General features: G+C 43.2%; 3 protein-coding genes across 5 annotated transcripts; all 3 read left to right on the top strand.

Moving 5' to 3' along the window:
* Positions 1-31,537: 31,537 nt before the first annotated feature.
* nrp1a (neuropilin 1a) lies at positions 31,538-91,701 on the top strand. Of its 2 annotated transcripts, none has more exons than XM_035142760.2 (18): positions 31,538-32,186; positions 33,488-33,934; positions 35,160-35,334; positions 51,999-52,180; positions 59,370-59,597; positions 62,855-63,010; positions 65,851-66,017; positions 74,989-75,144; positions 77,123-77,267; positions 80,875-81,206; positions 82,511-82,655; positions 84,830-84,919; positions 85,777-85,827; positions 87,725-87,868; positions 88,012-88,289; positions 88,441-88,537; positions 88,655-88,708; positions 88,820-91,701. In XM_035142760.2, exons 2-18 carry the CDS (start codon positions 33,868-33,870, stop codon positions 89,104-89,106), a joined length of 2,754 nt encoding a protein of 917 aa, XP_034998651.1. In that variant the 5' UTR covers positions 31,538-32,186; positions 33,488-33,867; the 3' UTR covers positions 89,107-91,701. The 2 variants fall into 2 exon arrangements, with proteins under 2 accessions (XP_034998651.1, XP_034998650.1); XM_035142759.2 differs by having other exon boundaries at positions 84,830-84,940.
* Positions 91,702-97,249: 5,548 nt separating this feature from the next.
* On the top strand, positions 97,250-125,614 carry itgb1a (integrin, beta 1a). 2 transcript variants are annotated; one of them, XM_035142988.2, is made up of 17 exons: positions 97,250-97,581; positions 113,453-113,519; positions 113,897-113,982; positions 115,017-115,236; positions 115,342-115,512; positions 116,321-116,559; positions 116,897-117,052; positions 117,141-117,236; positions 117,751-117,840; positions 118,057-118,197; positions 119,352-119,551; positions 119,673-119,911; positions 120,048-120,270; positions 121,219-121,454; positions 121,659-121,825; positions 123,694-123,771; positions 124,309-125,614. In XM_035142988.2, the coding sequence occupies exons 2-16, from the start codon at positions 113,453-113,455 to the stop codon at positions 123,769-123,771; spliced, it is 2,409 nt and encodes an 802-aa protein (XP_034998879.1). In that variant the 5' UTR covers positions 97,250-97,581; the 3' UTR covers positions 124,309-125,614. The 2 variants fall into 2 exon arrangements, with proteins under 2 accessions (XP_034998879.1, XP_034998880.1); XM_035142989.2 differs by lacking the exon at positions 123,694-123,771.
* Positions 125,615-126,484: 870 nt separating this feature from the next.
* Positions 126,485-136,605, top strand: rab18a (RAB18A, member RAS oncogene family). The gene is made up of 7 exons (XM_035142990.2): positions 126,485-126,701; positions 128,803-128,858; positions 131,379-131,440; positions 131,729-131,801; positions 132,592-132,710; positions 133,852-133,918; positions 134,606-136,605. Exons 1-7 carry the CDS (start codon positions 126,634-126,636, stop codon positions 134,773-134,775), a joined length of 615 nt encoding a protein of 204 aa, XP_034998881.1. The 5' UTR covers positions 126,485-126,633; the 3' UTR covers positions 134,776-136,605.
* Positions 136,606-144,179: the final 7,574 nt, after the last annotated feature.

The following is a 144,179-nucleotide window of genomic DNA, read 5'->3' as shown; positions in this document are numbered from 1 at the left end:
CACATCCGTCTGTCTGCCCGCCTGCCTGCAAGACATGGCCCTCTGCTGCGGCCTTCAGACCAGCTTCACAGCCACCTCTCCCTCCTCCTCACCTCCCTTTCGCCAACACTGAGTTATCTGTTGCCCAGGCCTGACCCCATGGGATACAGTGGAGCCAACAGGCTGTGGTTGTTCAGAATCCGTTCACATGCATGTTGGGCCACTTGCCATTTGGCTTGTGAAGAACAAAGAGGGAATGTACAGAATAAGTGACATGCGCTTAGACAGATTGTCACTTTGCCTGATTTCAACATGAGCAAACAGGCAACCAGTCACTTTGTCTTCCATGTTCAGAGCAACGTCTTGAAGAGGAATAGATGTGTCGCCGGGGCAGACTCTCGCAGAGACTCTCATCAATCCTCCCTCTGTCAGTCAATGTTGGGCTGAAAGAAATCTCCCGATCGAAGCAGCTGGGAGCAAAAGATGAAGGCGCTGATTTGACTGATGACATTTCAGTGGACATTAGCAGTTAAGCTGCCTGCTTTAAGAAAAGCCCATCAATATGATCGCCTCCTTCTTATAGACAGGCAGCATGTTGTGCTAGCCTTAATTTTTTGTTTGCTTGCTGACATTTCCTCTGACGTGGACAATGCATCAGAGCAGCCATAATCTCTGCCCATCTAAATTGCCTCTTTTTGATAGCTGCCACTGCTCAAGATTTGACACAAGTTGCTACTGAATCCATTACCCCAGCAGCTTGTCACTGAACATCAGTGACTACAGATGAAGGAATGCATGAAACTCTTCCAAACAAGGATGGATGACATCTGAGTTGAAAGACTGAAATCATTTAGTTTGTGGTTGTTTGGATTTTAAACGAGATAGTTACATTTCAATTCCCAAAGATCCCTTTGAAAGCTGATCACACACTGCACCACTTCTGGTATTCATTGCCATGCTTTGGTAAAAGAAGCCTGCATTGAAATCTCCCAGCCACATAAAAACTTCTAAACAAGCTAATTTGAAGCCAGATTGTAAACCCAGTCTGTTCAAGGCCGTGGTGTGTCTTTAGGTCACGACGAAGAGGGTGACATGAAGACAGATGTTGTTTGGGCCCTGTAAATGCTGAGGTTGTTTAAAAGGGTGAGCAGACAGATGAATTGATAAATGTGTGTCAATGAGACCCAGCACCCGTCACAGAGAAATGTTGCTTGTGAGCAGAAGGCTTCTTGTCTTCAAAGGGCCAAACCGTGCCATGCAGCATGTTTTGCAAACCAATGCAGCTCTTATCTTGGGAGTCATAAGCACTTCCAGAGGTCCTATCTGTTTTGCTGCCATGGGTTTAATTATAAACTAGTGTATGTCGCTGTGGCGACGTGTGATCTAAGCTCTAGATGAGTCACCGTTCTAGTTTTTTTCTGCTCAGGAACTTTACTCTTGTGTCACTTCATTGTTACACAACACGTTTCAGGCTCAAACTGGACTTTTCAGGCTCAAACTGGAGCATTATATAGCCTTTGAATGGCCTGACCCTGCAAACATGCACATACAAATGCAGAAGCCTCCCCCAACACACGTGGCAGGAAAGCCGGCGTGATAGCAGCATTCCAGCGCACATTACTATCTTCATCTTTCTGCTGCTCTAACACCCTAACCCGTTGTTCAGAGATAAAGAGAAAAGGACCATATGCACACAGACACTCGCTCACATACCAGCACGACGATAAATGTCACTACACTCTCTGTCCTCCCCCTCTTAGATAAAGGCAAGCACAGATGAAAGCCCCTAAGAAAATATAACAGGGAGATTCATTTGTTGTGTTTGATAGCATCGGCATAGGGAAGACAATAGAAATGCATGAGTAGGGCTCAAGAGGAGCATTCACGGCAAATGTGTTACTTCAGAAGGAGCACAAACATCCCACATGATGCATCGCGCCAGCAGCGCCTGTGCTTCCGTGTGCTCCAGTCTGAGGTAAAATGTAATCTCTGTGAAGTTTGAAGCACGTTTTCAGTATTGAGAAAATGCTCAACCACATGGGCAATGCAGAACAGTTAGGGAGATAACTGATTTCGCAGATCAAGGAGTCGTTCAAAGTCGGATCAGGTTGAGCTGGGGTTGAGGGGTTTGAGAAGTTGATAACAGTTTGCTATTTTACTTATTCATCTCTGGAGTATGATAAAATGGTTGTTTCACTGTCTCAGTTCTAAACTAGCAAACTGCAGACAAGGTTAAAAGTACTCCCTATCTCCTTCTCTGAACTATTACCAGTTTCCTTCATTTTTAAAATGTCAGACAAAGAAAAAAATAATGACAAAATGGAGAAACTTAAGCAATCATACACTTTCCAGTGCCAGTACTCCTGAAATGATGTGTTACTCTCCTAATAAAGGCCCTAACCCAAATCTGAAGAAAACAAACAAAAAGTTGAGTTTTGTGTGGTACCTAAGACTTCATGAATCATACTGACATAAAGCCCACCCCCACCCCATGGGTAGTTTATCGAGCGCAAGGCTATTACATTGTGTACACAGTGAAGGGCAACATTTTTGCAAGTCAGCCAAGTTGTTATCTTATCAGATGTGATTTGTGTGTTTGTGTCTGGCAGAATTTATTAAACGCTGTGAAGTCTTAATTAAAAGTGTGGAGCAAAACCTGAATACAGATTGCAGGTGCTCACTGTACTAGAAGTAAATGTTGCCTTTTTCATATCGACTCATAAATCTCCCATCATTATGAGAATTGATAATTTTTTTGGTCACACCTTATCTGCCAGTTAATGGATAAAATATAGCCCCCAGCACTTATGTACATTACATTATCATTATCCAAAGAAAAGCAACTTACCTGTTAGTTTATTATCAGGCTTGCTTTTCATGGATGAATCACAATATATGTTGGCTGCATGTCAGTGGGAAAGCATCAATTATTTTAATTTCCTAATCTTATCCTGTAGATTGTAGTGGATTATTCCATTATCAGAAATTAAATTATTTTATGAGTTGTTGATATATTATGTTGATATTGAAAATGATCATAATACTATAGAGACAATACACACACCAACAATTCATACCACTACACAACATTTACAAATACAACCACATACTTACAATAATAACTATCCATGTTTAGTTATATTAGTTATACAATTTTATATATATATGATAGTTATTTTGTACAGACTGACTGTAAAATTGTTGCTGCTCTGTACGAGTCTGTATTATCTGCTCCTCTCTGTGGGAGCAAGTCATTGACTGGATGTGTCATCTCTTTCACCAGCTGAATGGTTGCCTGTTCCCTCCTCTGGAGGCCTGGGAGTTCTGGTGCTGATCCTAAGGGCCCCTCTTTTTGCAGAGTCACCAGCAATGCAGCCTTTTTTTTACTGCACCCCACTGAAAGGAGACTAGCACACTCTTAACATGGACATACCAGTAGAGACGATATGTTGTGGCTGATCGGTTAAACCTCTTCTTTTGTGTTTTTTGGTTTCATACTGTCTCCGCAAATGTCTTTAAATACTGAGGCACTGACCACTAACAAAATAACCATATTCACACACCTCATTCCTGTTCTCATTCCATACTCCCTGCATAGTCAGACATTTCTTACATTTTTCAGAGGTCAGCATTATTTAACTGTACAGCTGGAAATTCCACAGAAAGGCTACATTGATAGTGCAAGAGTGAAAAACAAAGGTGGGTAAAGTAGAACAATAAAGAAAAAAGGGTTATGTACATACAGTATCATATTTAATATGTTCCACATACTGTGAATAGTATTCACATGCTTCTCCTCTTGGTTGTCTTGTTTTAGGGTCCTGTTTAACAATATCTACTTGTATCTGGGAACAATGGGCCTCATTCACCAACTGGTCTTAAGAAGAAATGTCTTCTTAAAACCCACTTTCGCAGTTTTTACAAAGATTCTGAAATTCACCAATGTTTTCTCGTCTGGAATTTTTTCTTATGTAAGAACAGAATCTATGCACACCGAAAGCAATCTTACACACCTGACAACTGAAACGCTTGTTTGGATTAATCAGTTATTGTGTTTTTTACTTTTAATTCTACTGTTGTATAAGATTTAGATTACCATAATATCTTATCATATTTATCTCAAATAAACTTTCTGTGCACATTATAATTATTTAAACGCATGGAAATGTTGAGGAGAAGAACTCACACACATAATATTTGGTCTATATTGCGAAATATACTTTTTAAAACACATGAACACGTTGAAGAGAAGAATAATTAGTCACAAAAACAGTCACTCATCTTTAGGTTTCACACACTATTGTTGACATATAAAATATGTTACATGTTTCTTAATTTTACTGCCACAGCTTTTAGTTAAATGTTTCATCCAATTGTAGCCTATTAATTCTAAAAAGCAAGTTTATTTCTTAGGAATGCACAATATGGATTTTTCCGGCAGATACTGATAAAACCAATAATTACATGCTTCACATGGCCGATAGCAATAATAATTTCATGTTTCTTAAAAAGAAGTTCATACCCTTAAGTTTATGCACATCTGAGGGTAAAATTGCAAAATATAGTAAGCAAATATGGATGAATTAATTCTGAAGAAGATATTGGTGAATGAGGCCCATTTACTGGGTCTTTCTAGAACTTTTAAAAGGAGACACTGTAAGCATTCTGTAAACACAAGAAAAAAAACACAGAATTGACTTGGAAGGGACTAGTGTCACTGAAAAGTTGTCAGAGAATGTAGAAAGATCAAGGAGGCCCTTCACATCTGACGCCAGACACCATCTTTGAATAAGGTTTACAACTGCTCCCCATATGTGACCCTGCCCCATGATCAAAGTTTTGTAGTTAGTTCAAATGATAATAACTGTGTTATCTCCATGACGACTAAGAAAACTAATGAAGACCATGTATTTGTGTTTAAAGCTCCTACCACTTGTAAAAATGTGCTGAAATGTGCAGACTATCCCTCCATTTTCTCACAGTGTCTGAACCATAAGGAGTCCTTGTCCCAAAACATAGACTGTACTCAGCTTTTAGATGATGAAGTTGTATTCTGGAGGGGACTGTGTCATCTCGTTGTAATCACATTTTGAAAGAGAATCTGTGAAAAAGTTATCATAAATGAAATTATGTTTGTGTGTAGGCCCCTGCCACTGGGTGATTGTGGGTGTAACAGCAATCAGCCAAGAGTCTTTGGAGTGTTGTGTTCTCCAAAAATCAGCTCGTCTATCACTTAGATTCCCTTTCATCCCTTTGTATGACAAACAACATCTGCAGAAAACACACTCGGCAATCAGCCTTTCATGGCTTGATCTCTTAAATAGCCAATTTCGTCTTTATTTTGCCGCCGCTGTGTATCAACTGAGACAGCAGTCAGTTTGGTTTTCCATCTCCATCGTCAGCGTCAGTCAAGAACACTTGAATGAGTCACTTTGAATCGTGAGATCAAGCTTGTATATTATATGAATCAACATCGGTGGTAAATACAAAGAGTGTGGTCTCTCCCCTTGCTGGGTTTTACTTCATATTATTTTAATTCTCACCTATTAAAATGCATAATCTCCTTTACTCCTCACAATTGCAGAGAACAATTGCAGCCTGAGAGCCGTCTATTGTATCAACAGTATGATAGCGAGCAACAAAGGCCTAATTACTACCTGCTGGATATGATGAGGAATAATTAGCTTGATTGTGGGGAGCCACTGACGACGAGCTTGCAAGGAGCTCACTGGTGCCCATTAATGGAGTGAAATAAATATATTATCTCGGATGGGTTCACATGCGTAGTCGGTCGGATGTAATAAGAGCAAATCTTATCAGTTTAGTTTGTTTATTTCTCAGGTGTTGCACTGTTCTGGGGAAAGTTTTTACAGACAGGGATTGTATGGTGAAGCAGAAGGACTAACTTAATGAACACCTCAGATAACTGCCTTCCCCTCTTAGACTCGTGTTTAACAGCGTGCAACCTTTAATGCATCGTGGTGATCTGATGAGTCCAGCTGAGAGTTGACACTTGCTCCACCCCCCACCTCCACACCACAGCCTTTCCATGGAGCCATTTAACAACTACGCACACCTCCTCATTCTGCAACTGAGAGTTTTTTAGCTGGGTTAAAGTTTAATCCAGTGTGAGGTTGTGTAGAAAGCTCTGGTTCCTCAGCACTGCCCTCCACATGTGGCCCCTCCAGGCCTTCCTCTCTGCTTAACGCCCCATGCACCCTGTTGGTCCGTGCAACATTCCTGCTCCTCAGGATGACCGTAGACTGCTGCGGACCATTAGCACCGAACAAAAGGAGTGGATGAAAGAGGGCGACGGCGAGAGAGGGCAGAGTGGAGGCAGGTGCATTTTAATGACTATGTTTCTGTGTACCCATGCATGTACAGTCCCTGAAATACACTGCTTACAACTCTGACGCGCTGGGGAAGATGTGCTGCCACTTAGGAAAAGCCTCTCCACACTCTCCCTTCACAGATTCTCTTCCCAGATCCTATCACATTTTCACAGGCGCATCTGACAAATGCCATGCGGTTAGATGTCAGTGTGTGGCCAACCATTTGTTTTCCCTCTTTGCATGTGTGTGGCCACCTCTGTCTCATTTTTCCTAACCCAAAACATTACAGATAGCTCCATAATTCAGAGGCAGTTTTTTGTGTCTTTTTCTTTTTCCCCCACAGTGTTATTATATGCTAAAAAGCTCGCCTCTGTTCCTAATGGGAAACTGTGATTATTTCGCTCAAATTACCAAAATAAGTTATTGTAACTTATAGCTTGCAGATTACAGCAAGAAAAATAAGAAGCACAATTTAATTGTGAAGGCAGAATAGTGCATGCAGATGAAATATGTTAATAAGCTGACACGGCATGAGCGCAACTTCTGGTTAATGGCACAACACTGCAATCTGGCCCTCCAGGGGAGAGAGAAATGAGCATCTTCATCACCACAAGTCCCCCGTCTGAGAGAGAGAGAGGAAAGAGTCAAGCAGACAAACGGCATTAAAAACCCAACAAGAAAGACAGAGAGAGGCGGCTTCCCGTCCACATTATCACTTCAACCAGAAAGGGAATCAGCAAAGAGAGGCTAATTTCCTTGAAATATCAGGGAAGAAGAGAGCACATGAAAGAAACAGAAAGGATTAAACAAAAGGGGGAATTGTAGGGAACCTGAACCAGAAATGAAGGAGAGAGGATGTGAGGCATGAAGCAGTGAAGGGAACGATGCCTGCAGAGAGCTGTCGGGAGCGCAGGGGGTCTGTGTGAAAGTGGCATCAGCACATCTCGGGGAACCAGCCCATCAGATCCCATCCCTCTCAGCGGTGCGTGTTGCCGTACACACACAAATGTTATGCAGTTTGAAAGCCATTACCGAGCACCTCAAAGATTCATGGTCGCCTCACTTCCCCTCGTGCTTCTGCAGGGGTCCAAACCAAGAAGATATTTGTGCTTGTTCTCCTCTTCCTATCAAAAGCATTACTGATACTGGGGCTATGGGCGTGAGCGTGACAGGCATATGACATCAACATCCCAACGCTCTCCTGGAATGATCTCACACAAGTGGGTGGGCTGACTGAGCCGCTGAAGGGTGAATCCTGGAGACGGGGCACAGCAAGGTCACGATGACAGCGCCCGAGCATGACGCAAATAGAGGAGGCGACATTTCAGGTTGAAATTGAAATCAAGCAGCCAGTGTTGATTAAAACGATACGTTTGTTTTTGCACAGGGGCTCGGGAAAATGGAATGGCCTTATTAAACTGTGGTCTGTGTCACGCTGTCAGGGAAGAGGGAGTGATAGGAGAAAACATGGAGAGAGACAATTTGACTTCCACGTTCATTAATGAAACATTGCACAGAAGAGGTTTGAGTGGCAGGCTGTGAGTCCATTCAAATATTCATACAATCCCAGCCAGCAAAATAAATGAGCTACAATAGCAAATACTGATTATATTATATTATTTTATATATTTATTTATTTTTCATTGAACTCAAATAACAGCAATGAATTGATACTTTAATATTGTGTGAGGGGCCAAAGCCTGACACACAGTATCGTATTCTTCTGTACGATAGAGCTTTATTGTCGTACAAAATCTACTAGTGAGTCTCACTGTGTTTCCTTCTTTATCATGAACACACACACTCTTTTTATTTTGACTCAATCCCATATAAACTAATGCACATAATGGGAGTTAATAATCCAATGTAATTACTTACTACAGCACCAAAGTTTGCTGTTTGCTATTATTTTAAATCGACCTCGGACCGACCAATGACTAGAATCAGCACCTCACGGCCTCTTTTAGGCTACTGTGTCATGTGTTTCACCTGCATGACCTAGTAACGACCAACTGGTAATATCAGGAAGTCGTAAAACAGCAAGCTACGATTAGTCCAACATGTTGTCTGTTGAGTCCATCGGCCAAGTCACAGTAAGACCATCTCCAAGATCAAACTAATCAGTTGGTTATTGGCCCTGAGGACAAAACGCTTAGAAGAGTGCAGGCACAAACATTAAAGTCTGTGTAAAGCAAAGTTACTCATTTGTCTCTAAACATGCTATACATGTCAGTCAGTGATTTCTGAAAACACATAAAAAGAATGGGAACTGTGTAGAACTGAATTGTGAAGTTTGACCGTTTGACAGCATTCCTTTGTTCCTGAGTTTTTTGGAGAGTCTGAGAAGGAAACCGCACAACATCATGATACATTTTATCGGTCGACATGCATGACGAAGTGCGGCCCTCTTTAGCATAGCCTGGCCCCAAACTATGTAAGAACTAGGGCACCCTGGCATCAATGGTTCTCTCTCTTAAGCTTGGTTGTACTCTGTGTAGTGTTTTGGTTTTTCGACAGCACCTGAAGGCAGCACCCGGCCCGGCAGCCGCGAAAGCACCACAGTTACGGAGAGCTTTGTGAGAGCAGCAGAATACTGCACATTTTTTCATGATTTTGAACCCTATTTTCATATTGTTGGCGACTTCTTTTTAAGCAATCAAATTTGCTTGGGTGGTTGAACACATTTCTCTGTAGTGTGACAAACTCTTTACCCGGCCTTTAAGGAAAAATCCTGTGAATCCCAAAATACAACAAATATGAACATTTCTATAACAGAAGTTTTCCAGGACACCAGAGGGTGTGATGGGTTAAATTATTAAAAAACAAATTTGTAGATTTTCAGGCAGAAAAAGTGAGTGAGTTTATTAAAAAAATACCCCTGTTAATATTCCCACTGCCTCTGTTTGGTTTTATTTTCAATGATAAGTGTATTATTATGAACTCAGCCGTACCTTCAGACAAATTGGCAGAATCAAATAATTTATTGCAACTCTGAGGGTAAATTCTCTCAAATCGTCTGAGAGGAATTACAACATATTTCTAAACACCAGGGACAACAGAGCCAGGGGGGGGACTGGCCAGAGTGGCTGTCGAGATAAGACTTATCCCCTGGACAACAGCGCACATTCTCCTGCGGCCTGGTCTCAGCCCTTAATGTTTGTGCATTCTCTTATGTGTGTACTTTGTCCTCAGGGACCACTATAGTATTTTGAACCTGGCAGACAATTTTGTTAGTTTGAGCCCTTTTACGGGATTTGTTTTGACTCTTAGAAAAATATCAAATAACACCCTCCTTATCCTTGAAGGTCTCCCATTCCAGACATTCCTCAACTTTCTGCTCTTAGTTCCCAGAAGTCAAAGACTTGTTGCTTTTTTTTTTAAAGAGCAGGGGCTCTGTTTTTCCATCTAAAATAAAGGTTAAACAAAAAAAGGAGCACCAGTATCAATTTAAAACTCACCAATTGCCACATAAATTAAAAACAACACTGAGACATGTTTACACGATCTGACCCTTTCATTTTCTCCTTCCTCCTCCTGTTTACAACCAGTTTACACGCTTTCTCATTTGTGCGCTTTGTTTACTTCACCCTACAGCAGCCCTTGGGTTGTGTGCCTGCATACGTGCCTACTTTGCTTATGTGCATATGGGATTGGATGTGTGACATGACAAAATGGGTTACCGTCTTTTTTTACTATTTGAGGCCAGTGATCATTGTGTCTTCCTCATCCGCAAGATAGAGGAGGCGCACAGAATGATGATACACATCGAAGATTACCATCGCCCCTCGGACGCCTCATTGTTCCTCCACGCTTGATTTATAAAGGTTGTCACCTGTTTGTGTTTGAGAGACTGAGGAAGGGAGAAAGAGCCGAGACGATGCAATTCTAGGGCAGAAATGACATGGCTATTTAACGGCTAGTTGTGCATAATTATGCTGCAAATGAGTTTTGCATACTTAAGAGCTGACATCATAGAAAATCACTTACCACTTGAATGCACACAGAGGACAACACACACACACACGCACACGCACACACACGCACACACACATGCACAAAGCTTAATCACGATAATAGCATTTGTTAGCAGGTGGGGTTGAAAAATCCAGTGTTGACAAGAAAATGTTTGCAAGAGGTTTTAGTGACCAGCCTGTATTTCACTTATGGGTTATGAGAACTTTACAAGGAAATATTAAATCTGTGCACTGCCTATGTCTTTTCCCCTAATAACATGTCATGTACATGTTCTACTACAAGGCACATGGTTGGGTTGAAAGATGGGGTGCGTGCTCCAGCAGAAACCCTGGCCGGCTAATGAGAAAATTTAGCAGAGCCCTTGAGTTGGAGACTAACCATCAAGTTGCGCTAGTTGGAATAAAGAAGTATAATTATGTCCTGAGGGTTGAGATGGGCTTCCCTCTCTCTACCTATCTCCCACTCTCACATACATTTCTCTTCTGTGCTCACAGACACACACACATAAACACTCAAGGCTCTATTTTAATGATCTAAGCACATGGTCTAAAGTGCATGGCACAAGCGCAATTAGGGCGTGTCCAAATCCACTTTTGCGAGTTCAACAGCAGAAAAAAAAGGGTTGCTGCAGCAGGCTCACGGTTTAAAATGGTTGCACTAAGTCATTTAATTTATCAAGGGCATGTTTTGGACACAGCATGCAATATACCAATCAGTGTATCATCTCCAATTCCCTTTGAAAGCCAGGTAAGCCTGCACCATGGTCGATTATTATTACGATGGCTATTCGCCAGCTTCGAGTCCTGCACCAGGTCGGGCAAGTGAAAAAATATATTAACATAAATTCATGGGTACAGGCACACGTAAAGATTTAAATGAACAGAGTCGGTTAGAATCAAGGAAATATATTTGCATTGCACTTGGTGCCGCTATGCACTGGGTGAAGAATAGGGCCCTTTCTGTAAATACCACACTCACAGAGGATTGTTTCAGCTCCAGCCCCAGCTTGTTTACCATCTCATGATCCTCTGACAGCTCCACTCTTTCCTCTTAACATAGGAGGCTGTTTGGCCATCAAGGCCAGGTGACAGATAAGCTGGTGGACACTCCACGTCCAGGGCTGTAACGACGCTGACCTTTGTAAACATAGATAATCAGTGACTCATTCGGGTCGGAGTCCCAGGCCCTCTGTTGTTTAGGAAGGTTATCTCTCCAACTAAAAGTGGAGTCTGCACCCCGCAGGCATGTGAACAGGATGGCAAGCTTGTGTGACCTTGTTAGCCTTTGTGTATGCAGAAACCTCAAAGCTGCCCCTGGTTAAAGGTTAACATTCAACATAATAAAAGGCTTTCTTGTGGCTGGTGATGTCTGCAAGCATGGATCTCATCAACCGTGTAAGTGTGCAAGTATGTTAAGCATTCTACTTACAAGTAACTCACAAGCGAGAAAGAAGATGATTATTCCGTGTAGTAAATTACAAAGTGTGTCTGCTCATCAAATTCCCTCCCTAACCCTGACCTAATGCTAGGGCAATGGCTTACTTATTTCAAAAGACGCTGCAGGCTCTTATAATACAAGACTCACATACCATCATATGATGGTAAATGGACAAAATAATTTAGTTATTGACCTTATTCTGAAAAAGACAATGCTTCTACTAACCTCTTCATGCGCCGAATGAAGGTATATATGTTTACATGTAGCCGTGCATAGATGTACGTAAAAGGCCTCCATGGCATACATCCTACTGCTTTGCTCTGTCTTACTTGCATCACCTATATCATATCAGAAATTTGTCAGATTCATAATAATAGTGATATATAAGTTATTCTTCATAAAAAATAAAATAAAACGAATGACGACGCGGATACACTGTACAATCTGGCAGATAATAGAGTGAAGAATGGGGGCTTTCATCCCGGAGTCTGCAGTTGTAGTTGAGGAACCTGTGAGTCGCAAATAACTTACTAAATCAACACACACACACACACACACACACACACACACACACACACACACACATAAAGACAATGGCAGACAGGGAAACACAAAGGAGGGGTAAAGACTGTAAAATGAGAGAGAGAGAGAGTAATGACAACTTGATTCTAATGATGCTCGATGATTAAGGTCACAGGGTAACCTGGTTATTTGAGTGCATGTAAAGAATTGACCAAACTCAGTCATGGACCCAAATATGTTGCCTTTAACATGGAGTAGCCCGATTTTGCATGTGTGTCTCTGACCTGCTGACATGTCAAAATGTTGCTCAACTCCCCTGACACTGGGTGCAACGCTTCAATATTTGCCAGCCCCACAAAGCAGCCAGCCTCTCTTTACGGAGCTCTGAGTGAAACCGAGCAATCCAGATTCTATCTATTTGATTTCTCACAGTCCTAATATAACCACTTCCATATGAGGCTTTTTATTACCGCTCAGGGAGACAAGCTTTATTTGCAAGCTCTTTGCTGTGGCAAATAGTTATTGCTCCATGGCATTTCAATTGAATAAGATATCAAGTTATTGTGTCATTCACTGGGCCCCATACGCGACTCCAATAGGAAAATAAGATATTTAAATAAGGATTTTAATAAAGGGAGCTGGAGATATGATTCTACCTGACTATCCAACAATAGTCTGAAAAGAATAGTATTTCCAAACTGATAGCTGCTTATCTTTAGCACTCAAACTGTCCATATACAGTTTTGTTTTAAGCACTTTCACAACATCATGTTTGAGAATGTTGCTGGATCTTTCTGTCACGCTGTGCTGTTTTAATATTGGCAGTATTTCCATGTACTGCTGTAAAACTTTAAGATATTTATGTATTATTTCAATGTTCAGTTCACACAATTCACAAGGACACAAAACTGATTTTCTTTCAAACCTGTCATGTTACAATGGAATCAGCACATATTAATCAAGATGTCTGATATAGGCTGTGACTGACTTATACAAGGTTTTTGCACTGACACACGGATCGAACATGCATCTGCTCATTAACAGACTCAAATACTCCTTCATTTTGTGAAGTTAAAACTTTTTTTTAAATCCATCTTGCAACTTGGAACACCTCATTGAAAACAGTAAATGGAATTAAGTTAAGAATAAAATCTTCTTGCATGAGGCCTATTATAATTATCTCATTTACTCTTTGTGATCCACAGACCACACATTGACACCCACTACCTGCCAACAGTTCTCATGGTGACTTTCTTCAGTAGAAAGTAGTTTCAGGGAGAACTAAGGATAGAAAGGTCTATTTTTCCACCACCAATTCACTGTGCTTGTGTTAGTGATGCAGGTGATAGAATTTTATTTGTGAACTGTTGAAATGATTTGGAAAATAAGTTGTCACTGAATCTTCAGCACAATGGATTCACAGTGTGACTTTGCTTGTGCTGACATCTGAAGGTGCTGCGGCTTATCTTTGTAAACCCTCCTCTGCTGCTGCCATAGAAATACATATTTCACCAGAAATTACAAAAATGTGTCCACACTGGTCCGTGTGCCGCTGAAATGTTCGGAAACACACAGACACTGTTCTTTATCTGCTCGCTGACACAATTTGTTGTGGGACAACACATTCAAGCTCACATCAGGCAAACGCAGACGGGGAGATTCCTCTGCTACCCTACTGACGAACGTGTGGGCAAACACACACACACACACACACACACACACACACACACACACACACACACACACACACACACAACCTTATCACAGCAGTAGTAGGTGGTTTTGAAGCTGTGACAAACTGTCCAGCTAACTGAGGCTATCCATGGAGAGCTTTTCTGTTCGCTTGTTTGATGCTGTTTTAGTCATTAACTCAGACAAATGCTCCAGCAGCTCCCTTCTGGTGTGCACTCAACACACACACACACACACACACACACACACACACACTGCACATCTATTATCCCTGATAAACAGGAGAGTCTGGGGATGGGCAGAATGTGTCAACAGCATGAATAGTGTCATTCAGAAATAGTTTCTAAACGTGCATATGGGAATATGTGAGAATCTGTCGATGTGTTGAACTACACGTGAGGTTTCAATTGTACTTATGTCAACAAATACTAAACATTTGCTTTATATCCTTCCACGGATCCTGAAACATGAGACTCACACAGTCATAGGTGGATTTCCATGCAATGTCAATATGTCAACACACAATGATTATAGTATAAACTGTTAAAAGCCGAATCGGTTAAGTGAGAAACTGCAAAAAAAGAAGAGATGCTGTATGGAAGAAAATCTAAACTCTGTTTGTTTGGCTGATGGTTGCCTGTTGACAGGAGTCTCCCAGCATATCAGCATACAGTAAAGGATTGGGGAACAATTGATTCAAACTCTATATTTGTTTTAAAGGCTAACGCATGTCAAGCAGATTAGAATTGCACTTGTATGAATTTGGGGGACTCACAAGAGACTAAATATTATAGCAGCAGTGGCCAAGATATTCAGACTTTTAGCCTTTCACAACGGCACATTTTGCTAATATTTTCATTAATTCTTTATTTATGTTCCATGGCAGCCTTTAATGAATTTCCCATCAGGCCTTGACCTTAATGTGCTATGAGGTCACAGTAAGTTCAGAGGACTCAGCAAGATAGATTTCTTTCCCTGTGCTCACAAAGTAGTCATTGTTAAGCTTTTGTCAAATCACAGACATGTTTATCTCAAGAAGAGCTATAGGCTAGTGGACACAAACTGGTTGAATATGGAAAATAAACCACAGAAATGTAATAAGATAATAACATTATCAGTCAACTAGGACAAGTAGCTGTTTGTCTGGGGCTTTTGATCATATCACATGTTCCTCGGCAGATACTTGGAGAATTATTGATGTTCCGAACATCAATCTTTTTGCATAGTTTGTTCAAAACTTTGAACTTTAAACCTCATCCTCTAGCATTTATGGTAAAGAGCGACAGAACAGCCACTAGACTGTGTTGACTCGATGTTCGTCTTTGATGTCATGAGCTGCTGCATTCCTGCTAATTTATAGACAAGAATACACATACACTAACATAAAGCTAGTTACTGGTCTCTTCTTTGTGAAAACAAACAGCACCAATGACAGACTTTTTTTTAATCTTTTAATGGCCCATAACATTATTTACAGTTGCTGCCATGGAGCTTAGCAGCGCAGAGTTGTATTTTCCAAACTTCAAACCAGAACACTGCGATGTATTTATTGAAGTCTTCTTCTCCCCTCTTGTCTCGAGTGTTTGGTGAAAGAGGAGAGCTCTGTTTGCATGTTTGGAGAGAGGGTTTCCTTGGCAAATAAATACATTTCCCTCATCTAGTGATACTGCTTTTGAGGAACGTTAACCCATGCCAAGCTGTTTAGTGTATCTTTTGGAGCATATTTGACTTCTTACCCTGCACATTTATAGGATTAAAATGTTTATATTCAAAGTTTTTGTAAAAGTAACATTTTCTTGTTCACAATAAATATTACTTTGTCTTGGTACCTCAACCGTGAACTCCTGTCGCTGGTTGGAATGTGGGCAGCAGGAATGAAGACTTTGGAATCCTGGATTAAACAAGCCATAAAAGATCCAAGTGTGTGCAAGTTTCCACAAACGTTTTTATTGAATCATCCAGTTTCCGAGCTTAGACCTCAAAACCCACCTGGTGCTTTCAGCTGAGCTTCAAACTGCCCACTCCAAAGAAAAAACCTCACCCACATTGAAAACCCAAATAAATTCCAAGCATTGCATTGTGTAGCTGCACCAAGTTAAACATTCCCCATGTATTGGTAGAGTTGGAGTTCAGTGTTCCGTACAGTCAAAGCCACTTCAAAATCAGCATCATGTCTGAGTTAGGTAATTTTTATTAATCACCCCCCCAAAGCAAATTGCTGATGAGGCCCCTGATAACTATATTTCCACATATATCAAGACCAAGCTCTTGAATTTCTGGGGTATTTGGAAGCCAAGCCACCACTGAGCTGCCCTGCTGTTCTTCCCCTCTCTCCCCATTCTTTTGACCTACAGTCTTCGCCAGCTCCTGTTTCCTGTTTTTCTCCCGTCTTTGTTTTCCCTGCCTGTCTTCATTAAACTTGTCAAGTCCCTGCTGCAGCTATGCCAGCCCTGTATTATGCACCGCTGTTCTCATCATCATGCCCTTCAGCTGCTTGGAAACAGAGTATGACGAAGACACGTGAAGAGGCAGCGAACACCTAAAACTAAGTAAACATCAAAGCTTGTTAATTAAAGTAAATGGAAGATTTTAGAATGAAAGTGAGGAGCAATTATAATATAATTTTGGGTAAATCAACATTTATCTCTCATTGGTGTGTATGTGTTCTCTGTTTAGTCTATAACCACAATTACTTTGTGATAGGAAGTCCAAACCAACAGATTCTCACTCCTAGCTTGTGACGTACAGACCATGTGACTTAACACATTGAGTTGACTTTTAAGCCGTGAATTCCCCAGAAGGTGAATCAGATGTAGGGTGGCATGTCAGGTCTTGTCATTTAGGTAACAAAAGCACTTTGGTAAGGTTCATAAGAAATGTGGTTTTGATTATGGTTCATCGTGACTTAACAAACATAATGTGATTATGTCTGCAAATCAGCAGACAATGGGCTGTGGTCTGCTTGACTCGTGAGTCATCTTTGAACACAGCAGAGAACATTGGAGTTCTATCAGACCACCCTGCACTATAAAATATGAAGAAAGGTCCTGACCAAACCAGTATGTGACGACTTGGCAGTCAAGATTCAAACACACATATCTCATTATTGCTTTCGACAATAATCTACACTACATGAGAAAAAAGTAACTTAACAACAAAATACATTACCAGATCATATCGGGCATCTTCCAACGATGCCCCACTCGGTAAGATCACAACAAGACGAGATCTCTTGTCTCTAAAATATGTAAAAAATATATAGATTTATGTAATAAACAAACGTTGGTAGGTTTAGAGACGGATCATTTTTTGGGGTTTAAGGGTAAGGGTTTAGTGAACAGTCTCAGCCGAAGGAGATCTTAACCCTAATGAGATTTGTTTCTAACATTGATATGATGACCCAGCCAGTTAAGCACCCTATGGAGGTAAATAGAATTCTTGTGGTGCGTTTGTGGTTGGAACGTGAAAATGCCCAAGAATAACATTGGAGGCTGTAGCTTTAAGATTACTATTGACTTGGACTAAAGGGCTTAGACTAAACCATGAAAAATTACCCAGACTAAAAATATGTATTGTCGGGCTGTGTATATCTACTTTTGGCTGTGAGTGTATATCCTCATTGACAGCATGACACTAAGCCCATCTCATGCTTTTTCAAGCCTTACATTCTTGACGAGATTTCTGCAGACGACCACCAGAGGAGGTGTAGTCAAACCTGAGCTTTCAAATTTGGTATTTTTTTGTATTTAAGTTATTTCATGAGCTTGACAAGTGCATGTTAGAGTCACCAAAATGTTAATGTAGGAAAATAATTGTTTCTCTTGCAGCGAGGTAGGAGCATAAGAATAGTAACAAATAGATAAGTAAACATAGAAACAACATAATAATTATGCAAAATGTGCAATGTGGTGTGATTTGTATTATTCTTGTATAAGGCACGTTATGGTGATATTTATGGTAAGTGACCAAATCTTGAATCCAACATCCAAAACTGACTTCACACACGTGTGTGCTTCAGTGGACTGAGAAGGGATATGTGTATTTATGCCTCACTCTCAGACTGTATAATGAGACCTCCATCAGTACACTCAGTTAAACACAACACTGTGCAGCAATGCACACAGCCATAAACAGCAAATAATTCAGTCAGTCAGAATTTAGAATCGTAAAACATTTACAAATATGCCATCAAAAACAAAGCAGCATTACACTCGCAACATTAACACAATTTGTCTTTCAGATAAATGGCCCAACATTAATAAGCGTATTCATCCATCCTGTCTGCTGTAAAATATTTGCTCTAATGCTGACAGAACTAAACAGTGGACTGCTGAAGTAGCTGAAATGGCACAAACTGCTCTGACTAACTGCCTAATTGAGTTATTATTACTCATCACAAAGCAAGTAGTTTGGGAAACAGTGTGATAAATGTGATAATTCATCCATCCATCCCTTTTCTACCACTTATCCAGATTCAGGTTGTGGTGGCAGAAGCTTAAGCAAAGTACTTCAAATGTCCCCATCTCCACCAATGCTTTCAAGTTCCTCCGGAAGGACCCTGAAGCCTTCCCAGGCCAGATAAGATAAGTAATCTCTTTCGCATGTTCATCTCCAATGGAATGTACTCAGGAGGCCATCGGCTGATTGAACCACCTCAACTGGCTCTTTTCCATGCAGAGGAGCAACTTTTCTCCTCCCAGCATCCTCTGGAGGTCTGACTTCCCTACTGATCTATCTGGGTGAGCCCAGCCCCCTTCCGGCCGCTTGCATCAGCTTTCTCATTCTTTCAGTCACTACCCACAGCTCATGACCGTAGGTGAGGGTTGTAATGTAGATGGTAAATCCAAAGCATTACTTCCGGCTCAGCAGCCTTTTCACCACAACGATCTGGTATAATGCCCACAACACTGCTGATGTGGCTCCAATCCATCCATCAATCTCACACCACTTAACCTTGACTCCTGAACAAGACACCAAGTTACTGTAACCCCTCCTCCGCTCAAGGCAACACCTCCCTCTCAACCCTCTTCCGGCAGAGAACCAGACCGTGGCCTTGAGGTCATCATCTGATTAAGACAACAGAGTCACATCCTGTGCAATAAACAGTGAGGCGATTCCAAGGTTGCTAAACATGGCACATTCCTCCAACTACCTGCACCTTGAGATCTTGTAAATGAAAATCACAAACAGGATCTGTGACAAGGAACATCCCTGGTGGAGGCCAACACCAACTAAAACATGTTTGACTTTCTGACAAGAATACAAACACAACTCTGGCTATATAAAGACTGGATGGCTTGTTGTTACTTCATACTCCAGAGTATACCACCACAAGATTTCCGTAGGGACACTGTCATAAGCCTTCTCCACCTTCACAAAGCCCATGAGACCTGGATGAGTGAATTCTCACAACCCCTCAAGTCGCCATGCTTTGAATAATAAATGTACCGACCAAACATACTTGAAATTTTTTTTTAAATGAGCTCTCACCCCGTCACTGTTTTTGTTCTTCACTTACTGTGTCTGTGTCCAGCCCAGTGGAATGACCAATCGATCCATTTTGACACAACTATTATTTGTGTTTATTCTACAAATTAATCATGATATACTACTTTTCATTCACTAAAGTTATTTCTCTTTGAAATCACTTTTCTTAAACTCAAATTCCCAGTGCCCTCTTCCCAATGTGCTTTTCACAAAGTAATTATTTCAGGACTACAAATGTATTTAGAGTATGTCCTCACTCTAAAATGTGTCAGATGAGAAGCAGCAGACAGACGGGATCTCCCTCCCTGTGAGTATTCAGACAGCCATCAGTTCATTGTCAGCGGCTGCCAGTCTGCTATATGTGTTGACTTTTCCAAGCAGTGAAGAAGCACTATATCAAATGCCATCAGTCCTACTTGTCACTTTGCTGCCCATTGTATCTCATCAATGTGTGACACGCATTACGATGTGATCCCCTGTCACTTTTTCTGAAACCAAAACAAATGTGGCCCATACTTGCATTAAAGCCAGGCAGCAGCTGACATTAAATCGATATGGAGGCATGTGTTTGTAGGCTGCTCCGTGGCAGCAGAGCTAATGACAAAGCAAGACAAATTAAGTGTCTGCTTAGGTTTACTTCCTTGGCTTGACAGAATGATGGGGGCAGCGTAATGGGGACAGAAAGGAAGAGTGGACAAGAGACAAGTGCAACTGCAAAGATCACTTCATTTTAAAAGCTTCATTTGGAGAGTTGTTGGATATGCTGTGCACAATGCAATGTGACACTGATTACCACCGGCATGTCAAGGCAAGATAACCTCAGCACGTATGTGTCATGCTGGGTGTATATATGTGTTTGCGTGTGTGGTTTGCCTCAAGGGCCCATTGTGAGGCTGGGAGGGTGGCAGAGTTGGAGAGGCACAGACCAGGACTGATAAAACAGACAGAGGCATATCGCTACATCAGACGCTGGCAGTGAAACAAATGGGGTCGGAGAAGGTCAACAACATCACAATGTCAGTCTCAGCCTGCTGCTGGTATGACTGTTGGTCTAGCAGAAACAGGGGAGCTGATAAACCAACATCGGAGCAGACGTACTATTGCAAAACAGCCACAGAATAATAGCTCATAGCCTGGCATCTGATTCATATCAGTGAAGCAGAAAGGGAGGCAGGAGGGAGGGGGATTTGAGAAATCAACAGAGCCTATAATGGTTGTGTCCAATTGCAAATTAAAGTAACAGTTAACAAGGATGCAATGTGTTGGGAACAAGTGTGTTGTGTTGTTTGTGTTGTTGTGCTCTCATGCCAGGCCCATTGTATCTAAAGCACTCGCTGAAACCTTGTGGTGATTACACCCAGCCATATGTCAAGTCTGTGAACACTGAAGCTTGGCTGCCAGTCAATCTATCGGCCTTTTAAAAACAGCCACTCTCATCAAACACTTAATAATTAATTGTAAAATATGCTGTGGTGAGTCGTTGCTTTTTTTCCACTATCCAATTCATCGGTCTGAGTCTTTATCGCAAATTAAAGCAGCATAGTGTGGCTATGTGCAGCATGTTATTTTGTTTGTCTTTATTACTCAGTGTAGACCTGGCATTGAAATGGGTGAATGGAATTGCAATCGAATACTGCTAAAGTGAATGCACCCAAGGCACATCAAGGACAATTGTGATCTAATTGCCCAAACCACCTCCTTGGGTGGTCAGGGACACACTGTGACCACATTGTATTTAATTTTTACATGTATGTAAATGCATGTATGTAATTAATAATCGCACTCAATGGTTCCAAACTAGCGAGGGAGCAGCAGATAGTTAGCAGTCATTAGCCAGTGAACACCTGTGGATGGAGAGAAGATCTGAAGGAAGCAATCACACTAACGCAGCTTTGTGAATGGCCACCATCTTCTATTCTTCTTCTTCTTCTGTAATTTGTGTTGTTGTTTTCTTTTTGGAACCTGTGCAAACAAGAGGAGGATGTGACGTGAGCCGCTCAGAGCGACTGGATCCCAATGCAGTCTCAGTGTGGTCACTGGAGACACACAATACCAAGTGTTAAATGATGGTAAAATGAGGTTAAAATCGTTTTTCAAATCGTCATATAAGATGCATTTTAATTCCAGGTGTAAATAGAGTCTAAATCTCTGTATCGATATGTATCTAAAAAAATAAATACTCGTAGACATGGTTGTATAGTGGTGGATTTGAACGACACTAGACAGCCATCTTACTATCTTCAAAAATTGTCAGAAAAAGTGAGAAGACTGAGGAACATGTTGGTTTTCTTTTTGATAACACACTTCTATTTTTAAAACGCCACCAAATCTCTGAAAGCAGTGGAAGTGGAAGTTTGTGTATTCCCAAGTTTCTCACAGTCTGACTGTCTACTACTCTTTCTATTCTCTCCGTCTCCATTTCTCTCGCCCTCTTTGTCTCTGTAGTTTATGTATATAAGTCTATATTTATATTGTCTGTTTCTCCGTCAACATCGAATTACATTTCTGTCTTTCCCTGTCAACCTGCATTTCTTTCTCCCTTTTTTTCTTTATGCATTCAATCCATCTCTCTCTCTCTTTCCCCTCACCTGATTTTGTATTTCTCTATCTTGATTGTATTTTCTCTCTATATCCAATTCCATTTCTCACTCTACATTTCTCACTGTCACTGTATCTGAATCCAAATACTTCTGTGCCTCTCTCGCTCTCCTCCTGCCTCCGTGTGTCTGTGCCTGTCTCTTCTTCCTCTCAGTCTTTGTCCTGCTACATCTCTCTTTTTTCTCACTGTCTTTCTCCATTTGTCTCAGAGGACAGGTCGGTTTCTCTGAGGGCTGCACTCTGACATGGTGAAATGGAGTTAGTTTGCTCCTGCAGTGACGGCGGCACTTGGCAGTCAGGATAACAACTCCAGATATTGACGGAGAGGACTTCAGGGTTCACCGTGAGCTGGCAGAAAAGGAGAGGTGATACTTGAAAGCACTGCAGACATTAGGTGTCGGTACAGTTACAAGAAATCATCGAGCTCGATCACAACCATCTGAGGTTCCTTTAAATAGGTTGTTTCCTTTGAGGCCGATCTTGTGTTGTGTTATTTATATAGTGTTGGTCATCTTTTATATTTGTGAAGATATGATTGTACACATCAAGGTCAGTGCTGAGATCTGGGAACATGTTCAAAAGAGGTAGATTCAAAAATACCAGTTTAGCCAGAGTATCAAAATCACTTTATTTTGAAAGTAAAAGAAAATGTCTGTTATAATCAGAAAATGTGTGTACAGAGTTACGAATCTGTGTGTCAGACTGTGCTACAAATTGTGTTGTGTTTATTTTCCCCTCAGAATAAGTTTGTGCTTGTCTGGTCCCCTGACTGATTGCTTCCTTATGCCAGTTGGACTTTGTTTTTCAATGTTGCCATGTCCACATGACACATCTATTACATAACATGGTGAGGTGTTAACCCTGCACAGCTCCGGCATAGCTCGCTATAGACTTACAATGTAGGACTGTGACTGGTCAGCTGGTGCTGCTTCTGTTTTCTCCTTTCTGATACCAAGAGAGATGACTGAGGTTAAGTTATTTTATCTGTGCTCAGACATGAACTCCAGAGAATGTTCCCACAATTGTGACCTGACTTTCTAGAATGCAGCTGGAGATTCTCCAGTCAGACCAGAAAAAATTTGAGAGTGTTCAGGCGAGGCTGTGGTTATCAAGCCTTTCTGTTTGCAACACCAAGGTCTGCCTTTAACACCAAAAGCTATTGAATCTTGTCTTTCCAAGTTATCTTCTACATGTTCGGTATAATGCATCTTGAGATATTTGTTTTTTTTTGTTTTTTGTTTTTCAGTTCACCTGTCGCGTGTTAGAAAAGGTCATAGATGGGCCCACTCGCTCATGGTGAGTCCTTCGGATAATCTCCTATACTGCATTCTCACATTGGCTCATTCGGACTGCAGAGAATGTCATATGCATCCTCACATACAGCCCCTCCGAATCATTTTAAGAGATTAACTGGAGTTGAGTGCATGTCTGAAATCAGTATTTGTCTACGTGGGGGGCCACAACTGGACATCATCATAATTTTAAAGAGAAAACTTTGCCCACATCTCACAACTTGGTCAAATTTGACTCCCATTCTATAAAAAGGAGAGAATGCTCCCCATACCGTGATATATTCCTCACTGTTGCTACACCTTCAAATCCAGTTAAGCTGTGCTGAGGACTCAGAGGAGTCTATTAGCTTTTTTGGGGGAAGCCAGATTCGTTCTGCCCATGAATAGCCTGAGGATGATGATACATCCATGTGATGTGAAAGGTGCATCAGTTTGATGTTGAAGAAATTTCCGACTTATTGACAAGTAAATCCTTTACTAACTTTTTTGCAGCAGCAGCAGCAGCAGCAGCATTTTAATTGTGTATTCACAGGTTACGTTCAAAAACTTGTATGACTTTGATACGACATTTATGTAGCTGTTCATGTGAACTGACATGGCCTCGCGCTTTGATGAGAGAAGGCCCCTCATTTGTTCAGTTCTCGAGGGCAAAAGGCTCGAGGAGTGATTCAGAAGAAGTAGGGTAATTCTACGCATATCAAAAACTTTTCATTGCTTGTGACCATCTTTGGACTTCTTAGGAGAACTCAGTCTTGTGATGTGCGTGTGTGTGACTATGATATCATGGTGAAACTGCTACTTCCTGGTGAAGTTAGATCAGAGTCAAACATCAGTTTTTTTTCTCTCTGTTCTCTGAACCTCTTTAGTCACATCCTGTCACTCTTTGGTAAATAATCCAAGACTAAATCAGGCCTGTCACATGATACACATTCTTCTTTTTTGGTGTCTGCTGCAGCAGCTGCATGACAACAGCCAGATCTTGTGATAAAGACAGAAAACCAACAGGCGTTTAACACAAATATGTAAAAAATAGCAATATGACAAATAGAAAATATCAGCATGATAGCACACACACACACACACACACACACACACACACACACACACACACACACACACACTGAACGAGTGCTCCATCTTCACTCACACAAGCTCATACAGTGGGAGCAATGAGGCACCTCCCACCCCTTCAGCAACACACACACACTCATTTACAAAGGCCAGCGTTTCATCCTCCTCAGTTACCCGTCTCACTATTTCAGCTAATCTTTACCATCAGAGGCCGGGCCGCCATTGTCGGGATTTCCTCTTCTTAATTACTAGGACACTGGGCTTTGTGCTGACTGTGCTTCTGTTTCAGGCTCCATTTCTAACCCTGTTTTGTGCGTCCTTAGCCCCCTTCTAAGGTTGAAGGGCCAGAGGGGCAGCTAGGTTTACCACCTGTTGTGGCAATTACTAACAAACTAACAAAGCATGGAGGGCAGGGAGGGGCTTTATTTCGTTTTTCATCTTATCAAGGAAAAAGTCTCATGCCACCTCTACAATGTTATCAATTCTTACCGAGGCATCAAAGCTGCATTAAATGTCTACATAAAAACTCACTTGAGAAGCACAGCAAAGATCTGATATTGCTAGATGAGAAAACTTGTCTATCCACAGACGAATCAACACTTTAGAAGAAAAATATTAAATACATAAACAACACAGAGCAAGTGCTTTGAAAAGGGGGATTAAATTAATCTGAGAGGTTTGAGATAAAGAATGTGCCGTTGAATGTTTTTTGATTTATGAGCAGGAACCATCTGAAAGTTACTTATGGTAGGACATCAATGCAGGATGAAATATAAATAATGATGATTGATGATTGATCTTCAATTATATATTTCTTATAGTTCTTGGGGAAGTTGGCAAAGAAGTTTTTGAATGACAGAATTTTTTATTTTTCAAGCATGTGTGGTTTCTCTTTTCTTTAAGCCTTGATGAACATCACAGATTAAGAAATTGCTATGTATCGATTATGAAATCGGTCTGTCTTCATGTTGTCCTGTAAACAAACTATGCAACTAGTAAAGGCTCAATATTGTAACAATTGCTCAATTATGTGCAAGGCATGTAAATGTTTGTTTTTTCTTTTCCATAATTTTAAAGATGAAAATTCCTCTTCAAGAGCACCATAGTTTGTTCCTTAAGTGCATCCCAAAGGGTTTTGATATCTGTCACACTGTGTGACTGTGTGTGTCACTATGCATCACATGGTTTTCTTCAGGCACACTAAGTGACGCCTAATCTCAGACAGCAGTTTAAATCATACAGATGTCACTTTGTTTACATGTGGTGAACAGTACCAATACACGTACGTTTGTGCTTTTTTTTCATATCTATAACAACAGTCTTTAGCTCCCTGCTCAGATTGGAGAAGGAATCATTTTAAGATGCTGGCAGTGAAAGTTAAAAACCGTGTCATTGAACGTTCCCTCAGGATTTTGACAGTCATCCAATGTTCCTGTCTCCCAATAGGTTTGCTCTTCCTATGAATTGCTGTTAAATACACACAAAGAAGGAACCTATGTCATGTGAGCCCTAAATGTCAGGATAAATGGAGAGAATGTTCTACCCATTACACGTCATCTTCTATAGGCTGCACCTGCACAATATAGACACTGTGTGATGAAGGTTTCTTTCAAAACCTTGGAAAGACTTTAAATATATAAATATTAGCCAATATTCTGTATAGATCTCTTTTCGTAGATTCCCCTGAGAATAGAGGGTTTCCACAGCAGTCACCAAGGTGATTTTAGGGAGGGTAATCTCTCATAATTCAAGTCGGATGGATTCACCCGAAATCAAATCAGCTTCCCAGACTGTGAGCTGAGGAGGCAATATCCCAGCGCAATTCTTCATTGACCTACATAGCATTTCTCCCTGACAGTTCCTTCCCCCTCCACACCTCCCTCTCTCCACTGCTTTGCCCTGATCTTGGGGGCTTCTCCTTGTGCATTTGATGATGAGCAGCACAGGACTCATCATCCCAACCTCCAAAGTGGCGTAAAAAAAGACCAAGTGGAGAATGGAACATTAACCCACCTGCAAAAAAATATATATTTTAAAAAAAACGTATATAACTGCACCCAAATTGGAATTTGCGAGGCGGTGGCTTTCCAGAAATGTAATTAAGCATCAAAGACAATCGCAAATCTGTGTGTCTCCAAAAAATGATCGCTTGATTAGGTATCGAAGATTGGGTAATTTACATCAGTGATGATGTGAAATTGGGGTGCTGCAAGAGGTGTGTGGGCAACACACACACACACACACCCAAAAACACACTCACTCACAAACACGCACCCATCCATTTGCAGCTAAACCCTGTCACATGTGCAGACACTCATACAGAACCACATGCACACCCAGAGACAGACAGTAGGCTCCCTCATCATTAATTCAGGAGCCATCACTCTCACCCTCCTTCTGCCCCTGAGAAACTCTCGATGCTTCCCAGCAACATTATGCATATTTATTCATACAGCTTCCCCGCTTCACTAAATGTCACTGTAAATGTTTCTACGTCTAATGAAGCCATTTCTTTATGTTTTTGTTCTTTCCCTTTTACTCCACGCCTTCCTCCTCCTCTTCCTCTGTGTTTCCCCCTGCCTCCGTTTGAATTGAGGGATATCCCTGAAAACGTTTCAGGTCGGTTGTTCTTTCTTTTATTACCATAATGTCTCCAAACTTCAGAAGCTCTTTATTCAGCCCTCTGCTAATTCCATTCACACTTAGTTTCACCTCGCCCAAACGCCTCAGAGGAGAAACGCTGCCTTTGTAGCAATTACTCCAGACCTTGATCTGACTGAGCCTCCCCTCCTACCACCTCTGCCACCACCCCGCCTTTCAAGAGTCAGTGTTGCGGGGATTGCAGTCTCCTCTGTTTCCCATGTCTTCACCCAGAGCCTCAGAAAGTGACTGTAAGGGAGCCAGCTCACTTCATCCCCTGTTTATCTTTTTTCCTCTTTGTTTTCTGATCCATTCACCTCTCTCTCTCTCTCTCTCTCTCTCTCTCTCTCTCTCTCTCTCTCTTGTCTCTCGCCTTCCCTGCTTCTCCACCTCCTGTCTCACACAAACACGCACATGTGCATTCCACATTCCTCCAAACAAAAAAGGATTACAACACAACGACAGAGTTTGGAAGAGTGTCCTTTGTGCCAGCAAGCCTGCTCAAGAGTGAGTGAAAAATAATTCTGGGGCTAGTAATTATACACAGCCGCCGAAAATTGTCAAAGAGGTACAGTACGGCAGCTTCTACACAGTGAGAGCTCTGTCGCCCTGTTCACGTGCAAAATAACCTCTTTTGTGGTTGTCATGGAGGAGACAGTGGAACATAGCGTGACAAAAGGGGACACAGTCTTTTAAAATGTTCATGGTCTGCACCTCTAATCCACTTTGTAATGCAGTGGAATGGGACGGTAAGGGTTAAAGTTATTTGCCACCTCATACTGAACTTAAATATCCGCGGTGACGTCCCTGATGCACTCTCTGACAGTCTGAAACTTGCTGTTTTTACAGAAGAATTACTGCCAAGATGGATTTGGATAGTGCATATCAAAGGTTGGGGTTTTGTAGCGCACAAATCCAAAAGCTTAAATGGTCTATATGACAGCAGCAGGCAAAACCCAGAGTCTGACCAAAATCAGACATATGTTGGTTGATTTGACATCAGGACTGGCATCCTGCACCCCGTCATTTGAGGCAGCGGGCCCGAAAATATCAGGCCTTTGCTGTGCAGCTGCAAACGGAAAATGGACCAAATCTCTGAATGGGTGGCTCGGCTTATTCCTCAGAAGTTGCTCGTCGGTTTGATTCTCCACAGTAGCGAACTGTTTGGGGTAATGTATGATCCGAATAGTTTTGATGGGACGTAATATAGCTTTGGGGCGTTTTGTTAGCTCTGGTGAAACTCAGTGGAGGGGTTTAGGAACGTGTTGTGTGTTCCCTTCTTATTCAGGGCTGAAGTGAGAAAGTTTACACAAGAAGAAGGTCCTGAAGAAGATATCTGCCCAAATACAAAGACCATACTGTATGTCATTGTAGTCCAGATTTGATTTTATTCTTCCGTTACCTGTTAATAACTGTTCTGCTGATTTGTTTTGCATCAGAATTATTCTGTGAGCGGCCATCTAAGGGTTTCTGTGCACTTGTTTTAGTCCACACCAGAGTATGACGTGCTCACATCTACCCAAACCAATTTCACCGAGAGGAACAAGGATGCAGTGTTCAATTCAACTGAACTAAACAAGGGATTTTTCAGAAACTTCTAAATGTCACATTAAATCTTACTGATAGAACAAAGGGAGTTTTAAGGACAGGCAACGCTTTCATGTAGACCAGAGCTTGCCTCCTGTTATAGACCCGCAATTAACATTTACACAACTATCAACCATATCATTGACACCTTTCCGCCTTAGCTGAGAATATTTAGAAACTTGTTTGTTTTTAAGATATTGACTCTGGATAAGAGAAATATTGGTGTAATCAGGGGTCGTTGAATTACCGTAGAATTGCCCACTTTTCTTTTGAGTGGTAGGTTTGCTTTTGTAAGGTGTTGGGCTATCAAGAGCCTCCAAAAACGTTTCCAGTGCTCCTTGGCATCTAGATTCGACAATCTCTTGAATTGCACTGGAGAGATGGAAACCACTTTTCGGAATATATTCCCCCATTCAGTGCTTTATCGTCAGTGGTGGAGATTTTCTTTTTCCTGTGGACATTCTTTGGATTCTGGAGCCCATAATGTACAATTCACTCATGAACTGTTCAGGAAGGGCCTTCATGCTCTGAATGGAAACATCATTTATCCTGTGTCTTTCTTCAATTTGTCACCTGTCAGTAACGTCCAATCCAAATTAGCACAAACAAGTGTTAAATCATGTCTGAATTCTCGACCACTAACTCCAGAAACTGACCTTCAAGCAGAGACGCAGGCACAATGCTCACTCTGACTTTTTGCCAAACGGTTTGAACCTGAACATTTCACTCTGACTCACTCACTTTGGTGAATAAAGGGCAGGCTAATGAAATCAAGTCCGCTGCTCACAGGAGCCATAAAATGTCTGCTTTTGTACCAGAGCTAATTATTCATCGGGGCTTTACTAAAGATTAGTGCGGATAAATATGAAGAAGCAAATCCTTTAAATGGCTCTTTTATTGTTCCCCTACAATCCCCCCCTCATTTTAGATATGGCACAGGCAGGCACCCTTGTGAAATGACTCTAAGCCATTGTTCCTGTGTTATCCTGAAGACACGAAAGGCTAGTTAGTGCTGCCTTTGATAGAGATGCCCGCCACCATTTTAACATTTGCGTTATCAGCGAGGCAGAGAATTGTCAGGGCTGGGATGGGAATAAAGCCACTCGATCCTCGGTCTCCCTCTCTCTAGGAATGAAAAATAATAATGTGCCGGGATTGTAGGCTTATCTTGCTCTATTGTACCACAAAAACTTTTCAAAGAGACATCTCAATACATGATGTGCATAAAACATGTCATCCCCCTGAATTGAAGAGCTGCTTGCAAGAGGGCAACTCAGTGATTTGCTACGTTTTAGAACAGGGAGATGATAACATGTAACACACCGTTAGAATTATTATTACACCGAAAAGAAGACGAGAAGTGTTAAGGCTGATGCATGGGAAGACTGGCTAAAAAAAAGATTTATATAATGATTATATCCACAGAAACCTTTCATCAGTGCACTTGTTTGTAAAACCAGCTGTGGAATCTCAAAGGCAAAGAGTGAGGTGAGCCTGAGGAGAAACGGGTGGTTCTCTCAGTGTTGGGAGAAGTTTGTTCTTCAGGGCTTTCTGCCAGAAAAAAGTTGAGGAAAAACAGCTTTCAACAGTTTGGTTTAGTTAAAGCAACAAAACTACCATGTTATGTTTGTGAAAAGTTCATGGTTTGGGGGGTTAAACAGACCCTGTCAAAACTTTACCCACATGCAAAGGCTTTTTTCTTGAAGTCTTGAAGGGAGCCTTCTCCTATGTGCTGCTCACCAGCTCTGATGCCCCCTACAGGGCAGAAGGCTCCTAACCACAGAGACCTGCAGCTGGAAGCCTCCAGTTATTACAGTCGATTGTGCTACAGCAGCAGAGAAGTCTGTGTTCTAGGCTGAATCCTCAAGGCCTGGTGACAGAGGTTGGAGAAAAAAGGATTGGGGAACTTTCAGCTAAATGACGAATCCTGTTTCAGTTCCTCTCACAGGGGAGTTGCACAATGGCAAAAAAAAATATGAATGGGTGTTTTCAATAGAAGTTTCACTGTCTCTACTGTGAACTCTAAAAAACATCCACTTTCATAATGAGTTATATCAGAGATCTCTCAAGGCCTTCTCTGAAATAAGGGGTGTCAAATGAATGCACTAATTGAGAGGGTCATTCATCTTTGAAACTGTGGAGACTCCTGCACTAACATAGTTCCTCCTCTTTTTTAGACCTCTGGAATCCTTCTGTGTCACCCTTTTATATCCATATAGTCCACGGTGTCACCCCAAGAGTCAATTTGTCCTCCAAAAGTTTGTATTTGATTCTTATCACTGCTTTAATCAGGGACTTTATTTTATTCATCGTTTCCATGGTTTACTTACTTGTGTGGATCCACTCACTGACATCTATAATGTCAATGAATCCCTGATCGTGTACAGAAAGACATATGCTGTCATTCATGCGTCTGTGTGTATTTTTGGTGCAGGCTGAGATGGGTGACAGACACACAGAGAGAGAGAGAGAGAGCAGCTTCTTTGTTCATGGAGACAGCACTGTGCACTCAGTGAGTCCCGTGGGCCCCTAAAGGCTCCCAGAAACCAGTGCATCAGCCCATATAGGCCCTCTACAGTATCCTTATGACATTGCTGGGACTTGAAGTGATGCTCAGCAGAACTTCAAGCACTTATTGTGTTTTATTGAGATCACTTTAATTATCCTATCATGGCCACTCGTGTATGTAGTTACAGGTTTGCTGGATGTCTGTGTTCTATCGGATTTCTACACTTCCACATAAGGGCAGATAAGAAAGAGTGTGCGAGTGACTCAGGGTACAAAGATGGATTCACGCACAGTGCAGATGCAGACACGTCATCGGGTTATAGCGCATTTCATGTCTGTGTGACTTTCTGACTCGTCCAGCAGACAGACCGGTGGAGGCAGCTGGGGGGGGGAATCTGCATCTTGATTGCGGAGACACCCCCTCCACTTACCAGCACACACGCACGCACGCACGCACACAACCACGCGCGCCCTCGTACTCATCCCTCGTAAAGGGGCGTGTGGCGCTGGCAGGGACTCAAACCCTCTGCTTGTGCATCAGCGGAGGAGCCGAGAGCCGTGGCGCGCGGAGACACGGACGCGGGGGGGAAACTTACAATAGATCTGAGACGACTTTTCCCTTTTTTTTGTATCTGTTCTTGTTTCCCTCCCCTTGGCATTTTGTTTGGGACTGTCTACTTTGCTCAACACTGACCGGGGTGTCACTTATTGTGGCTGCGCTGAATGGGAGCGAGCGAAACAAGGAGAGCCGGAGAGATCAGCGGGGAGGAGAGTGGTCTGCACGCCGAGAGGAGAGCGCGAGTCTCCGGGCTGCGGCTGTGCGTCTGTGCGCTGTAGGGACCCGCAGGACCGGGTTGGAACCGGCCGCTGTGGTGGTTCCACTGCTATTTCAAGAAAAGGGGTGTTTGAGGAATAACTTGGACTTGGTTTTGAGGGGACGATTGTGGTGACATTTGCTCAGCAGAATCGGAGGAAGCCCATCGGGTCGCACACTCTGCTCCACGCATGTTGGAAGTGGAGAGAGGAGGGCTGGATGCCTGCGGGTTTGCGAGTCCTCAAGGCGCAGGTGAATGCAGCTCTTTTTATTTGACTCATGCGTAAGATTGAAAAAAAATCCATCTTAGAATAAATTGATTTTCATCATTTTATCATGTAGCCTACAGTGTTACACATCTACCTGATATGATCCCACTATTGTTTCAAGCCTCATTATGTTTTAGTTTTAAAATGTGAAAATTACAGCATGTATATGCTCTTAAAAGTAATTTTCTTCAGAACATACCATCATGTGCACTGTGTCTGTGCAGCAGTGTTACTGTACAGGGCTGCATGTGCTGATGGAGGTTTCTGAACACAAGCCGGCTCCTCTCTGGGTTCTTTTTCTTTTTGTGCACCATGACCGTAAGGGCAGCCTGAAGTCAAAGACCCCCACGCTCCTTTAATTTACGCTTTAATTGATTTTCCCTAAATTACAAAGTGCCACTTTTAATGGTGTCACTGCTGTGGAGCAGGGATTTAACCGTCGGCGCATCTGGGGAAGCTACTGGCGCATACATGGAAATGACCCGGAGAAATAAGGAACTGTTTAAATTATTGTTCTTTTTCTATTGTTTAGATCCTGAGTAAAATCAATTGTGCTAAAAAATACACAGCCTATGGATATGTTTCTATCTAAGCTGGGGAATCATTCGTATGGGGGACAGATGGATTGGGAGGCGCAGGAACTTCTTTTTATAGGCACTACTTCAGTTTGTCACATATAATGATGAGTCCCAGATAGAAGCGGAGGAGGACATCCAGAGGAAATACCCCTACAGTATTAGTCATAATCCACACTTGCAATTCCTAAAACTTGATATGCTTTATCGCTTCGCATTTTCTCCAAACATCCCAAAAATCTTCAATATTTGGGGGGGAAATATTCCTAGAGGGAGTCACGTTGTGTTACTACATCTGCCATTTATGTGCAGCTCCTTTTTGTAAGGGAAGATAGGGGGAGGAGGGAGGGAGGGAGTGAGTGAGTAAAAGAGAGAGAGAGAGAGAGAGAGAGGGAGACAGAGAGTCATGTCACTTAACGGACTGCTGGCGCTCTGTGACTCAGTGTGCTGCTCCGCGTTCATATAAAGACGCGCGGCTTCCACCCACTATAGGTTAGAGCTGTTTGTTATCAAGTCATATACACCTCCTCCAGCGCCACCACTCTGATTCTACAGAGGTGGAGTGGTCTCAGTTTTTGGGGGAAGCGGTGTCTCTGAGCCACAACACTCGTGTTTATATCGGTTAAACCCAGATTCGGGAATGTCCGTTACGCACGGCAGCGGCAAGCATTCCTAACCTGCTCTGCATCTGTTTCCTCCAACTCCGCAGCCAAGGATTACCCACAGCCCGGCCATCGTTTGATGGACTAAGGACACAAATCAAGAGCGGTGTCATTTCTCTATCGTTTCTTCGTGCGCTTTGGTGTCTTTGGAGAGGATATGGCACGGCCGGCACTGGAGAGGGGAGCGCAGCCGGCACAGGCGAGAGGAAACCGGAGCTGAAGGACAGGATGCCAGCGACCTGAGCCCGCACTCAGATCACTCCCGACCGCGCTAAAAGACACACTTTCTGCTTTTATCTGACGAGTTAAGCGGAGAACGAGAAGAAGAATACTTACCAAAAACAAAAAAAAGACGCTTTTGGAGGAGTTTAATTTTAAAAGTTTTTTTGTATGCGTAATTTTATTTTTGGGGTGATTAAAAACAAGGATGCATTGTGGATTAGTCTTGATCCTGTTCACGGGAATCCTCTTGGTGGTCAAGGCTTTCAAAAACGGTAAGTGTGACATCTGATATGTATTTAAGTAAATCTTTTATGTACACTGCAAGGCTACTAATCCCAATATTTTTTTAAAAGATAAGCTCGGCCTGATCCCCACTGATCTCCTGGCAAACCCGCAAGTCGCTCACCTGCCCAGTCTACCAACACGGGGAAATAAATCTTAGTCTCCGTTAGTTCTGTCGACTTCTTGCTTAACGCGTTTTTAGAGATTGCATTGTCTCTCTCTTTTAACAGTGTGTTTTTATATTTGTCATTGTTTGACTTTTTATTGAATAATTAAAATATTCCATACAATTTTCTTGGAATAGGCTTTGGTGGAGTTTAGAGTAAAGGCTTTGTTTATCTCCTATTATGCCACTTAAATCTTAAATGACTTTACTTTTATTTACTCAATATTAATTTCAGATTATTTGTGAGACCTTTTAGAAAGGTTTTCTTAATAATTCAAATCGGTTTTCGTTCAGCAGTAGTGACCAGCGGTAGTTTCCAAACTCTGGTGTTCACAAAGTCAGGCCAATTTCTGAACTTCCCCAACTTCTATATTCTCGCAGCATCAGTTTCGTTTCAACCTCGCGCTGTCCCTCCTTGTTACTCGCTTGATTCCGTCAGAGCAGGTCAGGCTGGAGCAGCAGATGCTGGAGACCTTTATAATGAAATGATGAATAGAAGCGCAAATGAAGATGTATGCGAGCAGCGGCAGCAGTGGGCCTCTGGAAAACAAAGGATTGTTCCTTTTGCACTGTTTCAAGAGATTTAAAGGAATAGCCCGTAGGACTTTGTGACTTTTGGCTTCAGCAGAACTAAAGTTTCCTTGAAGTGTTTTCCTTTTATTTGGACTGTTGATAATTTACAGCAATTTCTAAACAATGATAAAAACTTCTCATTTTATTACTGTGTGTAAGTGCCTCAATTAAACCAGTGTCTACTTCATGGGCTCAGTGTTATATTCTAATTTTATTAAAATTATTGTTAATGAATTGTAACATATATATTTTAAATATAATAATGACAATAGAGAATAACAAAGTGAATCGACACTGGGATATTTTGAGACATTCTTAGATAGTTAGATGAGGGTGTTTGTGTGTGTCATTGTGTGTTTGTGTGTAGCACTAAGCTGAACAAGATTTCCGTTTGTATTGTTGTGGTGAACGTGTTGTTTTCTCCTCCTCCTGTTTTTAAAGAGTTTCTTTTTTTTTTTCCCCACTCCGCTCTGCAGATAAATGTGGAGGCAACATCAGAATCTCAAACGCCAACTACCTCACGTCGCCCGGATACCCCATGTCTTACCCCCCCTCTCAGAGGTGCGTGTGGGTGATATCGGCGCCTGGCCCTCACCAGCGGATCCTCATCAACTTCAATCCGCATTTCGATCTGGAGGACCGGGAGTGCAAGTAAGAGCACCACCACTTCTTGAATATGCAAAGCAGATGTGGTTTTTGGCCCCTAACACTAATTCATTCATTCAATCCCTGGGTCCTCCGTCTGATTTTGAAGTTGGTTTAATGAGGGATAGAGTGAAGCCTCTTATAAACATTGTTAATCTTACTTTATTTTGTTTCTCAACAATTGGATAAACAATCTAACGGTATTAGCAGTTGAACAACCATCTAAAATACATTGTTTAAAAGTACATATCATTGAACTCTTACTTTATTTTGGGAACCACAACAGGAGAATAATCCAAACACACAATAACATACGATTTCTTTGTGTGTGCTGGGTTGTTTACATGTGTGTTTGTCTCATGTACATGCGAGGTTTATTGCATTTATGTGCGTGTGTGACTCTCGTGCCTCCCTTTCCCCACATGCCTATTGCACATGAAACTGCGCCATCTAGTGTTCACAGCCTCTCTGAAAGTGTGTTAATGTGATCTGGCTCTGGCACCACTTAGGGCGCCAGGAATGTCTCACCCCTACCATTTGGTTTTGGAATGTCCTCGCTTCTCCTCCTGGTAGAGTGAAGTCATTGGGGCATATTGATTTGAAGTGCCGTGCTTATGCAGAAGGCATCGGGGAGAGAGCGTGTGGCGAAAAAACCCACCAGAGGCCATTAACTGTCGCTATTCTTTATGCTGCACGGAAAAGAATGGCCATCTTAATAAGGCATTCGCTTTCATTTTCCCTCTTAAAATCCCATTATTCTCCAAACAAGTGAGACATTCCAAGAATTGGTGACATTAAAGAACAAATCTCTTTTTAAATCAGCTCTCATTCTGTTAATGTCAGAGTTGGAAAGAAGGACAATTATCTGCCCTCTCTTGGATTTGTTTTTACTTCGGTATTAACTCAAATGGAGGACAAGTTAGCCCTTTTAAGTTAGATTTATTAGTTACTACCGATCCGTATTTGACTTGTAGCCACAAACTGTCACCTAGCGAAAGGCTAAGCAGCTAACCTGCTGTCAGATAGATAGTTTAAGCAGATGAAACCGGAGACAGACAGTAATGTGATGAGCCTGTGTCAGTGTGGGTGCCCCGAGGTGAGCCTTGCCTGGGCAGACCGCCTCCCTCTGATTGCCTGTCTGTGTGTCTGTGATTGTGTGTGGTTTTTTGTGCGTGTGTCGGTGCCTCTGCCCCGCTCCGTCTCAGCTGTTTGTTTACGCTGCAGGGCTCGGGAGAGTACAGGGCTTTGCTGGATCTTGTTACTGAATCCCCGTTCCACCCAAAAGCTGGACCTTGCGCTTCTTTTGTGCTCCTTGAATGGCTCCTGGATTGGTTTGCAGGGTTTGGTTATTTTCCCTTTTTAATCCCAGATTTCATTCCCACTTTAACCTTCCTTCACTGCTGTCAGAGATTTATGGCAGATTGAATGCCGCTGTCTTTTCGAGGCAGGCTGCTCCTTCATGCTTCTTTTGGGTCCGATTTCAGCACCAGAGGGACCCTTAAACTGGCCGAGATGCCGAGTTAGAAACGGAGAGCGAGGAAGGGACAGGGGGGGTGGGGGGGTTGCAGTAACAATGCTTGTGCTAATCAAATTAGTCGGGAATGAATTTCCTGTGTCTAAACACACACAGTAAAAAGAATTTAGCCCCGCAGGCTGTAGGAAGGCAGCTTTTTTTCCTGGCTGAAAGGAGGGCGGGCTTTGAGTTTCGCGATCCAATGATGTATCTTTTACAATTAGCTCTGCTCTTTCATTGAGCAGCCGTGTTGTGTGTTGACAGTTCATAAATGTGTTAGCAGATGAAGTTTGTGTAGTCTATGTGTTTGCATATGTGTTTGTATCACTCCTTCTCACTCATCCGTTTTTTTTCTTCTATTTGCATATTTCCTATTTGCATATTAATTACATTTGGAGCAGCCTATGTAATAACAATAGAATGTCCAGAGGACCTTCCTGCCTCGAGGAGCTAACAAAACGGCCCGGGCTGTGAAACTTAAGTAAGTTTCCGATTCATGTGGGCCACTCAAGAGATTGCACCGGAAAACGGGGTCATCCTGACCTCCAGCTTTTTCCTATTTTTAACACGGCGCGCCTTTTCATTTTTATTGTTTTAATAGAGTGGTTTTCACGGAACTTGAGTTTCACTTCACAATACATTCCACCTTGTGCGCCTTCTCTATTTTACTTAGTTTTCTTCCCTAATTTCAAATTATGGGACGTGTAACATGAGGGTATAGGTTATTGTGATAACCGCTGACAAGGCATGTCACTGGTAACTCGATTATACGCAAGAGAATAGTCACTTATACATCTGCAGACAGTAGGGTATGATTTGTTTTGGAGCCATCAGACTCCCTGTCGCAGCTCCACTCACCAAATCTTCCCTTACATAATGGAAACTGATGAGAACCAGAATGGCTTCCTTATCTGATGGACTGGCAGAGTGGGTGGAGGCGCAGGAGGGGTGGGGGTGCGACAATGCATGCTTCAGTGCACTGCCTTGCAATCTAATTAGTGGGCAAATGGAACACACATGTACCACATGTTCCCCAACATGGCTGTTATCAGCAAACCAAACAAGAAGCACTCAAGGTGGTGCTCGTAAAAGAAAAACAACCTTTTCTGAGTGGAGTCTGGCCGCGGCCGTGTTGTTGCACGTGTGCACGGCCCTGGACAGGTTTGTTTGGGGGAGTGCAGAGGCCTGTATCCTGAGAGCTGGAGGAGGAAAACACTTCATCACGGAGATAAGGACACTAAGTGAGCCCTGTGATTCTGAATGCAGAACGTGTTTACCTTCCACGCACCGCTGTAGACTTTCACAGAGCAGAGTTTCAGGGGCCACCCTCTCCACTTTCTCATAGCCAATGAGATAAAAGCGTAGCCGGCATCAAAGCAAATATTTGGAGTCAATTTGCTCTGAAAATCCGTGGAATGAGCATCTGAGCTGAGGTGAAAAACTCAGGTAAATAGATCTGCTTTCGCTCCGCTCACACCCCATGCACCCATTCTCTTCCTCTCCACCATCTGATCAGGTCTGTCAGGCTCATCTGGCTGTGGCAGCTCTTGTCAACTGAAGGAAAAATTGGGGTTTCAGTGGATTTGAGTGTGAACAAGCGACAGACAGATTTCACATGAGGCAGACTGAAGGGCAATATATCCATTTATTTTTACACAAACATTTTCTTATAGTCTGACAAAGTTAGAGCTTCTAGAGTTTTGAACTCACCTAACCTTCGAGAAAGACCTAGAGAGTGTTTGATCCTGAGCTGCAGGCTGTTTTCCCCACCCTCTTCTCTCCTGCTGACATGAAGAGGTGAACCTGCGTTCTATAGATATGATGTACTCCTGACAACATTATGAATCATTGATGGCATCGGATATGCTGACCAGACCAAAAACCAGTTCCCGCACTTCTCTGGCACAGTCTCTTGAAGCCAGCGAGTCAGTCAAGGCGGCATTGTGTTGTTTCAGAGGAGCAGACGAGAGGGGTTAAAAACACAGTGAGATAGTGTCTCCTTCTCTGTCTGGATGGTATTTTTTGGACCTCACAGAAATTCCACTGTGACAGTCCGTGCAGTGGGCGGTGGGGGGTTTCGGAGATGTATGGCAGAGTGATACTAAGCAGTGGAGATATTTGAGGAATGTCTTCTCAAACACCCTTTTGTGGGGGAGATTATGCAGAAAGTCAGCAAAAGTCTCCTGCCTGGCCATGCATCAAAAGTCTGCTCGAAAAGCACATTTCTCTTTTTTTGAATTGTCTCCTTTCTCTGTCCCTTCCACTCCGCTCTCCTGCTGGGCAGCCCCTGTGGAAGGCAAACATTCTCTGCTGTGCACCCTCTACAATAGACATCCTGCCCGCCCTGGCATTCCTGACCAGGCCTGGACTCCAGAGATGACTAACAGGAGCTTGGGAAGGGGGGGGGGGGGTGCAGAGTATTTACCCTGTTCTAGATCTATAGTTGGCTCTTTCTTTCTCATGTGGCATCCCACCAACTCCTCTCATATGTTCATAGTGCAGAACAAAGAGGGCCACCTGTTCCTAAGTGAGAGTGGACAGAGGAGGCTTTAGGGAAAGGATCCTCTTGGTCACTTTCCTTAATTCCCCTGTTCCCCCTTCCACCTGAATAGCAGCAGTGCCCAGATAAAAGCGCAGTGGAGCTTCACAGCTGGGGAGTAAGGAGCTGTGACTCCTCCCTGCATCTGAAAACAGCGGCTTCTCCCCACTCACTGCTCTCTCACGCTCCTCTGCAAGGCAACCATGGGCAAATAAGGAGAAGTGGGCCGTGTGACCATTTATCAGCCGTTGTCATGGAGGAAAATAAATACGGCAGGAACGCAAGGAGAACCTTTTTTTTTAACAAGGCTGAAGGCTTTTAAAGAGGGGAAGTGCTGTGACCTGCAGGGGCCAAGGGGACGAGGCCTCAGAGTGACACGGATTGTTGGAGATACTTATGGCCTGTTAGCGGACGTTTATTTCTGTTGTTGATGTGTGCCTCTCTTCAAAGTGCGTGTCAGAGCACATACACGCTGGGGGAGTTGAAAGCGTCGCCGCGAAATAGGCACAGCAAAACAAAGAGTGCCTACGGCGACACCACTTCTTTTAACTACCAGCTTTGACAAAAGCAGCTGAAATTATGCACCTTGCATTTCCCACAGCAATAGACTCCCACAGCTCACAACAATGGAAATCAAATTACACCTGAAATTACATTGCGCTTGAAAAAAAATAGCTCGTCAAAAGCGTCTCAAAGAGCAGCCCACTTTGAATTTATCTTGTTTGAACTCCACAGCAATTACTCCAAACCCTTGTTTTGTCAGCACGGTAAAACTTACAAAATTACTTCTTCTCTTAAATTGCTGTATGCAATATTTCTATTCTATTTCCTATCTGCAAACATGACCGTTTATGATGCAAGCGAGCCATTCAAAGCGAATGAGAGCTGCAGAGCTGATAAATGTAACGCGTTGACCTTGTTAATTAACCAGAAGGCAGAAAAGACAGGACAGCAGACAGAGATGTTGCATCAGAAAGCCGTCGACCTTCACTGTCAGTACTCTCTCTTCTCCTTCGTCTCTTTGAAACATAAAGGGTTACTCCCTGGCTAATGAGCAGGATTAAAGTAGGTCTGTGCACATGTGTGCCTGCATGCATGCATGCAGTACACGTGTGTGTGTGTGTGTGTGTGTGTGTGTGTGTGTGTGTGTGTGTGTGTGTGTGTGTGTGTGTGTGTGTGTGTGTGTGTGTGTGTGTGTGTGTGTGTGTGTGTGTGTGTGTGTGTGTGTGTGTGTGTGTGTGTGCGCAAGTGACCGTCAGGTTGAGGGTCTTTTTTTTTTCTTCTTCATCTGCCAGTGAAGTGTTTCACCTTGGCTGTGGCTTGGAAGGGCAGCCTGATTGAAAAGCTTTCTGGCTGTGGCATCTGCCATCCTCCCCACTGCTCTGTCACCACTTTGATTCATGCACAACCTGACCACAACCGGGAGGCGAGCCACTCTACCTCACAGCGGGAGGGAGGTCCACTTCACAGTGGAGGAGTAGGGAAAAAAGAAGTGAGTGAGGAAGGGAGGGAGAAGAAGAGAGACAGAGACAAGACAAGGACCGTGCTCATAAATAACCTGCTGGATCCTCAGTCACATATCTGAAGCAGCACAAAAGTATCATACAGTCTCCTGTGTCTGCCTGTTTTGTTTTTCATCTCGATGTAGGAGAGTTAACAACTTGTGTTTGCCAGGAATTGAGTGTCACTAAGCTGCTTCTGGCAAACGGCTGGTGATTTTTTTTTTTCTTCAACGACTTATTTATCTTTCCAAGCCCAAACCGACACAAGTCTCCCTATATGGAAGTTTCTTGTGGAATGGAGTCGCGGCCCACACATCTTAGAGATGTCAGGCGTATGCTCTTTTACTTTTTTATCCAAAACAGATTGCTAGAAAAGGAGCCGTATGGAGAGGCTGGTGATTAGAGGACAACATTTGGTAATCTCAGCTCTCTATCTGGACACGCGTTTATTGACTGTAAGAAAATTCATACTCGTTTCCCTTCCTGCGCCGATGAAAAAGCATTAAACACTGGGGCTGCAATTCAATTACACGTTTCTGTTTCCAAAGGACAGTTGGCAATAAGCACCATCTCCCCCCTCTCTCTGCCTCATATAATATAATTAGCAACAGGTTTTCCTCTCTCGCCTTGTTTTTTCCTTTCCATCAATTGCTGATTTCTCAGTTTATGAGTCTGCATGAGTAAAAACAAGAAGTGATACAGAGGGTGAGTGGATTAATAATAATTTGAATTCATGATATGTAGGTTACAGAGAAATTGCAGGTCGTGGATTACTTTTCAAACACTATCTCCTATGTCTCACCCGTCCACAGGAGAAATGAAAGAGGAGACTCCTTGGTTGAATTGATGAAGGAGTTCTGGATGCTTTTATACATTGTGTCCAGGCTTGTCAGACATGTTTCCTTCAGTGGTCTAACCTTGAATGGGGCTCATGATTTTGATTGATGGGGCTGTGCTCCTATGCAGCCTGTTTTTCCCCCCTAACACCCCGGTGCTTACAGATTCACGAGGGGTGACCGGCAGGAGGGGGCCACAACAACCACACCGTTCTTTACTCAAACAATCAAGCGGGTCCCTGAAGGGCCTCAGGGTGAAGTAAAGTTTGTTTGCAATGGGTAAGAGGGTAGGTAGGTAGGAAGTAAAGCCATGGACTCTCCTGTCTCAGCGCCAGATCCCTGGGGTCATTTTCGGTTACTGTGTTTGCGCTCAGCAGGCTTTGGTGGCCTGCTGGTGTTTCTCCACCACTCAATTCGGCCTGATTCGGTCGGGGTGGCAAGCAGACAGTGATTGATGGGGCGGTACCCCACCGCTCTCTGATTGAGTTAGAACACTCACAATCCCTCGCTTTGTTTGTCCTTCGCTTGATCTCTCCTCACTAAATTGGCTACACTAGTTTTGGTCTTTCTTTTACACCACAGCCACCGTTCCTTTTTTTTTTTCTCACGGCTCTAATTCTTTTGTTCGATGACAGTAATTTTAAAAAAGGAGTGTAAATTTAGCCCCAAGGCAACCGTTTGTGGCATTATCACAGCAGGGTAGTCCTGAAATAGTTATTAGAAGCCTTCATGTCTGGCTCTGTGCCCGGCAAGCCTCTTCCAGAATGACCCCTGCTTGGAACAAGTGACAAGAAGGCTCTGCATACTTACTTACACAATCTCACCAGGAAGCAGAAGGAAATGATACTACTAAGACAGGCATCCTCCCAAGTTGACGGGAAACTTTGATCGTGGGGCCTGTAGTTGGAAGAGTCACCTTGCTCTCCATATGCTGGCCAGGGCTGGCTGGCCATCAGCACTTAGATCAGCCCCGTAATGCCAAGCATTCCGCCCCTCTGCCCGACACCACAGAGGAGATGCACTGCTTGGCATGTGGCCCTCACAGCACGGACTGTTTGGCTTTCAAAGTGCTGCATCATTGGAAAATCTGAGTTCTTTGTTCGAAATGAGAACAATGCAGCCATCAGAGTGAAATGTAGGATGTGGTTTTAAATGGTAGACATTGCACCCAACGGCTGATCCGCATTGAAAGGAAATCTGGCAACAAACGATCAACTGTTCTTGAAAATATGTGTCCATTGTAAAAAAAAGAAAAAAAGTGTATTTTTAACACCATCCCCTTTCCTCTTCCTGTTAAGAACCAGGAAAAGCTTGTCTTGTCTCAAGGTTATTGTGTGGTTTAAGGTCACATGTGTTTGCTGCTGGATGTTTGTGCATGTTGTACACACCGAGGAGGACAATCCCAGTCCTCTACAAGGCTTTTCTCAGGGCCTGCTCTGTCTCCCCTGCTCCCAGCCAAGTGGCTGCATGTCCAGCCAGATGACCGGGTCAGCGAGCACTCAGCCCAGACTGCTCTCTAACCCCTCAACCCCAGCCGCCTCCACAGGCTGCAGGGATGACGAAGAGAAGAAAGAGGAGAGGACACCTGGTGGGGCCAGATGGGTTGTTTAATTGAATAATTCCCAGTGCAGTTATTACCACCATCGCCCTCGAGCCTTCTATCCTTTGCGGAGCCATGTAAAAGAATCTTACAGGAAGCATATGCATCACACCACTGAACCTTGCAGTGTTGACAAATGTTTGCCAACCACCTCTATCAGCTGTTTGCATTTCTTTCTTTTGTTTTATTCCTTCACCGCTTCTATCAACTCACATGCCTTCACACTCTTTCTTGTTTTTTCTATCTCCCTCAGCAGTCAGTCTTACTTACTTCCTGCCCATTGTGGAGAGGAGAGAGTGTTTTGAATGGCACCCAAAGCTTTACCTCCAACTGACCCCTCGCTCAACTCTGCTCCTCCCTTCCCTTCCTCCTCTCCTCCTCTGCTCCTGCTTTCTTTGAACGTGCCCTGCTCCTCTCGCAACACGCACACACATATGGGCTGTGTGTATGTGGTGGGGGGTGCACATTGTCGTTGTTGTTGTTTTTTTCTCGTCAGCCCACATAATGTGAAGTTGTGTAGCGTTCACTCGGCTAATCTAAGTCCCATGCCAAGTTCATTGGGTCACTGGCTCAAGGTTGTTTATGGTCATGCACACGTTTCCTCATGTTCCCTCTTGTCACATGGTTCCAGCGCACTGAACCATAATCATGTGCATCCTACACATGTAGTCATGAACAGGATATCCTGTGATAACCTGAAAGAACCTTCATTTTTATGCTTGACTCAAAATAAATGTGATATTGTTCTTGGACGATCAGCGTCATGATTCAGGTCTTTTCTGAAAGGTAACTCCAGATCATTTTAAAAGATATTATCCGGAGGTGTATGTGAGAACGCAAATGTTGGAGTCAGTTGCTGTGGACATTCTCTGGAGTTTCTTCTGCCAGCCCCTTGTTAAAATGGATAAAGTCCCCATGTGAGAACACAGCAGGAGATTCTCCTGAAGATTCACTGTGCATTGACTGACCAGAGAATCTCCTGCCGTGTTTTTCATATTTGAAAGGCAATCTCCGGAGAATTTATGGACCCCATTGTGCGGACATTCTGGAAACAGCTCATGTGATGACTAACAGAGCTTCAAACAGGGTTTTATTTGTTTCACCAACTTTCATTTAGTTTGTAATGGGAATGAATGAATGTAGCTGTGTTTGATTTGCTACAGGCAGAATGGACTTACATCAAGGCAGCTAATTTGGTCCCAACTGTGTTGATAATAGCACTTAAATGAAGCTTTCTGAATTGTTTTCTCTAGGTCGTGCTCGCTGGTTTACACCGGTTGCGTCATGACGCTTTGTGCCCTCAGAATATGTATATGGTAGTTTGTTTCTCAGAGGTGATTCACATGGGAGCTGTGCCAAATAATATCACGTCTGCCGCTCCTGGGCAAGGGTGTAATGTTATGAGAAGTTCTCAAACGTATATATAGTGAACTGCGATGCAGGCTATGGGTGTGTTGAGTCTTCATTATACAGTCAGTCTAGTATAGGCTGCCTTGTGCTCCCTCTGCGCGGGGTGTGCATGTATCCATGCAACTGAGTCCCATAGGAGCCTCTGAGAGGGAGTAAGTGACGAGAGCGGGGAGGGGACAGTTTGTTTAAAAGACAGTATCAGGCCCGATATACCACATTGTCCCCTTTCTCCCAGTGCCCTGTTATTTTTACCCTTGACTTCTTATTGTTGTGACGACGAAGCATCATCTGAGCCGTGCCGCAGACCCCTGTGGAGGAGTCTCTCGTCTCTCACCTCTGCCTGCCCTCCTCTCCTGTGTAATCTAAGATCCTCTCAAATGTCAAGGTGGGACAAATGGGAGCCATTCCCTCCTGTAATGGCCCCAGAAATGGGCCGGAGTGTTTCTCTTTCCCTCCCTCTCTTTGTCTCTTTCCTCTTTCAGAAAACACGCGGGCCTTTTCATCCCTTTCTATCTTATTGCGCTGCTTTCTTTCTTTGTAGCTTTCAGACTCTCATAGCAATTTCCTGCTTTTCTTTTTTGGCCTTTTGTAAATTGAATCACAGAGTTTCTGGCTCTGTTGTTTTAATATGTTAAAGCTGTTTAGAACTGGGTGTAGCACTGACATATTGCATAACGGCTCTCACTCAGAATCACATATAATAAGGCCATTTCATCACTGTGGCTTAACTTCTAAGAAGTGTTTCTAGAAATTTAGCCCAAGGATTTGTGGTTTCATTTGAAGAATCCTACATTCAGAGCCTGAATATTCATATCTGCACACTAAGATAGATACATATGGAGCGCTGCTGTATGCTAAGCAATTTCATTTCTGAAGCTCACTGAGCAGAGAAAAAATAATAAATGTGTATTTCCATTTTGCCGAAGGCAGTTTTCAAATTTATTGTACTTATTCTCGCTGTATTCATGATAAGAAGATGTGCGATAGGAGAGAAAACTGTGGCTACTTGGGATATTCCCAACCCTGCTTACCATTGTAGCTATTATAAACAGCTTTCATACAGTCTGTTGAACTTTTCACATCAGCAGTGAAGTATTTTTTTACCTATTAAAAAAATCCAAAAGAAGAATATAATAATATAATCAAAATGGCAGCTTGTAATTTTGTACTGCATTCATAGATGGGGTATTAACACATAAATACATGCTGTGGTCTTACAATATTTAATTTATCAGTTAAAAGCAGACATTGAGAGGTATTTTATAAAGAAATGAACATTCCATGTTTAGAACATTTCTTCAAAAGAATGTTATTTAGAAATACCCTTTGCAGCTTAACAACCATTTATTGTTGCTGTCATCTGGGGGTTAATAAGATTTTTCCAGCTTCAGCAAAAGGACCTTTGTGAAAAATGCAGTCAAGGTAGTTCTCTGGGAGCAGGAATCACACATTTTGGAAGCATCACAACAAACAGTTTTGTTTCAAACCAGTCAACAGCTTAAAAGAAAATGCTGAGACCTTTGATTATCTTCAAGTCAGCTGCGTTAGGCCACATAAGACACATGGCTATGTAACAGAGAGCATTTTTATCCCTACTCTTATCTTATAGTCTCACTTCTATAATCCCATTATTGTGACCTATTTGTCACGACTTGCAGAAAATCCCCCCGTAGGGTAGAAACCTCCCTCGGTCTATCTGTCCTTATATTTCTGAATAAATGAGTATTGTGCATGTTGCAGAGGGAGAGGGATGCAATAATTGAGCCTAAATAGCCAAATTCATTAATTTGATTGTTGGCGACAGCAGACCTCTCGACAGTGTAATTAGGAAAGCTAATGGATGGAGGCATGTTAAATCCATCAATGCTAATGATAATTGCTGTTTGGGAAAGCGACACTGCTCCACAAATGTGTGGCCAAGGCCGCCACAAAATCAGAACCAGCCACGATATCTAAAAATATGACAGATCTGACTCTCGCCGTGTGGGGGTGACACCCAAAGAGGCGCGTTGGACGGGTGCAGCTGGGCCGTCTGGGCGGGTAATCTACATCTTTTCATCCATCTTTTTTAACTTCAATCCATCCATGTGGCAGGGAGGCGGTGAGCAAAGCAATCATGTCCCTCTCCCCTCACCGACAAGGAACCACTTCTGAACCCATCAGCTCTGATTGGGCGGTGGTTTATCCTGCTCGGTGGGTTGGCACGTTCTGTGGCCGTCTTTTTTTGCGGATTCAGAAGTAGAGATCAGTGCAGAGATTGATAGCTTAAAAAAAGCTCCCAAAGTTTTCATGCCTCATGGTCAAGCTGGTTTAATGATGAGGTCTCTCCCTTCAATAAAAATTCTTAACAAGGGTTACCACTGGGGTTAATGTTTTTAGCTTGGACCTGGTTTACGGCCCCGTTTATTTAGCTCTTCCTCGTCTGTCCAGGCAAGCTGACGTTTGGGTCATTACAACTGGACTGGCTCTGGGGAGGAAGAGGGAACTTGTTATTCTAGTTCGGGTTAATGAATGTCACATGCAAGAAGGGGAGGGGGCAGTGTGGGAGGGAAAGCGGAGAAAGAGAGACCATTTTATTGCAGTGATATGTCCCCTCCAGGCTTGGAAAAAGTAAGTCGCAGATCAGCTTGTCTCGGGCCCCATTGTACAAGCATTAATGATATTTTCCGGGAGCCCCAGTGACAGTTTGTTAGCGGGGACTCATTAACACCTGAAGTCTCCGGCTGGAGTTTTCTGACAGCTGACAACAAGGTCCTTTTATCCTGCTAAGCCTCCATGGGCCTCCCAGAGCCGTCCCAAGCATGTTGTTCAGGCCTTTCCACCTGTGTTACTTGGAGATGTTTTGACGTGTTGCAGGTGACATGTTTTCATGCAACAGCAATATTATACCGTGACAGCCACAGAAAAAACGGAATGCCAGAGAAATGCATCAGGCATTTGTTCTACACGCAGCTCAGCAAGAGAGTAATGACACAAAAAGAGCTCTTGTTCTGGGGCTTTCCACAGAATGCTTGAGCTTATAAATGGTCTGATTAAGAAATTTAACCAACTGTTTGAGGCTTATACAGTCCGTCATAGCATTATTCCATTGCCTCAGATTGTATTTCTTTTTGTAGAACCATATCAAGCAGACATTTATAGAGGGAGGACAGATTATTTCCATGGGAAAGCTTCAGGCAATATAACTGTTATATTGTTAGACCAGTGGTTTGTCGCCTTCTCTTTGGCTTTGCAATGAGGGCTAATGTTCTCGTTTGACACTGGCGGATTGCTTTCTCTCTGTGCCTGAAGAAAGACGGCGAGCTAATACATTTGAATCGGTGAAGCGAAGGTCGTAGAGAATTACATTCGCCGCCCCCCGCCCTGCATCACCCCCAACCCCTCTCTCTTTTTTTTCCCTCTTAATTTCCCCACTGGATTGGCAAACCATTTTCACTATTAGCACTGTGTTAGGTGGCTCACTGTATGTGTGTGTAATCATCTGTGTATGTGTGTTGTGGTGTGCTGACAGGCCCACCCACACCCAAAGCAGACTAGACAGATAAATAGGTGCATGGCTTAACTGGATTCTATTGTCATGAGGAATAAGAACAACAACGGCAGCATCAAAAAAAATCACCACACAGGCCCCTGAGAATCTAAGTTTAACTTGACAGGACAGGAGGACATAGTTAAGAGGCAAAAACCCGAAAACGTGGGACCATGTGGGGCTTACAAGTAGGCCGTGTTCTTGTTCTTCTTTTGGAGATTGTTAACTGTCCTCCATCTTCCCCCAAAGACTCCCAACCCTAGAAGCAAGTCCCCACAGGTGTTTAGAGAAAAGGATTAGAGCTACATTTAACACAACTGGCAACAGGAGAGCCTTTCATAGGCGTCAAACTGCCCCGCCAAGCGTTTCCCATAATGTCTTCCAGATGATAAGGGCCTGGATAAAGTGTGTGGACCTACTGGTGCAGAACCACTGGAGTTCTGGCACACACACCAGTCATTTAGTCACAAATAGAGATGTTTTAGAGGTGTCGCCTTTCTTAGAGCGCGGCAAGGACCCCCTCTCCAAGGCATATTCTCTCCTCCATCTGCATCCTGTCTCCCACGGCGCCGCCTTTACGAGGACCATGCGTGCTGATAACGCACCAGGGTGAAAATGCAATAAACAGCTTTTCTGGAGGTGCGACGAGTTGACAAAGACGCAACAATGAGACTATTTCTCTCGTTTGGATGATGAACAAAGACTCTGTGAGGACAGGCTAAATGAAAGCATGAGCTGATTGGCTTCTGTCCATATGCACACATATGATTTTGAGCTGTTCACACACTCGTTTGCACATATATCATGCATATGTGCACAGAAACAACAGAATCACACACAAAAACACTTGCTCAGCTCCTTCAGCTGTACTGCAGCTTGCTCTTCTCTCCCTCTTCATCTCAGCGATGCATCTTAGCATCAATTTTTTAGGCGTCTGGCAATGCTCAGCTTTTGGCAGTTGCAGGGGAGGAGTCAGATAGCTGCAGAGACAGAGGCTCTGAGGTGAATTATAAGTCTGCTGATAGAGCAGAGCAGACCCGCAGAAAGATTGATGCTCTCTGTTGTGAGCTGTGAACCGAGGGAAGGAGAGGAGAGGTGGAGGAGAGGAAGAGTGGGAGAGGAGAGGAAGAGTAGGAGATGGAGAGGAGAGGAAGAGTAGGAGAGGGAGAGGAAGAGTAGAAGAGGGAGAGGAGGAGAGGAAGAGTAGAAGATTGAGAGGAGGAGAGTAGAGGGAATTGATTTCACCAACAGAAACAATTTGGGGAAGAAAACTTACTGCTGCATCTTTTTCTAATCTGTTTTGATAAATACTGGCCCATTTATTGCAGACAGTAACATAAGACATTCAAAAATACCTTTAATTCAATTTTGACTCAAAAAACTTAACTGGTGACTTAACTCGACAATGACAACATTAGAGCAGAAACACGATCCCTGCTTCAGGGGAGGCCTTTAAACTAAATAATGAGAAACTCCCTGGCCGTGAAGCCGTGAAGCCGTGGAGGAGGATAACATTGTAAACACCATGTGAAACTAGTATATTTTTTACCGAGCTGCAGCTGATAAAGAAGCTGAAACAAAGTGGTACTTGTGAAGGCCGTGCTTCTGAAATCCCAGCAAAGAGCAACGAGGAAAAAGCCAAATAACTCAAGCAGGGGATTTCACAGAGCAAGCAACAGAAATGAAAGGACTGGGCTCCTGAAGGATTTTAAGCAGTTTGAACTGAAGTGGAGGGAGCAATATATTCTCAGTTTGTGATGAAAGTTGTAATGCAGCTTGAATGTCTGTATGAGCGGACTGGAGCTGGATATATCAGGGCACACAGGCAGTTGTTGGATTGGATTTACAGACTGCAGTTCTCCTGCCACATACAGAACCAATCCTTCAACCTGAGGCGCTGAAATTTAAAGAGACAACGAATAAGAGGAGACTCATGTTGCATGTTGACAGCTCCATATCACCTCAGATCACTGTACAGAAAGACGAGGGAAGTCATCCATCCACCCATTCTTCTTTGCAACATTTGTCTCTTATGTCCAACTCCACATTTAGTTACACTCGGTCTTTCCCCCGGTTTTGCTGACTCCCACCACAGGCCGTAATAATTCCCCACCTCCCCAAATCCCCTCTGGCAATTTAATTTCTGTTCACTGAATTTGAAGCAGGTGAAGGAAACCATTTTCATACGAAAAAAGTCCAAAACGGTGCGTGTGGAGACATGTCGAGGCCCACCTCAGGGACCTCACCCACCCTGAGCCATCATTCAAAGTGTAAATCGCCTTTTTGTGCAAAATCCTGTGAATTAAGTGAGTTCAGAATCGTTAAGGAGGTGCAATGTTTTGACAGTAATTTAGGAATCAAATAAAACTGTGAAAATAGGCCCCTTTGCCCAGAGGGCACATATTTTCTGAGGAAACAGAAGGCGCATTTGTACGACTAAATGTGCCTGCTCACCTGTTGCACATTATACTTAACATACATTAAAATGTATTAATGTAGTACTATGTGTGGATTGCATTTTTTTTTTTTCAACTGGTTGAAGAACGCGGCAGCAGGTCATCAGGGTTTGGGCAGGAAAATGTTTGATAAGTGGCGTGCATAGCTGAAAACTTGGCGTGAACAGACGTTATGGGCAATTAGGATCCATGGAAACCTGAACCAGAATCTGCTTTGAGAGGGGAGCTCGCCTCGTCACTCACAGTCAAAACACAGCACGGAAAAGTCATCTAAATCATCGTGCAAACACACACACACGTGCAGGCGCTGGAGTAGAACCAAGTCCTGCACTTTATGTTCCCTCTTAATAACTGCCTGAAAACATATACAGTGATAACCCGAGGCTGTTTGGACCACCCTCACTGATAGTCACTCTCATTTCTCCTCTGCCATCTTGGTTGGCATGCTAGATTCTGTGTGTGTGTGCTTGAGTGCGTGCGTCAGTTCCCGTTCCCAGTCTCATTTCAGTGCTGTTTTCCTCTTCTGCTCCCAAACTCTGCGACAACTCAATTAGGCGGCTGCTCCCTTCAATAGCCGTAGGTCTGAAATTCCATTTGAATGTGATGTTTCTGTCTGGGTGGGTGTGTGTGTTTAAATAGCTTTACCACCTGCTCTGTCTATACACCACCATTCTAAGCCAAAGGCCAAAATATGATCACTCTCGATTCTCTCATAGTCTCTTAAAGAACAGTCACACACACACACACACACACTGTCAGAGTTCTCCTGAGGTTAAGTAACACATAGACAACTGTTCAGCTGCAGTTCAGTAGTTAAAGCTGTTACGTAAACCTGACCTCAGCACTGTCGGGAGTACAAGACCTGTGTCTGTGTCTCTGTGTCTGTGTGTGTGTGTGTGTGTGTGTGTGTGTGTGTGTGTGTGTGTGTGTGTGTGTGTGTGTGTGTGTGTGTGTGTGTGTGTGTGTGTGTGTGTGTGTGTGTGTGTGTGTCAAGTCGATGTAATGAAATCAAAGCCGCCCACCTGTTCTCACAGTTTTAACCTGAGACCTCATTAGTACACAGTGTTTTATTTCCACTACATTACCTGCACAATATGTTATGTTGCTCTGTGGGTGTGCTCCTGCAAATATGAATGCGTGTGTGTGTGTGAGTGACATACTTGCACAGTATACACAACATACGAGTGATGTTCTAATTCCCAACTCAAGTAACTTTTCAAGAGGACAGGAAAACAAAGAGAACATGCACACTGGGACTGACGTTGCCTCTCTTCCTCTTGTTCAGATATGATTACATCGAGGTGCGAGATGGCGTGGACGAGAGCGGTCAGCTGGTGGGAAAGTACTGCGGGAAGATCGCCCCATCTCCGGTCGTCTCCTCTGGAAACCAGCTCTTCATCAAGTTTGTGTCGGACTACGAGACCCACGGAGCAGGTTTCTCCATCCGATATGAGATCTTCAAGACAGGTGGGTGGATTAATACAGATGAAGCTTCACTTAATCCCAGCTATCTGAAACATATACAGTACAGTACATACAGCATCATAACACCATGGGACATATATAGCTTTCCTTACTTCTACCTGAAGAATCCTATGTTACACGGTACAGAGACCGAAAGAGACCTGTGATGGTCAAAAACAAAATATTACATTCTCTTGAATATTAGAATGATTTGACTTTAGGTGAATCCATCATACCAACAGAGCAGGATAGAATATTAAGTTCCGATAGTGGGTTTTTATGGTTTGTTTGTGATTGAGTCAAGGCACCAGAGCATCAAATTATGCACTCGCAATATGGCAGACAATATGTTCTATTCAAAACCAATGAATCATAGTCACATATGTTCCATAATTGTAGCAGTTTGTATTTCGTGTGAATTATTGCACAATAAGCAAGGACATAATTCACTAAGCTGTGATCCAACTAATGTTGTGTGGAGTGTTGGTTTATCGTCAGATGGCAGGTTAGGACTAACACAGCAAGGACATGAACCTGTCACCATAACTAATCACCAGCTGGTTCTGGAGAAAGTGGACTCAACAATACACTTGTTTTCTGAGTGCTGCTATGGAATTCAGTCACGTTGGAAAACACATCAACTCTGCTACAGACACGCCTGGCATCCAAACTACTCCAAAATGTTTAGCCGCTAAAACGGAGAAGAATCCGTTTTAGTTTGAAAACTTTGTGTTAGTCTGGACGAGCAGAAACTGAGATTGTTCCAAACGATGACGTAGACACTCACCCACTTGCTGATTGGGTCTTTCCGGTCATGACGTAGCCTTCACTGATTCGGCGGCCTCCTATCACATAAACACCTTTTGAAAGAAAACAACCCTGAGGTTACATGTGTAGGAGACAAGCTATTGTCAAGTTATTCCAGCATTTCCTGTTTGCACCCACACACGCCGCCAGTGGTCACGTAATAAGCGTTTTTAGGTGTGTTTGTATGGACGAGGATTAAATCTGAGATGGGGCCAAGACATAAACATAGAAATATGTATGTAGCCTGAGGTTCCTTCCTTCATGTTAATCCTAAAAATAAGACCTCTGGGTAATTCTAGTTGGGAATCGTGTGTGATTAAGTCCACATTTCCTCAGGGGAAGTCTATCTTATCAGAACACAGCATAACACGAGGGAGTACCCTGTTGGTTGGCTGCCTGCTTTGTTTGGACTAAACGAAGCGGGAGGAGGACAACACATATCTGGAGAGTGACTAGCAGGCAGACAGGTGCCACAGACTCCACTTTCATTAATTAACCTCAGCAGCGCTCCATAAGACGGCCCCCGTGACCTCGGAGACAAGATGAATGACTCTGCAAGGTCCCTCCTTCCTTTTAATCTGGGCTCGCATGCGTCTGCCTTGCCGCGTGTTTGTGTGTCTGGGCGCGTGCGTGTCTCCATCGCGGCAGGGCAGCTGGTGGAGTGTGGGTCCATTTACGAGATCAAAGCGACACTCCACCCCTGACGTACACAAACTCATCAACGCTGCCTCGTTCCCCTTGATAGTCCGGTTAAATCTACCACATTCTTCCCTAATTTTCAGCATTGGTATTTCCGTTTCTCATCTATTAGTCAAAGCTGTTTATAAATGAGGCATGTAAGGGCCCAGTAGCAATATAAAAAAACACAGTTGTCGGATGTGTAGATATGAGGAAATACAGATCTGGCATTAAATATGAACGTAAGTGTGGATAGAGGATAGAAAGTCAGGACGAGAGAGTTAAAGCTATAAGAATCAGCTTTGTTTGCTGATTGAATCCAATGGGGAGATTGAACCCAGGAACAAAGTTTTGTCCCACTTCTTTTGCTTCCTGAGTTGATCCAGACATTCATTATGCTTTGAATTCACTCTGTTCTAACTGCTGCCATGAAAAGAGCTGGTTTTAGAGATCAACTAACAGCTCTGTTTGAATAAGGCATAGAGAGCGGGTACCAGGCAAAAAGAGAGATACAAAGCTAGTTTATTAGCACAGCTTATCAACAAGCAGTGTATTAGTCGGGGAAAACATTGTGTTGGCTAACACATGTTACGTTAATGATGGCACACAGATGGCCTGATAACGGATGGAGGAACGGGAGGCGCGCGCTCATGCATTCCAATGAAAGACAAAGCAAAAAAAACAGAAAAGAAAAGATGCAGGCTGTTTATCACTGTGATTATAGGCCTGGAGATCAACCTCAGGCACAGCTAGTACCTTTCATCCTGGGTTTGACACAAGCAAAGTTCACGTGGAAGATGGATACATGCACAAAGCAAACATATGTAAGGACTCAAATCGGGGATCACACGCCAATGTTTGCAAGCTGTAAAGCTGAAAACTATGTAAATACACTTTAAAACACACGTACACTTCAACATGCTGGCATTCGTAGCCCTGGCTTTCATCAGCGGTAGCCTGCAAAGTGTCTAATTGGGAGAGAACAGGTTGTTTTGCGGCTCTCTATGGCCACTTCCACATCAGTCTCTACCCCACTCCACTCCTCAATCCCATCCAACCATCTTAATTAGCATGGGCTATTTATTTTATAGCCTGCAAATTGGCAGCCTCGCTCCACTGGCTGAAGTCTGGCAAGAGATGGGAAGGAGGGAGATCATGGGAGAGGAGGAAGAGATGGGGAAAAGGGATGGGTCGGAGAGTGAGGGATATTTGAAGCCGTGTTTGTGTTTCTTTTTGGCATACCACCTCCAATTAATAATAAAATGTTGAATTAAAAAATTTAAACAAAACGTGAGGAACTAGAATGGCACTCGCATACCCCCACCAAGGGCCGACAGTCCCCATATGAAGCCACATTTAAATTCACTAGATCCAGACTTTTGTTATGGATGTGCACCAAAATATTTTTCATCAAGATCCATGAATTCTTCTTCTTGAAGAAATCAAGGATATATATCAAGGATAAATATTCAAATATTCAATATGTTGAATTCCTGGATCTGCCCTATGATGCATATCTACACCAAAATTGGTTCTTTTCTGACCCATATCCATTCAGTAGTTTTTGTGTAATGTTGCTTACAAACAAACCAACCAACCAATGAAAAAATGGACATTGGTTGAAAACACTACCTTCTTGGTAAAAAATAACAATAACCAGCATTATGGCTGCTTCAAATCAAAATCATGGTAATTTTATGTGTCTTATCATCTGACAGGATTTCACTTGAAATGTTTCTGGACACATCCATCCTCTCCAGTATACTCATGCATACACAGCACATGTTTTCTTTTACAGCCCTGCAGTGAGCTCAGAGCCACATCAAGGCTGGCTGAGGGCCCATTGAAGTGGGCGACGAGGCAGAGATAGTGCCACTGGGAGCCCCCCTCCCTCCCACTTCCACACATTGAGGCTCATCTTCGTCTCCTCACTATTACTCAGCACAATGACTGTTGGTGGCAGAGCTATCGTGTTTCTCCTTGCACTAAAAAACACAATCTTTCACACGGGAGCGCTGTTTATTATGTCATCGTGATGCGGGCACATTTACTGTGAGCACACACCTGTGAAAACACTGTCAAGGTGCGTGTGTGTGTATATTTATGCGTGTGTGTGTTTGGTGGGGCCTAATAGAGGGTACATTCTGCTTTCATGGACGGCACGCCCTGATGGCATAGGTCACATCTGGCATGGAGAAGTACTGTCATCACACACGCAGCCCTCATGGAAACCCAAGACAACAAATCTCTTTAAGGGGAGCCGGAGGGAGACTGCATCCCCCTCCTCTACCCCTTCCCCTGCCCCAGAATCCCAACAGCACCGTGTCATCCCTCATTGGGTGGGTGGGGGGGTGGGTGACGTTCCCTGGCGCAGTCAATGCACTAAATACCATGTCAGAAGCCTCAGGGTGTGTGAGGGGATAAACGTAAACCTACCTTCCCATCTGTTTGAATGGCCGACACCCCAAAGGCTTCAGGTTAATGTTTGATTTAGTGTTGAAAGAGTTAATACTCCACCGGCGATTAATCCCCCCCGTTAGCGTGGCATGAGTACAGGGTGGAGGAGAGGTGGTGTGGTTACAGGGGGTGAATGCCAGGGGGCAGAGGGGGGTGAACTGGGCTAATGATCAGCCAGAGAGCATCATGGAATATAAACAGTGGTGATTTACTTAGGAGTCCAATAACAACACCTTCAGTCCCTATGGCTCCGGCCCCTAATAACCCCCGACTGTGGAGAGAGAGAGGGATGAATAGATGAAAAAATAGAGAGAATATGTGGAAAGGCAGAGCAAGAGGGAGAGTTTTAAAAATGAAAATAGCGAGAGGCCGTCACATTTAACGCCTGCTCCTTGGCGCTGTGTTGTTCTAATGATGAACGCCCGGTCTCTGCTCTCAGCACTTAGAGCAACAGCTTAATAGAGACATAGAGGACAAGTCATCTAGAAGACTAACAGTTGAAAGGCGCCGTTTTCCCTGAATGCTGAAACCATATTTATTTAAAATGCATAATAAATCTCTAACACTTGCAAAGACTGAAATCAGATCTCCATTAAATAGCATTTTACCGGCTACAACTTGTCCTGTTAAACAAACTCTAATCAGTCAGAGAGCGGGGGGGACTGACATTTGTTTATTCCCCCTCCTGAGCAGAAGGGCTCGACATAAATGAGAGTTAAAAGAATCCATTACGGCCGGCAGTAAACGTTAGAGCGCCTGCTTGGAGGTTGACGGTAAATGCTGTGCGTTCAAGGTTACTTCTTTTTCTCTCCCATTGTAAATTCTGCCGTTTGTTTAAAAGCAGTGCATGGACCAGTAGGCACATGCTAGTATTTGTGTGTGTGAAGTCAAACCTGTCATTGTAACAAAACCCTTTTCCATTTGAAACCCTGTCTCGCTGTCGAGGTGATGAATCCGCCAGAGCAGCGACAGAGAGTGAGTGAGGGGCGAGGAGTAGGCATTTGGCTGACAACCGTGATATATTTGTCCCAACAAAGATGCAAGCACACAAGACGCCACCACTGAAACGCGTGACCGCTATCACTGAATGCCTCTCACACAGACATCAGCACAAAGCATCCTGGGTTGTAGCGAGGGGAGCCGGGGACGAAAGCCCTCCCGTGTTGAGACGCCAGATAAAAGAGATCTGTCGGATGATTATCTTGCCGGTGGGAATGACCAGAGCGCTCTGTCTTCTCTTGCCACTCTATTTTGTTGTGATGTCTTCGCTCTGTCGTTTTCTCGGGGTGGCGGTGTATTAATAGAGACACACGAAATTTGACAATAGTGGAGTGTGTCCTTGGCTCGGCCTCAGTCGTAAGCATTCAGAGGCGTAACAGTATTAGTGAGATATGTAAAGTTAACTTTGAATTAAGTTGTGCATACTTTCAGCACTATCCTATACTTGCCAACTACAAAATCGTATAAAATACTGCAGGTAATACTGATGGAATATTAGTATTCGGGCCAGTCTTGGATTTTCACAGGTTTTCACAGTGGAACAGTTTCTCAAGACCAAATCTGTTCTGGTCAGCTGCTGCGCTGAGATAAGGGTCAAGGTGGGGGCTGATGAAATGGACGGAGAGCGGAGTTGTGAGCCAATATCCATAGGAAATTCTACACTCTGAACTAAATTGCATTTTGGATACCGTAGCTGTCTCGAGCACTTAGGAACCATGGGCGCCTTTTTCAAAGAAGTTTCTTGCATCTGTAGTTGTTTTCACCCCCTAAAGCTGGCTGACATTTCTCCAAAATATGGCGAGGATGAAGTGCAGAGCTGCAGCGTCCGTCCAGCCGCTAATCCCAGGGAACGCTCTCTCTCGCTTTCTCCCTCTGAGCAGAGCCTCTTTATTTTCCAGGGGTAAATACGTGGGGAAGCTGCGAAATTAATGGTGCCCACTGTTCTAAAAAAGCCACACTTTAGCCGCTGCACTAAATGTCAACTCTCTTTAGAGTAAAAAATGCTGCTTGCTGTGGCTTTCAACTTGGGAAGAAAGAAAATCAAATGGCTCTCGCTCCTTTCACTCACTCCACTGGTGGACAGGCTGAAGTGGGCCTGATGGTCTTGAATTAGGGGCCCAGCGAGATACTTGAATGACAGTGGAAAAGGCAGTTTGCCACATTCATTTATGCAGCAATGACTGCAGTATAGCAGCTCTATCTAGCGTTAACTCCCTGCAATTTTAGTCTTGATCGGCACCATCTGCAGCCATAATGCCGGCTGTCAGAGTAGCATAAAAATGACATTATGACATTTTGCTGGGCACATTTCTGCCACCAATGGCTCCAAATAATTGCCATCCTGTTTTGTTTTTTTCCCCTTCCTGTCATTGTATGTATGTGTGTTTGTGTAAAGCCTGGCTTGCTAACACTCCGGACCAGTGCTTGAGTCTGCATAGTGAACACGTCTTATGTGTCATTCCCTGCAGCTGCTAGCATCAGTTTTTTTTCCCCTCGTGTGTCACTCATTCTCGAATCATAATCTTGCGCTCATGATGCTCTGACAAGTGGCTAACGTGGGAAATGTGTTAATGCTCCTCATCAGCTGAAAGGCAGCTCTCTGGGGAGCTGTGAATAAATATTTTGACTTTCCCTCGTGTGAAATTGTGTGTTTAAGTGTGCGCATGTGTGTTGATGTATGCAAAGTCATTGCCCTTCCCTTCCATCACTGACGCTGTAATTTTGCCTGAGCACCACTCATATGTTTCACAGACGTGTCCTGATGAGTGTGTGTGTGTGTGTGTCTGGGTGTGAGAGAGAAAGAGAGACGGAGAGAGAGAAAAGTTTTTCCACCGTAAATCAAACTGTTTACTTATTGTTCCCTGCTCCTGGTGATTGAGGCCTTTCACTAATGTTTACACTCATGTTCCAGATGTTCCAGGAGTAACAGATTTAACACACACATACACATACACTTTCACACAGAAACAGTGATGAAACAGTCTGATGTTTGTGAAAAGGGAGGGGAAAAATGCTCAAAACCACAGTGAGAGGAGTTGAGACACAGATGTTGACTCTCGTGAAAAGATGAAGCCATCAAGGTGGTCCTTCTGTGGACCGTAAACTGTCCTCCACTCAAAAGACCAGCTGGGAGGCAGCGCTCCTTAGTAACCACCACACAAAGTCACCCAAAACAGATCACTTAACCAACAGTCGTACAAGAGAATCATCTCCGCCACTCTCTCATCTCTTCCCTTCATCCTTCCTGCAGGTCCCGAATGCTCCAGGAACTTCACCTCCAACAGCGGCGTCATAAAATCCCCCGGTTTCCCGGAGAAGTACCCCAACAACCTGGACTGCACTTTCATGATCTTCGCCCCAAAGATGTCCGAGATCATCTTGGAGTTCGAGAGCTTTGAGCTGGAGCCGGACCCGACGCCCCCTACTGGTGTGTTCTGCCGCTATGACAGACTGGAGATTTGGGACGGCTTCCCCGGAGGTGAGTGAACAGTGCCAGTAAATTGTTTTGCTTGTAATTTAAACCATGAATGTGTATTTATCTTCTATCTACTATCTCGGTCTGTCTGTATGTGGCTTGCATATCTCAAGAACCATTCATATTATCTGCTTCACACTGCCCAGGGAAGTGCAGAGTGTAATTTGGTGCGATTTGGACATGTGATAGGTTGAATATTAATGAAATTTAAATAAAGAGGTGATCAGCGCTCTGTAGATTACAACAGCACTTCCCGCCAATGGTAAGAACATCTGATTCTCCTTTTCGGGGCTCTCCGTACTGAGTTGAGCTTTACCGAGCTTTGAATAAACACATGAACAGCTCTTTGTGCAGCAGCAGCTTCCAGCAGTCACTCTTTACTTGCCGCGGCTATATTACGGCAGATCGCTGTTATAGTTTCAGAAAGAAAGCTGCAACCAGCATTACCACAGACCAAGTAAACAATCCATTCCAAACAGACATGTTTCGAACAGGCACTGCACTAATTTTATTAAAAGAGGAAATTAGATGATTCTCCAAATAAAAAAAATAAAAAATCACACATAACAGAACCCATCCCTTGTTGACTTAATACACTCGGGGCATTTGCTGCCACAATCTCACTCGGTCTGGTATGACTTATTAACAAACTTCACATCACCAATTTAGACACAGAAGAGTGATTGTTTCAATAGTGGAACAGGAAAGATGTAAAAAGCTGCATTGTCCTGCTGCTTAGAAGTCGTCTGTCCTGCACTGGGAAGCAGTTCATCTCTCCAGAAGGAATGAACAGCTTTACACTATATGATGGCATTACCCGGGCCAGTGGGCTCACTGCCTACGCCAGACCTGGCAGAGCTCCAAGAGTCTGTCGTCATGAGCGTAATGCTTCGTCATTGCTCAGTGCCAGACACTTCCTGATTACAAGGGCCTCCCGCCCTTCCTTTTCTCTTTCACAGGCTGCATTGTGTCGGAGGATTTGTTCGTGTCAGTACGTTTGGGAATTCGGGGTCTAATGTAAGCTGCGATATTTAAGTTGTTGCCTCTCTGCGTCCTGATTCACAGGCCGATCTTGCAGGAAATGACTATAAAAGGAATTTCCTCTGGAAATGTCCTTGTGTTTCCCACTATGGAGAGGAGAAAAAAAGTCTTATTGAATTTGAACTGAGCCAGTTTGGTCCTGATAAGAGCCAGCATCTCCCGGTCACAGGGCAAAGCAACGATAGATTCAGACACACAATAAAATATAGTATTTCTCAAATCCATCTAAAAATCAGCAGGTGAGAGAGAGAGAGGAGCGGGGGAGCAATGTTCAAAGAAATGCTTCCATAGCCATAGAGGCTTTGAACTCAGCGAGAAAAATCACCTCTTGAAGTTTTCGGCTTTTCTTCTGGCTATTCCGACGCTGGGTGCAGACGAGATGAAAGCTTCTCTCATCCGTCACTGGCTGAAAATTGAAAGGATTTTATCGAGTGGCGTTCAACCTGGTGCGTATCAATGCTCCAAGTGATGGGGTTGAAGTGTAAATCTAGGTGCCTTTTCAAGCAAGTTTACTCAAAGTTCTGTCTTCTCTGTAGATGTGAACTGTGCAGCAGCTGACCCTTTGTTCCGTGACTCATTTGTGTGATCTTCCCAGGAGGTGGGACATGTTTAATTTTCAAGATTAGTGTTGATTAATGCTTGTAGAGCAGAGAATATCGCACATAATTATCACCTTTAAATACATATTTTTACAAAAAAATAACCTCTGGGGATGGGGAGAGATACATTTCCTGTGCTACTTCGATGATTTCTACGATTTATCAGTTGATTCAGTTGTGAAAATGAGACACAAAAGTACCAGAATCAGTCGACCAGAATCTCTTTTACCCAACACTGAGTCTGTTCAGGGCAGAAACTTGACACCACCGCTTTGGACTGAAGTGGCATCGCACCCTTCATGTGTTGTGACAGACAGCCTTGTGTAAAAATAAGCCACGGGTGGAAAATAAGTGTGTTGGCTTTTGCCAGGCGGTTCCTGTGGTGCCTGCTGGATCGATAGTGCATTATCACAGAAGGCTGGAGTCGTGTTATTTGTCAGGGTGTGCGGAGCCAGGAGATGTCCGGGCAAAGGCAGACCTCCGCCAAGCACCAGGGGGGAGTCACACCTCCCTGTACCACTACCACTCAAAACATACCCTGCTGGTCAGGCTCTGTGGATGAAGAACCTACACTCCCTCATCCCTCTTCCCCGAGGACCAGGAAGACAAACAGGAGTTCATAGCAAGGATCTTAAACATTTCATAGTTCTGGGGAGTCATGCAGATAATCCAAGAGATAGTGTTTTTTCTTGTTCTGCCCAGTTCTTGGCAGGTTTAAAGGCACACATGGATTCTCACAAACACCTGGGTTATTAAGATTAATCTGAGCCCTGTAACTCTCCGAGGCCGTTCCCGGAGGAGCTGGGCTGGAAGGAGCATGTTTTGGATGACAGGAAGCCGCAGGGAGGCAGGACTGTCACTGGCCGCTGATCACAGCATTACTAATCACAGATAAGCCGCAGCTCCCTGCACACCAACAAGGAGCACACGCTTACAAATGTGCACGGATCGCAGCGCACATCAGCGGCATAGCGCAAGGTCATTGTGTTCTCTTGCTCTCCCTTGTTACCACATCACTCTTTCCCGATGCTTCCCCACCCCTCTGCCTCCCCTGTCTCTCACCTTCACCCCCTTTTTTTTCCCATTCCTCCTGTTTTTCCATTCTTCTCAGTCTGCTCAGTGGAACATGTCCCTCTCGTGCTTTTATTGCTCTTTAAATGGCCCTGTAGTCTATCTGTCCGGCCTTTACGTGTTTTGTCTCTTTCACAAAACTCACTCAGCCATGGCTGTGTCTGCCTCAAGTCTGCACGGAAATGAAAAAAAAAAAAGAGTTTGGATAGAGGAAGGACGGGATGTCTGAAGTATTTACAGCCACCAAATAGACAGAGACCGTGACCTGTCCACACCACAGGTCCCTCTTCCGCTTTTCTCTTTTTGTGTTTGACCAGCAAGCAGCCATGGAATGTTGGGAGTCTCTTCTCACGCATCGTTACGGGGTCAACAAAACAAAATGCAGCCGGTGCCATGCCTCATTGACACACTAGTTTTCACACCTCTGCAGGGGGGAGCTGCTAGTAAAAACCCATGTGTGACAAGGCCGTGGCAAACAAACAAATATTAACCTAACTCGAGTCTGACAGAGTAACGACATTTGTTCTTTTCTCTCTTTTCTCCCTCCAGTCGGCCCATACGTCGGCAGGTACTGTGGGCAGAACACTCCTGGCAGGATCATCTCCTACACAGGCATCCTGGCGCTAACAATCAACACTGACAGTGCCATCGCTAAGGAGGGCTTCTCTGCCAACTTCACCGTCATTGAAAGGACCGTTCCAGAGGGTGAGCCGGCATAAAAACCACTGAAAATCAGACTGATGGGATTGTCAGGGAGGCAGAGCGAGCCAAAGAATGCAGACGAAAAAAAAAATCTATATAATTGAGGTAGAAATCAAAATTAAATCAGAATCCAGAGAGATCTGTTCAGTGGAAGAAGATTTGGGTTGTGAGGATAGTGAATTAAAGCTGTGTAGTTGAATAAGAATTAGGGGGCAATAAAGTAACCACCAGAGGAATATTACTAAAAGTAAGAAACAGATGTTGTCTGCTACCGAAGCTACTCATGGTCCTATTGTGACAAATTTCCACTGAGCCGTTTAAACAAGGCTTAGGAGTTATTCAATAAACACCTCTTCCTGCTTCATGTGAGAAATGTGTTACATTTGAGAAGACTTGTAAACTGCCTCCCGGGGTTTACAAGAAGCTACGTTTACACACTGAGGTCCCAGACAGGCTTCAAAAGGCAGCCTCCCCACAAGTAACCACTCTAGACACACACCAACACACAACCCCAGGGTTTCTTTTTACATGCTACGCCGTCGTCACAGAGTTTGACCTCCAACCCCATTTTGCAAAACGCTCCGACTAAACATTTCATTAAGGAAGACGAGGACTGGAAGGAGTCATAAATCTGTCTATAGGACAGACCACCCCGGACACACACACACACACACACACACACACACACACACACACACACACACACACACACACACACACACACACAATGTCAGTCTTTGAATAGCGATAGAGATGGATGACATTCAACAAATCTACTAATCAACTAATCATCATCAAGAGGATTTTGTTTTGCCCAAAGGGAAGATGGGCGCAGAGTATACACGCAAACACACACACACAACCCTGTCTCACACTAATGAGATGACTGCTGATGTCATTTTCTCCTTAGTTTCCCCTGAGCTGAGTTGCGTTAATCACACATCATAAAATCAGATTACGCAAATCAAGTTTTCACATTCAGCATTAGGTGGCATGGTGAAATATCTGACCCATGATCAGTAAATACCTTAATTCACTTGAATTGCTTGCTCTTACATCACCAGCTGAGAGGTATCCAAGATAAGATTAAAAAAAACCTCCAAACTTTGGGTTTCCAGACTTGCACCACTTAAATCATTCATAATCCCCTTATGCATAATACACGGTGGATTTTCTCGCTTCTGCGTGGCAAGTGGAAGGGTACACTCTGGCTGAAAGCTACTGTTGAGAGATGATAAGGTGATGAAAGGAAGCCTGGTCTTTTGCTCTTATCCTGCTTCTCTTGCTTTCCTGCAGTCACCCTCCTCACCCTCACTTTCACCTCATCTTCTCCCCTAACAATCCCCCTTTGGCCAGTAATCCACATGATCAGATATTGTCCTTTGCTGTAAACAAATGCCTGATTTTGTTGATCGTGACCCAGTGACCTAGATGATGTGGGTTTGTTGCGTACAAACGTTAAGACGAGAGCGGGCAGTCTCCTCAAAGAAAGAGCCACGGGTGGAAAGGTGTGAGACAATTTTCTCAGCCTCACACAAAGACTCATGCATGAGCACATACATATGCAACCGCACACTGACACTGTCGAGCATAGACACACACACTGACCCAGTGACTGAGGTGTGTTTGCAGTGTGGCAGATGGGGAGACCATCTGTGTTAGCTCATAGGCAGCAGCCACATAGCAGTTCCACACTGCTCCTCATACTGTGCTATCTGAGTGTGTGTGTGTGTGTGTTGAACAAAAATAATTGGATCAGATTACTTGGCCGAATAATTGCAGATTACTCAAAATTGCCATATTTTAAAGATGCAACAACAGTCGAGATTAATTTATTAAAATATAATCTGAGTTGATTATAGTTTCTCAGGTTTGCAATCTGATTACGTAATCCCTATTATGTATTATTGCATTTTTGGCCAAAGGTAAGTTTATGGCTTCTGAAGGTCGACACCTTAAAACACTGTTAATGTGCTTTACATCCAGCTTCATCACCAGGTGACAAAGAAGTAAATAAACAATAGGAAGAAGGATTGTCCATGTCTGTGCGTAAATGTGCTGTCACATACCACTGTGTTGTTGTGGCGACATTATACGAATCCTGCCCAGATCAAAAGGTCAAGTCGTTCGTTCAGTCCGTTGCTGCCGCTCCGTCCATGTTGGTGTCAGCATGTCTGACCTCCAGGGGATAGAGAGGCTGACCCCAACCTGACCCAGCTCTCGCTTTAGCCACGGAGCCCGGGATGCCTCAAAATGGCTTACCCATGTCAACACAAACAAGGGGAGCCACTGCCTACCATGGCTGGTTGGGCCATTGAGTGTAAAATATGGCCCCAGAATACAGATACACAGCTCACCTAAACTCCCCCAAGAGAGCAAGTTGGAGGAAGATAGTCACCATGTAGGAAAAAAGATAAATTGCCCACAGGGAGGTGAGGCAAATAGGTCCAGTCAGTGGAAGAAATAAGCACAGTGAAAGTCACTTTAACGCCTAATACTGGCGTAAACTTAGCCCACACTGAATGTTTTATGAAGACACTTTTACATCTTAATGCGGAACACTTCCATCCTTCTTCCATTAAAAAGTAGAGGGAGAGAAACAGAAAGGATTTACTGAGGCATCGCTGATACGCTGTTCTTTTCTAGCCAGCAGCGCTGAGTGCCTGTCGTGTGGTGTCATCCTCCCCAGAGACGAGCTCTGAATCAGGAGGACACTGAAAGCACATGCTGGGTACATTCTGGTGCTTTCAGCGCCTTACAACTCGACTAAACATCTTTTGCTCACTCCCTTTTTATCCTTTTCTTCCACCTTCCATCTGCCTCCCCCCTCTCTCACCCTTCAGACTTTGACTGCAGCGACCCTCTGGGAATGGAATCGGGGGAGATAACATCGGACCAAATCATGGCTTCATCCCAGTACAACCCCAGCTGGTCCCCAGAGCGCTCCAGACTCCACTACTATGAAAACGCATGGACACCGGCTGAAGACTCAAACAAAGAGTGGATACAGGTACAACCTTACTTTGCAGGATTGATTTATTATAGATTTTTTTTTCAAGATAAATCAACTACTACTGAGGAAAGGTAGAAAATATTTGAACAGTCCACTGTGGCAGCTGCCTGCAGTATGTTTTTTGGAGGTGAGTCACAAACTGAGGGTGTATGCACAGTAGGAGTGTTCGTGTTTGTCCTTCAGTCTCCGGAGCTGTTGTCTCTCCACAACGCTTTGACGAGAACCCAACAATGTGGATGATGAATGTCACCCGCACTGATGGAGCTCTGGGTGGTCAGAGTCCACGCCTCACAGAAATTGCCAGTGTCCACTCTCTCTGTCATTGTCTGCCTGTCTGTGTGTGTCCCTCCTCTGTCTTCCTGTCATACCTGACAACTTTCCCTTTCCTTGATAACAGAGTCCACCTCCAGGGAGACTGGGATTTAGTCCAGGCGTCCTGCCTAGCCACACACACGCATGCACACACACATTGGCTGTGTTATATTTTTCCGTCTTTCTTTCGGCTTATCTCATCATCACCCTCCAGAGAAACTTTGGGAAGATTAAGGATTTAGTTCTTCCTCAGATGGGGATAAGTCACATATTCCAAGTCCACCAACGGTGCAGCCCCCCCCCCCACCTCCAGTGACACAACCACCATAGCTCTACTCGATAGTTTGCACAATGTTTGATTTATTAGCAGAAAGCCTCCAGGCCTTGTAAATGCCCAGACTGTTTTTCTTTTTCTACTGTTGTTCCACAGTTTGTACTCCATCGTTGAAAAGTTTTGGCCCCTGCATATTCCTCCAGGGATGAATAATAGAGCTGACCCAAAGCCAAATATTTGCTTGGGGAGGGCCATAAGCAAGCTTTTCCTTTTATTATAGCAATGAAAATATTGTCCTTGGGGCCCCCCACTGCTCCTTTGGACTAATTTAATCAGTGTGTGAGCGTGTGTGTGGGTTCACATGCATTCTCCCGTGCTTGTGGGTGAGTAGGAAGTTCTGGCTGGGTCCATATTGTCCTGTAGAGGAACCCAGCATGTGTCTGAGTGGATCAGGATTCATGGCCTCCCTAAACACTTCTCCAGTAGTTGTCTAGTACACTTACATGAAATCATTTGTCTCTCTAAAAGCAAAGTCCATGTTCATACTTGTCTCCACTCGTCCTTTTGTCAGTGGCAATTACAAGCGATCACAATGATTTGTTGCCACTCAAGACTCTCCCTGCTGTAGTATTGATCATATTGAGAATTCGATTTGGTAGTGACATTTGGATTTTAAAGGGGTTGTGCAATAATGGGCGTGCTGATCCCTCAATACTAATCAGTTCAAAATACTGAACTGGACTCTTTTTTTAATTCAAATGCAGAAAAAGAGCCAAGTCTGTGTTCGCCACATAATTTATGTTTTCCAAGGAGTGTGATGCTCTTGCGCAGAGCACTCTGAGAAGCCCAATTATCACAAGTGGTATTAAAAGAGGCGAATTCTTCATTCCTCTTTCATCATGCCCGTCCGTGGTGCAACAAGCTCTGGCCCCCTCACGGCACGTACAAATCATCTCAGTCTGCTGTTACATGCATAGTAATCAATTCATTATTTATTTCATTATCATTCCCCGTCTGCAGTATGAGGCCCACAGTTTTATTATTCATGACAGGTGGCCTTTTGATTCCTGGGCATTTTTCTCCGCTCTGCTTTTTCTTCTTTTTTTTGCTGAACATAATCCAGATTTGCCATCCATTTTAATGCTGCTTTATTCTGATGCCTGCAGAGGAGGAGGGCAAGATACCGGAGTGTGTGCACTCTTCTCTGGGTAATTAGATTGGTGTGGTGTGGCTCAGCAATGAGTGCTGGGTTAGCCAGGTCATTAATCGGCCCTTTGGTGAACACTGAGATAGACAGATGTCCTTTGAGGGGGTTGAGAAGGGAGTAATAAAAAGAGGCTGTAATCCCTCAGAACAGGATTTCATTTTTTCCCTTCTTCCTTTCAGATCAGCTCATTTTCACTCCTCTTTTCTGCCCTTGTTTTCCTCATTCCTCTTGAAAATTCGGGTTTACAGATCGACATCAAGGCGAGGGGAGATTTGTGCATATTATCTGGCTGCATGAGCCATGGCTTTCTTTGAAGCATAAGAGGATGAACAGTGGGGTTATAGCGAAAATAAATGAGGGTAGAGCCCCCTCCCAGACTACCCAGTTTATGGACTGATCCTTGCTTTATGAACTCAGGCTGGTTCCACAAGGATACCTGAGCAACGCAGAATATTGCTGAGGAAAAACCTTAGTCTGCACAATATGTTTGTCTCTAAGAGGAAGGTTTATGATTTCAGACTGGCACGTCACAGCCCGAGAACTTACAGTTCCTCTTGGACCGTGACAGGGCAAATTGCTAAGAAGCTGACACAGTGTAGACCGGCTTTGTCAAATATGTCAGTGGAAGGATCTGATGGCCGCCGTGAGACACAGCAGCACCGATGAAGCAATAAAAGCAAGACTGGATCTCAGTCAGGAAGCTTCCATTGATTGCACATATACAAAACATGAATAATTTACACTGTCTTGGAGAGAACCAGACTGTCAATACCTGAAAGCCTCTTTATTGTGCATCACATCATGGTACGGTTCATATATCTCATACACCAGGACTAGGTTATAGTTTTTTATCCTAATAGGCTTCACTTCATTTGTGCTCTCCATTTCTATGATGTAGTTGCAATGGTTCCTGCCATTATCTTCAATCTTCTTGCCATGATGAATTGTCCCCGACAACTTCATCAGTATTTGTCAGTCCCAATAACATAAAGTGTTTAATCATGAGTAGACACAGTGAGCTCCTTTACTCTTGCAATCTTGCCTGAGGGGTAAAGGTAAAGTCAACCATTTGCGGAGAAACTCAAAACAAGGAGTTTATAACATTAGGGACGGAGGGTTGGGGGGGATGGTATGTCCCACTTTAACCATATTTCCTCTGAATCTGTAAGGTAAACAACGCTGTCAAACCTGGGTCACTTAGCAAAGATAACAGGTTGACTTCCACCGCCCGACCAAACAAACAACCACTAATTGTACACTTCCTCGACAAAATCACCAGTCTGGCAACTGCAGCGTTTCCCTTTTCTGCAGCCGCAAGTGGTGAGGCGAAGATTGGATTATAAAACGGCACAGGCTTCTATATCCTGTTTTCCCTTCTCATCCAAATCTGCTTTGAATTACCCCAGGTCAAAGAGCTACAGAAATTCCCCCTTTACTGCCATTGTCTCTGTCTTCACTTTCTGTCCCAAGTCCAGGGGTTCCCGCCGCGTCGAGTTGATGAGTAATTATGATATGGACCAGTAATTAACAGCAGCTTCTCAGTTGATGAAGTGCAAGAACTGGGGAGCGGAGGCTGGCATGCGGCTGCCGGTGAGATCATCACCGTGCCGCACAAATGGAAACAATGGATGCTGTCTGTGCCTCGCCGCTCACAGGCCTCGCTCTCAATTGGAAAATCAATGTGAGGATAGAGATCCACAGTTGAGTGGAGTAGCCCAAAAGTGGGACTAGAAATCGAAACATGAGGGATGGCATGATGTAATGAAATGAAACAGTGCTGCATAAGTACCCCCAGACACAAACTCAGCTCAGCCGTAATCAGTGTCATTTTCAGTGTCTGCGCTGGAGACAGGGGAAATGCCTGAAAGCCTGGGAGTCGCTCGTCATCAGTAAATGGACCTCTTTAGCTTTATATCCAGGGATGGGGTCATGATGCAGCTTCCAGACGTGACATACCTACAGGTCGCCCTCTTTTCCCTCCTGATCCCTGTGTCATGGTTTCATAATCATTACTCAGAGTGTTAGTCATGTGTGTGGGGTAAGGATGGGACTGATCCCATCTTAACTGAGTTAAGAGTCTTTAAGGTGATTCACACAGAAGGGAACTGTAAAACCACTGTTAGGAACCCTTCCTTTAAAAGCTGGGACTTAAACGATTAGTCATGCAACAGTACGTACCGCACCGGGGGAGCACTTCACTCATGGCAAACTGGACCTTTTATTTTATTATATCTTTCACCCTACCTATATGTCCCTCTTTGTCAGGAAAAGAGATGATCGGCGCATAGGAAGACATGCATAATTTAATGCCACCAAAGAGGTGTCGAGGGGCTAAAAATAAAGTGTAATTGCGTCAGGTGAATATTGTGATAAATGGAGGGTCGGAGTGGAGCTCATAGGTCCTGCAGCATCAGAGTAATAGAATTTTTATGAAAGGAGAATTAATTACACTCTCAGGTAATGGAGCTCTTCCTAAAACGCTCAAACTACCAACAACGAGGTAGTGGAGTGATTTCTGAATCTCTCTCGAACTGCATTGTAAAGTAGCTGTGTTTATAGCTGCCTTCTTACGCGCACTGAACTCTAGATAATCTCCTTGCATTCTTAGAAGGGGATGTATGAGAGAATTCAAATGTCCGAGTGAGCGGACCCTTAGCAGCCCCTTAGTAAAAACTCCAGATAATGTCCAAATGAGCCCCAATTGAAACGTTATGTCCTGCCTCTGCATGCTGCCCCAGAATGCTCCGGAGATCTCTGTGCTGTTGTGAACACATGTGACCGGAGAATCTTCTGCTGCATTCTTCATGTGTAAAAGGTAAACTCCGGAGAAAGTCCGAACCCAATTCTGCGGAGATTCTCTGGAGTTCATGTCTGAACACGGCTAATGTCAGCTCACAAAGAAATTTGCTTTCCCTTATTACCATTCAAAGGACATTTTAATTGGATTTTATATGTAAAACAACAGGTGAATAAAGGTTTTTGCATCTATGTGATGGCCCAGGATGATCCCAGCCTGTCAGTCTCCCACCAGCTGCTCTTTGACTTTAGAACACAGAGGAGCGCTCCATCCTTTCTCACCCTCAGCATTTCTCTCGCTGTTGTTTTTGGTGAGGGAAAACTAATACATTCATTCCCCAGAGGCCTTGGTTATTCACTCAGCAGCCCACACACCTCTCTCTCTCTCTCTCTCTCTCTCTCTCGCCTCAGTTAGAAGCAGAGAAATGGACTGAAAAATAAAATTTCTTTCTCTCTGAGAACGATTCGCTGCATACAACTTCTTGGCAACTCAATTATAAGGCAATCAAGCAGCGAGAGATAGAGCCCTTGAGCCTTTGCTACCCCCCCACCCCCTATATAAGCCACATGTCTCCTCTCTACACCCACATAACAATGACTAGGCTTTAACCTCAAATACATATAATTTGGACTTTGCTGCACATCTGAGTCATACAGCAGAGAGACAATACACTTAGCACCAGAGTGACGTCATGATCACTCCCACAAATGCCACTGGTGCTGAGGAATAAGCATATTTTAAAACGTGTACAAACACATGAAAAGACATCGTCTGTCTGTCTCTCTTCATAATGTTTCCCCATATTTACACACATACTGATGGCTCAGTCGAATGCCTGACGTGGATTTCTGTATGCTGATAATTGCAAGCACACCTGACGTTACAAGCCCGAGCTCGACTAATTCTTTTTCTGCTTTTCTGGTTTCATTAGTCTGTGAAAACAACTGGAGCCATGTACAGTGGCTGGTGTGAGGCAAGAGACTTTGAGTCATCAGTTTGCCTCACAACAGGAAAGCAGAGAACACCCAAAACGCACGCACACACTGACACCGAGTCAAACATATTTTGGACTGAGCTGGAGCAGGAGACAAGAACATGTTGAAGTCGTGCCCACATATCAGCATGCTGCTGCTTCATGGAAAGATTCTTTACCCTGTCTGGCAGGTCTATGGCTCCAAGAGTGTGTTTGTTTGTGTCCCTCCAGATATGAGTTACCATGCACCAGCATGCCCAAAATATATAATTTCATCTGTCTATAGGTGGGATTGAGTCCAAACACGCTTGTAGGAGAATAACAATATAGTGAATGTGGATTCATTCTGTTGGATCAGCAAAGTCTGGAAATGCAACATGTCCCTGCAGATGCTAGATTAGGAGTCATAAATCCAACCTTTCAGTGCAGTGATTACATCACCCATTAAGCATGATTCAGCCTTTCAGGGCTTGATAGTTTATCATCTGAGCGGCATATATTTACCCAAGACCCGCTGCACGCTGTGTGCAATTTCTAATTGTTGGTTATTGGTTTATGTATATAGGTCATGTTGTGCTGTTCATGGCTGCAGGATAAAAAGGAGTCCCGCCAGTAATCATTATCTGGTCCTGTTTGTTTTTCACTGCGGTCTCTGCGGTGTGGGATGGACTGCGCTTTACATCCAAGCATCCTGGCAGCACGTCTTCTCTCCCTGACCCGTCTAACCTCAGTCTGTTAGCGCAGCCTCTGCCTCGTTCCTCTGCCTCTAACAAGCAGCCATTAATAAATCATGCTTTGCCCGTTACACATGCCCTGTTAGCAGCCCTTGTCTGTGAAATGGATCTCGTCTGTACACTCCTTCACTGGAGACCCCACTGTTCTGTCCATCACATATCTTCCAAGGCATCAATGTCAACGGCCAGCTTCCCCTTCCAGCCATCTTCTGTCTTTCCATCCCTCGCACTGAAAACCTTTGTCCTCGTGTCACAGGTGGACCTGATGCCACTTTTGAACTTTTTCAAAAATTCTAATAATTCCGTTTTCCTTCAACATCTCTTTGGTTTGCAGGACCTTAAAACTCTTGACTACATAGTGATGTGTATAAGTACATCTAAAAAAGAAAGTTACTACTCTTCAGATGAAATCCTTTCGGCTCAAAATATTGATTAAAGTCTGACATTACTCATACACTCTTCAAATCAGCCATATTTCAGTACGCTCATGTCCTGAGATTGTTTCGGTCTGAGCACCCATGAGTGTTCCCAATTAGTCCCGCCACTCATTTCATCCCCAGAGGTTCCTCCTCTCCATTACATCTAATGAGATCCTCTCAGAAAAACATCCCAAGGCCAAGTCTTTCTATTAGGTGAGCCTTTTTAGTAAGCCCCATCACCATTGGTCCAGATTGGAAATTGGTACCACTGGCTCTTTGATCGCAGATGTTAAAGACTTGTCTGCGCTAATATAAGCAAGCAGAGGTCTCACTGCCTTCCGCTGTGCTTTCCCCTTCCAGTGCAGGCACATACTGTACAGATATTTACCCAACAGAGAGGAATTCAGCTTGTGTGTTATTAAATGGGAACCATCTGAAGCTGACAGGATTTGATTTTGTCTCTATTTGTGGACCCAAAAGAAATCTGGGACTTACTGTTAAGCCCATTGAGCCTGTAGTCAGGAACAAAAGTATTCTGTCTTTATATGAGACAGTCTTTGTGAGTCTCCATCCATCCACATCCTTTGAGTAGCCAAGAGACAGTGAGAGAAAAGCATGGGGGAACCTCATTTATTGCTACCATCTGTTTATCTCTTTTTACTTCTGGAAGTGGATTTGAGGAGCAGGAATGACCAGCGTTCTGTGGCATGCAGATGTTCCTTCCCTGCTCTTTGCTCCGAGTCATTAAGTGTGGTAAAGTGCTGTATATAAGGTTGGCAGACGAAGCTAGACTGTATGGTTTTAACATGCCAGAGCTGTGTTGGAGGCAGATCAACCTGGCTTTGATTTTCTCAAATATGTGCACGCTACTGGCTCTGTCTGCTCGCACCCGCATGAAGGATTTCACTGTTGTCGCTGTCGTTTACACACCCTTGCAGATGCACATACCGATGGTATCCCCCTGAGTCGATTCAGTAATCTACTCAAGACTCTGGTCGCCATCCATCACGGCCTGAGCCCATCTCACGTCAACATCAAAGGCCTTGTCTCTCATCATGATCTTGGAAACCTGCTCCGCCGACACCCCGGCTTTCGTGTTTCGCCGTTTTAGCGGAGCCTGCATGCAACACCATTACACCTCATTAATGTCAGCTCAGCCTGTCAGAGGCAGTGTTAACGCTTGTTAAAATTAAGCACACTGCTTCATATGCTGAGGAGTTAGCATTCTTTGACGGGCTTTAAGTTTCACATCACACCCTCTTTTTTTCCCCTCAGTTATGGATGAAGGGATGGTACGGTGGGGTTAAGTAGCCTCCGCAGAGGTCAGGAGGAAGACAATTTGTTAATGTTGGTGGCTAGAGTGTCCCAATCAATAACTGACCGCTCCTCCATGCTCCGAGCCACGCCCTTAAAGTCGGGTGGGGTCAGACAAGCCGTAGACAGCAAAGAAAAGTGATATGCAGACGGAGTGTGTGTTTGTGTTTTCTTTGGCAGTGATGGACATGAACAAAGCATGATGGCTGAAAGACACTATGCTGCTCCAACAGGTCTAATGCAAATCAATACATTTCTCTGGTCAGCATAGTCTCTGAATGTTTAACACACACACACACATTAAAATATATACATGCCACGACCGAACTCATTCACGTGCCTGTCTAAACCCACCGCCTCCGGCTGCCTCCTTGTGAAAATACAAAAGCCCTCCATTAATGCTACGCAGTTCATGATTACTTTATAAAGCCCTGCATGTTTTAAAAGCACAATATTTGATATTCAGTGTGTATCTCTCTTTCCTCCTGGCCGATTTTGATAATGTGATTGCAGAACCCGTTTTATTCAACATTCACTTTTATCCAATAAGCTCTTGTCTCCCATCTCAGGAAATTAGATTGTCATCCTGTGTCTCTTTCATTAATGTGACTATCATTTCATAGCTGTTTATTAAATTCCAGGTAGCAGACTATGGCCAGAGGTGATTCTAATAGGGAGGGGGTTATATTTATACCTCTCCAGCTTGTCAGTGCATTATTAATACAAACTGCACTGAAAGCCTCTTCTCCAAAAATTATTCATGTATCTGAGCCGGAAAGGAACATTTTATTTCAGCGGTATATGCTCCAGTGTGTCACGCTGAAGGGGAATCTTGGCTTCCTTACAGCTACTGTGGAATTTTCTCACTATAGATTATATGCAAAGTCATTTTAGCAGCGTTTGCTCAGCTTATGTGTCTTTTCCTTTGCCCTCCACAGGTGGATCTTGGGTTCTTGCGGTTTGTCTCGGCCATCGGTACCGAGGGCGCCATTTCCCAGGAGACCCAGAGGGTTTACTTTGTCAAGTCGTACAAGGTGGACGTCAGCTCTAACGGAGAGGACTGGATCACTTTGAAGGAAGGCTCCAAACAAAAGGTAGGCGACCGAGCATTTGTGAAAAAAGCGAGATCATTTGGACACATACAGTTGTGTACGGTTCGCAGCCTTTAGCTCTATGGAAGACAATCAAAGCAGCCTAGATGATAAAAATACTTAATTTTTGTTTATACCTGAGCAGTAACTATGTCATTAAACAAACCTACATGTGTACTGCACTTAGAATATCCCATCCCAGTGTAGCAGCCAGCTGAATTGAATTGCGGTCTGCTCCAAGTTGCCTTTGAACGCAACAAAAGGGAAAATACTCAGCAATATGTACTTGTCTCTGTCTCCCAACATGCAATTATATGCTTTGCTCGGTATGGTAATATACGCACCATCTGTGTAAGTAAATAGTATTTACAGCAAAGACTGCGGCGCTAATACGGCTCTGCAGTAGGCGCAGGGAGGATTGTGTAAAGAATGTAGCCACCGTTTTATGTCAGGCTCCCGTCAACTTGTAAAAGACTCAAGGTTGACAAAAGACTTGACAAACAAGGGTTAAAGGGGAGAGTGAGAGACAGAAACAGGAGAGGCTGTCATGTTTGAGCAGCTGGTAGAGGTGGGTCCAGGAGGGGAAAGAGGAGAAAGGACGGGAGGGATGGCATGCTTGACTGGAGCGTGACAGGCTATAACCATCGATTGCTGATCAGCCTGTCAAACAGACCGGGTTTTGTCCATCTGGAGGTAAACACACCCTCCACTGTGGGTGTCTGCGGGGTCAGGGAGGCAATGTGTGTGTCTGACAGTCCTCAGGTTGTGTGACATGTAAATACCACAAGGTGTTTTTTGAGTGCCAGGCTGCACGTGGAACAAATAAAAGTTCTCAACGGCAACAGAACCTCCAAACAAGTGTCTTTGTGCTGCAGTGTACACATACCCAAGGCCTGATTCTTTTATGGTCCCTCCAAAGTACACAAGTTGCTTCTGTAAAGTGGTGGCTTAAAGGTGCCATGGTAAGCCCCGCCTGTGTTTTCCGGACTCTAAAGTGCTTTTGTGCGTAGGGGCACCATTTGCTACATGCTGAGCCTGCAGTTTGGTGTCTTAGCGCAGCTCTGAGAAAAAGCCACTTTACAGTTAGTGAGAGGAGAAGAGACCCAGCGTTACATGCTCTACAAGTATTGCTCAAGGTTACAGAGGGATAAACTAGTTGTAAAGACCAAAGGGTCAGCCCTGTTGGTTTTTTCCGTTCATCCTAGATTAGCTGAACCTCTATCTTTTTATCTTTCTCTCCATTGTGCTACTCTCCGCTGGATTCCCCTCTTGCCCATAGCTACTCCGTCAGGGAGGTCAGGAGGTCACATGGTCACCGGTGTTATTCAATTACCCAGAATGAACCGTGATGGACTGCGGGGAGTTGCTTAGCTGGGTGGCCAGCCTCTTCGTATGGTGCTAGTAAACTGTCAACTGACCCCAGGGGAGAACAGCGGCATCTCCGACCTTTAAACAAGACGCTTGCAGTAAAATGTCCGCCAGAACTGGAACCGAGGGGACACAGAGAGGGCATCTTGAGCCAATCTGGTCTCGTCAATGTTACATTTAACTGCCTCGGGTTACGCAGTCACACACCGTGGCATGTTTGTGCTGCTGCATGTGGTGCAAGAGGAAGTGCTGGAAATGTCAGGAGTGACAGGGAAGCTATTTATCAGTCAGCGAAACCAACCTTCAGAAGGCTTTATGTGATATTTGTCTCTTATAGAAAGGGTTTATTACACAGTCTTGCACCAGTATCGTAACAATTATCCCTTTTAAAGTATTATTTAGATTTTCACTTCTCGTTCCTGTCTCAGTACGTTGTCTAAACGAAGATTAAGGCCAATCACTCAGCTCCAGTTATAAATCTCAACACTTGAAAATGAATGTGAATCTTTTTTCGGTTCTTTATTCTGTGCCAAGGTCTCACAAAAATTTCCACCCTGCATCTCAACTCAACATGTTCTGTCAATAACTTTCTTTTTCTCCGCCTCTATCACAGGTTTTCCAAGGCAACACCAACCCAAAAGACGTTGCCAAGACAATGCTGCCTAAACCCACGCTGACACGCTTCGTTCGGATCCGTCCGGTTACCTGGGAAACAGGCATCGCGCTGCGCTTCGAGGTGTACGGATGTAAGATATCAGGTTGGTGTTGCTGCGATTCCTGCTGATCCACATGCATACACACACGTACAAACACGCGCAGATCTCAGCTTTATGTTTGCATAAAGCAACCGTGGAAAACAAACTCTGATTAGATACAGAACTGTTTCAAATGCAATAGTCAGACGATACCACTGACCCTGTTTATGATATATGTCCGTTCAGCTCTGCTCATGTTGCACCTTAGTTGGTATGTCCCATGCTACCCCCAGTTGCACAAACACCTCTCTTCTTATAGGACGAAGCTCTATTTCTGTGCGAGTCCTCCTCCAAGGCTGAGGCAGGCTGCTGCATAATAGAGCAGCGGCACATGAGGGAGGATTACCTATTTATGCTACCCCATGTTTAGATGTAGCTCATTCAATATAAATGGAGCCAACAGCTGGCAGGCAGGGAGTGCTGGAGCTGGGTGGGCTCTATGTGGTCCCATCCCTCCTGCTGATCTGGTCTCAGCCTCATCTTTAGCCACAGTCTGTCTTTTGCTTACAGTGCGTTGATTTTGGCAAAGCTCTTCTCATCTCTGCTTTTTTTTTGTTATTAATTGAGTGTGGTGTGTGTTTGTGCATATATGTATGCATGTGGCTCACTTTCATATGGTTTTAGTGCATCTGTCTGCATCTTTATGGCTCCATGAGCATGTGTATTGAATGCTAATTAGTGCGTGCCTGAATACTTGTGGACGTCAAACGAGGACAGAAAACACCAAAAGTATTCTTTTCAAATGTTGTTAGTTCAGGATGAAGCCGTGGATTAAATTTAGGGTCAGGATTAGACATAGTCAGCCAAATGTCCTCATTCGTCAAGTTTGTTGTGTTATCTCTTTGTGTGTGGAGTTGTGCATTACATACTGTGTATGTATCTTTTCATGCCGGAGCACAGGGCACTGCGGGTACAGCAGGGCTGCAGCTGGGGCGTGTGTTTCAGGCACACGACCAGACCGCTGCGCAGATCATAAACACATCACAGGATCGAAGTCACCACAGGGCCTCCATGCTGACGTCAGCACCCCTGGGTGCTCTGAAGACACTGCCAGCTCCACTGCATGGTAGCAGCACAGTGGGAGGGAGAGCAACTGGGAGGCTCTTGAAGGCTGCATGAACTCATTGACTGTCATTCCTACCTTAGGTTATGAATCTCTAATATCAGAACTTTAATGACAAACTTTTTTCTTGAAATTGCTGCCATAGTTGCAGCCTACTCAGGGAGCTCTCTATATATAACAATTCAAAGTTGCATTATTTTTAGATGTTAAGACCACGATTAAGACCTCAGAGGAGGGGAGGAGTTGAACCCAGACTGTTGCAAGATGTTTTTCCCTAAATCACCATGGTCCCAAACCCCTTGCTGATACAAACAGCCACACATTAATAATAAAGATCCACCGCCCTGATGTTTGTAAATAAGCCTTGGTGTATAAATATCTGTGATGAACCACTGATGCTCCACCCAAACCCTTAATGCGGCCCACATAGCCATGGATCAACATCCGTGCTTGCTGTCCACAAAAACACACGTGTTTGTTCCTCTGGGTGTGTCACTACATGCGTGCCATCTCGGAAGCTGCTGTGATCGCAGCTGAAGTCGATTAACAGCCCCATATGACCCAGGGAGTTCACCGCAGTGCCTCAACTCAGATCAGCACCCATGCACGCACGCACGCACACACACACATATACACCTTTCTCTCATTTATTCCTTGTTCAAAGATAGTCAGCATGCAGTGCCTTAGCTCTACTCTGCCAGAGGCCAGCTCCTGTGATCACTCCCAAACAGACCTTGGCCAAAAACAGAAGAAGAAAAAGAGAGAAAAACTCTGAAAACAGTGGAGGGACTGCACTGACAGGGTTTGTTCCTCGAGTTCTGATTTTCAAGAATGAAGGTCCAGAGAGTCCCACGGGTCTGCATACGAGCGGCTTTAGATAACCAGCGAGCGAGAAACACAAGTCTGAATAAAGCCTTGTTCTCCAAATCTTTTCCCAGTTGCAGCAACAAAATTGAGTCCCATCAGTGTTACAGTGCACACTTTGTCTCATAGAGACACAGAGGATGTAATAATGCCCAGATTTATTCCTCTGTGGGAGCCAGATAGTAAATATGTTATTGCTTACCAGAGGTGCCTGACTCACTGTCTTGGGACTGGGATTGAGTGCACGAGAAAAGTTAGTGAAAGAGGGAAGGGGGTTTTAGCCCTAACACAAGCTGTCAAGTGTCCGACGTCTGGTCGTAGTTACAACATACAAACATTTGTAAACTCCAGTGTTTTCAATTTGGATACAAGCAGAAAAACATTGCAACCAGTCGACGAATGTTGGAATACTTTACTCCTGGAGGTGTTTCAGAATTACATTGTTTTATTGAGATTCATATTCAAGTTTTGCTACTCACTGTTACACCCATGGGACTCAAAAACTATGAAGAATATTCAAAGACCGCTAGTGTTTACATGAATATGAATTTGTTAAATAACTATCAGGCCGATTATCATTTTAGTCTTTCTTGTTAATTTCAAAATGAATGTCTTTTCACATAAATAATCCAGGTACCATACACAACAGTGTAGGCTATATAACTGAAACCTTTATTTTTGTTCCTCCCTACCTTTAAAGCAGTCTGGCAGTCGCTTCAAATCCTTGAAAATGTGATGTCCAAATTCCATTTAAGAATCTTTAATTTGTTTTTGTTTTTGTTTTTTATTTAAACTAGCACTGGTGCAAAGAAATCTTAATTGTAGTGTTGGGTTGTTGTCCTGGATGAAACATATTCTAGTCATAGGGTATCTCCCCCACCTTCTCTGGACTGCAAAACAAATCTCATGTTTAAGCATGCAAATAGCTACAGTCTGTATCAACAGGTTGTTATTCTGTTCACCGCTTTGTATGAAGGGATGTCCATGAACAGTAAAGGGTGAGGGAAAAAATGGCCTTCTCCCTCAGGAAACAAATCAGGATTGATCTTAAGATGCTAAAACCTATAGAGGGTTAATATCTATAAGATCAGAGACATGGAACAAAAGGAGGAGAAGAAAGTTTTAGGGACGTGGACAGAAAACAACAAGGTGTTAAAAGGCAGTCGCACAGATGCTGACAGCTGCGGCGTAGAAGGTAGATGACTGCAGCTGCAGATAAAACACAAAGAGAATGTGTTTTTGTGTGTGTGAGTATATGTGAGTCCATAGAGGGAGGAGGGGGTGGATGAGGGAGATGAAAAGAAAAGGCGCTCCCAGAATGCAGGAGGTGGAAGCACCAACCGAGAGGAGGGTTTTAATTGGCTGCCTGGAGACAAGCGCTTCAGGCGGAGGAATTAGTATGCATGAGATCTGCAGACAGAGGGAGAAAGAGTATGGAGGGAGAGATCACACTAACATCACAATGAGTTTAGGAAATTGTTCTCCTCACTTTCACTGTCCCACTTGCTACTACATAAACCTCAAATTCACCAAACTTGACTTGTAGCTTGGTAATTTATGTTCAACATCAAGCCCTTGGATATAGATGAAGTCTTTGGTCGCATGTACCTGTCATCTCAGCGGGTTTTCATTGGTTTCTATCAAAAAGCTAAGCACCTCTCGCTTTCCCTTTTTGTGTTTCAGAGTACCCCTGCTCGGGCATGCTGGGCATGGTGTCAGGCTTGATCACCGACAACCAGATCACAGCGTCCTCCCACACAGACCGGAGCTGGGTGCCAGAGAACGCCCGCCTGCTGACGAGCCGGACGGGGTGGACTCTGCTGCCCCAGCCCCAGCCCTTCACCAACGAATGGCTGCAGGTGGATCTCGGCGAGGAGAAGCTCATGAAGGGGTTAATCATCCAGGGGGGGAAGCACCGTGAGAACAAAGTCTTCATGAAGAAGTTCCGTCTCGGCTACAGCAATAACGGCTCTGAGTGGAGGATGGTGCTAGACACCAATGGGAATAAGCCAAAGGTAAGGGTTTCTTCTTTGCTTGTCGTTTGTGCTACAACAACCTTGTAAAATACTGAAGGATGTCCAAAATAATCCTGAAAGACTTCTTTATGTGTATGCAATGGTTCTTTAATGGGAATGGGTTGGGATTGATGGTTTGATAGGATATCACTTTACCTTCTGGCTGTAGGAAAATGGTTTGAATACATACTTCTAAAACTGGCTCTCAGAAACATCAGAACATCAATTCTGATTTTGATGCATGTAGTCAATTTTCAGTCGAGCGTTGCGTCTGGCAGTTGTGACTCATTCAGCAGTCGTTCTGAGTCAATTTCAGCAGCGCTTTGAATCACATTAGGATAAGCATCTCATGTCTCGCAGAGTCCTTTCCTAGTTCTCTCCTCCTGCTTTGTATTGTGTGCGACTCACACACCGTTCAACCCTTTCAGTGGATAGTGAAACCTCTCCAGGATGGGGGGGGTGAAGAGAGTGAAGGGAAAAGACGAAAGGAAAGACGAGAGCGAGGGAGGAAAGAGTGTGCAACATGGAGAAGTGATCCAAGATTTATCTGCGGGTGACACTGCATGCTCCGAGGACACATGCCAACCCTTTTCACACAGAAACTGTATATACGAGCACATATACAGAAGCATGCGCACAACCCCAAGAAGAGCTACAACAGCCTGTCCCCAATTACAAGCGTCCCTGACAGGGCATAAATCTGATCCAGATGGGCTGATTGTTGATTTATGAAGGGAGTCAAGGGGATCCATATCCCCCTGTCCTAGTTAGCCGCCTCTCTCCCCTCGCCTGAGAGGTTCCCAGCATCTGATGCACACCAGGCTCCTTCACGTGATCACACCCATTAATCCACTTCCATCAATCCTCTATCTCCTCCTTTGCTTTCTTCTCTCACACCCCACGTTCTCCTCTTTTTCGACTCATTTATTCCTCCGCTCGAAGAGGATCTGAGGCAGAGTTGAAGAAACTGAAAGTTGCCTTTGACAGAGGAGTGGGCCACGCTGTGTCTGCCACGGGCCCCCTGCGCGAGTCGCCTAAGCTGCGCTTTAGATGTCAGCAAGATGAGAGCGATCTGGTCATCCTCTGTTCTTTCCCTTATTTCCAACAACAGAGCACATGCCACCCATCCACCTATAGCTTTCAGAAGGCAGGAATAAGGCTGCTTCAGGGTATCTGCATTTAGAAAGCTGTATCGATCAAACACCCAGCACTGATACTATCAAAAAAATTACTCTTAATGTCTTTCCTTTTTGTCCGCTCACACTTTTCCTCTCTATCTTTGTCCTTCTTCCTTCCACCTCCAGATATTTGAAGGGAATAGTAACTACGACACTCCTGAGCTGAGGACAGTGGAGTCCCTGCTGACGCGTTTCATCAGAATATACCCAGAGAGGGCCACTCCTGCTGGCATGGGCTTGCGACTCGAGCTCCTGGGCTGTGAGATTGAAGGTAAGGTTGAACCCCAGTTAGCATATGTACCATAATCTGTTGCATTCTGTATGTTCTATGCAAATTAAATGCAAGAAGCATTTCCTTCCTGTCGAACTGATTTCTCGTAAAGCTGAAATTATGTTTCTACCAATGGTGGCAAAGTAAGCATCGATAGTAAAACTTTTTTTTCCCCCATTCTGACGACTTTTCCAACTGGTGAAGATGCTTTTCTGAACATCCATCCATCCGTTATCTCTAACGCTTATCCTTTGAGGGGGGGCCTGGAGTTTTGGTGTTGACATTACCAGCGTTGGTGCTTACGTTTTTTACATTTTTAGTCTGAGTAATGCCAAAAATAACTCAACATGTATGTTCACATGTCATGACACACATACAGGTGAACCATATATCATCCGAGCTTAATGGCATGGCTGTAAGTGGCTTGCGCTTCATGTCTTCGCCACAGTTCAGGTTATTTAAAGATGTGTGTAAGGGCTCCCTGTGTTGAGCCCACAGCTGTCCAGCTCGTGCTCTTTATCTCTGCAAGGGACACTTGTCTTGTCTCCACGTTACATCAAAGCTTCCCATATAGCTCGCCACTTCCAGAGGGGATCAAATGAAAGCCCACCTCTCCCAGTAGGATTATTGCAGCCTTGCCCCCATCGCGCTCTTCCCAACCCGTACATGTCTTTCTTCGTTCAAAGGACCGCACACACTTTGCTATCTTTAAAATGACCCCTATTTTCCCCCCCGCTCTTTATCTGTCTCTCTCAAAGCTGATGTAGCGCACAAAAACAGCTCAGAGATGCAGAGCGCACTATAGCCCTAAGTGGATTTACATATTGGATTTCAGGGAGGCCCGTTCCTTCGTAAGCCTCATGGACTCCCACAGGGAGCTTTAGTCAGATGATAATGCTTGTTTTCAGTGTTAATACCAAACACACACATACTCACACAGACATATACACAGAGAGCAACCGCAATCACCTTGCCAAACATGTGGTTACAGGCATGTATACACAATCACGCACACACACACAGGTGCTTTCACAAGTGTGTGTGTGTGTGTGTGTGTGTGTGTGTGTGTGTGCGTGCGCGTGCGTGCGTGCGTGCGTGCGTGCAAGGAGTCATAGTAAAAGGGCTAAATCCCCATTTCTGTGAGAGGCTCCCCTGACGCAACGCTGACCCCATCCCTGACCTTCCCCACCCTGACTCTGACAGGGGCTGATCTGCCCCATATTTCATCTTGCAAAGGGAGTGAGCGAGACTATTCCCTGGCGCACATACAGCACACACACACACACACAATCTCACACACACAGATACTGTAAAAATAAATTTTTCTGGCAGTTTGCCTCTATCTGTCTATCTGTGCCTTTCTCTTTTTTCCACCTCTTTCCTCTTCCTCTTTCCTCCCTCTGCACTGGGCAGCCCGTTCATTACTCAGTCAGTGTAAACACACACAAATACACACACGCACCGCAGGACGGCTGTGCGGCAGCGGAGTGTGGCATGCATCTAGGGCCATGGCCACATCCAAGTGTAACATAGCCATAATGATAGGCCACTATGGCAGCCAGGGGCCCTGCCTATAGCCAATCCTGAGCCTTGTTTCTGCATCATTCAGTTTCAGCCGCCCAAGCCTCAAGCACCAAGCCTTTGCTTGAGCTTTATTTATACACCCACATCTCCACAACCTGATAAAATGAGGGATGCTAATAGCTCAGGCCTCCATTAAAACAGTGTGTAACTGTGAGCAGAGCCTGCTGAGCCTATTTATACATGTTTCTTTTTTTCTTAGATTTTTTATTTTTATTTTCAACTTAAGTCCAACTCAGCCTTTCAGACTGAATCTACACCCAATGATAACTCTCCCTAAAACTCTGGCATTGATCACACTTTTAGTGTTTGTTTATTTTTTATTCACAAACATTTTCTGATGACATCCTGTTCGTGTACAGATCATGTTTGAATACTTTTATTCTTTAGACAAACGTGTCTGCCAAATCAATGCACTGACAGATTTTTCCATCTAAATCTCAGTGTGTTATTTATGGTAAGAACGTGATCAGAAAGCACACAAAACAGTAGGTGCTTGTTCAGCCCGTCCCCTCCAGACCCTCCATTATTGTTTGTGTTTAACCTGAAATCGAATCAATGCTCTCTGCTCTCTCGCTCCTTCACCTTCACAGCCCCTACGCTGCCGCCGACCACGATCGTCCCGCGCACGACTCCGTCAGACGAGTGCGACGACGACCAGGCGAGCTGCCACAGCGGCACAGGTGATGACTACGACGTGACAGGTGCTAACATCGCCCTCATGAGACTGCAACCACCCCCCCACCCCCCACCCCCAACTCCCTGCTCCTCCTTCTGTTATAGCGCACACTTGATCTGCTTAAACGCCACCACCACTTCCCCAGCTTCACTGCTCTCTGACACAGACAGATCTGATACTACCACAGCTAAGCTGCCATACTGAGCACATTCGCAAGCATGCATGCACGCATGAGCACCTGGGCATGTACACGGATCTGACAGGAGACCATTATCATGCTTGCACCAATAAATCAGTCAATCAAATTTTATTTATATTGTCCATATTCACAAATCACTATTTGCCTCAGAGGGCTTAACAATGTGTGCATCTTCTCCCCTAAACCCTCAACTAGAGTGAGGAATAACAAAAAAATACATTTTAACAGGGGAGAGAAACACAGAAACCTCAGAGAGAGGCAGCAAGTGAGGCTGCAGTAGATATCGCATGTAACGAAGAACAGGTGTCTGTGCACATCAACAAACGTGCACACCTTACAGACACCTGTTTCTAAGCCCACCAGCAGCGAGATCTGCGCCGCTCTCTTTTCCTCCTGCACCCTCTTTTCCACTTCCTCCTCTTGGCCTATTTCCCCACTAACCCAGTGACTCTGAGCCCTCACTGCTGCTTGCCCTCCCTATTAACCAGCAGTCTCCAGTGATGAGCACGGCACCGTTTCAGTCTATGTATTTGACTGGTATTACCTTACTGCTTCAGGGTAGACGATTGACAAGCTAAAGTTAATTAGCATGGATACATTTAGTGCATGGGTGACTTTTCTGGATGCCAGGCAATGCTAACTATGGTCATTTGTTTTGTCAGGTGTTACCACAATGCCAGAGACCACGACTGTTGACGTGGATACCATCCCAGGTGAGCAGAACATTGGTTCTATCTTATTCCATACCACATGCACAGAACTTTGAAAAATCAAGTAAATATTCAACTGCTCACGGTTTCTTTGAATTAATTTCCATATATTTATCAAGAAGCACACCTTAGTTAATGGTTGCCAGCTGAAGGCGCCCTCTCTCCTCTGATGTGTCTCTGTTATTAAAGCTGATGATGTGGCCCTGAGAAGCTCCCGCTGACATGGTGAGGGAGGTTGTGTGATGCGGGGCGAGCTGATGATTAGCACTGGTGCTCTGCTGCTGCCTCCTCAGCATAATCACTAATCACTGGGCCGGCACTGACACACACACACACACACACACACACACACACACACACACACACACACACACACACACACACTGCTATAAAAAACAGGAAAGCACAATGCAAAATGACCACAGGAAATTAAGTGTGCTCTGGGGCCACGTGCATGGACACACACACACACATGGCTGTGTCTCCTATAGCATGGTGTTGAGGCAGCAGCCAGCTGAGAGGCTGAGCCCCAGTCTGACCTTGGCTAATGGTCCATAGGCTCCACCCAGCCCCCCATCACTCCATCAGCCTGCTCTGTGGTCTGTCTGCTACTATAATAGATGAGAGCTGAAGTGCAGGTGTGTGTGTGTGTCTGTCGTATGCATATATTGTGAGTATATGAACACAACCAAGTGTCTGTGGATAAACACTTGTCCTTCTGAGTTTTAATTTCAAGAGTCTCAAAACATGCATGCTAATCAGTTCCGTTCATATGTACGTCTGTGTGTGTGTGTGTGCGTGTGTGTGCGCGTGTGTGTGCGTGTGTGTTTGTTTGTGTGTTAATGTCTGAGTGGCGGTGTGCGTGCCAAGCACCCTAATCTCAGAAGATGTAGTTACCGTTGGCATTCGGCAAGAAAAAGTATCTTCTTCTCCTTGTCAAACAGCCATGTGAGTCATGTGGCTGATCATATTATCTAGAGCTGGTTGGTCGCCTCAGTCAAAGCCTCCCAAGAATGCAACAAACAAAAAAAAGGCCATAGCTATTTTAATTGGGAACGGGATTTCTTGATGAAAAAAGTGTCTTGGCATCTGAATTACTGCTCCATTTGGGAATTCCATCCTTTGTGTTTAATGGATAAATAGAGTCGTTGCCTGCAGAAGCTAGTTAAAACAGAGAGTATTGGTTTGTATAGTGTGTCATTTGGAGAGTCAACTCATTTTATCTCTAAAGGCATCTCTTGCTGTAGTTAAAGGCCGTGGCTAACATCCCAAACATCTCCCTCCCGTGTGTTCTTTGGAAGTCTTTCTTTATCCAATTTGAAAAGCACGAAAGCCTGAGCTCCCACACATTTTCTTGCCTCCATGGAGACTTCTTCAGCGCCGCGTGTGTCCACAGGGAGTTGCATTGTTGGAATGGGGCCCTGGCACTGTTACCATAGCTGTCTTCAAACCTCAAGTCCCTGCGCTCATTAAAATCCTGAGCTCTCCGCAGGTTGCTACGGGATTTGCTTTCTCGACTGGACGCCATGTCCAGACCCCATCTTTCTCTTCTGTTCTTAATGTCCCCACATACCTTTCTTTATGTCGCCTGTTACATTCATTAAAGAGATCATTCACTACAGAAGATGGTATAATGTCAACATGAGGTCTACGCTGACTGTTCTTTCTCATGTCATATCATAACTTGTCTTCCATTCCAGTCCCCTCCTGAGTGACTGTAGTTGTTTTAATGTCCCCCAGCTGTGGACTCTGAGCTCTGGTCCCATGGATCTTTGCTGCCCTCTACTGCTTCTACTTAGTCACTGTTAGCCCAAGTGGAGCCTGCTGTCCAACCATGAAATATTCCTATGTCATTTTGAGGATGAAATCTGATTCCCCCCCCTTCTTCTGGTCTGTGCAGCTTTCCTGTGGTTTGCCTGTGACTTCGGCTGGGCCAATGACCCGTCGTTCTGCAGCTGGACATCCGAGGACACCGGCTCCAGGTGGCAGATCCAGTCCAGTGGCACCCCCACTCTGAACACTGGACCCAACATGGATCACACAGGTGAGAGCCCTGCACGTGATGCCTCAAATCCACTTTACAATAAAAACCTACAACCTTCTGACACAGTACCTGCTGAAGTCACATTTCCTTGCAGCCTCATAGCTTTTTCATGTCAGTTATGCAAGTTTCTCTTTGTCCCACAGGCGGATCAGGGAACTTCATCTACACGTTGGCGGCGGGTCCTCAGGAGACGGAGGTGGCTCGGCTCGTCAGCCCCGTGGTCAGTTCCCCAGACTCAGACCTCTGCGTGTCCTTTTGGTACCACATGTTCGGGTCGCACATCGGCACACTGCACATCAAGCAGCGCAAGCAGACGGACGAAGGGCCGGCAGACATCCTGCTGTGGACGGTCAGCGGCCACCAGGGCAACCGCTGGAGAGAAGGTCGCGTCTTTGTGCCGCGCACCAACAAACCCTATCAGGTAAATAGAGGTTTTGAGGAATTTTACAGCTGAAACTGGCCTTTTCCTCTTTCTGTGACTTGTTTGTGCTTGTACCATTATACCTGTGTTCCACTGTGGCGTTCAAGAAAAGACCGAAAAGTCACTCAGGCTTCTTTTTTTGTTTGTTAAGGTGGTGATCGAAGGGCTGGTGGAGAGAAAGAGCTGGGGAGACATTGCTGTGGATGACATTACGGTTCTCAATGGGCTCAGTATGGCGGACTGTAAAGGTGAAGCTTCTATTCTTCATATCCACTCAGTTCTTCATAAGAAATATGACTGTACAGTTTAAACTGCAGCTTGTCATCTTCAGGAACTGTATTTATTTATCATTTCTTTTCAAACAGACCCTGACGTACCCACTGAGGCCATGCTACCAGAGGATAACTTCAATGAAATCCGTAAGTCACCCCACACACACAAGAGTTATTCCGATACTCCTCGTTCAGGAATCCTTAGGATTTTATGTTCTCACATCTCATTCTCCTCCTCTGCCTCCATCTCCTCTACAGTCGAAGAGATCACTGAATACCCGGTGTTCGTGGAGACAAACCAGATCAGCGGAGCAGGCAACATGCTAAAGACCCTCGACCCCATCCTCATCACTATCATCGCCATGTCCGCCCTGGGGGTCTTCCTGGGCGCCATCTGCGGCGTGGTGCTGTACTGCGCCTGCTCACACGGGGGCATGTCGGACAGGAACTTATCAGCCCTGGAGAACTATAACTTTGAGCTAGTGGACGGCGTCAAGCTAAAGAAGGACAAACTCAATGTACAGAGCTCATACTCAGAGGCTTGAGATGGGACTGAGCACATCGATGAAACTGTGTGACGTGCACGGCTCCCAGAGCGTGCACTAGACTGGCTATAGGCGTATCCTCTCGTGTCTCCGCGAGCAGGTACGCTCAACGGACTGCCAACGCCCTCACCTCGCTGGATGAGGGACAGGTTCAGGATCCAGTGGGGAGGTTTGGACTGATCCACGCTTTTCTCAGGAGCTGCAGTAAAAAAAAAAAGAACCTACCTGTAGGGGACACTGTGTACAAATAAAATACAGAAAAGAATATGTACAGATGATTTAGATGATATTTTAATTTTCTATTTTGATTTTCATTCATTTTTACAATCGGATGCTGGTGTTGAGACCAATTTATTAATAATGTTTAAAGTATTTATCATTTTCTGGGAGAGAAATGTTTGTTTCATCATCAGTTCATGAAGGCTGTTGTATATTTTCAACTTTTGAAAGAGACGAATCAAAAAACTTCAAACGAACCATATCTGGCGAAGCTGTGGATTGGCCCCATGTCGTGGTAAACAGGGTGAGTCCGTAGGACCCTGACACGTGTCCTCTTTCCTCTTTGACCCCGATCACTTTAAAGTGAGGGTTCCATTCATGGCAATGTATGGTTCTAACAGTGCCTTTAGTACGTTTTGGTTGGTCTCCTCTGTTGATTTTTTACTGTATATGGCTTAAGTTATGATTACAGGAAACAGGGGCACATTATCTTATAAATATCTACAAACCAGGATAACAATCTATCACAGCGCTTTATTTTTCTTTTTTTCTTCTTGTTGTCGTCGTTTTCTGTCCCAAAAAAAACCACACACTGTAAATAAGTTTTAATATATTTTATTGCCCTTTTTAAAGAAAGGAAAAAGGAAAAAAGCTGCAGTATCCCTTTTTTCATGGGTTTGTGTGTGCGTGTGTAAATACAATCCTCTCACTGTTTTGTGGAAGGTGCAGTGTTACTTCTTTTTCAGATTTAGTTGCTCGGGATTCATGTGATGCTAATGTTGCAGCAGTTTCAATGTGCATTCAAGCATCTGTCATCCAAACCACTGCACAAAAAATAAAAAACAGAAGAAGGTTACAAAAGAAAAAGCTGACATACTGAACTCTTGGCACCTTCTCTCTTTAAAATAATCCCTCATTTCTTCATGAGTCACCAGAATCTTTCAGATTAAGCCTCAAACACACTCATGTCGATGGCACAGCGGCTGGTCAATTATTCATCTGCCAGCAAACCAAAACAAGTCCTCATCCCTTGGTTTCACCTCAGACCAACACTAACTCTCCCAACATCACTGTGGTTTGAGTTCTGTCTGGACGATGCAGCTTGAATGCACTTTGTTTCTGACCCCCCCTCGTGATAGGAGCCTATCAACCCAGGGGGGGGTCACTACACTAACTGAAGAATGGTGCTATCATTACTTTAGCCAGACAAGCGTGTCTTGTGATAGAACCCCTGTTTGTATCCCTCACATGCTGTACTGTAGCTTCACGGCCGCTCGGGCCGCAACCAGAGTTGTACATGTGTTCACGTGTAGCAGCCATACCATTGTGATGTCAGAGCTGATGTCATTGGGACGGGTCGCTGGTGCAGCGGAGGGTCGAGTGGCATCACCTGAATCAGGTCACCTGGCCTCCTCCTCCTCCTCCTCCTCCTCCTCCTCCTCCTCCTCTCATGGCTTTACCAAAGGATGGTTGTTCTGTTCGCTGGGGAGAGGGGGTCTCACCAACTCACAACTGCTCAGTTCACCAGTGGGCATCACTCTCAAGAGAACTGGTTTTACTTGTCAAAGCCCCTGGAGAGAAACATGGGGGATGTTGGGAATTGTAGTGAAGAGATATGTTTCAGTTTTTTTTCATGTCTTTTTAAGCTTAAGAGGTGCAGACGTCACCTCAGTGTGGACTTTTGTTTGCCGATGGGTGGGACAGTCCCACCATCCCCCACAGGAGGGGAGGGACCTCTGAGGGGACACATGGGCAACAGGGACCTGCAACTCAATCAAACAATCAAAAACTTGATCCTGAGAACGGTGACGTCTTCTCCATCCTGTGTGCGTTGTACTTGTTGCCGTGGTGAACGCATCCTCAGCTCGTCCCATGTCAGTTTCAGCCTCTCCACCGTCCGTCTGTGCTTTCAGCTCTAGAAGGACTGTAGCCATGTGTGCTAGAGAAAAAGGATACTGTAGTGTGGACTCAAAAGAAACGATGTTGCACTGATAAATATATTTAAGAGGTTTATGTGTTTATAGCATTCATTTTCCAGGAAAAAAACTGAAGAAAGTCAAAAAGACAAAAAAAGTGTTCATTTCTTTCATCTTTTTTATATATATAGTTTCAGATTATGTGATATAATTCTGAAATGTAAAGATATCCAGATGTTTTCATTATTGAAAAAGGCATAATAGATTTTTCCAACAGTAACGTCCCTGACCCTTCATTTACATATTAACGCTTCGTTTTGTACTGTCTTTCAAATTTTGTGCAGAACTTCTTTTTACGAGAATAAGAAAAAAAGACTTTTATTTTCAATACTGCTTCTGTAATTTGCTGTTGTAGGATAAAAAAATGAATAAACAGCAAGGCCTTAAAAGGAGAAGAGGATATTGGTTGTGTTAGGATCTGAAGCCTCTTTGTTTCCACTCTGACGGACGTCACAGTCGTGCTGTAAAGGGTCAAAGCAGCAGAAGCTGAATCTGTTTTCTTCATCACAGTCGTGTAAAAGCGTTTCTGCAGCAGCACAGTGTCCGCTCTCTGTCTCACAGCCATCGCTCTCCAAAGATACAAATAAACTGCGTCTTGATGACAAGGAGGTTTAATCGTTTATTTGATTATTTATTAATTACAGAGCAATGAATTGTGGGTATTCATGCCCACATGTTAAAGCAGATGCAAGCTTCTAATGTGTGGACGCTCCACCTATTGGTGGTAGAATAATGGCGTAGAGCGAAGGGCGGGTACTGACCACTAATGAGAAGCTGCTGTGAGCTCCATCCCGTCACTCAGCTGGTCTTCATGTCGGCCTATCATTAGCCAGGGCTTCCACTCCATTGATTCTGGGCCAACTCCTAAACTGACAGGAGGCCTGAATAATATACCACTGTGGAGAAGGATGCTTTTATTTATAGTTTGAAATAATTGCAGCTCATAATATTAGCACTTGTTTGTGATGATATTTGTCTTTAATCGTGTGAGATAAATAGCGACAGTGCTTAGTCTCCATTATCGTAAACAAGCAAATTAGACCTATGAAGTCATTTGGCTGCGTATCCTTCACAGACAATTAGCCGCTGTAACCCAGCAACCACGGCTTCATCCTTTTTATCTCACTCAAAAGGACTTAAATCAATAATCTCGCTTCAATGAGTTCATCAGTCGAGCAAACAACAGACGAAGCTTCATCAATCATTTCCCTGTGGAGCTAAACACGATCTACAGCCACAAACAATTACATTCAAACATTCAAAGATGCACAGTTTTAATAACCTGCTCAGTTTGTGATACTTGTATAAAACATTTTCCTGTAGCTGTAACACTTTATCAGAGGTCACCTGTGATAGAGGCTTTATTTGAGAAAGTTATTATGGTCTGTTAATTGTTGTAAGTTTTTCACTAATGCAACAGAAGCCACAAGGGTTGAAGCTCGGCTGTGATTGACCACAAACCCCCCCCTCCCTCACCTACTTGATACCTGTGGATACAAGCCTGAATTTCTGCATAGAGGGGAGTTGATGAAAGCAGGAACACGAGGAACAGTGGAAACAGAATGAGACTATTAAACTTTAAACACAAGTTGAGGATCACATTACATTACATTACATATCATTAAGCCAACGCTTTTTATTTAAAGCATCTTACAATAAGTGGATTCAACAGGAGGATGTATGTTTGTGTGAAAATTGGTCACAGTAACAACAAAGAACAACTTATTCAACATAACATGTCTGAGTTTTGAGAGCTTGTTTTGTTCGGTTCAGTGAACTTAGCTCAGTTTTAAATCAATGAACAAATCTTTAACTTAACTGATCATAAGTTCAGACAACTCACTCAAGGCAGCAGGGCAACTTACCACTCCAAGTTGAATTCACTTAAAAGTATTTAAAGTACAAATGTCTAACTAGACACCAGATCTGCAGTAATGATACATTTTTAGAAACCAATAATTAAGGGGCATCATCACTTCATAACATCAGGTCTGAACTTATTAAATATGATTCAGTCATGAACAGATTGATTCTGGAGTTCGTGTTCAAACAGTCCAGTTTAATTACAGTGGTTTTCACAACCTGCCAAGTTTGTTCTTATTAATGACTCATAACTGATATATAAACAATGATAAAGTCATTATTTACAACATATAAACCAAGTTATAAAGGTTAATTTACAGGCAGCAGATAAAAAGATCTGTGTGACTCAAACAGCAGCGAATGCAGCTGGAAACTGCATCTGTAGTTTTCTACCTTGACCACCAGGTGGCTCAGTGGAGCAGAACCTCTCAAAACAAACGTGTCATAGACACAACATGAAACGTGATTACAGTTTATCACAGGAGAGAAAATCTCACAGTTTCCTTATAATATCATGGAAAACGGTGAAGTGGATCAGTGCAGTTGAGGACGAGTCATTCATTTTCATCTCTTATAATCCATGGAAATACCACATGTATATATTACAGGAATAATTAGTAGACATTGTCAAAGGAAAAAGTTTTTACTTGAGATACTTGACCTGGCTCAGTAGGAAACACACAGTTAATGATGACTGAATGAATCCCATTAGATTAGCATGGTGCACTCACACTATCACGGTGCACCGCAGCACCCTCAGAGAAAAGAGCCATGTTTGGTTTTATTATATTTTATTCTTAGCAAGATAAATCTAAATATTTGCTCTGATAAAAGTCCTGTTGTTATCCCACTGCTGCTGTTCTAGCTGGCTTGGCAGAGATGCTGGAAACTATGAACAGTAATAACAAGAAAGTGTAAACGAAATGTTTTTTTAGGCATTTAGCCCTGGTTCCATGCAGTGACCAAAACGGGCCACAGGGAGGCTCCAGAACTCAGATAAATGCTGACAAGTATATAAGTGTTTATACAAAGTCATTTTTTAATAAATTTCCCTCAAAGCATCCATCTTAATGCATTACATGGAAATCTCTACACAGAGTTATAATACTAAAGAATGTTCTACTGTGCATAAAGTTAAGTTTTATCATACTTACAGTGTATTGTAGTGAATAACATTTACCTATATCCTATGTTTGACCTTCAGAAGACAGAAATCTATAACCTGAACCATTTTGCTGAGTTTTATGCCTGATTTCTGTTGCTCCTCCTACGACCCTCACACGAGAAGCAGTATCGATGACGGCTGAATGGATGTTGCTGTTTATGGTTTTTAATTGTAACCAGCCAAAGAATTCTTTGGATAACATTTGGGACATTCAACAAGAGGAGGTTTATTTCTGTGACATCTGCAGCACAGACAGTCTGAGCTCCTCGTCTGTTCTGTCAGTGTTTGTCTGCCTGTTGGACTCACTGAGCTTCCACTGAACCTCGTCACCTCCACTTCCTGTTACCAAGAGAAAACTCTCTGTGTCTTTTTTTGGTCATATTTGTTCACTCTGATATGATTCATGGATTTGCAGGAAGTTATCCATTCCGTTCATTCTTCAACATGATTCATGAAATTGCTGCTTGACGTGACTGTAGATTCTCTGGAATTAAATAAGTCCTCAGTGCCAGCATGACTCCTTTATGAGGCCCTAAATAGAATCAATATGGGGGCCACTTACTCCCTTGGTGCTGCCAGTGCTATTGACTATAGTCACTGCTTCAGTGTTTGAACATACATATATATATATATATATATATGTGTGTGTGTGTGTGTGTGTGTGTGTGTGTGTCTATGGACATTTAGAGCTTTCTTTTTGGACCTTTTAGAGCACTCTTGAGGCTCTCTAGTGGCCCCCAAGAGCCACAAGGGCACACATTGTGTTTGCTTTTGCCCATAAGCCTTCATGAATGATAAAAGCCTGCCTACCTTGTTCCAGAGACATTAGCTGTATAGAAAAGTTCAGTGTCGTCCGTCCAGAGAACTCAGTGGTGGAGCACAGGGACACACAGACACACATTCCCCTCTAAACACTCTCTGGGGACTAAACAGGATCCAAGGATCTTCCGGAGCAGATAGTTTGTTTTTTCGAACATTTTTCCACAGTGTCCACAGAGCTGAGGCAGAAATTACTTTCCACTAAGTGTAAAGCAAATAAATAACTGGCTGGGTTGATTATTTTTACTAAAACTGATCCAGAAAACTTTGTTGATTCTTATTCATTTCATGGCATCTAAGAAAAATCAACAAAAAAATGAAGGTATTGTGATTATTAGGCATTTATATAAGTTGATGAATAGTTCTTTCTTACTTTGTTTAGACTTTCCTACTTTCTTTCTCCTGCTGTTATCCTCAGTAACTGCAGCTATCGCGAGTCCTCGTGATACTCACAAGTTCTTGAGAAAAATGCAGTAGTAACTAGTAGGAGGATCACAGACGACATTGAGGCTAAAACATGGTGTAAATGACCTTGTTTTGAGATGGATATGAATGTCGGGGCTTACAGACACTCGTATGACACCACAGGAGCAGCATGGAGGCATTTTATGTTTATTTCTATTGTTTATTTTCACGCTTGATGAATCGGTCACCATTTACCTCAGTTGTATTGGATTTGGCTGCAACACTGTTTACCCCTGAAACTCCTAAAGGGTTTTGTGGACTCAAACACTTCACCCACCCCCCCATCGGCATAGTGGTGAGTAGATAATGATAATAATGATTTTTTGGGTGAACTATCCCTTTAACTTAAGTGGACTATATCAAAAAGAAAAGCTATTTAATGAACCCCATGAGGAAAGGAAGAAACAAACTCTGAGTTAAAAGTCTCTACTTCTATGATTAGCAATTAAATTGATTGGCTAACCAAACCTACTTGTTAAAAAAAAATAGAAGTATAGTCAGTGTTGGAGCGTTTACACTGACTGTCAGGGCTGGACAGGGTTTTCTAATGTTTTTATTTAATGATGATGATCAATAGGAATAAACACAGTCGGACCTTAAATAATTTTACGTATAATTTGTTTGTTTCATTGTTAAGTCAACACAAATACATGTATATATTCTGTTTCATTACATGTTGTACTGTATATACACATAAAAGTGCTGGACATGATGATGATGATGATGATGATGATGATGATGATGATGATGATGATGATGTCAGATTGATGTTACATTGAATAGAGACGCTGGCAGCATGTGGATCAACAGGCAGTGATGTGATGGGAGTGGGGGTGTCTTTCAGCAGTGACGCCGATATTAATCCAAAATCAAACAGGAAAACAGAAGCATCTGCCTTCAAAATAAAAGAAGCTGAATTGTGATCGTTGAAGCATGTCTGACACGGGCAATTATTCCAGTGGCCTCTTATATCGCTTGTCTATAAAGTCTGTGCCTCTAAGACCTGAATCATCATCATCATCACTTGGCCCATTGTGCTTTACTGAGGGGACGACTGAGGAGCTGCTGTGTCAGGTGAGGGTTGGAAAGTCAGATGGTAGGAACAAACTAGGCTGTATGATATCATTTTAACATAGTCGTGTATATCTATAGTCAAGATTAAGTAGGTATATTAGTAGGCTGTGGAATCCAATAGTTTTATACTGAAATACGGTATTTATCTTAAAACATTTGAAGGAATCATTATTATTATCATCATCATTAACATAGCAACAAATAAGAAAACACAACAACAAATCACAAAACGTTCCCCTCCTGCATCTGTCCGATCAGCGACCTCACTTTTCTTTTTCTGATACTTTTCTGATTGGAATGAATGTTGTTCTGTCTTGTGATTTGTTATCGAGGTTTGTGATTTCATCGGCATGTAAAAACCAGAGTAATGATTTGATATGTCGAAAGTCAGAGAATGTTTTTAGTTCAGTGATCATGAACATGGCTGAATGAAATCGGATCATTCATTTATGTATTTATGTTTTGATCCACTAGACGTGTGCAGGTTTTATTTTGAAGGTCCTCCCCGGACACTCTGTATGTCACTCAGTGTATCTTGACTCTGGGTCCACGGAGCAGGAGGAGCAGGAGGAGCAGAGCCTCAGTTTCTCCTGGACTCAGACTGAGCAGCAGGAACCAGGAGCTCGCTGCTGCTGCTGCTGCTGGATGTGGCTCCGTCTCGAGCTGTTGTCAGGTCTGATCTGCAGGAAACACTGTGCAGTCTCCTGTGAGGAGGAGGTGGAGGGAATGAGCAGAGGGAGAAATCTACGGTGACTTTTCCCGGAGGAGACAAGTGGCCCCGGTGCCAACAGGGCAGAGAGAGAGAGAGAGACAGAGAGAGAGAGGGAGGGAGAGAGAGAGTGAGAGAGTGCTGCTGCTGCTCTATGACACCAGGGATATAACCACACTGACAAGGTAAACATTACACACATTGTACTATTTATATCCTATAACTAACATTATCTCTGTTGTTGCTATGGTTACAGATAATTCTATGTTTGCAATACTTCATCCAAAGTGTGCAGTGATGTTAAGGTGGATGATCATGTTAGTCAGTGTCTAATGTGAATGTTAAGATTCATGGCTGTCTACAATAGTCAGAAATGACCTCACAGTGCTTTTACTTTGAATACATCCTGTCACTATGATGACTGTATGTATACAGCGCTGGTTGAAACGAAGAGAGACCACTGGGTGTCTGTTTTTACTATTTAAAGAACATGTTGAACATGTTTCAGCTCACAACAGATTCAACAGACACTGGAATGAAATGGCTGCCACACATGTAGAGATGCAGAGTTAACACAGATGTGGACTGGTCTGTTCAAAGTGATTGTTGGGGGGGGTGTTAGGGCTGGAACATCTCATCTGATATCGATAATTATCATGAGAAAGGTCACGATATTATTTCTTTTAATTCTACAGTTCTCCTGAGTGAAGGTTGTGGTTTCTTCTTCATGACAAACACTAAGTATTGATATTGTTTTATTACCCAGCCCTAGAAGCTAGAAGTTTTTTTTTCTTAGTTCAAACCTCAATCCCCTTTTCCCCTATTGCCAGGATCATATAGACCATAATACACACAATTATCCTCACACATTACATATAAACAAAAAAAGTCCTTGACATTACTTCAAAAGTAAGATATTCTTATAAATCCAAAAAGTATCTTCATTCATGGAAAGGTCAGCCTTCAATTTATTACATACATTTAAACCAAATGGAAAAGAGTATTTTCTTCTTCTATTTTCTAAGATTTTTTTCCATTTTAAGATTATAATTCAGTTTAAGGAAAGAGATTGTTTAAAAAAAGAAGCAAATATCACATGACCTCTTGATACTTGATAAACAATGTTATTGTGTGGACATTATAATGGGATAATTATAGATATAGTAGATGGATCTATATATATGTATATATATATATTGTGTTATTGCCCAGCCCTATAAGTGGCTTTTTGCTGTTTTTAAAAAGCTGTTGTAATGAAAGTGGTGGGCGTGGTCGTATTGGGGGGGGGTTGTACTTCAGTATCATTATTCAGTTCATCTGCACTGTGGACACAGTGATCTGCTCCATCATCCATCCATCATGCAACAGGCTGCTCTCCTCTTTTCATGTGGGTCGTCATATGACAGAGGCCTCAGCAAGTGATCTCACATGATCTATTTAAAACTGCTCAGTTCACATGAGACGCTGTCGGAGGGAGGGAGCGACGTGGTGAGTTAGAGAGGTCCCAGAGACGCAAGGAGCAGTGGAGGGACATGATGAGCAGGATCAGATGTACAACAAAGACATCAGGAAGTACACAGCAGCTTTTTGTGCTGCTGCAGTGCGTGACTGAGAGGCCGCACAGGATCCGCTGATTGGATCAAGCCCCCACCGCGTTCCACTCTGTCTGAAGGAGAGCAGGAGGATGACGGCCTAATAAATCCAGCTGACGGAGCTGACTCCACACTGCAGCCACCGCCGCCGCAGAGCCCTGACATCAGTTTAATCAGGGAGATGGAGGCTGGAAGGGAGGCGAGGACGGAGGGAGCGAGGAGATATGGATGTCAAAGGGGGGTGGGGGGGTGGGGGGGGGTGGAAGGACAGTGAGAAGGGAATAAGGGGGAGGAAGGCTAATTGAGGATGAGGGTTAAATGTAGGACATGTGCGAGGAGGGGGGAGGGGGTTTGAAAGACCGTGGAGGAGCCAGTAGCCACCAGCTAAATGGATGTGACCCCTGGGGGCCCCCCCTCAGGGAACAGCTGCTGCTGCTACCGGGGGGCGGGCTCTCACCTGATTTACGATTCACTGACACACACACACACACACACTCACTGGACCACACCCAGGCCTTTCTACCAGACAAGTGACGTTTCTGGTTGTCGTCGTGTGTGTTTTTGTTGCTTTGTCAGTGAGCGACACGCACCTTATGTGTGAAGGTGTCCCCCTGGGGCGGAAATGATGAATGCGCCCTGTGTGCTGCCGTGGTCCTATGGGAAGGAAGTGATGTATGTGAAGGGTTGCCCTCCATGACACATGCTTTGTGCCAGAGGAGGGGATCACTGGCTCAGAGGTGTAAAGCAGGACAAATAATCGCCTGTTATAGCTATTTACCCCCACCACACACACACACTAAATGACACACACACTTTCACTGCAAGTTCGAGCGCAGGTCCACACTGATCCCCGAAGAGCTGTTAATGTGATTTGTTAGGTTGTTACTCACATGTCTGACCAACAAGCACAAACCTCAGCATCCTTCTTGCTTTCTGAGGAATTCTCAAACCCTATGTTGATAAAGAGCTGAGTTAGATTAAATCAGGATTTTTAAGGCTACATCTACATCTTTTCAATACAAGTAACAAAGTGCTTTACAACAAACTATATGAAATTCACAAACAATCAGAGTAGATAATAACAATAAAGATACAGATAATAAAAGTCATAGATTTCATGCGATAAAAGCTTTTTTATACATTGCTTTTGCATACTTTGCTTTTGTTCGACAACGTTGTGTGGAAACTAAAACTGTCGCTGTCCACACAACCGTATTGGCTCCGTATTAGTTTTAATCTCCGTCCAGAATAACACATCTGAAAACCCATACATCACGTGATATCTCACGTCCACTGGGCATGAGGTTGCCGCTGTAAACAGGAAGCACTTGGTTGGTAGTTTGCAGAAAGAGCACAACTACAAACGAGAAGCAGCAATGGCGAAAAGTAACAGGGTCAGAAACGCTTGTAATCAATTATACATGTTGCATTATACACTGGTAGCCGAGGCTAATGTCGGTTGTTTTCCTCTGAACCAGTGAAGGCTACATCGTGACCGAAGAGACCCTTCAGCGGTTTTGCGTGTCTACGCAGCCCCGGAGCTTTCAAATTAAAACGGGGCCACCAGCGTTTCCAAGCTTCTCAAGTTTAACAGCTCTAAAAGTCGGGAGGGGTGTGGACGCCAGCCGCGAGTTGATGCGTTAAGGAAAACTTTGTAGTATGGACATAGCCTAAATCGGTTCTGTGCAACACAATAACTCCCTGTGTTGTTTTTATTCTTCTGAACATCATTTTTGGAACGTTTGTACATTTTTGCAGCTAGATTATGGGGTGGGCCACACTCTTGGTTTTGGTTTGTGACCTCTGTTGCTGCTTTTAGCCGAAAACCTTTGCATTTGCTCTTCACTCTGCCCCGCACAGGGTCGCCTCCTGCTTCTAAAAACAGCCTTTAAAACACCAGGGAGGAAGGGCAGGGTGGTTTAAAGCTGACCTCGGCTCAGCCAAGGTCTGCTGACAAAACGGAGTTCTGGCACAGTGTTTACTATTGTGACAGTGTGATGTTTAAACCCAGTGAGAAGATAAATGTTTACGTGCAACTCATCCACAGGATGACTCCGTGGATATGAAAAAGTTTGTGTTTAGAAATGAAACTTTATTCACTAGCATGATCACTTTCTTGTGTCATACTTACGATAACAAAGATGCAACCAAAAGATAGAATTACTTCATACACGCTTAAAACAGTCATCAATACTCAACACCAGTAATTCTATCTTTCAAAAATATATATTGCATTGACCTCTCCCTATGTGCCTGCTGCCTTCAGTGGCCTATACATGGACACATAGAAGCAGCACAATGCAAACACTGTTCTCTGCCTTTGTGAATATCGTCTGTTCGATGCTGACATCTCAGGGGTGTTAAGTGAGTCACCAGAAGGCTGCCAGTTCACAGACAGGAACTCCTTGTAGTCCTGTAACTTCATACTCCGAGGGGCTTCTTTTAAAGTCAGTCGTCAACACTGGGAAATTCCTTCTATAAATGTAGTGGACAATACAGAAAAGTTGACCTTTTTACACTGTTCTCCAAAAGTCCATACGTCTTAGAATATAATGCTGCCCCATAAAGGATGGATAGAGATTAGTGGTAAAGTATTCAAATAATGTTTTCTTAGGAAAGGTATTTTCATGGATAAGGAAGATGACAGCTGATCTGAACAGATGAAACAAAGTCTATTTCTAGTCTTAACTCAGTTTTGACCAAATGTGTAATATTTGCACTTTCAGGGCAGAATAGACATTTGAAGGTGAAAATAAGTTAACAGCGTCTGTAGAGGAGTTTGTGTCTTTCTGTTGTTTTGCCTTGTGAGTCATGTTCAACCCCCAGAACGTCTCCAGCTCTCTCACCTTGCTGTCTCGCCAGGCTTTTATACGAAGAAAATGAATCACTGTTTTTGCGTTCATAAAAAACGTTGATAGCTATTTACGTGCCAGTGCCCGGAATTTAAATTTGCATCATAAAGTCCTGCATGACATTGCAGAGTCAGAGTTTAGACAGCCAAAATAAAGAAGCGTGCAGACAAAAGCCAGACGTTAGTGGGTGTTGGTGGGTTTTTTGAGCAGTGGAAAAGGGGCTTAAGAGATTACAATTGGAAATGCAGTAATTACATTATAGTTGCTTTTATTATTTTGACATTTATGAGTTGACTTGTTCACTACATCACTGAGAGTTTGATGGATGGTGTACATCAGCTTCTGGGCAGATGAGGTGCGGGCCAGAAGCATCTTCAGGTAATTCCCAGATGGTCTTGCTTGTGTTGTTGGCTCATTGATGGGGGAAATATCCTCCACAGCTACACATTCAGGAGAGTCATCTCTGTTTTAGAGTCGGATGGTGTGTAACAGCACCTCTGAGGTCAGGACTGGAGAACTGTGTGTGGTCATGGAGGCTGAGCTCGCTGCTGGATGGTCAGTAAATAGGTTTGTGTGTGTGTTAAAGTGTCTCGTGTCTCGGCTTTGGGTTTGACACTTTTGAGAGGCAGACAGCTGAGTAATAAAAGTAAAGAACAGATGTAACTTTTGCGGCTGATCACGTGATTTTATTAACAGCACATCAACACCAGCGTAACAATTACTGTCTTCTACGTGTGTGGCGCCGCTTTTTAACCCGGAGATATTTGTTTTCTTTTTGTTTAGTTTTTTTCATTTTTGCGTGTGTCGCGTGTTTGAAGTGTCATCAACCCCCCCAACTCGCTCGCAGTGAATCCAGCGGGGATGCGCTCATATTGACTCTCTGCAGACTAAATACTAGGGGGCCAGGCGGAGAAAGTCCGCAATAACTCTGGAGCTCTGAGATTTGCATTTGTATCTCATGTGTCAACTTAAGTAAAAAGTTCACTCGAAGTGCTCCCTTAAATTGGTCAAACTCAAAACTATTCAGATCTGCTGATGTATTTAAGTTTGTTGGATCAGGGACATCTTGTTTGGAAGCTGTGTAGCAGGGAAGGTTCTCCAGAGTACAAACTTTTTCCTCACAGTCTTTCGTTTGGATTTAGCAGAGTCACTCTCACATAGTTATAGAACATGATGTTCAGTCAGAGGCCCCTGAGAAAGTCTTGAGAATTGAACATGACAGATATTTCTCCAGTGCTCCCAGGAGGGAATACATGTAGCCACGCAGCGCTCACTGTCTAGCTCTGCAGAGTTTTCACTCTCCCGTGGTAGCGGAAATGGAGGCCCTCTGGTTCAAGTGTCAAGTCTGGGACCTAATGAAAGACATCTGAGTGTCATTAATGTGCCAGTCCTGGAGCATTAGGGCCTCAGCTAAAAGCAGTGCTGTAAAGGTGTCCACAGCCGGCCCGCTGCAGAGTGAAAATCCAATTAAAAGACCAGGCATTGACAGATCTATACAGCGAAAGCAGAACTGTCTCGGATTTAATGTAGTTTCCACGCAGTCGCTGTGACTTTTAGCTTCTGTTGGGCAGCTTGCGCGTGTGCTGCTGTTCTCATGTACAGTTGTGTGGCTGCTTTGTCCTGACTTTCCCTTTAGAGTCACTGTGAGGTCGACATTTGTAGTCTTGCATGAAATATCTCGACAACCATTGAATGGTTTGGCATGAAGTTTGCTGCAGTCATTCATCTTCTTCTCAGGATGAATTTGAATAACTCGTTGATCCCTTCGATTTTCAGAAGATGCCACCTTCAGGTCTAATACCTCAGCAGTAATTTGGGGCTAATTAGTAAATGTAAGCATTCTAAAGGTGAATAAGGTAAAGATCTGCAAAACATACATCTGTTAGCATTGTCATTGTGAGCATGTTAGTATTTAGCTCGAAGAACTGGCTATGTACAGGAAACAGAACAGTTTTGGCACTGGCTTGTTTCAGCAGCGCTTCAGGCTCGTCCTCACTTCCTTGTCTTGACAAACCAGTTGCAGAGTTTTTTTTTCATAGTTTCCTCCAGAACATCTCATCTTCACCAACAGTAAACTTAACCCAAAGTTCTCCAGGAGCCAACTGAGAATCTCTATGCGAATGGGCTAGTGTGTTTAGGGCACCATGTTAAAAACTGTCGGGAGGTGTGCGACCAGCCAAAATGACGGCGTGCAACAGCAGTGGACATGACATCAGTTCTCCGCACAAGGACGTGATCTGTAGGAGTATAAACTAGGTTTTAGAGCTGTTGTTGTAGCTGTTTACGTTTGTTTAAACAAACTTTCACCGTGTCTTGTCAGATCTGGAGAAATCATTTGCATTTTTCTCTCCATCCTAACACACTATTCACTCATCCCTTCACTGCTGTAAATATTTGTGGGAGACTTCAGCCTGCTGTCATGTATCTGATTTATTCCTCTCGCTGCCTCTGCAACACAGATGCTGCTCTGATGTTTGTAGATTGTCCCAGAGAATTAATATCCACGGCGGTTGTTTGTTGATTAGCAGTGAGGTACTCAGGCTGCTGGCTTGTTTGGTTTTTGACCAAGTTTAGATTACTGTGATGGCCTGGTTTAGAAATCACACACGCTCAAAGACAGCGTGCTGCTGTTTGGCAGCTAGCAACATTTCAAATCTGTAATGAGGCAGTCTGGCCCCCTCTCTCTCTGTCTCTCCTCTCTCCCTGCATTTCCTTCCGTACTCGGTTGAGTGCCAACTATGTTATCTGCGCGGCTTCAAGAGGGAGATGTGGCTCGTTTCCAACCACCGTGATGCAGGCTTCCTGCGTGATCCGGTTGGGCTTCCTGTGTTCCAGCAAAGGAAGGGCCAACTCAGCAAACACAGGGCGTTTGGGGAGGCTTAGTGTACAGCAGATCCCAGCTCCACACGGCTGAGCCCTGGGCTCACACTGTCACAGCCAGGCAAACCCCATAAGACCTTCAAATGTAGCCTTCATTTTCGCCTGGTGGTTGGTGGTGAGAATCAGATACTCTGCCCCTCTCTAGATCTGCTTTTCGAGGATCTCCATAAATGGTAAAACAGATGGCGCCCTGAAAATGTCTTATTTTACAGATGCTTGAGCAAACCATGTTTCTGTCAGGTCACTTTTTCTGACCTAATAAATGCAACTGTATAACAGCAGCAGAACTTTGGAACACAGGAAAATGACTTTATTTATATGATTCACAGTAAGTTGGTTGTATGAGATGTGAATTGTCTCCAACGAGGTTAGTTGTGTGTCTCCATGGGGTTGATAGTCCACCTTTTGGAGTGATTGCAGAGGCCAGGTGGGGGAAGACAAGTCAGAAATAACTGCACAGCTATTTTCAACACAGAGATGGAGCCGTGAATAAGGACATGGACTTGGCCTTCCCCCAAAGGTTGTGGTTTTGCCCTGACTGTTTCCTCAGGACAAGATGTGATGAGATATGAACCCAATTCAATATGAATGTGTTTTGGTTTACAGAATACAACCCAGATCTGCCCAAGTGTTATTGATTTACTGACTGGAAAAGTTGGACAGTCCTTCCAAGCAGTATCTGCCTCAGAAGTACGGTATATCTTTAGCCCCTGTCACACAAGGGGAATGTTGGCAGGCGTCAGGCCAACATATGGGGCTAAGTGTTTTGTGTGAATAGCAGAGCACATTTTCAAGACCAGCAGCAAAACCTCTGTTGAATCGTTGCTAAAACTGGATGTTAGGCCGTAGCTACTTACCCCTATTATTCCAATAAACCATTACAGAGTGCAGAAGAGGCTCTTACTTCGGATTTACTCAACCATCTCTGGAACTGCTCTCAAATACCTGATTAACAAAGATCTGTGACTATCACCTAACATAAGCCGTTTTCAGGCATGACCTCTGTGTGCAATATGGTGTAAGCCAAATAAAACAAGTCTTTTGAATTGAAATCTGGTTCATAAGGGGACTGTGGGGTGGAGGTATGTGCTCTAAGTACCATTCTTGGTCCGTTAGCGACTGAGATAACTAGCTTGATGGGATGGACTTTTTATCTTTACAGTACAACTGAAACAGACTTTTGTACATTTGCTCTGTGTTTCTACAAGTGAGGGGATGTGTTCCCTTTGTGACAGGTTCTGTTGATAAACTTCCTCTTTTTACACCTAACAAGTTTTAATCATCATTTCATCTTTTTGAGGAAGGTGTGGAATCCGCCCATATGCCTTTCTGTATGTATTTTCATCCTCCTTGTAAACACCACAGTGGCAATATCATAATTCAATAATTTAAATTAGATTAAATGTTGAACTTTTAATCTAATATTAAAAACATATTATATACATAAAGAGCATTTGATTTTCTGTAATTAAAATGGTATTTATTTACATTTATTTGCATTGGAAAAACACATGCTGCACATGTACCAAGGAGATGTTTTCATTTGGGTTTGTTCATTTGATTGTTTGCTTGTTTATTCCATGAGATGTTGTGGAGGGGTGGGGCACGACCCAAGGAAGAACCCATTGAATTAAGGTGCGGCTCCAGGTACAGATTTCACTTTGTTTGTGGAAGATGGTGTAAAGAGCCACAGTAAACAGCAGTTAAAGCTCACTATGACTCAAATCATCATTTTGCAAGCAAGTGTTCAGCAAGTTGAAAAGCTGTAGTGAGAACAACGTACTGATAGTCATTTAAATTCACTTATTCAATTTATTAAATTGACTTATTAAAATCCACTTTGCTGTTATCCTGTAATTGCCAATGTTGGCATGTGTTTGCAGCAAAGCCAGTTGCAGCTGGAAGGGAATGTAAATACCAGTTAAGGCTACCCTGGGAATATTACTTGAGTCCATAGAATGTGCTTAAGGTGTGCAGGGTCTTTTTTAACATTCTTCTGCCCACTGAACCTCTTCTCATTTTATTTCTTTGAGGCAAATAATAAAGAAACGCAGGCTGAATCAGACGTGGTGGAAAGTAATTGGCTCTGCTTTTGCTCGATCACAAATTTCCACACATTCAAAGTTACTTCCACTCTCCTTTTTTTCTATCGGACAAAGTATCTTCTATTGAGGAGTAGTTTGACTACTGGAATGCTCAATGTGGAAACTGTGATGAAATTTCTCCTCATTTCGGGCTTTCATCCCTCTCATTTAGAAGTAGTTTTATGTTTTTTCCTCTGTATAAAGATCACATTGGAAACCACTTTGGATTCTCTGCCTGTATTGAAAGACATCGCCATGTTTCTCATTAAGATTATTTATCTTTTAGTGGCTCTTTTGGGAAGGAGGGGACGGTGAGTGGGAACACTTTAAAGATCAGACCGTCTGTCATGGTCTCAGAGGGCAGCCTGATTCATTGCTTTTGTCTCTTGTGAGAGGGTCCTCTGGGTGGTGGTGGTGGTGGGGGGTGGCAGTGGAACGAGACACAGACGGACACTGTTTGGTATTCCGCTTCTGTTCTGTGGGGCGGCTCGTACGTCTCAGAGCCCAGACATGTTCACGGCTCTGCGCGGTTTGAAGGGTATGTGAAGTCAAGGGGCCGCTGGTTTAGCTCAGCTCGCTGTGGAGGGAGTTAACTGAGCAGTTGTGTGGATGGTTTGGGGGAGAAAGAGAAAGGAAATTGGTGAAAGAGAGAGGGAGGATTGGGAGTATAGGATGCCAGAGATATGCCACGGAGAATGACATCTTGGAATTTTTAATGAAATATTTATTGAACTCAAGACCCAAATTTTTGAAGTCTTAGATACTTTAGCCATACTGACACTGTTCTTTTTCAAAATGAACACATACATATTCTGCTGAAATTACAAAATCTTCAACAACCAGATAAATACTGTTCAAATGGAGGGGGAGAATTAGGACAGAGTAAGAGGGCTAACTCAGCAGAAGCAAGGAGAGTCTGTAAGATCCTTTCCTTTGGACACGAGGCAACTCCTTTCCCTCGGAGTTCTGCACCGCCCTTTCCTGTTTTCCCTTCTTTTCCATTCCTTCGTTTTCGCGGCTGAAGAAAACAGCCATTCTGAGGGAAGGAAGCCCAGGCTTTCCTTCCACAAAGAGCACTGTGACTCAGATGTAGCACCAGTTCTCCACTGCTGCAGTGTACGCTCTGCTGTGTTGAGCTGTTGCCCTCGCTGCCTTTCTCCTGACTCTGCTGGTCATTCTTCATGGCTGTGCTTGGAAGTAAGTAAGTCAATCCCAAGCACTTGCAAATGCAGTTGGCCAGTTTGTCGTAAATGTAACGTTCAGATCGACAACAGGGGCAGACTGATCTGAGTTCTTGGTTTGTTCTGTTGCTGTTGTCCTTTTTCACTGACTTAATTAATTGATAAATTGTTTAAATTAATCATTTGAAAACAGCAAATTCATAAACATCTGAATCTTGGCATCTTTGCATTTTGTATTTGATTGACTAGCTCTGTTTAAATCGATCTTATTCCAGAAATCTCTTACTGTCTGTATGTTGAACACATATCTTGAGAAGCGTGTATTGTTAATGGCCCGAGTACAGTGTCAAATTTGGTGAGATTTGACAGACAATACGTTCAATATTATAAACCTTTGATAAACAGGCGACCAGCGCTCTGTAGCAGCTTCAACTGGGACTCATCTAAGGGATGTTGTTGATCACGACCACAGTGCGTTCATGAAAATGGCAACAACAACTGATTCTCCACCAACCTTTGAATTATCAGGTGAACAGCTCTTTGTGCAGCATCGCTTGTGCAGCTTCGGGCTTCTGTGGACTGAGTCCAGCAGCGGGTCCGCGGTTCAATGACTGCAGGTCACTTTAACAGTTTCAGAGATAAAGCTGCAACCAGCATTACCACAGGTCAAACAAATGATTCCAAACTGGTGCTGACTAAATAGCAACAAGCTGGAGGAAGAAGGATTTGGGAATCAATCAGGGTGTTATAAATACAGCATCCTTGTATCATGGGCGTCATGACTCACATTTCCCCAAAGTGCTGTAACAGTGTTGCACGTTACTATCCTGGTCAGGCAGCGTTCAAGCCCCTCAGGAATGCCTGAGAAGCTTGGCCCGTTTTAGTCACGCACCGCAGTGTCTGCCCTGCATCGCTTTCTCCTGCCAACTGATAGAGCGTTGCAAAGCCCATAAAACACTGGGCTGCTATCAGTCACACCTCAGGTGTGTGTGTGTGTGACAAGTGGACATGCATGCATGCTGGTGTCTGGCCCAGAGACATATAAATAGCATGGGAGCTGAATAAACTACTTTCCTGTAAGAGAATGAGCAGCACAGCTCTGTCCTGCTGTTCACAGTAAACCGCCTTTATCAAAAGGTTGTATATAAAAGTTCACCTTGTGGTGCACTTAGATTCATTCCAGACGTCACACAGTCATACAAGATAGTGTTTGCTTGGCTTTATCTTGCTTGTTCACAATGGTATGTGGGTTTGATTTCTGAGAACCATGGTTTGTAGAGACTTTCTTATGGGGGAGTGAAGTTTAAGGCTGGTGTCAGGGAGTGTTGCAAGATCTCGTCTTCCCAGCTAAGCTGCAATGGAAAAACTTAAAACATGGTCAAAGCCACTGCTCAGTGTATTTAATATATTATCTTTTTGTTTAAAGTCTTTGTGGACCGTTTTATTTCACTTTTTAGCAGTACATTAAACTGTAGTGGATTATAGCACCATAATTCAAATCTTATGTTGTGGTCATGACGGATACATTTACAGATTTACCCGACAAATCCCAAAGCCTTTGAAAACCAGGATGAATGGCCTTTTAAGGAGCTAGATAACCATCCACATCATTATCAGACAATAAAAAACATGTTGTCAAATGATGTTTATCTGCCTGGAAACATCTTACATCTGCATCGTCTAAATTCACTCCCTAAAAGTGTCCATAAAACCTCAACCTACAACATAAGGCCGATAAAATCTGATAGAAAGCATCATTAGGAGCATGATTAGACATTTTCTCTCTAATCATAAGCACATTATAGCAAAGATGTGGCTGAATAGTTTTTTCCTCCCAAAATTCATCAAGGTAGACCTGTTAAGTAATTTACTAAGTCACACCTATTTTTGTTCTCACTATATGTGAGGATCAATAGCTTCCTTTTAAACTGATGACATATTTTTGTTTTGAAACATGGAATACAATGCATTTTACGCCCTAAACACTTCCGTATTAGATTAGGAAACCGAGTATGACAAATTTGAACAATGCTCCTGCTGAAGCGACCTTTTTTTCCCCACTGTTAAACTAACATGTACTTATGACATTAAAGTAGAGCCCTCTGTGTTTGCAAGATGGACTCCAAGGTATCTGTACTACCTCCACCTCCACCACCTCCTCTCCAAGAATGGAAATGGAATTTAACATGGTTCTGCTGAAGTTCACAACTGTCTCCATGGTTGTGCCCTCATTCAAGAGCGGATGTTATTCCCACGCCACAAAGCGTTCCACCAAGTCTCTGCCTCCTGCACTGACACATCCCATAATTGCATCCATCAGAAAACATGTGCAGATGAGAGGACGCAAAGTTGTATTGAAAGTCAGAGGTGTACAGGTTGAAGAGGAAAAGGGAGATATGCATAATTATATACTTAAGTGACTGAATATTTTTACATAAATAGAAGACGATAATCACTAGATTAGTCGATAATGAAAATAGGTAAATCTCTAAGTGAATAAAGCTTCTGGTGAGATTGTGTAAACACTAAACACGACTCCTGCACATTTGTATGAGGTGAGGAGCTGACTCAAGTTACAGCCTGTGTCGAAAATACATAATAGACAAATCGAAGCAAGAAATACACAATAATAGTTTGAGAAAGGAAATTTAGGCCAAACCCACATTGCCTTCATCAGCTGTTTTCTATCTTCTGCCTTCTACTGAACTGCTAGAGAAGAAAAAGTGCACGTGATATATTGTCTATGTCAACCATTCCATATTGTATTTACGACTTTCTTAGTCTGAGATTTAAAGGTGCTCTTGGAGGCAATTTAACATCCTGGTCCTGACCTATCTCAGCCTGCTCTCTGTCCTCAGCTCCATAACTTACCGTCGTTTTTTTTTTTCCTCTCATTCCTCTTTGCAGCTGCTAAGCTCCACGGTGAAAAGGCAACATGGTTGTTTTTCTAACCCGACACCTCGCTGGACTTTTATAGACGTAGTTTGCATTTGAATGATTCTTTGGAACTGCAAAATAGAGCTGAAGTCGAAAACCTCAGCAAGAGAGAAAAGGAAAATATCTCTGTGGTTTTTCTTGAAAGAGGAATGTGAACCTGAATTCCTTCATGTCAGGCTCTGTGCTCACTTAAATCACTCGCGTACATCGACTGTACTTTATCATATTCTCTCATAATATTTACACCTGCTTCACATACATCAAACTCAAAATATCTGCCTTTCATTTTAGGTCATCATATAAACATTTTGTGACAGATTTATTGTTAAAGTCCGATGGCTTCAGTGAGGCAGCGGTGATGAGGCAGATCAAGGTTAGATGAGGTATCCGTCTCACTTGAACGTACGCCGAACACACACTGACACACAGCATCCATGTAAAGCAGTGGAGATTCAAGCCAGCTGATCTAATCTGGGGGGGGGGGCTGCAGACAGGCCGTCTACCCCTCTGTGTCTATATAAACAGACACTGCCACACACACACACACACACACACACACACACACACACACACACACACACACTCAGGAATGCCTCACTCAACACCATGCACACTGAACGTCAGAGCGTCCTTTACCCCAGTGTAAGGGAACGCAGTCTTTTAATGTGACCTCTATGAGTAGCCACAGCCGCCGGCCTAAAAAAGTAAGAACAGAAGGAAAACGTTTTGTCACTTTATCACTGTCTGCTTCTAATTCGAACCTGAAGCTTTTAGATCCAGTGTTGTTGACATAGGCTACTGTGGAGATCCACTTTGTGGCTTATGGTCAGGTGGGTTATTGGCTCTACATTCCACATGATAATTAGATGAGCCCTTGATGGACAGTGAAGCTTTATACTGTAGAACATTATATTATTAACAGATTAACTACTGTGTATTAGCCATCAGAGCTGCAACTCATTAGAACTGTCAGTAAGAGGTGGTGAGAATCCCACAAGCACCCCAGTGCTCACTAAATGAAGGCAGCAGGGGTAATTTACACTTGTAGGACATAGTGTAAATATAAACTTAGCTCTTTGGCTATGATTATTTATCGCGGATAAAGCTGTAACCTCATCCTCTTCCCAGGCATGTTTTAGCCATGCTGGCAGTTTGCTCGGTTGGTCGGCCTTTGGTCAACTCAACTATCTCTGGAACTATTCAATGAAATAAAATAGATCTCAACCCACTGCTGAAATTCAGTAACTCCAGATAGTGTACCTGCTTGACTTTGATGATCTCTCAACGTCGCCCCACCATGAGGTTGAGGTTGTGGGTTTTATCTAGCAGCACCTGCAGGTCAAAGTTTTTGTTTCTCTTGCAAAATATTTGGAAATCCACTCAATCGTTCAGCACATGATTTGGTTCATTCAGGGTTCCCAGAGGTTGATCACCAAACTTGTTCTGTTGTTTTGAGTGAATCACTTGAACAAGATGGGTGGTTGGTCTGTTCACTGTCTGACTAGTTTCTTTTATCACACGAGTCAAATGTTTATCCACACAAAACCCAGCAATACCTTTTGTAGGTGTTTTAGGTTTTAGATGACATTTTGTCTAATCTCTATTAACATGTATCTGTATATGAATGCAGATAAATGCCTACAGCCATCCCAAGCCTTCAGATTACACATATTCACTCACAGGATTAGTTTCAAGAAATTAATTAATCATCCCCTAATTTTTGCTCTCATGCCATCATCAGGTAAAAATTATTTTGTCCTTTTGTTTGGTTTATGATCAAATACATCCATCTTCAAATAGTATTTTTGGTTTGGTGGTAAACAGCAAATGTTAGATTAAGATTGATGATCATAATGAACATTATATATATATATATATATACACTACTCTGTAAAAGTACAGTCTCAGAGCTGTCAGCATTGGCTCTACACTGTTCCCAATTCAGCCGTTTAGTTCAGAGTAATGTCCTTCAGTCCCCTCATCATTAGTAAGTCATGAGTGCTGCATTAGCAGCAGGACAAGATGCATCGATATGGCTGAGCAGAGGGCCTGGGATCAATATACAGGACATAAGAGGGGGCTGGACTCAAGGGAGTCAGTGCTATTTACAATAAAAGGGGTTGTGGGAAAAAGGAGCCTGCGGCCTAAGCTAGGGGCAAGTTGATGTGACTGTGTGTGTGTGTGTGCGTGTGCGTGTGCGTGCGTGTGCGTGTGTGTGTGTCTGAGTGTCTGAGTGTACATGTTTGTGTGTGAAAGTGGTCTGAATTGAATTAGCCTACTGAGAATAGCCAAGCCCCCGTTGCTGGATTATTTATGACCTCCAATTATAACCAAGCCATTTTCCGATACAATCTTTCCTCTCTCTTGCTCCTGAGGACCCTGTTGTCCAGGAAATTTGGATTTCAGGTTTTCAGGCCACCAAGCACTCTGCTGACGGTTATTGTTAGAGACACGGACACATAGACAGCTGCTCTTTTTGTTTTCATACCACAGCACGTTAAAACGATCTCTTCTTTGTGTGTGTTTGCAGATGGACCTGAAGCTGCTCTTGATATCCACATTGTTCGGAGTCATTTGTTACAGTAATGCTCAGAAAGGTAAGATCCCTCTGTCAGACCTCATTTTGTGAAACAGTATTACCCTGCGTATTGCTGTTCCATCATTATTCTGTCAAATGATGTCTTTTCGCATATTACTCATAATGTCGGCTCCCTCCCTGGAGAGTGAGAGCAGCTACTTTAGCGTAATGATGTCCCTGAGCAGTAGAGCTGCACCCCAGCATCACGGAGCATAGAGGATAATGGAAAAGACTGAATATTCTGTCTCAGTCTCCTATTACCGTTGAGCCACACAGTGTTCCACATGATCTGATGCGTAAACACTACGGGGTTTAACAGGCTGCTTACTTTGCAGGGACTGTGATGTACGACTGCTCGCTCTGACTCTGCCTTCTCTCCCTTTGTTTTCCATCCAGAGGGGAACGAGTGCATCAATGCCAATGCCAAACACTGCGGGGACTGCATCCAGGCCGGAGCCAAATGTGGCTGGTGTAAAGACCCAGTACGTGAATCAGAGCTGTCAGCTGTATTCGCTACAGTATTGCTGACGCCATTAAGATTATAGCAATAGAGAGCCAGTGGTGTGGAATCGTGCTTTATGTAGCTTTTACAATTATTAATTTACCTTTTTTTTAGAATAAGCTATTCATATTTGAAGTATCAGAGGAAAATAAAGAAACATCATTACAATTTCCTAAAGCCGACATCTTCAGATTGCGTAATTTTGTCTGACTAACAGCCCAACATTTTTTGTTTGTTCCCTCCTTAACTATAAAACTGAGGGGGGAAATAAACACAAAACCTTTTCACATTTTATAGGCTGAATCAAGTAAATATTAGGTCAAATTGCTGTCAATACATTTTACGAGATTGGAGTAATTGATAAATTGGATAATTGTTTCAGAACTAGCCTACGGAACAGTAAAACAGTAAAATGGCAGTCATAGATGTTTCAGGCAGATTTAGTCACGTTCACATGTCCTCAACCAATCAAGAGTCAGTCTTGACGTCAATCATGACGTTTTACCTTGTTTTATAGCTTCCAAAGTAATACAATTACTGTAATTAAAACCAAAACTCATCAGAAACTCATTTCAAATTCAAATTTACATGACGGGAACTTTTTACTTTTTAGTTCAGTCCATGTCTCATAGATTCATATGGAGGAGGTGAAGTTTATGACTTATACTGCAGCCAACCACACGGGGAGGATGGAGACACTTTGGCTTCACTTTTTGGGAGCCGTCATGTCGTCAATTTTGTGTGTTGGAGCCTCTCTATCTGCTAAATGATTATGTCTTGTGCCCAGTGCCACCAGTTTGTAAGTGTAAGTCTTTTCATTGAAATGTTGTACTTTGAGTTGAACTCTTGTTCCAAGCGTAAGTCAAGACCTCAGAGTTAAAAAGGCTCCTTTAGAGCCACAAAAGACATTATTACAGCTTTCGCAGACACAGTATTACTCTTCATGATAAACTGATATTCTCTTATAAAACTGATGGATTTCCCCTTTAATTCTCCCTGTGCTGCCGCTCTCAGGACTTCCTGAAACAAGGAGAAACTGTGTCGACCCGCTGTGACGAGGTGCAGTCTCTGTTGAAAAGGGGCTGTAATAGGACGATGATTGAGAACCCGCACGGCAAGCGGGTGATCCTGAAGAACAAAGCGGTGACAAATCGCACAAAGGGAGAAGTTAAGTTGAAGCCGGAGGACATCACTCAGATTCAGCCCCAGAAACTCAACCTCACCCTCCGATCCGGTGAGGACACATTTTCCATTAGCTGCTTTTACCCTCATTTGTTTTTTATTAGATATTTACCACAAAGACACTCCAGAGTGTTTTAATTATGTTAACTTCCTGTAGGTGAGCCCCAGTCGTTTGACTTGAAGTTCAAAAGAGCAGAGGATTATCCCATCGATATGTACTATTTGATGGACCTGTCCTACTCCATGAAGGACGATCTGGAGAACGTCAAGAACCTGGGAACCAATCTGATGGTGGAGATGTCAAAGATCACCTCTGACTTCAGGATAGGTGAGGATCTTCATCAAAATAGATCTTGATTAAAAGAATCATCCATATTGGGTGGGGTCGGGATGCAGTTGTGACACTATTGTCTGGGGGGATGTCATCTCAGCCTTCACAAACTCTTCAGACAGTGGATTGGCTGACTTGTATTTGCAGGTGTCCCATTGTGGATATTTAGTGCCACCCAGGTTTGAATGACCTTGGTGTGACCTGCACAAACAAACCAAAGAAGTAAACATTTGAGAGTTCGTTGACCTGCTATGAATTCATCCGGTGTCAGATTACACTGCAGCTCCCAAACCAAGCATCTTATTAAAGCTAGAGTTGGTACTCCTGGAAAAGTTAAAAGCAAGAGCAGGCTACAAAATGCAAAATGCAACCGACATATCCCATCCCCTGCCATCAGCTCTCTAATTAGAGAGACGGCCCCAATACACGAGCACCGACTGACAACTGCTAGAAGCCGACTTTTCTGGGACTCGCTCACAAACTTCTGATTATCTGACTGCTTCAGCGCTGTCTGTCTCTCAGGCTGATGACTCAAGTCATGGGCAGTGGAAAACACAGGCAGGCAGGTCGGTTAGTGACAGACTCCAGTCTGTCCAAATTTAATGATATAGTCGTGTTTATTACAGTTCTGCCAGGTCCGCAGACATTGTTATTTTTTTCCCCTGACAACTTTATTTGTTTGCTATCGAGACGTGAAAACAATTTCAACAAATAAGATAAAAACTGTTTCATAATCAACTTACCAACCCTACCTTTAAGCCTTTCAGCCAGTGCTAAATCCTGTATCCATCTTGTCCTTCAAAAGGTTTTGGTTCCTTTGTGGAGAAAACAGTCATGCCGTACATCAGCACCACCCCGGCCAAGCTGCTGAACCCATGCACGGGCGATCAGAACTGCACCAGCCCCTTCAGCTACAAGAACGTCCTGAAGCTGACCAGCAACGGCACCAAGTTCAACAACCTGGTGGGCAAGCAACACATCTCTGGAAACCTGGACTCACCTGAGGGGGGCTTCGATGCCATCATGCAAGTGGCTGTGTGTGGGGTAAGCCACAACAACAACAACAACAACAACAAAACAACAGCTCTGTTGCCATTCAGTGATCCTGTGGAAATAATTACGCTCAGGTTCACTATTTAATGCAATTTTCCCACAATTATGCCACTTGCTCGGAGGCACACTGCACCAATAAATGTGTTTATGTGATGATGAGTGAAAGTAGTAAGTAGTTTATGGCTCCTCCGTGTTAACAAGGGGATGTTTTGATGCAGCGATAATCAAAAGTTCATGTGTCCCATTCTGAGCTGCTCACATACCTGCTTAGTTATTAGAGAGGCATTACACACTTTGACTAATAATGCATTTCTTCCTGGTTTATTAGAAGCTGATTGGCTGGAGGAACGTGACTCGTCTCCTGGTCTTCTCCACTGACGCTGGCTTCCACTTTGCTGGAGATGGTAAACTGGGCGGCATCGTGCTGCCAAATGATGGAAAATGTCACTTGGAGAACGGCGTTTACACAATGAGCCACTACTATGTGAGTAGAGAAATTTTGTTGTGACTGATTTTTTAAGATTTCTGACTCTGCGTTGTAAATGTGACTTTTCTCCTCCATCTTTCTCCAGGACTATCCCTCCATTGCTCACCTGGTGCAGAAGCTGAGCGACAACAACATTCAGACTATCTTTGCAGTCACAGAGGAGTTCCAGCCCGTTTACCAAGTTAGTCCCCATTTTGAGTCTCATTCTGACAATGTATTCGTTATGCAAAACTCCTAAGCTGTCCCATTCTTTTCAAGTTGTTTTTGGAAGATGCCCAGTGCGTATAAATATCCACCTGGGTTGATGCACTACATCTGCTGTGAGTTAAACTGCAGCAACTCATTCAATCTCTGATTATTTCCTTGTGCCTCAGTGTTGTTTTTCAGGCCAGTTCAACCCAGTTCCCTCTGAGTCTGATCAAAGCTCTTTTATTATGTGTGCACACAGTAGCTTCAATGCTCGAGAGCTAATGTATAATAATCTCATGTAGGCAGATTAAATTAGTTTGATTCCATCTAAATATGGAATGAAATGGTAAGTAAAGGTTTATTTTTGGATTCCAGTACGATGCATTTGTGTTTTACATCAAAACGTGAACAGTATAGTATTCTTGATCTTTTGTTGTTGCTAATTGAGATTAAGAACATTAACAAGATTAACAGAGCTTTACTCTAAACTTCTCTTCTCTCCTCAGGAACTGAAAAATCTGATACCAAAGTCTGCAGTGGGCACTCTGTCTGCCAACTCCAGCAATGTAATCAACCTTATTATAGACGCTTACAATGTAAGTACACTGAGATTGTTGACTTTTAGAAAACTTTGTTCAAATGATCATTTATCCATATGAATCACATTAAAGTGTTGAGTATTTTGACTGAGTTGGAGCAGTCAGAAGTTTTGTCCAAACACGTTTTATTTATCACTCAGCCAATCCTTTGTTTAATGCAGGCAGTCAAAACAAAGCTACAACATTCCTGTGTTTATCTTTTGGTTTTGGCAGTCTCTCTCGTCAGAGGTTATTCTGGAGAACAGCAAACTTCCAGAGGGAGTGACCATAGCCTACACATCCCACTGTAAGAACGGTGTGGTCAGTGAGGGCGAAAGTGGACGCAAGTGCTCCAATATCTCCATCGGAGATCAGGTGAGCGTGAGAAAATGACTCTTTTTTTTAATAGTCAGATGAGTAGCTAATAATTAGCCTGTCAGTCGTCTATAGTACGATAAAACACACTCAACATTCAATATGCTCAAAGTTTTTGCTGCTACAGTCTTACTAAGTCTGTTATAACAGGAAAGTTATGAAAGCTACTGTTAACTAATATTGACAGACTTTAGATAGTTAAGCACAGCTTGTACGTACTTCACTGTTATAGTTCTATTTGTTCTCTTTGACCACTATTCAGTCAAAGTCAAGCGGCCTTGCTTTGTTACATATAGTGCATATTAAATTATTGCATTGAAATTAGAGATTCAAGTCCAATTTATTGGAGATTAACTTTTTTACTGACCTTTAACATTTATAAACTTATGTTAAATCATAAATCACATGTTTTTCTGCCTAACTTCTTGATTTTGGTTTTTACATTTGTCATGCAATTAGTTCCAGGTTACTGTGCAGCAGCCTTAAAAAGGTTTACATTTTCAATTTGAAAAACCTTCTGATCGCCTGCTTTAAAGTGGGCTCTTTTTTCATTGTCATGCACTTTTAAACAATAAAAGACACATGTACCTGTGGGGACATCATCATCTTCATTAATTTAGCCCAGTATCACTAATGTACATGTACATTATCAAACCTCATAGAATTCCAGTGAGCAATAAGTTGTAATGTTCAAATGAATTAAAATAATATAAAATTTGATTAAAAGAAAATATGAAACTGGAATGAAAAAATAAGTAATAATTACATAAGCAGTAAACGAGTAGCAATATGATCATGGAAGCTCCCTGCAGTTAGAAATTGATAAAGTGTAATTATTTATTTCTCACCTCTATCAATCCAGGACTAGCAGCTGTTATCATGTAGCACTTTGAAATTCTGCTATAAGCTGAATGCTAAATGCAAGTAGCTAATTAAACAGTCCTCTTGGAAAACTTCAAGAGCTTCCTATGTTGGAGAGTAAGATTTAACTGATTTTAGTTTATCTACTCTGGGTCTGCACACACATCTCACAATAACATGATGTAGAACCCTGACAACTGATCTTAAGTAAAACTTTGTCTTGAAGTGTCCACTGACACTCACTGTTTTGATCTTTGGGTCATTTCTTTTTTCCTTTACTGCTGCGTTGACAGGTCATGTTCCGCATTAGTGTGACTTCAAAGGGCTGTCCGAAAGGAGGCGAACAAGAGACCATTAAGATCAAGCCCCTGGGCTTCACAGAGGAAGTGGAGATTACCCTGCACTTCATCTGTGAATGTGAATGCCACAAGAAAGGCATTAATAACAGTGGACTCTGCCACGGTAGCGGGACCTACGAGTGTGGAGCCTGCAAGTAAGTCTGTCAACTTGCACTTAACACATCAAACAGAAAAATAGCCTCATATTCAGCCTTTAGGTTTCTGTTTTCGTGTTAAATGAACCCTTCAGAATGCCGACCTGTCCCTCTGTCTCAGGTGTTATGAAGGGCGAGTGGGCAGAAAGTGCGAATGCAGCAGTAACGACGTTGCCACGGAGGACATGGACCGGACCTGCCGCAAAGACAACGGCACGGACATCTGCAGCAACAACGGAGAATGCGTGTGCGGCACATGCGAGTGCAAGAAGAGAGACAACCCTGAGGAGAGGTACAGCGGACAGTACTGCGGGTGCGACAACTTCAACTGTGACCGCTCTGGAAACAAACTGTGTGGAGGTGAGTGTGTCAGTACAACGGAGAAGGCTTTACATAGAGCGGTAAAGGCTGTTTAAAGGAACTAGGATGATGTTTTATCAAGTTAATTAAAGTAAATTAAGTGAATTAAAGCTTTCATGCTTATTTTTTCCCTTAGGGCATGGTCGCTGTGAGTGCAGAGTGTGTGTCTGTGACCCCATGTGGACCAGCAGCGCCTGTGACTGCTCTCTGGACAACAGCACATGCATGGCCAGCAACAAGCAGATCTGTAACGGCAGGGGAACGTGTGAATGCGGCACCTGTAAGTGCACTGACCCCAAATTCCAGGGTCCCACTTGTGAGACCTGCCCTACCTGCCCAGGAGTCTGTACTGAACACAAGTAAGTCTGGAAGGATGAGGTGTCAATGTGCATATATGATGGGAAAGTTATGGCTGGCTAAAAGTGATCCTCCTCTCTATACTGGCCAGGGGGTGATACCTCTCATTGGGCAGCTAAAATGGAGGGGAAGATATTAAATGATATGAGGCTTCAGAATTCTGAATTTACCCAATTGGTAAAATTATGTCTTTCATTTAAAAAAATTGTTTCCCTGGACACTGATTCCTCCTGGCCCAGAGGGATATTTTCCTGCAGTCATATGAACAGTCAGTTTGTTGCCAGGACACAATACCAGTAATAAAAGCTACACATGACTGCCAGGTTTGGCTAATTCTGGACAGCTGGAGCCTCATATTAGCTTTGACTGAACTTTAGAATGTATTTTTACAGAACTAGGACTGTGGAGTATGTCCCCTCATCTCTTATGGTGTCATCATCCATACGATGGTATCACTTCAAGGTCATTATTGATGCTTTCAACAAACACATGACATTTTACAGTTGTTCTATTATTAGAATATATAGCCTCTTTACTATTATCAATTCGTATGACATGTGATTTTAAAGACACAATGAACACAAGAGAAAGAAAGAAATAAAGAAGGAAAGGGGGGTGTCGATTTTCCTAAAGTTCATCTGATGCATACAATCTCTAATCCATACATTCAGAGTTGGAGGATTTCCATCTTAACAGTACAAGTGTCCTGGCCTGGAGATTAGCAAAGAATATCATGCTTTTGTTGCACTGGTTGAGACACAGAGATCCTGCTGTACTGTGTCAACCATTCTGTTAAGGCATATGTGGTTGTATGGATTGTGGGTGTGTACAATTTATCTATAAAGACCAAGACCGTAAAAATCCTAATGATTGCACACAACTAGACACAAGTGAGACAGCAGATTAAATCAGTCAGTGCCCATAATGAGCAATAAGTCTGTTCCCTCCAGAGAGTGTATCCAGTGCCGGGCGTTCGGCACAGGTGAGAAGAAGGAGACATGCGAGCGAGACTGCAGCTACTTCAACCTGATTAAAGTGAAGGACAGAGACAAGCTGCCCCAGCCCAATGACGCGTCCTACCCCGTGATGCACTGCAAGGAGAGGGACGCCAACGACTGCTGGTTCTACTACACCTACGCTGTCAACAACAACACCGATAAGGAGGTCCATGTGGTCGACTCTCTGGGTAGGCAGAAAGCCGGGGCTGAACCAGGGTGTGGAGGGTTCCTGTTACAGAGGAAGCTAATTACAGGGGTTGTGGTGCTTGGGTTGTAAAAATAGATCATTTGTTTATTCATGGACAGCCGTGTGATGCTATGTTTTTGCCAATGGTATTGTTATTTTTGCACTGTTGATTTAAAATGCCTAAACACACTGCTGTGTTGTCCAGACTGCCCCGCCGGTCCTGACATCATCCCGATCGTGGCGGGTGTGGTCGCCGGCATCGTCCTGATTGGCTTAGCCCTGCTGCTCATCTGGAAGCTGCTGATGATCATTCATGACAGGAGAGAGTTCGCCAAGTTTGAGAAGGAGAAGATGAACGCCAAATGGGATACGGTGAGTGCCTGGAACCATAACCCGCTCGGTGAAAGATGAGCCCGATAAATATTTTTGATTTTTGGCTGAGGTCTTTGTTTGAATCATTTAAATGCGGAAAGCAGGTGTTGTTTGGCCGAACCTGCAAAGCCAGTCGGCGTCAGGGAATTAACTAGTGAGGATCAGATGTTGTTCCTAGCAGCAGATGAGATTCACAGACTTGTTGATATGATTACGAAGCGTCTCACTGGCATTCTGTGCCGTCTGTCAGCAGCGGGAACAGAATGAATTTGTTGCTTTTGAATGACGCTCAGAATAAAAGGGGAAAATGTCTGAAACCCTCTGGACTTTTTTGGGAATGTTATTCAGAGCTGGATTTTTTCTGAGGAGTGGCCACAGCTCCTCCCCTCCATACTTCCTCCCCACTGTAGCATCCTCCAGCCAACATCAATATGACAGAAAGCTTCATGTCAGCAGGACCTGGTGTGCTGTAATGTGCCTCCACCTAGTGGTGGAACTGCGTCATACCCTCGGTGTATGTGGGCATGGTGATGCAGATGTTTCTGATCACTGCGCATGTTGGATTCTTTCTTATTACCATGGGCAGGGCAGTCTGCGGCTCCTGCTCCATTTAATTTTGAGAAATTAGAAGCTGTTTTTAAAAATCAGACGAACCAGGGGTGGCTGACAAGATAACAGGGCGAAGCAACCGTAAGGGATTTCACCCTCCATGGACTCCTTTCTCTCCTCACTTACTGCTGCAACCAACCCTTCTTCATCTTTAGCCTCGGTGGAAATATTGTTATTAGTGAATTTAAATAAATATAGATTACATTAGGATTTCAGACGTTTGGGGCGAGTTGACCCTTGTTTAATTAAGTGCAGCAATGATTTTTTATCTCTTATAAGAAAAGTTGAGTATATCTATATATACAGTTTTTCACAGAGCAGAGATTATATAACAAGTTATACTTCAAACTTTCTGCAACAGTGTACGGTCTCCATGAATGGATTACAAAGATGGAACAGACCAAAACATTCATGGGATCCTAAAACCACAGCTTCTGTTTGAATTGATTGTTATTACCGAGCTCATTCATGAGGAGCAATGTCCCAATCAGGTTACTTACTTACCATTTCATATTCATTTTTCTTCATATTCCTCTTCATGAGCAACAGCAGCTACTTTGGTTTCTGTAACAGTGGAAATGAGTTGAGCATTTTTGGATATATTTGACAAATATTTTACTACTGCCTAACAAAATATATAATATAACCTGCATATATGGGTTTCTCGGTTCATATGTTTTATATTTACACATTGTATTTTATCTGTGGAGAACCTTTCAGCAGAACTCGAGTATTCAGTTTATAGGACATTATACAGATCCACAGTCAGGATAGAAAATGTGGGGTGGGCCTTAACATGAGCTCTTTTGTCATGTAATCTGTCCATGAGCTCCCAATTGGAAAAGATAATAATTATGAAGTCCAGGAGAGGGCATAAAGATCCACATTTCAATAACTTGATCCTGAATAAATATCTTTCTGAACAAAGCTAAACAAAGAATTTCTTCTTTTCAAGATTAAACATTTTAAAGCAAATAAGTAGTCAAATTCATACCACCTGTGTAAGGTTGAGCATACCAGAAGTGATGAAACTAATGAGGATAAATTGATTTAAATCTTCTATTGGGAGACTTGCACTGTTCCATAGATCATACTATTTTCTATTTATTTTATCCTCGTCTCTTTTCCACTGTTACTCACATCTTCTTGCCTCTACCATTCCAACTTTGTGCTTTATTTTTCCTTTTATTCTTTTTATCTGTGCTGTTGTACTTTTTCCCCGCTCAACTCTATATTCTGTCCTCATCCTCTGCCTGTAGCAAGAGAACCCCATTTACAAGAGTCCTATCAATCAGTTCCAGAACCCGAGCTATGGACGTAAAGCTGCTGCCCTTTGAGTTTGTATTTCTTTTCCTTTCCACCTGATTTCCCTGCATGGACTGTTTCTGTCTGCACTTCCTTGCTTTCACACAGTCTCAGGGTTGTTTTTTTTTAACATTCTCTTTATTGTACACGTGTCTTAAGTAGAAAATAAGAACAGTAATGTTGCCTTTATAGTTGGAAAAAACTGCATGAGTGTGCACAAAACATGTTCAATGTTTGAAGATATAAAACTTCCTCAGGCTACAATTACAAAAACCCTTTCTGATAAGTGATATAATTTAAAGACATTAGGCAAGATTTGTACAGGTGAGTATTTGGTGTATGTTTTAACACAAAGGCATGACTGTGTGCTGAGTGTGATCTAAATGAATGATGGCAAATTATTAGTAAACATAAAATGTTATATTTGTGTGTTTAATGATGACCCTGTGTTTTTCCCTGTGTGGTTTGGTGAGTTTTACAGAAAATGCCATGAAAATGCCATGAACTAATAAAGCTATCTTATATTTTGAGTACAATGCTGAACTGATCCTTTTCATTTTTGTTTCCAGGGTGAAAATCCCATCTACAAAAGTGCTGTCACGACTGTGGTCAACCCCAAATATGAGGGAAAATGAAAATGGCGTCATAGTATTCAATGAACTCTTTTATCGAGTATTTTAAATCTGCAGTATTCAGTTTGTTTGTGTTCTGAGCAGAACTTGTGTCACTTCTTCTTGTCACCTTATCATTTATAATGTACCATTCAGCCACTGCATCTGTATTTTTACTAACACTTTATCTACATTGGTTTGTATTTGATGTGTACAGTAAACAATGTGTATATACTTTAAAGCTGCAACGCTGCAGAGGTGGATGATATGATGGTTGTGTGTTTTTCCTGCCACAGGACTGGTATGGGCAGACGATTTAGCTTTTTTTTAACAATACAGTGACAATACAAAACAGTATATGTACAAGAACTCCTCAGCTCCTGTCAGTTAGTCTCTGTCTGTTGTCTTTCTCTGTGCACTGACTTCCTGTGTGTTTCTGTGTGTTCAAGACAAGACCTTGGTTTCATATGTAAGTTGTCAGCCATAGCAGCACATTATGTCAATGTGTGTGTGTGTGTGTGTGTGTGTGTGTGTGTGTGTGTGTGTGTGTGTGTATATATAGAAAACGACTACAACAGGCAATATTCATATATATATATATATATATATATACAGATCAGACAATTGCATTGAATCATAATAAATTCTGCAGTAGCGAATTGTTGTAAATGTAGTTTTAAACTGCAGATGAGAAACATCCAATGTTTGAAGGTTTGTTGCGCTCTTATCGAGTTCTGTTGTCTGTCTTGAAAGACTAAATACACAAGATGAATATCAATATCAACTATTGTTATTCGTATTGTTGATATACTATCACAAAGGGATTGTATACCACTTGGTGAAATTATAAAATTGTGGCGACGTTGAACAATCAAAGGATTTTGTAAAGTTATGATACAAGTTGCAATTAACGAATGAAGTATTCTTTTATTTGCTAACCGCAGTAATTAGCCACTCTCAGGTCCCCTCCTGTGTTCTTGTCTAGTACGCCAAAAATATGTTTTCTGTCCGCTCGTCCGGTGAACTGGTGAACTCATTTGTGTTGGTCAGTTTTATTAGTTATGTTTCTGAAATTGTAAGCATTAATCGCGACTATTTGTTCAGATGTCACATGAATCCCCTCTGAAATGCTTTTACACCCAAATGCCTCTGATGTACAGCCCACAGGCTTTTACAGTATTCTTTTCAAAGTGCCTTTTATTTCAATACCACGTTCTCTCTCTGTGCTGTTAATGAGTTATTTATTAAAATAAAGTACAAAAGCTGTGTGCCTTTTTCTGTATAGCTAAAATATAATTGTATTCTGAAAATGTACATGTATATGTATTTTTTTGGGACCTATTTTCAGGTGTGGATCTCCAATTTTTCAACCAATATTTATTCAGGGCCTGAGTGTTGAGCTGTGCTGTCCACATCCTGTTCAAAGAAATGTTTTGTCAACCCAGTGAGGAGGATGCCTGGGGGCACTTAAGACATACATCAGCCATTTCATACTTCTGTAACAAAATACATAGAAAATATGTTTGTATCAGAAAAGCCTGGGTGTCGAACACTTGTCCTTTTGAGTAAGTATTTAATATTTGTTTTCAAATATAATCTTAACAAGACACAAGTAATAATAGTCACACAAATCCTTATTTACTGTCATTATGTAACAGTTGTTGATAACAATTATAACTTATATGTGCTAGAATAAATAAAAGGCATTTAACAGTACTAATTGTTTTACATAGATAATAAACGAAGACAGTTCAAATGAGGTTTTCAATTAAAGCACCTAAATTAAAAGAGGCATTCCTCAAGTGAAGGAATAAATAGGTGAATAGATAAATAAATAGGGAAAATTAAATGAATAAGTAAGCTAATAATCAGGGAAACTACAAAAATACATAATTAAAACTTATTTTACAGAATGCGTTTTAAATCGAGCAATGGCAGTCAGTATATGTACTGCACAGATATTATGTAACAGAGGTCAAAACACACATTTGACTTAAACAATCAAGTGTGATATTAAACTTAAATGTAACTTTCTACATAGTGTCTGTTTTGTTATGTCCTCATAATGCACAGTCTATGGTTATGTAATCACAATAAAAGTCAAAGTATAAAGTCAACCGGAAGTTCCAGCAGGTCACACCGGAAATGGTTGGAGTGAGGCGTCTTTACGAAGACGAACCATCTCTGTCTGAGAAGCTGTAAACAAGACACACGCAGACACGTCGTTTAAAAACCGGCTCGTAGCTGATTACCGAGGGTGACACGGCTCAGCGTGAACACACGATGGAGGACGACATCGTGACGACGCTGAAGATACTGATTATAGGAGAAAGTGGCGTTGGGAAGTCCAGGTAACATCAAGTTATCTCCCGAGAAAAGCGATGGCGTGGCTCTGTGGTAACGTCAGCTAGCTGCTGGGGCTAGCTTAGCAGCTAGATACAAACAATGCGATGTTCCGGGGTTCCGCAGCGTTTGGAAACTATGTAGAACACTGAGCTGTGTGTGTGCTCTCTGTTTAAATAGATAACAGGTCACAGTGTTTGGTTGTTTTAAGCTTACATAAGGCTAACATTGTGTTAGCTTTCAAGCTAGCCTCAGGTCCTGTACGTGACATCATCTTCGCAGACACATGACATAGATATGAGCCACCTCGGATATGATGCATAGTCAGATTCATTGTTAAGTTATAGATAATTGGCTTTTCCCTGTATTTAATTTGACTTTATTTGTAGCAGTAGCATCTTCAAGATTTAAATGCCTCACATCATTATTAACAGCAGATCTCTGCTCGGGTTTGCTCATTTTAAATCTGCCCTCTGAGTTTTTTTTTAAACCACACAGTTGATTTAGCGATTAAATTCTAATCACAGATCGTCGTTAGCCACCGCAAATCAGCTTATTATTCAAAGCAGACTACACAGCAGGATTTTCTTTTAGTAACATTAGTCTGGCAGTTTATTCAGCGCAGTGTGCCAACAGGGAGCTCGCTCAGGTCTTCTGGTCTCCATGACTGTGGTCCAGACTGCATGAAAGAATCCGGATAGCCAGCCCGAGCCATCAACCATCACATTGCAAACTATGGTGTTGAGTGCACACAGCATGCCTTCCAGAGCCATAGCATGCTACATAGATAATGAGCTGCTCAGAGCTGATGTAAGCCTTCTGACAAGTGATCTTAAAAGTAAAGAAAATCTGTCAGTGCAGACTCAACATAACAAGCTGTTATCACAGATCTCCAGGACCACGATCTGTAGCATGATCAGCAAGGGGTTGACAATAAAAAAGGGAAATGGGAATATCTTTATTTTTGGATGAGCCACGCATTAGCCCAGAAGGTTGTAAATAATCTCAAGTGTTTGTTCTAAATCATGCTGTTTAGATCCCAGTGGTGGTAGCAATCAAAACAACGCAGACAGTTTGTTCTTCCTGTATTAATGTTGTTGGGCTTTTTTTCCTTTTTGTTATTCTCTTACATTTTATTCACTTGTGCTGCTAGTTTTCTTACTGTGATGACAGCTCTGGAGTGAAGGGGACCGAGTTTATGTCAACACTATAATATAGACCTGTCCGGCTGTACTGTACGCTTCCTGCTTGAGCGATATTCAGGCCAAGGGCAGTGTTTCCAGAGAGCAATTTTGTTTTATTATTAAATAGGATTTTGCTAAACTAAATTAGACTATGATTAGTTTCAAATTTTATTGTTTGAATCCCTCTGAACCAGTTATGCTATTGTCAAAAAGGCAGAGCCCGGCCTCCCTATACGCTCATTACGCGTGTTGCTTAGAGTCCTGCAATTTAAGCAAGGCCCTAAAGGCTAGGCTCTGTAAAAAGGAACTGACTTTTGAATAGCATACCGATATTTAAATAGTTTCTCTGCGATCTATAGAGATCTTCTAATCAACAAAGAGATGTTTGCCTGGCAAAGAATACACACATGTTTCATTTTACCTGAACAAATGACTTCTACAGACTATATTCATATCTTCCCTGTCTGCAAGCATGGCTCATTGGCTGCATGGAACTTAAATATGAAACACTCCTTGCATCCTTCCTGATGACCCATTCGGAGAAAATACGAAAATTATGTTCGGGTCAAAGGAAAAGAGTGAGCTTATCCCCATCATCAGTGCTGTGATTCAGCCATTTGCACTTGATTAGTCATAGTTGAGGAATGAACCCTGTCCTGCTGACTACAATCTAGCAGTGATGTCATCCAAACCTTGTGTGTGTAATGCCAGTGATGGACGAAGTGATCAATAGAAAGAGATACAGAATTAGATAAGTCTGGAGCCTCAGGATATGTTGGGTGAGCCAGGCAAATGAAAACATGATGACAGACCAAAAGCTTTGCTCACCCTTTGTTGAATAGAATTACTGAAAAATGCCATCCAGCTGTTGTTTGTTGATGAATAATGAGTCTTAATGCTCTTATTTCCTTCTTCCTGTCAACAGTCTCCTCTTAAGATTCACAGATGACATGTTTGATCCAGAACAGTCAGCCACGATAGGTGAGTAACACCAGAGAAAAATGAAAATAATGTTTGATGGTGGCAACTGCACGACAGTCATCGGCCACAATCTTTAACTGCAATAAACACACAGCCAAGGTTGAGGTTGTACTTTGCACTGGTGTTGAACTGGTTTGAAGAGTTATTTGTAATATTTTCCGTCCTCCATTTGAGCTGCTTTCAGACATGCACTGAACTCTTCAGATCCTCCTTAATTTTCTCCAGAGTAGGTGCATGTGTGAATGTAAAAGTCAGAGTGAGAGGCTCTGGATTATCTGCAGACTTTCTCCAACTGGCCCCCTAGTATAAGGCTGCAGAAAGTCCTGGAGCATCCGATGTGAGCGCAGAGCAGGGGATCCCCCGCTGGATTCACCGCGAGCAAGTTGGGGGGGTTGATGACTATTTCAACGCGCCAACAGTACGGCTGGGCAATTCACCGAAATGTATCAAAACCAACATTTATAACCTCTAATCGACATAACAATGCGAGCATTCATAAACTTTGGGGTTTCGGCTGCGTTCCGCGCGACATCACCCTGTTGCATGGCCTTTCTCCTCACTCCCCCCCGCTGACCTGCCCTCACATTAAAAGTGAACACATTACAAGTTTGGTAGAACACCAGCATTCCGGTGGCTCTAACCAGGCAAAATAGAAGAGAAAGTTCTCAATGTCAGAATGTCTGAAGATTTCGAAAGTGTGAAACAATGCATCGAGTCTGGAGAAATGGTGAACTTGGTGGAACAAAATGTTTTTTCAAGTCGATTTTTAATTCTGGTGGATCTGCAAATGACAGCTTCGTTTAATGGTATGAATCTTTCAATGCGTTTAAGAGACACCTGCTATAAGTGGTTTTAGGGCTACCTACTTTAATAGGTTTATTTTCATGAAAGCATATAACAACTCAAGGTTTGTCATCCTGTTTTGATAAGTTTGGATATTCAATTATTTTTTTCTTTTTGAAAAACTAGTTGCTCATAGCACTGTCTTTGTTAATACAATTGTTTGAAACAGTAAAAACACATTTTCTTCAAGGTCATAGCATGAATGGCTTCTGTGTTACTTTGCCAGCTGTGACTCTTTCCAAACAGATGTCTTCATTGGACATAAACTTTCCCTCACTGACTAGAAACAAAAATCACTTTTAATTCAGTCACTCCATCTTAATTCAAGTGTTTTCATCGTCATCATACAAAGCCCTTTATATGAGGTTGCTTTTCTCCCTGTGGGTAGAGTTTTCACAGTAAATCATCCCTTTTCATATTGGATTGAGAAACTACTTAAGCAGAATGTAATCACTATAATACCCAGTCATCATTTGGTGTTAATGAAACTGAAGATGAGCAGCAGAAAGATGAGCAGCTGTCATGGCGCTTGTATTGAAAATTAACTTCTGGGTACACTTGCAGGGGAGGTCATCTGCTGACATCAGCACTAATTGTTTTGAATATGATAGGAGGGGTTGTGCTGTTGTCACTGCATTTACAAGATACGACAAAGGGCTGTTCCGAGGTCCACTGTGAACGACTTGGCCTGCAGGGATCAGCCCGGCCTTGACTTGTAGTGGTCGTGGCATCTTGTTGTATTGTGATATTACAAACAGATGCTTGAGTGTACGCTCTCTCTGGGAACGGCCGGTCTGAATTTGTAGTAAATTAGCATAAGCAGGAGATCTACTGGTCCAGGTTCAGGGAAATGTTTAGTGTAAACTCCTCTCCACGTGCATCTGGCAACAGTATCTGAGCAACCCTGCAGGACCTGAGGGGGGAGCAAGTTGTTGTGATTGACTGTGTGAACAGACGTGTGTGTGTGTGTGTGTGTGTGTGTGTGTGTGTGTGTGGGACACACCGTGTGTCATATATCCCCGCCTTGTCTCTGTGTCCCTTCTTTGGCTCTGGGCTGAACTTCTCCCCCCCCCGTCCCAGATGTAAAAACAAGCCCATCACAAGTGTACATTTCCCTGGTAAATCTGTCACTGGATGCTAAAACTCTGGCCCATTTGTCATCCAGACACTGCACGCTCTGCACACCCAGACACTGCACAAAGGCAATCGAGGAGATTTACTTGTTGAGGGGAAAGGGGACAGCATTGTTATTTTCATGTAAATGTCTGTTCCTCTGGGACCTGGCAGGGATTTTAGGGTTGAATCATTGCTGTCTGAGCCATTTCACAGGTGGTGGATTTTAGTTTTTTCATTTTTTCATACAGACCTGTATTGATTTCGTTCTAGGACATTAAACCACACCATCCGCTCATGGTTTATATGAATACAAAGTCACACCATAATTTAAATACAGAACATGGGATGGGCATAATGCCAGTCTCAAAAGCTGGGGTTAACAGAAGTTCAGCGAGTGTGGTGCGTGTGTTTTGACAATTCATCATTGATAATCACAGTCTGTCGCCATTGTAATATTCTTGGCAGTAATTTGCTGAACCTGTAAGAGTCATCATATTGGTAGTGAGGCAGGATGAGGTAATCATGAAGGTATGACTGATCGACTCTCCTCTCATTGTCTAGGTGTTGACTTTAAAGTGAAGACCATTTCTGTGGACGGCAACAAGGCAAAGTTGGCCATATGGGTAAGTGACAGACGTACTTCAATAACAGCAACCATGTGGCTTTTGTCTGTTAAAGAGCAGAGATTCATTTTTAAAGCTCCTCCATGGCTGCGGTCAGGCTATTCTCTCCATTCCCCAGTAGATGGCGCTTTTGTAACACCATTTCTGCCTCCACGCTCCGTCAGGGACTCGGAGTCAGAGTCCGACTTGTTGTTTATGTCCGTCTGCCCTGGTTTTCCTTCTGTTTGAGCCACCAGTTATTTTACTGGTGACTGTGTCCAGTTGGGCTGACCTGGTCGTGTTTCGCAGGACACTGCAGGACAGGAGCGCTTCCGAACCCTGACGCCTAGTTACTACCGTGGTGCCCAGGGAGTCATCTTGGGTAAGCTCAGTGTGTGTGCATGTGTGTGTACAGGGGGATTGTCGCCCTCTTTACTCCAGAGTCGGACTGCTGGTTGTAAAAAGAGTGATGTCTTTCCATCCTGTGACCCACACACACGCACACCCTCCTGCCTGTCTCTCTGGAAGTTAGTTTATACCCTCCTCATATGGACATGCATGTACAGCATGAATACTCACACACAGGAACTTTAGTTCAACCTCTTAAACAGACTTCCTCCACAACCTGCGGTTTCTGACCATTCTAATGACATATATAGAAACAGAAGGTGCCTTGCTATGGAACTGGGATTGTTAGAGCTCCCCATGTGATGCTGTGTGAAAACTTCCATCCCTTCGGTTTTATTAACCATCTGTTTTTAGTTAACACTCTATTATTGTAGTTTTATTTTATTTTTTTGCTCAATCAGGTTTTGCTTGTTTTTCAAAAGTTGAAATAACTTGAGTTAAACTTAACAAAGTCTCTGCTTTTCAGTTAAAATAACAGGAAAACATAATTTAAAATTCAAGGTCTGTTAGATTTAATAACTCATGAAGAAAATGTTGTTTAAATGTGATGCATTCTCCATGTAAACGCCTACATAATTCCATTAGATAAACAGCACCACATTAATGCTCATAACATTCCCAATCTGCTGTATTGTTCTGTTGCTCTATCAAGTATTTAAAGATTAAATAAAGTCCTTTCCTTATGACCTAGAGTGTGGTCAACTTGTCATGAGAATGTACGTGTGTATATGAATGACTTCACTCTGAGCATGTCTCCTTCACAGTGTATGATGTCACACGACGAGAAACCTTTACCAAGCTCGATAACTGGCTCAACGAACTGGAGACGTACTGTACAAGGAATGACCTCGTGAAAATGCTTGTTGGAAACAAAATTGATAAGGTGAGTGGGTTTGTGAATAGATGAGCATCAAGTGTCTGTGTTCCTGCTCTGTCTCACAAGGTTGTTTGATTAGATATCAGCAGCTCATCAAGACTTTTGAATTCATCTTCCGTACTTTTTGTATCATGAGATGGAAAAACAATTGATATTTGCTGACGTTGTACAAACACCCAGACGGGTCACAAATTTAAGAAAAACATGATCAAGTGTCATTGTAAGGTCTGAAGACAGCGTGCCATCAGAACAGCTTCAACAGCTTCCCTGGCATTGACTCTACAAGTCTCTGGACGAGGGCTTAGTGATATAGCGGAAAATTATATAAAGCAAAAAATAATCATCTGTAATTATCACAAAAAAAGTTCAAGGACTGATTTTGGCTCCTGAGTAACGGTTCTCGCTTTTAATTTGTCTTTATGGGCAGAAAATGAAAATGACACACTTCATAAACATAAAAACATTTTACAAATCTGATGTAGATAAATTATGTGTAATACCTCCTCACTGAGCTTACACCTTGCATAAGCATTATATCGATATATATTAGACTTTTGTCATGTTGTTATTGATGAAACTTATATTACAATATTAATTGATATTGTTTTATTGCCCAGCCCTACTATGGACTTGACTAGAACAATGAGGACCACAGATATTCCAAAATTTGGTGTTTTGATGATGGTGGCGATCAGTGTCAGTCCAAACTCTCCCACAGCTGTTGATTGGGTTGAAATCTGGTGACTGCAGAGGCCATATCATATGAGTGACCTCATTTATATTTTCATCAAACCAAGCTGCGACCCTTAATGCCCTGTAGATGGATGCATTTTCATCCTGGTTCTCCTTATTTTTCAGATTTTTCCTACAGAAATACGAATCTTTAAAAAAACATCAGCTTACACCCATTTGACAAATGACAGAACTAAATGACCATGGCTGATATTTCTGTCAGCTGGTGCTTTACCAGAACACCAGAACCAGTCAGCGGGGATAAAAATGCCCACTAAGTAGAGCATTATGAATTTATTGTGTCCTGTTCTTTGTCTGTGAAAATCACTTTTCCTCTCTGCCCTGCGAAGACCACAGTAGCTGTCAGCTTCGCCCGGCAGACCTCAAATAAGCCATTACCTCTCTTTTGTTTTAGGAAAACCATGAGCTAGACCGGGCCGAGGGGCTGAAGTTTGCGAGAAAACATTCCATGCTTTTTATAGGTAAGTCAGGAGGATTCCCTGCTCCGCAAAGACCTGCTGGGCATGAGTTACAGCAGACTGTTGCACAGGGGAAGCAGCTTTACAAATAACTCCCATACTTGCTGAGGAATGCTTGCATAGTTCTATTTATAAAACAGGATTCATATATCATCTTCCATGTGTTCTTGTTTTTTCCCCTGTGCATTTACTTTTCGCATTTGTCAGTAAAGGACTATGTAGAAGAGTTGAAATGACACTTTTATCTCCAGTAAGTACTGAAGAATGTCGTTTTAAAAAACGTGTGGTGAAATGGAAAGATTTCAATCTCCTCTGTCAAAGGCACTTCTTTATATATTGTGTGTGGCTTTCTAAATGCGATTTATGTCCTTATTCTCTGGTAGTAACTATTATGTGTCTGGATATAATCATACTGTGGAGCTTGTGTTGACTATATCCCCTAAATTAGTGTCTGGAGGTGACAGTTATTGTTGAGACATTTTCCTTCCACCACCAGATGATGACATCAAGATGCAGACATTAACAGTTGTTGTATCTGTATCTCATCTTCTCTTCTCCACCATTTCCATTCTCCACACGCCCATTTCTCATTTTTCCCGCCCTGGTTATTTTTTCTTGTCTCACTACTTTTTCTCTGTCTGCTCCTGCCACTCCACTTCTCCCCCTCCTCCTTATACTCTGTGCTTCCAGAGGCAAGTGCAAAGACCAGGGACGGTGTTCAGTGTGCATTTGAAGAGCTGGTGGAGAAGATCATCCAGACTCCCGGCCTGTGGCAGAGCGAGATCCACGGCCGAGGAGTGCAGCTCACCGACGAGGACGCAGGAGGTGGAACCTGCGGCGGCTACTGCTCCCTAGTCTAGACAGCACATACATAAAGAACACAAACACATTCTCTCTCTCTCTCTCACTCACACACACACACACACACACACACACACACACACACACACACGTGTGAATACAACACTCTGAACAATAACATAAACACACACTTGAAAGAACACTCTTCTTCCCGCTGTGTGCTGCCCTGAGTTGAGCTCCCTGCTCTGACATGAAGGCAGTGGAGGTCTGACTGTCTCTGCTCCGCTGAGCTCAGGGTCGACCGTCCACACACTCTACCTGTGTCCACACAGACACTACTTTTTGCACACTTTCTAATAACAATGCTGCGCTAAAAATGCAATATGCAGCTCAGCCTTCCTCTCAAAGGAATTGAGTGAGTTGACCCTCCTGTTTTTTTTTTTGCGTTACAATTTTGTGCAGTTTAAAGACCTCGGTCAAAATTACAAATACTTTTCAGTTTCTCATTATGCTTTGGGGTTAAATTTAACAGGACACTCGGCTCCAAACGTGTAAACCAAAGTTTGTCAGACAAATGATTTAAATGTCTGAAATGGCATGAGAATAGAAAAAAAAACTTTTTTGACCGAGGTTCTTCTCTCGTCTCAGCATGCTTTTTGTTCTCAGAGCATCTTGCCTTAGCAAGCACATCTGTATAAGTGCAGGACTGACCTGACTTTTCTCCAGTGTTTGTCTTTCCTCTGCTCTGTCCTGTGCTTGATCCCAACCCCCTCCCGGCACAGACTCTATGAACTTAATGCTTCGTATAGTGAAACTTATCAAGCCAACCTATCTTGTATTCCATCTCACCACTCTCAGTTGAAAGCTTGGATCAGCTGTCTCTGTTGTCCACACAACTGCCTCATTTCTTCAGAGTATAATAGAGTTACCAAGTGTTGGGAATGACGTTTCGCTGCTTTTATTGACTTGCACTTCAAAACCATTGGTCTGTTTTGAGGAGTGCGTAAATCAAATAGATTGGCACCAGCGAGCGTTCCACTGGGTGCAGAATATGAGGGAACCACTTAAAATTGCACAGCTTTTTTGTAATGAGTTGCTTTAATGGAGTGTGACCGACTGGCACCCCCTCACTCAGACAGATAATATCAGTAATATCACTGGCATTGCAGCAGTCTTTGATATGGATTCCTTTGAGTGTACAGGGACAAAGGAAAAGTGTTCAATATTAAACAGGGCAGTGAGTCATGGGGGTGTTTCCACAGAAGTTGGAAAATCAAAGAAAGAGCCATGCGCTCCACATTGCTAATGGATTTCCCAGTACTCCTATCTCTGTGTTTGTATCTGAGCAGCAGTTATAAATGTACTGTACCCCTGACCTCTGATTATGTTTGTGGTATTCGAGTGCTGGTATACAGGCTGGGAAATGTAGTTCAGAGAGTGTAACGGTGCAACAGGGATGGTGAAAAAGACATGGAGAACATGTCTTATCACACATTGGAACTTTTTTTTAAATCTTTTTAATTGCATGGGAAATTCTGTGTGCCATTCTTTTTACGTTTGTTTGTCCAGTGAATGACCTTCAAATGCTGTTTGCTACAAATACCTTAACTTATATTTAGCCGAAAATATAACTTTGCATACAGGTTTACCATTTAGATTTAATGGTACAATAAAATAGGACAAAAACTGAAGTAAGCTTTTACTTATTAAACTGCTATAGCTGTCTTTTTTGTGTTCGGAAACATGTTTAAATATGTAAAGTTATAAATTGTGTGTATTTTAGGAATTTGGTGGGATAATTCCTGTATGAATTGTAAAGCTGAATGTATGCAAGTTTCACAACAAACTGCCCTGTGTATTAAACAAAATAAAAATCTTTTTTAATTCAACATGTATGTGTTATTGCAGACTCTAGGTTTTGCTGTGAAGCCAGAGATGTCTTCAACTTGAATGGGTTCTTTGACTAACAATGAGGGATTTCTCTTTTCTAGTAATTGCTTTAATGTCCAAGTTTTCATAACAGAATAACCAATAACTCCGTTGCCATGTTGGAAATGTCACTGTTAGGTGATGGGTTTTTCACTCAACGCCCTTCACATTCCTCTGTCCTCAGAATAAAGACTTGTGTTTAAACAGTGTCCGAGGAACCACCAGACCCCAGACGTGTGATCTATCTAAATCATCTTTTTGGCAGACCTCTCAGGAAACACCACCACAGCCATAACTCACACTACCAGTGCTTTAACTGAGATGTGCATAATTCCTGGGCGATTATGAAAGGGTCGGGCCTGGCACCCGGAGCGAGGACTCTCCCCTTGTAGCATATCCCTCATCTGTTGCCACAGTCCAGGCAGCCGTCTGGAAATATGTCTCAGTCAAACAACATTGGAGGCATACAGCATAATAATGCCTTCATGTGGTCCAACCATGTGCTGAGCTGTAGCGCTGCTGTTTCCTCATGCCTTCACTGGAAAAACATCAGATATCCAAGGGGCTGAGCTGACAGTTTATATATTTTTTGAGAATAACTTAGAGTTGGTTGCTCCACATTCCTTTTTATTGTCACATCATGATAAGTAGTGCAGTGTGTAGAAGCCTTCCTCTTATCCCTGTTGAGTAATACCCCACTACTGAAAACTCAACAAAGCTTATAACATTACATTGGAAATGTAATTTAATCAAGTTAGATGATTAATTGGAATGTTTTGTAAAATAGTTTCAGATTAATTTTGTACATCAATTAATGCATTAATGTAATTGTTTTATTGTTTAGCGTAAAAGCACATAGGTACTAATATCTGGATGCTACCATGCCTACAATGACAATGTTTTGCAGGTACAACATTTGCCATGTTCAGAACTACTACTACTATCAATACACCCACAGCCTAAATGATGCCAATGTGATTGAAAGTGATTGCAATATCATTGCAATTCAGGGGACATTATAAACGTCACCAGATGCAATGACAATCGATTCAATAGCTGCCCAGATGATTACCTCATGGTGCAAAGTCAGAGATCACCACCTCGGTGTGCTTCGCTGACCCGTGCTTTATGGCCCATAGGCTTTCATTGTTGCACAGCAACTCGAAAAGACTTCAACGAAGCTAGGCCGTTGTGGAGGTGGCGAGCCTTACTTTCTTTGGCACATTCAGACTTAGTAACATGCCAAACCCCCAGAACCATCTTGTCCTGCTCCACCTTGTTGCCCCAGAAGTCTGAGAGCAGCTCTGCAGGGAGGGTTTGATGGACTGCTTTCTGCCCTGCTGTCTGTTCCGAGCATGCAGCCAGGCGCTAAGCTAACAGAGCAGATCTGGCTCTCGTTAACACAGTCTTGTCTCTCTGCTCTTCCTCCGCCTGCCGTGGCGGCGGGCTGTATGGATTAGCACTCAGATGAGCCCCTCATGAGAGCAGTCATGCTGTCATGTGTAAAAATGTTACGAGACGTCGGGCATCGTTTCATAAGGTGTTGGGTTCCAAGACGTCACTCACTTTGTCAGGCTCGTTCCCGGTTTGCTATCAGGTAATTGTTTTGCCATAGTGACTTTTAAGAGTAAGAAAGAGTGAGAGGATGATTGGAAAGATCATCCTTTGCCACAACCTGAATTCTGTATTGTTTTGAGGAACTAATATGTTCGCCATAAGGTCGGCTTTGTTTCGTTGTAGGGTGGCCAGGTGCAGTCAGCCTTCCTGAAGTTCACTTTAACAGAATTCTTGAACAAGAGTTCAGGGCCTGAAGGTTTTGGGTTTAAATCATTTTATAAACAAGAACAGTCCATTTGTTTTCTTCAGATAACTTTCCTTGTTCTGGACAAAAAGACTCGAAGGCACCTGTAGGTCTGCAGACTGTTTGACTGTTTACGTTCAGAGTTGAGGTAGAGGAAAATACCCCTTTGCTCCTGCACTTTCCTTTCTAGAATCAGCCAAAGTCGAGCTCTGGCCTCTCTTAGGTTACCCTCTGCACACCAGAGGACCGTGAGGTAATGACCGGCATGCCCAGAACTGATGGCTCTGTCACTGCAGGTGGAAACACTTTGATTATGTGAGACCTTGTGTTTACATTGTTGCACCCGTTTACATTTAGACCCTTTGACATTTCATCAAGCAACGGGAGCGTCCCGTTTCAGCGCCCTGATCTGTTTTGAGCTGTGTGACCTGCTGTAGGTCTCAGTGTCCTCTGGGTAGGAGAAAAGCCAGTCGACCTCCTTCTTATTGACCATCCAAAGCTCTTACAGGTCCCATCCACACACATTCACACAGCGCTTGTGCTTTGAACACAGCTCTTCACCAACACACACACACACGGAAACCAACGGTACACCTGGGTCAATTTGTAGTCCAGTGACTTGACATGAGGACTAACCCTCCGATGGATGACTCACTCTACTTTCTGAGATACAGCGCCCAATATCAAATCTTGAATCTTGTGTGGCCTTAAACAAGTATTTGATCTCTGGTTACTCAAAGCAACTCACAGATCAAGAAATTAGGAAGTAAGTGATATGTCAGGGAAGGCCTTGAGAGCAAATAAACTACAAATATGGCCTAATAGAAATAATATATTTAATATTTCAGCTGATGTGACTACATGAATGGTCAGAGTAAAACCATTTTAAGGAAGAAGTCCCATCAGGAAATGCCATGGGTTCTGTCAACACCGAGGCTTAGCCACATCCTCAGAAGCAGCACCCCTGTATGTGTACCCATCAATCACACTGGGCCTCCCATAACTTAATAAGAACAGACAGGAAAACCTCTGCACTTGTTTGGTGTGAACCTCTGGCATTGGATCCATGTAAGTCAATTCAGCTATAACAGGGCTGTAATTGAGTTTCATCATATTTGATACTCTGTCAATCTAATTTAAACCTAAATGATTGTATTGTAACCCACACTTGTTATTTTCAAAAACACGGCACCCTGTGCACAGGCCCTAAAGAAAGCAGAAGAAGGGGACGCCTCACCCTTGAAGAGAAAACTCCTCTCGCCGTGGGGGTTGCTTTCATCCCAGCCTCAGGTTACTGTGGCAATAAGCAAACAGGCTCAGGACAGGCAGGCAGGCAGCAGGGGCACAGCTGCCTTGTAGAAACAAAATAGAAGGATGAGTAATTTCATTCATCATTCCACAACCCATAATTCCCCTTGTCCATGGTGCTCCGGTCCCGTGTGGCATACCTCTGGCCACACACCGATTCTGTGACCGTGTCGTCATCCGGTGTATCAGGACACCAGTCCGGATCTTACTCATGCTACCGCTACAACATGGAAGCAAATACGCATGTACTCAGGCCATCGGCTTCTATAATAAACTAATCACTTTGTATCAACAAGGGTCGGGTGTAAGCTTTCCACATGCGTCAAACATTTTCATGGACTAGACACATGCTTCTACTGCAGAGCTTTGTTCCTCGTGAAAAAAAAATCCACGTTAATAAACTCCCTTTTGGGTGAGATGATTGGCATGTATAGAAACAAATTCATTATTTTGTATAAATAATCTGGCCCCTATGTTGTAATTGCACTGCTTATTTTTCTTTGCCAAGCTGATCTGGATTTTTGGGGGTCGGACCAGAGAATTTGTTGTAAACCACCAAGACTAAAAGACTCCCAATTTCACTGTCTTTGAAGAGACAAGGAGGTCTGCAAGGCCATGGAAGCTGCTTTTTCCACCAGGTCAGACCTGAGCCGTGCAGAGTTTAGGGACGGGGTTCATGGGTTTAACTTTTCGGCATTTTCCTCATGTCTCGTGGGGTCTTGTTGCTTGAGGCGTCAACCTAGTTACAGCTCCCCATCACTGTTTTCTTTCCTGACCATTTTCAGTCCTTTGTGCCTGGGATGTAACCCAAGTTAAGGTTTATTACTGCAAACCACAGGAAACTCAGACTCTCTGATTGTATAGTGGACAATTGAATTTGAAAACACAAAGCCAACCTCTACCTCTCCCACCCTCCCACTAGCAAGCAAAAGTCAAATAAAGCACTCTCCAAGGAAATCGTACCCAGGTCACACAAACACGAGACACTTCACATGTACATTAGGTTCTTTTAATTCAGCCTGTGCGTATCCTCTATCCACTTTGTCGCAGGATTTCCTTTCAATCAGATTATGAGGAATAACAGAGGCGTGACATGTGTTTTGTAACCACATAGCTCGCAGGAGTCATTTAGTGGGGTTCACCCACAGGTACTTCTGTCTGTCTTGTGACATGGGAGAAGACAATGTTTGATCTCCAGTTACTCAAAGCTACTCACGGGTCAAGAAATTAGGAAGTAGGTCTTTATGTAGTGATTTGACCGGAAAGGCCTTGAGAGCAAAATACAAATGGTTCAATCACAAATAAACTACAAATATGGCCTAATAGATGAACAGAAAATATACAACGTAAACTTAAACTAAAGGTTCACTGTGATCCATGGCGAAGGCAGCTCCGGAGGAGGATATCAGTGGACATTTAGGCTAAAAACATGGTGTAAATGACCTAGTTTCGGGTCAGATTTGAATGTCGGAGCTTGGATGACACCACAGAAGCGTTTATACGTTTGAAGAATCGGTCGCCATTTCCTTCAAGTGTATTGGATTTGGCTGCAACACTGTTTTGTGGACTCAAACACGTCACCCACCCCTCAATTGGCATAGTGGTGAGTAGATATGGAGTGAATTTTCATTTTTGGGTGAACTATCCCTTTAACCTACTACAGTTGTTTTCTCTTGTTGTAGCGTGTCTGTTGAGAGTGTGGCAAGTGTTAAGTTGTCATGCCAGATGGTTTGTTACACAGAAACGTCAGGGGAGACGTCATTGGAAACGGTTTGGTAAAGTGCCTTTCAATCAAATGCCGATATTTGGCAAGTGATCACAAGAACTATCTGACTATCAACATCTAGTACGGTTGTCGAAGCCAGTGAAGAAGAGTGAAAACATGTTTTCCAACGAGAAAAAACTCCATTCTTTGCTTTTCTTTTAATGAATTAATACTCTCCAGTTCTGATATAACTGATGCTATCTGATAACCTTTAGGAGACGTCATTGTTGTTGGCGAACATTCACTTCTTGTCACACCTAAGATATGTCTGTAGCTGCCAGCTGCCAGGACGCTGATTGATTTAAAGCGCTGTTGTTCGGCCATCAGCAAATAACTTCTGGAGTCTGGAAAGATGGATTCTCGCTTGTGAGTAACCAGCTGCCTCTCAAGGTAAAGTGTGGTTGACATACATGTCACTTTTTTTGTTTGTTAGTGTACATGTATATTGATTTTTCATTTGGTAGAAAAAAACCGATTCTGGGCTCAACTCACCTTACCTCACCACTAAATCTGTTGTCACTAAATTTTGGTTTTGTAGGCCAGTGCTGTTCACGGAATTCAGAGAAGCACTGTTTTTATTGTTTGTTTCAGAATGAGGAAACTGATACCTTCAGATGCCGTAGACTTGCTAACCAGATGTGCATGCATGTGGGCCTTCTTTTAATGTCGTCCTGCATGCATTGATTTTGACTGTGTTTGTGTGTGAGGGTAGTGGGGTGTAATGGTAGCTACAGTACCGGGGGAGGCTATTTTGTCTACACCTCACCACCTCCAGTTGCAATATGGCTCACATTATTACCCTGCTGAGCTCCAGCTTGTCTAAACGCTGCAGAGCTCTCTTCTCCCTTTTCTCTCTTTACGCCAGTTTTCACAAACATTGTGCCCAGAGCAGGCTTGTAATGAAAGACCAACTCCCCCTACCTCCACCGTGCTGTTGCCTCGTGCCCTCCTGGGGCTGTGAACAGATAGTGTAACAACAGTGTGTGCGTGTAGCATGGTTCTGCTTCCACACAGTTCAAACCTTGGCTTCATGTTCGCGGGGCCCGGAGTGGCTCCCAAATTCACTTAAGGTGTTGGATGCCTGGGCTCGGCTTCCCAGCAGGCAGCGGTGCCACGCTCAAATATTTACATTCATCCCATCAAGCAGCAGACAGTAGCACATATTTGTTTCAGTGAGGTCATGTGCTGCCATCCATTACCACCTCCACAGTGAAGGACTAGGATGGATGGATGGATGTTTCTCTGCGTTATCTGTGTCTTCTTCCCGTGTCCGACACTAAGATTGCTGGAGTTAAAGATACAATTTACCATTTGATGAGTGTTTGATGAGAAGAAAGAGACTATTGTCATTTTCAAGCTAAACTAGTGTCATGGCCATGGAGATCCTATGGATCGGAATCCAGGTCACAGGTTCCCCAGCTCATCCGGAGCAATGGGATGCACCTGGAACCTCCCTCTCCCGGTGGCATCAGCTGAGGCTGGGAGGGTTTATCAGGAGGTTTGGTTTCCTTGTTCAGTTGGTTGTTTGCTGTCAGAGGGTCAACACCTTCAGTTTGGTCACGCTTAAGTTAAAAATGGTTTGATCACTGCACAAAACATGGAGTTCAGTTTGAGGTCATTTATGGAGAATCCGACTTGGGAGGCATGGAATTCATGCAAAAAGGCAGACCTCATGCAAATTGCTCACCAGTTTGGCATTACTGTGGCATCAGGTAGCAGAAAAGATGGAATAAAACAGGCTGTAGTCACTGTTGTTTGAAAAACAGATCCTCATCGATGATTCTGAGGCTAAATCAGAAAGTGTGGGTGAAGAGAGAGATACTGAAGAGGGGGCGGGGCACTGATCCTGTTAGCGAAATGGGGTTAGAACTAGATATGAAGCTCAAGCTAGAGCAAATTGAGTTTTGAGCAAATGAGAATGCAGTTGACATTCCAGGAAAGGCAAAGTGAAAAGGAGCAGGCCATTCGTTTGAAAGAGCTGGAACTTGAAGAGGAACAGCAGACTTGCAAGTGTCTGACACTCTATTTTTGTGTAAAATTGAAATTTACATTTGTCTGTTGCCAAGTGTGGATACTGGCTATTTAAGTAGATGTTTTGGACATTACACGGTTTTGGGGTTCAAACTTTTGTTTATAATATAGTGGGAGTTTGTTTTGTGATATGCCAACAAGTCTGTTAGATAGTAGTTGTTGTCTTTTAAAGGGGGTGAGGTTCTATGGCCATGGAGATCATATGAAGATCAGAATCCAGGTCACATGTTCCCCAGCTCATCAGGAGCAAGGGGCTGCACCTGGAACCTCCTGGGAGGGTTTAAAGGGAGGTTTGGTTTCCTTGTTCAGTTGTTTGCTGTCAGAGGGTCAACACCTTCAGTTGGGTCTCTGAGTTTGTGTGGTTGTTTTTGTATTGTTGGTTTTGCTTATCCTAAAAAGTTGTCATGTGGCCATTTTTATTTACACCCCCCTCTCTCTGTGGCTTCTATCTTTTGGTCCACATTTTCTGTTATTCTATCTGATTTAGTGGTTGACGGTTGGGAACTTTATGTCCACTGTTACCTTTCAGAACCCAAGGACCCGTTTTGTCCCAGTGTTTTGTTAGTTTCCCCAACAGCCGCCCCTGTGTACCACGTTTTGTTTTTCTTGTGGGGAAATGTAACAATAGC

The sequence above is a fragment of the Hippoglossus stenolepis genome, chromosome 19 (assembly GCF_022539355.2).
Source record: "Hippoglossus stenolepis isolate QCI-W04-F060 chromosome 19, HSTE1.2, whole genome shotgun sequence".
Taxonomy (NCBI): domain Eukaryota; kingdom Metazoa; phylum Chordata; class Actinopteri; order Pleuronectiformes; family Pleuronectidae; genus Hippoglossus; species Hippoglossus stenolepis.
This window is presented reverse-complemented; position numbering and strand designations above follow the sequence as displayed.

Bases quoted from the DNA above. Each gene is read 5' to 3' on its own strand.
- itgb1a (XM_035142988.2), top strand. From the start codon at position 113,453: ATGGACCTGAAGCTGCTCTTGATATCCACATTGTTCGGAGTCATTTGT. The intron at 113,520-113,896 runs GTAAGATCCCTC...TTTTCCATCCAG, and splicing joins TTACAGTAATGCTCAGAAAG to AGGGGAACGAGTGCATCAAT. The intron at 115,237-115,341 runs GTGAGGACACAT...AACTTCCTGTAG, and splicing joins CAACCTCACCCTCCGATCCG to GTGAGCCCCAGTCGTTTGAC.
- rab18a (XM_035142990.2), top strand. From the start codon at position 126,634: ATGGAGGACGACATCGTGACGACGCTGAAGATACTGATTATAGGAGAA. The intron at 131,441-131,728 runs GTAAGTGACAGA...CGTGTTTCGCAG, and splicing joins AGGCAAAGTTGGCCATATGG to GACACTGCAGGACAGGAGCG. The intron at 133,919-134,605 runs GTAAGTCAGGAG...CTGTGCTTCCAG, and splicing joins ACATTCCATGCTTTTTATAG to AGGCAAGTGCAAAGACCAGG.
- nrp1a (XM_035142759.2), top strand. From the start codon at position 33,868: ATGCATTGTGGATTAGTCTTGATCCTGTTCACGGGAATCCTCTTGGTG. The intron at 63,011-65,850 runs GTGAGCCGGCAT...CTCACCCTTCAG, and splicing joins TGAAAGGACCGTTCCAGAGG to ACTTTGACTGCAGCGACCCT. The intron at 82,656-84,829 runs GTAAGGTTGAAC...TCACCTTCACAG, and splicing joins CCTGGGCTGTGAGATTGAAG to CCCCTACGCTGCCGCCGACC.